We start from the raw sequence: 144,179 nt of genomic DNA on the forward strand, positions 1-144,179 counted from the left end.
TTGTATGCTAACACATATATATGGAATCTTAAAAAAAAAAAAGTTCTGAAGAACCTACGGGCAGGACAGGAATAAAGATGCAGACGTAGAGAATGGACTTGAGGACACGGGGGTGGGAAGGGTAAGCTGGGAACAAGCGAGAGAGCGGTATGGACATTTATACACTACCAAACGTAAAATAGATAGCTAGTGGGAAGCAGCCGCATAGCACAGGGAGATCAGCTCAGTGCTTTGTGACCACCTAGAGGTTTGGGATAGGGAGGGTGGGAGGGAGACGCAAGAAGGAGATCTTATTGGGATATATGTATATGTATAGCTGATTCACTTTGTTATAAAGCAGAAACTAACACACCATTGTAAAGCAATTATACTCCAATAAAGATGTTAAAAAAAATTTTTTAATAAATAAATAAATAAAATACAACAGAAAATAATCCAAATGACTTTCAGCTTCACGTGATCTGGGAAATATTCAGTATTAAACTAATGTTTAGTATTAAATTTTGGTTAAGTTTATTAATTAATACAGACATGTCTTTAGAGTCATCAACATTAAGTATAATACTTTTTTTACTGTACCTAGCTATCCTGAAAATCAATAGTTCATATTATATTTATTACAAAATTTTTCAGCAATAAAATTATCTTGATATGATATTGTCATAACTAATGAAAAAGAGGTAAATGGTAAAGATGTCTTACGTGAAATCTTTAGAAATAATTATGTTTTAGTTTTTATAGATTCTTAGTACTTGAAACTTTAGGGTTTTGCTAAGTTAACTTCAATGATAAAAATTCATTGAACGTCTACGTCATTTTAATTAAGATAAGATACTAGAACATTGTTTGCTAGAGAAGCCGTTTTATTAAGAGAAAAAAACTTAAAGATATTTGGGTTTATTAGGTACATGTTTTGTACCACATTAAAAATTATGCTATAAAAATGTGTGTTTTTAGAGGTTATGGTATATGTTGTTAAGTTCTTTGCTATTCAGGAAATATTGGTATAACATACAGTTCACAATTGCTTGTTTCTTGATTTTCATTTGAGATTAAGGTTTTTAATGGTTAAAAATGGTAATATATGTAATTCAAGCTACTAAAAATGACAAAGGAAGCATTTCAGTGTGTAAAGAATGTAGGAAATAGGTTGTCAGTGATATAAAATATGAAGACTAGATATACATTTGTTGGAGAAAAAAGAAGAATAATTTTTTCTTAGAGTTGATTATTTCTGGATGGAAAAATGGGACAAATTAATATGGATTCAGAAAACTATGAAAAAAATGTAGAAAAAGAACCTTGAAAAAAGAGTTTTGTACATGGTCAGGATTGATTAAGATTTTAGTGAATTTAATTAGTTAAATGAATTTTGTTATTAACAGTAAACTAATTTAAGGCTGGAATCTGATCTCTCTCTCTGTTAAGAGAACAAAGTTTCCTTAGAATGCTGCTTTTGATAACAGGCTAAATCTCTCTCTCTAGCTAACTTTAGGATGCTTTACAGGGCCCCTGAAGCATCTCAGAAAAATATTAAACTAACTAGGATTATTTGGTAGATTGGATTACAGGGGAAGCATTGTCAAATAAAAGGTAATGTTAAGACTTCTTATGTTATGTCTATATAAATATATATTATAGGTGTTCCAGAAGTTATATGAAGTTCCTGGAAATCATATATGTCCTAACATAAAATGTTATCTGTCATCAAAACTGAGGCTCACTCTAAGGGGACTGAACCCGAGTATTAAGGAAATGCCCTAGCTGACTTTCATGTAAAGGCAACAACAGAATCTATAAAGATTATGGCACATATAGATAAAGTCCATTCTACTTCTACAAAAAATTAACCCCGCATGTCAGACTTTTGTCATCCTGATAGCCTTGTGTCATGGCAACAGTCTGCTCCTAAATCAGAGAAATTAAGATGGGTAAACAATAGTTGTGAATTAAATAATCAGGGCTATGGGAAACCTAATACAGCCAATTGGCTCTTCCCGGCTCCCTGGAAAACCCCATTTTTCTACTTGGTGGGTTAAAGCCTTCCAACACTGATGCTCTCACAATAAAAAAAAGAAATGGTTAAAAATGTATTTTCTACTTGGGGTATACTTTCTACAATCTCCAGTGATCAAGGCATCCACTTCACTGGACAAAATATACAAGCCTTAAAAAAATCCCACAAACTTGTTGAAATTATCACTGTCACTATCATCCTTAATCATCAGGCAAGGTCAACAAAACTAATGGAAAAAATGGACTCAAACAAAACAAAAATTAATTACATGGGACTGAATGAACTGAAAAATATGATTATAATTTTTATGACTTTTTGTCTGACATATTACTGGCATTCAATCTTTGTTTTTCAGATGTAAGGGAACCTTTCCCCTTAAGCTGATTATGATTTATAACAATTTGGTAAATTATACCTTATAAATTGAAATATTTATCTTTTCTCTCTACCTGATCTCTCCAGAAATTAGAAACTCTCAGGTTCCCAGAAGCCTAATCAGATGAATAAGGAAGGCCACCTCTTAACAAGTTCAAGAATCTCAAGGGAGTTCCCTGGTGGCCTAGCATTTAGGATTCAGTGCTGTCACTGCTGTGGTATATATATGTGTGTGTGTGTGTGTGAGTGTGTGTGTGTGCGTGTGCGCATGTAAAATCTCAAGCTATTTTGGGGACCTTGAGAAGAGAAGAATTCACCCAAATCTATAGATACTGCAGGCAGAATCTGTGACAGCCCTTGGTGTGGCTTTACTGGCCTTGAGATTCCTTTTAAAAGTTCAGTCTGAGATTTCTTATGAAAAGTTTAAGCACAGCCAATTTTTTAAAAGCCTATGTGATCAATGAATCAGACTTATTTTACAAACAAATTAATCTTAATTTGGCTATATTTGGTAAAAATGAGGGTAATTTTAGAGAGAAAAAGATTGTGTTTTGTTATATATTAAATTCTAGTTTTGTTAATTGACATCAGTATTTACTGTCTAAAACTCATTTCCCAAATAGCTCTTTGTTGCTATGTTACATTATTGTAAAGCTTAATTGAGTTATTAAGAAGATATTCTAAGCTTGTTTCTGATCACTGTAATCTATTTTTGGATGAAGATCAGATGTCCCATGATCTATACCCAGGGGATTATGCATACCGGAAAAAGCATCATTTAAAGGACTATCTCCAAACTAGATGAAAGACTACTTATCAGGTATTCTTAAGTACATCATGGACAAAGAAACTGAAGTGAATTAACTCAAATTCGTATTTCTTACTTAAGAAAGGCCTCTGCGTTGGACTAGTCTATAGAAAGGACTGCTGACTCCAAACAGTATTAATACCAGAATGAGAAGAAGACAACAGCAGTGGTAGGCAGTTGAACCAGACTGGACCTGTAAGGCCTATCATACAAATCGAATGGAACTGTTTACCAAATGTTTGTCTCCCTATCAACATCGAAAGTTACTGTTTTAATGGGAATGGGAACACACATATCGATAATTACCTTAAATGTAAATGGACTAAATGCTCCCACCAAAAGACACAGATTGGCTGAATGGATACAAAAACAAGACCCATATATTTGCTGTCTACAAGAGACCCACTTCAGACCTAGAGACACATACAGACTGAAAGTAAGGGGATGGAAAAAGGTATTTCATGCAAATGGAAACCAAAAGAAAGCTGGAGTAGCAATTCTCATATCAGACAAAATAGACTTTAAAACAAAGACTATTAGAAGAGACAAAGAAGGACACTACATAATGATCAAGGGATCGATCCAAGAGGAAGATATAACAATTGTAAATATTTATGCACCTAACATAGGTGCACCTCAATACATAAGGCAAATACTGACAACCATAAAAGGGGAAATCGACAGTAACACATTCATAGTAGGGGACTTTAACACCCCACTTTCACCAATGGACAGATCATCCAAAATGAAAATAAATAAGGAAACACAAGTTTTAAATGATACATTAAATGAGATGGAGTTAATTGATATTTATAGGACATTCCATCCAAAAACAACAGAATACACATTTTTCTCAAGTGCTCATGGAACATTCTCCAGGATAGATCATATCTTGGGTCACAAATCAAGCCTTGGTAAATTTAAGAAAATTGAAATTGTATCAAGTATCTTTTCTGACCACAACGCTATGAGACTCGATATCAATCACAGGAGAAGATCTGTAAAAAATACAAACACATGGAGGCTAAACAATACACTACTTAATAACGAAGTGATCACTGAAGAAATCAAAGGGGAAATCAAAAAATACCTAGAAACAAATGACAATGGAGACACGACGACTCAAAATCTATGGGATGCAGCAAAAGCAGTTCTAAGAGGGAAGTTTATAGCAATACAATCTTACCTTAAGAAACAGGAAACATCTCAAATAAACAACCTAACCTTGCACCTAAAGCAATTAGAGAAAGAAGAACAAAAAAACCCCAAAGTTAGCAGGAGGAAAGAAATCATAAAAATCAGATCAGAAATAAATGAAAAAGAAATGAAGGAAACGATAGCAAAGATCAATAAAACTAAAAGCTGGTTCTTTGAAAGGATAAACAAAATTGATAAACCATTAGCCAGACTCATCAAGAAAAAAAGGGAGAAGACTCAAATCAATAGAATTAGAAATGAAAAAGGAGAAGTAACGACTGACACTGCAGAAATACAAAAGATCATGAGAGATTACTACAAGCAACTCTATGCCAATAAAGTGGACAACCTGGAAGAAATGGACAAATTCTTAGAAAGGCACAACCTGCCAAGACTGAATCAGGAAGAAATAGAAAATATGAACAGACCAATCACAAGCACTGAAATTGAAACTGTGATTAAAAATCTTCCAACAAGCAAAAGCCCAGGACCAGATGGCTTCACAGGCGAATTCTATCAAACATTTAGAGAAGAGCTATCACCTATCCTTCTCAGACTCTTCCAAAATATAGCAGAGGGAGGAACACTCCCCAACTCATTCTATGAGGCCACCATCACCCTGATACCAAAACCAGACAAGGATGTCACAAAGAAAGAAAACTACAGGCCAATATCACTGATGAACATAGATGCAAAGATCCTCAACAAAATACTAGCAAACAGAATCCAACAGCACATTAAACGGATCATACACCATGATCAAGTGGGGTTTATTCCAGGAATGCAAGGATTCTTCAATATACGCAAATCAATCAACGTGATACACCATATTAACAAATTGAAGGAGAAAAACCATATGATCATCTCAATAGATGCAGAGAAAGCTTTTGACAAAATTCAACACCCATTTATGATAAAAACCCTGCAGAGAGTAGGCATAGAGGGAATTTTCCTCAACATAATAAAGGCCATATATGACAAGCCCACAGCCAACATCATCCTCAATGGTGAAAAACTGAAAGCATTTCCACTAAGATAAGGAACAAGACAAGGTTGCCCACTCTCACCACTCTTATTCAACATAGTTTTGGAAGTTTTAGCCACAGCAATCAGAGAAGAAAAGGAAATAAAAGGAATCCAAATCGGAAAAGAAGAAGTAAAGCTGTCACTGTTTGCAGATGACATGATACTATACATACAGAACCCTAAAGATGCTACCAGAAAACTACTAGAGCTAATCAATGAATTTGGTAAAGTAGCAGGATACAAAATTAATGCACAGAAATCTCTGGCATTCCTATACACTAAGGATGAAAAATCTGAAAGTGAAATCAAGAAAACACTCCCATTTACCATTGCAACAAAAAGAATAAAATACCTAGGAATAAACCTACCTAAGGAGACAAAAGACCTGTATGCAGAAAATTATAAGACACTGATGAAAGAAATTAAAAATGATACAAATAGATGGAGAGATATACCATGTTCTTGGATTGGAAGAATCAACATTGTGAAAATGACTCTACTACCCAAAGCAATCTACAGATTCAATGCAATCCCTATGAAACTACCACTGGCATTTTTCACAGAACTAGAACAAAAAATCTCACAATTTGTATGGAAACACAAAAGACCCCGAATAGCCAAAGCAATTTTGAGAATGAAAAATGGAGCTGGAGGAATCAGGCTTCCTGACTTCAGACTATACTACAAAGCTACAGTAATCAAGACAGTATGGTACTGGCACAAAAACAGAAATATAGATCAATGGAACAGGATAGAAAGCCCAGAGATAAACCCACGCACATATGGTCACCTTATCTTTGACAAAGGAGGCAGAAATGTACAGTGGAGAAAGGACAGCCTATTCAATAAGTGGTGCTGGGAAAACTGGACAGCTACATGTAAAAGTATGAGATTAGATCACTCCCTAACACCATACACAAAAATAAGCTCAAAATGGATTAAAGACCTAAATGTAAGGCCAGAAACTATCAAACTCTTAGAGGAAAACATAGGCAGAACACTCTATGACATAAATCACAGCAAGATCCTTTTTGACCCACCTCCTAGAGAAATGGAAATAAAAACAAAAGTAAACAAATGGGACCTAATGAAACTTAAAAGCTTTTGCGCAGCAAAGGAAACCATAAAGAAGACCAAAAGACAACCCTCAGAATGGGAGAAAATATTTGCAAATGAAGCAACTGACAAAGGATTAATCTCCAAAATTTATAAGCAGCTCATGCAGCTTAATAACAAAAGAACAAACAACCCAATCCAAAAATGGGCAGAAGACCTAAATAGACATTTCTCCAAAGAAGATATACAGAGTGCCAACAAACACATGAAAGAATGCTCAACATCACTAATCATTAGAGAAATGCAAATCAAAACTACAATGAGATATCATCTCACACCAGTCAGAATGGCCATCATCAAAAAATCTAGAAACAATAAATGCTGGAGAGGGTGTGGAGAAAAGGGAACCCTCTTACACTGTTGGTGGGAATGTAAATTGATACAGCCACTGTGGAGAACAGTATGGAGGTTCCTTAAAAAGCTACAAATAGAACTACCATATGACCCAGCAATCCCACTACTGGGCATATACCCTGAGAAAACCATAATTCAAAAAGAGTCATGTGCCAAAATGTTCATTGCAGCTCTATTTACAATAGCCCAGAGATGGAAACAACCTAAGTGTCCATCATCGGATGAATGGATAAAGAAGATGTGGCACATATATACAATGGAATATTACTCAGCCATAAAAAGAGACGAAATTGAGCTATTTGTAATGAGGTGGATAGACCTAGAGTCTGTCATACAGAGTGAAGTAAGTCAGAAAGAGAGAGACAAATACCGTATGCTAACACATATACATGGAATTTAAGAAAAAAAAAATGTCATGAAAAACCTAGGGGTGAAACAGGAATAAAGACACAGACTTACTAGAGAATAGACTTGAGGCTATGGGGAGGGGGAAGGGTAAACGGTGACAAAGCAATAAAGAGGCATGGACATGTATACACTACCAAACGTAAGGTAGATAGCTAGTGGGAAGCAGCCGCATAGCACAGGGAGATCAGCTCGGTGCTGTGTGACCGCCTGGAGGGGTGGGATAGGGAGGGTGGGAGGGAGGGTCACGCAAGAGGGAAGAGATATGGGAACATATGTATATATATAACTGATTCATTTTGTTGTGAAGCTGAAACTAACATACCATTGTAAAGCAATTATGCTCCAATAAAGATGTTTAAAAAAAAAAAAAAACATGATGGATCACCATTATTATTATAAGTTGGAATAATAAAATGTTGCTTACACTAAACCATGCAAAAAAAAAAAAAAAAAAAAAAGAAAGTTACTGTTTTACTTTTAACCACACTGTTGCCCTCAGTGTTTAGGATAGGAATATAATTCTCTAATGGAGCTTTCACAGAGTATAACTACTCATGATGTAAAACTGCTGGCTTAAACCTATTGCTGAAAGCACATGTACAATGCTTATGTGACAACTGATTTTTGTGACAATTATTGATAAAATGTATAGCCTATAAAATGTTTCCCCATTAACATACCTCTGAGCCTGTTCACAATATCTGATTAGTTTCCCTCAATGTGCATAACTAGGCAAATATAAAGGAGGCCTAGCACCTAGGGACATGATCTAACCCTGGGGCAGGCAGCTGAACCACCCCAGCATCAAGGGACAGATATTCTGATTATCAATACTTTCTATTGAAAGATTTGCCATCAAAAGTTGAAAATAATGAAAGAAACTTTTACATATTGAGGTATGTGGAGGTCATTCTGGCTTTAGGCTAACCAGAACAGCCTGTTTGTGGGCTATTAAACATGCATTGTATATCTGCTTTAGCCATTAAAGAAACATACATTAAAAAAATCAGAATGGAGTAACTGTGGTTCAGACATCCAAAATGGAGATAGGTGGCCATTGTGGACCTGGGTTCAGACACATTCCTATGTTACTGAGAACTTGTTTTCTAAACTTTATTAGACTTAAGGACATCACCAGCTGTTCTCTAAACAATATCTGCTAACAGCTGCCAAGTGCAACCTTATGGTTTCAAGGTCTCCTTGTAACTATGAAACCTTTTCTCACTTTAGAAATAGTATTGGCAAATTAGACAGCTCAAGCTATAGCCTCCCAGCAAAAGACACTTGTTTCTTTAGTCAGAATAATATTAGCTAATAAAATTGCTTTAAATTATATTTTGGCCAAAAAAAAAGGGAGCCATGTATAGTGGCCAATAGTTACTGTTATGTATAATTAGTACCCCTGGAAAAGTTAAAACCCAAATATAGAACAATTCAAAAATCTACTTGATTACTGAATGTATGTAAAGAGGAAATACTCTAAAACTTATTTTCCTGGTTGCCATCTAAAGTAGGAGGACTCTTTTTTTTTTTTCTTTTTTTTTTTTTTGCAGTACGCGGGCCTCTCACTGCTGTGGCCTCTACTGTTGTGGAGCACAGGCTCCAGACGCGCAGGCTCAGCGGCCATGGCTCACAGGCCCAGCCGCTCCGCGGCATGTGGGATCCTCCTGGATGGGGGCACGAACTCGTGTCCCCTGCACCAGCAGGCGGACTCTCAACCACTGCGCCACCAGGGAAGCCCTAGTATCTTCTTGATAAAAAAAAAATACTCTATTGTGTGGCAGGTTAAGGCTGAAAGACAGAGATAAGACACTGGTTCAAGCTTAAGAGAACATAAGTCCTTGAGTAAGATACCAATATAGGAGTTCTTGTCTATGGCCATACCACCCTGAATGTGCCCTATCTCATCCAATAAAGGCGTTCTAAAGACATACACATGAGACCAAGCAAGAGTTTTAAATGCAAGAGATGAATAAACATTTTTTCAGAGACTGAAGAAGGGAAAAAGAGGATACAAAGTCAGGTTTCCAGCAGCTCTTGGCAACTTCATAGTCTTTCTCCCTTCTCTGTACAACTAATACAAGATAGATGTGTGGTTTTGCAAATGTATTAATTACATATTTCAGGAAGATATTCTTGCTAAAACTGTGAAAGTAATATGGTTTTATCTTGTGAAAGGAAAAAATAAAACTGGGAAATTTTATTTTTATTTTAATCCTTCTTTGGTCTCAGCTTCCCAGTTCACTATATCTACATAAAGGCACTCAACTATCCAATAATGAATAAGTATATATGGAGAATGATGAGCAGGATTGTTTTATGAATGACTCCAGATGCTCAGGACCCCTAGAAATGAGCTAGCTGGCTGAGGGAAAGGCTGCATAAGATCTTACTTCCCCAGGTCTCAGGACCTATCTCCTCAGTTTTCCCAGCACTTCCCAAAACATCTGGGTCCAAGTTCAAACTGCTTAGCATCTGGTCCCAAATATTTACTCATATTACCACTCTCCAACACACCCCACACAGACAAGGTCCTTGTTATACTTCTAACAGGGGTTGGCTAGGAGCATAACTAGAGGAGTATCCTAGAAGTATACTAGAGAACAGTCCTGTGTTACATCTAGCTCAATCATAACATAATTATACAAATTATACATTATATATATTATTTATGTATATACATATATACATTAAAATGTATAATATATTATCTGATAATATACATTATATTACTATTACATATAATATAATTATTATACAGTATAAATAATTTTACAGTTATATACAATTATAAAATTGTATAATAGAATTATAAATAATTATTATTACATGCAACTATAATTATGTAATATTAACTGCTACCACTTATTAAGCTCCTATAGTGTTAACACATTCTTCCTATTCATAATCCCTACCACCTTTCTCCTAATAATGTTAACTTACTCTTCAGACCTGACTCAGCTTGGTTGTCAGTTCCTTCAGGAAGCCTTCCCCACACTGTCCTAGTCTGGGTTAGAACTCCCCACTGCCCTCTCAGTTCCCATTATTTTCTCTTTGGCAACACTTATCACACTATATTGCCTGTTAATATTGATCTCCCCAACAAGAATATGAGCTCCATGAAAGGAGAGTGATCAATTGCTTTGTTGTTCTTTATATTGCCAGTGCCCAGAAGAGTGTCTGACACATAGTAGGCATTCAATAAATATTTGTTGAAAAAATAACTAATTATACAATAGAAAAAAAAAAACTAGCATGTCCTTCATCAGCTAACTCACTTCCTTTCTGCAATGCCTTCTATAAAAAGGGGCATGAAAACAGAAGTGAGACTGATTCTCCGCTGGAAGAGAGTCATACTTTTACACAGAAGTTTATACTCTGGAAGAAGATGGCTCTTCACCACCTATGGATCTTGCTCCTTTGTCTACAAACCTGTGAGTTCTGACCCTTGATGATCCCCTCCTAATTTTCTGTTGTTTTAGAAATTTCCCTTAAGGAAGACATTGAATTGCCCTTTTGATCTGCTTTAACAGAAACACCCTGGGTCTCAAAAGGAATCCAACTGACTGGGGAGAGACCTAAAATCCAAACCTAACTGTTTTTCAGGTTTAGAGTTTATATTTCTGAATTTTATTTGTATTCAGTCTCTAAAGATCTGAGACAAACCCTTCTGCTCAGAAGAGTCAGCATATGGTAGACCTGCCCAGAAAACCAACAGAGGAACAGATAATCCAAAACCTTGAAAAACTTAAAAGCAATTTTCTTTTGGTGTTAGAATGTGTTATATAGACTTTAACAGAGATAGACCCTTCTCAATTATTTCATTTCTCCAGCAGATTAGAGAGATGCATGACTATAATTATCGTTGTAAAAGTTTCATTGTTATAAGCCCCCTTTATTTTCAAAGTAAATTCAGAGCTATTGCTCTGCTTCTGTCCTCCAAAAACCCTAAAATAAATGGAGAAGGGATTATCATCCCTGTTCTACAAATAAGTTAGTTCTCAAAAAAGAAACAGAGAAGTTGAACTGAAAATTCTGTTTTTCTTACTTATGGCTTAACAGTAAATTATAAAGGTTAAATGCATATTGGTTGTTGTTAGTACAAAGAAAACTTATGTAACATCAACATAGTTCTGGGAGTGCTTTGTCATTGCATATATTATCTCATTGAATCCTAACAATTGCCTTATTTATGTAAAAACTGACTATATTTGGCATTTCTAAATCTACTTATAGTGTCTCTTACCAGCTTTGGAAATGCATTAGCAAATTCCTGGCATAAGTTAGAACACAGAGTATCTAGTGGGTTAGGATTTCTTGAAAAGGTAGAATCCATGCACTTTGGTGTCTCTGGTTCCCTTAACCATTTAAAACTGTGGCTCATTTAATGTGAGCTTCATAGGTATTGTATCCACTGGGCAGGTCAGGGTTTTAGAGCCTATGTTAGTCATCCGGACATACAAGTAGAAGATGCAAGTAGATGGGGAAAAAAGTTGAATAGAACCTAAGTGTAAATCTAGGGATGTCCCCAATCTTCCAAAGAAGGGCTGGACAGGGTGGTACTTGATACCACTTAACTTGGAAAGCATTTTACAATTTTTATGCCCACATTCTTATGTGATACATACTAAAATCATTTAAGTAAGCAAGATAGATATTATTAATTCCATTATGCAAAAAAGTATAGTCTAAGATTCAAGTTAAACAATTCACCTGAAATTTCACAACCTGAAATTGGTAGAGCTGGAAATGGACATTTGTTCTGTTAACCCCAGGGCTATAGTTCTTTCTGCTGCACACTTTTCTGACCTCTTCACTCATTCAGTTTCTACGTCCTTGATACTCTTCAAAGGGCAAAACATGCTACGATGAAAGGCAGCTCTAAGATACACTTGCCTCATCTACTGAAACTGAAATTGAAGTTGTCAAATCAGCTAGCAGTGAATCATTCATCCATTAGTTTTAGGACTTTGGGAAAATTATATAAACTCCACCTGTTGTCAGGAAGAGGACTATTTCCCCTCTTCCCCCTCTTGAGTTCTTGTGGCTGGACTAATAATAAAATTGACACATGACAAATTATAGGAGAAAAGAGACAAATTTTAATTTGTGCACACAGAAGTCTCATAGAAATTAGACCTAACAAGTGGCCAACACAAACAGCTTTTATACTTTTTAGACAAAGAAAAAATAAACTTGTGAAGAATCAACAGGACAAAGAAACTTAGGCTTTGGGTGCTCAATCAGTGAAGAATGTAAACAGAGTTTGGGCTTGAAGTAGTAAATTAAAGTAACAAGGTTTGTTTATACAAGCTCCCTGCCCCAAATTCCCTGTCTCTGGTGATAAGGATGTCCTTGTACCTCCAGATATAGGGAGTGCACCTTTCATATGGGAGATTTATTTTCTGCTTTCAGGGGGACAGAGAAGAGTCAGAGTTTCCCTCTTGCATTGGCTGCTTCTTAAGGAACTTCAACTCAAAATAATCAACATTGGGAGTTACCTGGTGGCCTAATGGTTAGAATTCTGGGCTTTCACTGCCATGGCCCGGGTTCAATCCCTGGTAGGGGAACTGAGATCCCTGCAAGTGGCACGGCCAAAAAGTAATAATAATAATCAATACGTCATTGTGGCATATTTGGGGACAGCCCATCCTGGGCCCCAAAAATGTTATTTAGATTTCAAAATGGGAGAACTATTAGTACAATAGGATTGTTTTGAGAACCAAAATGATAATCCATGTACAACACTTGGCACAGTATCTGAATATAGTAGGTGCTTAACAAATATTAGCTAATGCTGTTGTTTTTCACACTTGCTTTTCACGTGGTTTTAGGAGGAGCCAGGGCTTTCTTGCACTGAGATCCTGGGCGAGACTCCTCCGTTTAGGATGATCCAAGGAACATGAGCACATGAAAAGATGGTGGGAATTTGAGCTTAGGTGTGGGATTTTGGGGTTCCATAAGAGAAAACCAGGGATGAAATATTCATTTTGTCAGGGATCCATAAATGAGGGGTGGGAACTTGTTTTTATAGCAGCAAAACTAAAAGTACTTTCAGGTACAATTTGCCTTTGCTGAATGGATCTGTTTACCTTTTAAAATTTATTCCACCAACATTTCCTGAGTCAAAAATATACCCGAAATCCCCCCTGCTGCTATTCCTGGCAAAGGTGGTCCCTTATATTTAGCACTGGGCTTAGACATCAACACTGACTTTACTTACTTCCCTGGAATTCAGAGCAGTGGAAGCAGCTGAAATGCAGTGGGAAAAGGGGGTTGGAAATCCCATTTTCCCTTGAAATCACTGAAATAAGAGGAGTCTGAGTGTGCAAAGCTCATGACCATTCCATGTTGGAAAAGTTTTCTCTAAGAACCAAGACTCACAGTCTTATGCTCTATAATCTCAACTTCCTCATCATGACCTGTGAACACTGTGACTCTGACTGTCCCTCCAAGTATTCTGCTAGCTACCTACCCTCTGGGGTAGAAAACAAGAATCCACCGCTTTTGCTTCATGCTCCTCTACGTGTTCTTTCTCACACTCCTTTAATTCTTCCTTTTCTCCACACCTTTCTCACTTCTCTTTCTTCAGCCCCTCCACTTGCTCCCTTATCCTCTCTCCTGTCAATAATAGTAATAATTAACCATTTATGAAGCAATCACTACATGTCTGGCATTACTCTAAGTAGTGTACGTTTGTTATTTTGTCTAATCCTCACAACACCTTATGAGATGGATACTATTAATATCCCAGTTTACAGATGAAGACATTAACACAGAAAATCAGAAGTCATTTAGCCAAAAAGTGGGGGAAGTATGATTTGAACTCCAGTGTCTTTAGGCTTAACCACTGAGCAGTGCTGCCTTCACCCACTTTGATGCTGAAGTGGAATTGTCCCTGAGATTGATGGTTATCCCACTTTGGGATTTATCATGAATGGTGATTTATTCCCAACAAGAAAGGATTATTCAGCAGAAGCTGGGCCTATCTCTATACCTACCTACAGAGGAGGATGGGGGTTAGAGGCCAGACCTTTGCCAATATCAGAAGTTTAGGCAGGCCAGCAAGGCAGAATATCCAAGGAAATGACCATATCCAGACATGGTTCAGGTATCATTCACATGAACATGGTTATGTGTTGACTTGAATTTTCTTCTTCAGAACAAACAAGCGTCCAGTATCAACAAGGTCTTGATGTCTTGTTGAATGTAGAGCACATCATGGTGTGTTCCAGCAGGTGATACTTAAAAGTACAAGAGAAGTGAGCGGGCCCCTCTGGATATCTGTTCCTGGATAAGTAGGCCCCAACCATCATCCTGTGGGTTAGGGAGAGAACTTCATGCCTGGAGAAGGGTCCTGGCAAGAGTCAATTTGCCACTAGTCCAAAGTCCTAATGAAGAGGGGCCTTCAAGATAAAGACCAAGCCTCTGTTCTAGAAAGCGATTTGAGCAGACTACTACCATAGACACTCAGAAAGGGCTTAAAAGCAAAAGCCCAAACTAACACACCATGGTAAAGCAATTATACTCCAATAAAGTTGTTAAAAAAGAAAAACAAACTACTATGTATAAAACAGACAAGCAAAAGGGTGTATTGTATAGCACAGGGGAATATAGCTATTATTTTCTAATAATTTTAAATGGAGTATAATCAATAAAAATTTGAAAAATATAAATAAATAAAGCAAATCATTGTAAAGATTCCATGATACAGAGCTTAGCACAAATGTCTGGCACATAGTAAGTGCTCAATAAATATTGGCTATTGCTCAAAAAAAAAAAGAGCAAAAGCCCAGTTATAGACAAGAAAAAATATATTAAGTATGGGGAAAACTAGGTGTCAGGACATTAGCTTAAAAATCCAGTCTCCAAGTAGAGGCTCGAAGCTGCATACTTGTGACAATACAGGACTCCAGTAGAGGGGGTAGTGACCCACCACACCAACCCAATCCACAAAGCAGCCCTAGAGATCAATATGGTGACCCACAAGGCAGCCAGAGTGCCTTCACAACAGGAGCCCAAAAGTCAGTGCTAGGCCACTTGGGTTACTCAAGTATTTTCTAAATCAAACCTTTCTTCTCTTGAACCTAAGAGAAGGATGAATCTGTAAGTTTGGGGGTATCTAAACTCATCTACGTGGAAGTTGGAAAAGAAAGAGGTGTGAACAATCAATTGGGGAGCTGATGTTAGTAGAGGTATGTACCCACATTTCCTTTGTTATACTCGATTTTTGATTATATGCTTACAGTGCTCAGTAGTGATAAAACAATGGGTGGTCAGGACCCCATCTCTGTTTTGAGAATCTGTGTGTGTGTGGGGGGGGGTGTGTGGGTGTGTTTTGCAGAAGTGGAATCAAGTCAACCCAAATCTCAGTAAAGATAATATAAAGTAAAAAAAACAAAAAATCCAGCAGAAAATAGCATACTATTGTATGGGGGTGGTAGGTTCCTTTTTTTTAAAACCTCATAACCAAGGACTTTCCATGCTCATGGAGAATAACACAAAACTTCTGGCTGCTAACACTTTGTTTCCTCTTTGTCTGCTACTTCACTTCACTCAGAATAACTGGTTACAACCACCTCTCTTCTGGGTGCCATTGGGTGGTGCTACGTCTGGTCACCCTTCCAGGCCTGGAATATTCAGGCAGGCAGTGAATGGGAGGAGAGGAGGGGAAGGTTAGCTGGAGTCAAAAAAAGGACAAGAAATACTGACTTGAAGAATCCTAAAGAAGTGAGGGGTTTGGGTCACTATTAAGCAAGAGTTTACCCTTCCTTATTTCCACTCCCATGAATAACTTCATGTTGGCCTTCTCTAACATCTCCCCAATACTGCAGCTCTTCTTCTGGAACACATAAAAGTTGTCTGGTGATATTATCTTAATCTCTGTAATAATGCTTTCATTTTACATAACAAACACATATGGTGCCTAGTACATGCAAGGTACTTTTCCAAAAGGCTTACAAATATTAACTTGTTTAACTCTCATAACGCTTCTATGAAGTAAATGCTACTATTAGTCTATTGGCTTCATTTAGAAGCTGATAAAACTGAGACACAGAGAGGTGGTTAAATTTCCCAAAGTCTCATGGCTAGAACCTGGCAGAAGCAGGATTCAAGCTCAGGCAGTCTGGATCTTCATCACTAAGTCATGGTGCTTGACACAGGGGCAGAAAGAGGGTGCTCTTCATGGCAAGACTCCCTTTGGGGATTCTAGATTCTTCTCTGTTGATATATACACCTGAGAGCACTCTAGTGTCATTTGTTTTTGGAATTTTTGAATTTTATTTTATATTTTTATACAGCAGGTTCTTATTAGTCATCAATTTTATACACATCAGTGTATACATGTCAATCCCAATAGCCCAATTCAGCACATCACCATCCCCAAACCCCCGCGGCTTACCCCTCTTGGTGTCCATACGTTTGTTCTCTACATCTGTGTCTCAACTTCTGCCCTGCAAACTGGTTCATCTGCACCATTTTTCTAGGTTCCACGTACATGTGTTAATATACAATATTAGTTTTTCTCTTTCTGACTTACTTCACTCTGTATGACACTCTCTAGATCCATCCACATCTCAACAAATGACTCAATTCCGTTCCTTTTTATGGCTGAGTAATATTCCATTGTATATACGTACCACATCTTCTTTATCCATTCATCCATCAATGGACATTTAGGTTGCTTCCATGACCTGGCTATTGTAAATAGTGCTGCAATGAACGTTGGGGTGCATGTGTCTTTTTGAATTATGGTTTTCTCTGGGTATATGCCCAGTAGTGGGATTGCTGGGTCATATGGTAATTCTATTTTTAGTTTTTTAAGGAACCTCCATATTGTTCTCCATAGTGGCTGTATCAATTTACATTCCCACCAGCAGTGCAAGAGTGTTCCCTTTTCTCCACACCCTCTCCAGCACTTGTTGTTTGTAGATTTTCTGATGATGCCCATTCTAACTGGTGTGAGGTGATACTTCACTGTAGTTTTGATTTGCATTTCTCTAATAATTAGTGATGTTGAGCAGCTTTTCATGTGCTTCTTGGCCATCTGTATGTCTTCTTTGGAGAAATGTCTATTTAGGTCTTCTGCCCATTTTTGGATTGGGTTGTTTGTTTCTTTAATATTGAGCTGCATGAGCTGTTTATATATTTTGAAGATTAATCCTTTGTCCATTAATTCTTTTGCAAATATTTTCTCCCATTCTGAGGGCTGTCTTTTAGTCTTGTTTATGGTTTCCTTTGCTGTGCAAAATCTTTGACGTTTCATTAGGTCCCATTTGTTTATTTTTGTTTTTATTTCCATTTCTCTAGAAGGAGGGTCAAAAGGATCTTGCTGTGATTTGTGTCAAATAATGTTCTTCCTATGTTTTTCTCTAAGAGTTTTATAGTGTCCTGTCTTACATTTAGGTCTCTAATCCATTTTGAATTTATTTTTGTGTATGGTGTTAGGGAGTGTTCTAATTTCATTCTTTTCCATGTAGCTGTCCAGTTTTCCCAGCATCACTTATTGAAGAGACTCTCTTTTCTCCATTGTGTATTCTTGCCTCCTTTGCAATAGATTAGTTGACCATAGGAGTGTGGCTTTATCTCTGGGCTTTCTATCTTGTTCCATTGATCTATATTTCTATTTTTGTGCCAGTACCATATTGTCTTGATTATTGTAGCTTTGTAGTATAGTCTGAAGTCAGGGAGTCTGATTCCCCCTGTTCCGTTTTTCTCCCTCAAGACTGCTTTGGCTATTCGGGGTCTTTTTTGTCTCCATACAAATTTTAAGATTTTTTGTTCTAGTTCTGTAAAAAATGCCATTGGTAATTTGATAGGGATTGCATTGAATTTGTAGATTGCTTTGGGTAGTATAGTCATTTTCACAATATTGATTCTTCCAATCCAAGAACATGGTCTATCTCTCCATCTGTTGGTATCACCTTTAATTTCTTTCATCAGTATCTTATAGTTTTCTGCATACAGGTCTTTTGTTTCCCTAGGTAGGCTTATTTCTAGGTATTTTATTTTTTTCATTACAATGGTAGATGGGAGTGTTTCTGTAATTTCTCTTTCAGAATTTTCATTACCGTATAAGAATGCAAGAGTTCTAATTTCTCTTGTGGTCAGAAACGATGCTAGATATGATTTCAATTTTCTTAAATTTACTGAGGCTTGATTTGTGACCCAAGATGTGATCTATCCTGGAGAATATTCCATGCGCACTTGAGAAGAAAGTGTAATCTGTTGTTTTTGGATGGAATGTCCTATAAATATCAATTAAATCTATCTGGTTTATTGTGTCATTTAAAACTTCTGTTTCCTCATTTATTTTTATTTTGGATGATCTGCCCATTGGTGTAAGTGAGGTGTTAAAGTCCCCCACTATTATTGTGTTACTGTCAATTTCCTCTTTTATAGCTGTTAGCAGTTGCCTTGTGTATTGAGGTGCTCCTATGTTGGGTGCATATATATTTATAATTGTTATATCTTCTTCTTGGATTGATCCCTTGATCATTACGTAGTGTCCTTCCTTGTCTCTTGTAGCATTCTTTATTTTAAAGTCTATTTTTTTCTGATATGAGTATTGTTACTCCAGCTTTCTTTTGATTTCCATTTGCATGGAATATCTTTTTCCATCCCCTCACTTTCAGTCTGTATGTGTCCCTAGGTCTGAAGTGGGTCTCTTGTAGACAGCATATATATGAGTCTTGTTTTTCTTTCCATTCAGCAAGCCTGTGTCTTTTGGATGGAGCATTTAATCCATTCACATTTAAGGTAATTATCGATATGTATGTTCCTATAACCATTTTCTTAATTCTTTTGCATCTGTTTTCGTAGGTCCTTTTCTTCTCTTGTGTTTCCCACTTAGAGAACTTCCTTTAGCATTTGTTGTAGAGCTGGTTTGGTGGTGCTGAATTCTCTTAGCTTTTGCTTCTCTGTAAAGCTTTTGATTTCTCCATCGAATCTGAATGAGATCCTTGCTGGGTAGAGTAATCTTGGTTGTAGGTTCTTCCCTTTCATCACTTTAAGTATATCATGCCACTCCCTTCTGGCTTGTAGAGTTTCTGCTGAGAAATCAGCTGTTTACCTTATGAGTGTTCCCTTGTATGTTATTTGTCATTTTTCCCTTGTTGTTTTCAATAATTTTTCTTTGTCTTTAATTTTTGCCAATTTGATTACTATGTGTCTTGGCGTGTTTCTCCTTGGGTTTATCCTGTATGGGACTCGCTACGCTTCCTGGACTTGGGTGCTATTTCCTTTCCCATGTTAGGGAAGTTTTTGACTCTAATCTCTTCAAATATTTTCTCTTGTCCTTTCCCTCTCTCTTCTCCTTCTGGGACCCCTATAATTCGAATGTTTGTGCATTTAATGTTGTCCCAGCAGTCTCTTAGGCTGTCTTCATCTCTTTTCATTCTTTTTTCTTTATTATGTTCTGCAGCAGTGAATTCCACCATTCTGTCTTCCAGGTCACTTATCCGTTCTTCTGACTCAGTTATTCTGCTATTGATTCCTTCTAGTGTAGTTTTCATTTCAGTTATTGTATTGTTCATCTCTGTTTGATTGTTCTTTAATTCTTCTAGGTCTCTGTTAAATATTTCTTGCATCTTCTCGATCTTTTCCTCCATTCTTTTTCCGAGGTCCTGGATCATCTTCACTATCATTATTCTGAATTCTTTTTCTAGAAGGCTGCCTATCTCTACTTCATTTAGTTGTTTTTCTGGTGTTTTATCTTGTTCCTTCACCTGGTATATAGCCCTCTGCCTTTTCATCTTGTCTATCTTTCTGTGAATGTTGTTCTTGTTCCACAGGCTGCAGGACTGTAGTTCTTCTTACTTCTGCTGTCTGACATCTGGTGGATGAGGCTATCTAAGAGGACTGTGTAAGTTTCCTGATGGGAGGGGCTGGTGGTGGGTAGAGCTGCCTAGTGTCATTTAATCTTCATAATTCCTCAAAGTGGTAGAGGAATTTTATTTCATTTACCAACTAAAATCCTGAGGTTTAGCAGGTAAGTGACTTAGTCATGGTCATTTAGCTGGTTGGCAACAGAGCCTTGACTAGAACATGTTTCTTGATCCCTAGTTCAGGACACTTTTACTAACCATGCTATGAAGCCCCAGCCTCTGGACCTATGCAATTTTTTTGTTGTTGTTAACAACATGAGAATATTGGAATGGAAAGTAGTTACAGTTAGCCAACTGCTCCTTCTTATTAATCAGTTTACACCATGGACCTTCCACACCAAGACCCAGAGACCAGTAGAGTTATCTCTTGCCCTCACTCTTTCTTGCTCTGAGTTTTCTACCTTGCTTTTTATTGCTAGAAAAAGGGCAACTGGGTCAGTAGCCAAAAAAGTATTTAGTTTTTCAACAAATATTTAATAATCATCCATTAATTGTTAGGGAAATACTAGTGACCAAAAAAGACAAGGACTGCATGGCAATTATATTCTCATGGGGGTGCAAAGTGGGGAAGACAATAAGTAAATACACACATACAATGCTTTAGTAGTCAAAACTGCTATGAGGAAAAATAAAGTAAGACAAGGCCATAGGGAGTGATGGGAAGGAGACTGCTACTTAAACATGGTGTTTAAGAAAGCTCTCTCTGATGAGATGACATTGGAGCAGAGTTTCACAGTAAGGGAGTGCTAGAAACAGTGTAGAAAAGGAGGACAGCAAGTATAAAGTCTCTAAGGCAACAGCAGCTGGTTTGAAGAATGAGGAAGTCAGTATGGTTGGAGTGAGTAGGGGAGAGAAGGGTAGGAGAGGAGGCAGGAGAGCAGGGGCAGACCAGACAGGATCTAGTAGATGGTGGCAAAGTATATGAAAGGAGACTAGGGAGCCCCTCAAAACCCCAAATGTACACTGTCTTTGTTTTTAATAGACTCTAAGGGGAACTATGAGGTTTAAGTCTAAACACCCTCTTTGTTGTCATCAATATTTGATATTTCAAAATCTCTTTAGATTCCACCCAACACTTCTTAGTAAGTTTCCCTTGCTCAGCTTTGAAGAATTTGGATAATTCCCTCCTTACCACCCTTCCCCCACCAATACCTTCTATTTTAAAACAAAATCAAATAGTAGTTTTGCTTGACCCTCTAGCTATTATTCTATCTTATAACATTTCTTTCACTATTAAGCTTTTCCACTTCTTTACCACATATTCTATCCTCAATCCTCTGTACTCTGGGCTCCATTTGAATCATCTTAACTTGCACTACATTCTCAAGCACCATCAATAACCTCCTAATGGACAAATCTAGGGATCACTTTCAGTCTTTATCTTACTTGAAGACTGAATCATTAGACGTCAGTTACAGCCCCCTTCTTGAGATTTTTTGTCCTCCTGGATTTCATGATATTGTCCACTACTGGTTCCTCTCTTGCCACTCCTACCACTTGGTCTATTCAGTTTCTTTTGACAGTGCCTCTTTTAGAACTGTGAGCACTGTTCACAAAGCTCAGCCTTGGACTTCAGCCAACTCTTCCTGAGTGACCCTCTTCTTCAATCATCTCCTCTCCATAGATGATTCCTAAACCACTTGAATTTCAGTTTGATGGCAAATGACAGAGACTCAAAAAAAAATTCCTTAAAGAAGAAAAAAGTTTATTTCTTGCTCATGTAAAATGTCTGGAGTTGGCAGTTCGGTTGGTAGAATAGTTCACAAGGTCATCAGGAATCCATACTTTTTCAGTCTTCCTGTGCCACAATTCTCAGTACTTGACTTCCTCTTCTTGATCCAAAATGTCCAAGATCCAGTTGTCATGGCATTCCAGCCTGCGAGAGACAAGGAAGAGATGAAGAAAACAAAGCATCCTCTTCTTAAAGATATAAAAGTTGATACAATACTTTCAGTTTCATCCTATGGACCTGAACTTAGTCACATGACCAAACTGAGCTAGCAGAAGGCTGGGCAATGTAGTCTTTTTTTTTTTTTTTAACATCTTTATTGGAGTATAATTGCTTTACAATGGTGTGTAAGTTTCCACTTTATAACAAATTGAATCAGCTATACATATACATATAACACCATATCTCTTCCCTCTTGCATCTCCCTCCCTCCCCCCCCCCCTTATCCCACCCCTCTAGGTGGTCACAAAGCACCGAGCTGATCTCCCTGTGCTATGTGGCTGCTTCCCACTAGCTATCGGTTTTACATTTGATAGTGTATATATGTCCATGCCACTCTCTCACTTTGTCCCAGCTTACCCTTCCCCCTCCCATGTCCTCAAGTCCATTCTCTAGTAGGTCTGCGTCTTTATTCCCGTCCTGCGCCTAGGTTCTTCATGACCTTTTTTTCTTTCTTTTTCTTTTAGATTCCATATATATGTGTTACTAAGAATGGAGATGAAAACAAATATTGGAAAACAACTAGCAGATTCTGTCACAGCCCCCCAAATAATACTTTGAATCCATTAACTTTTCTTATCTTCCATCCTTCCAACTCCTTATTTAGATGGTCCACCATCATCTCACATTCAATATTTCTGATACTAAACTTGTCTTCTCCTTTTGACTTCTTTCAAGCATAAACTTAATCAATTTCCAGTAGCTATTAGTTTTCCACTGACATGAAGTAGACACTCAAAATATATTGTTGAATTCTGTGACATGCCTCCTTATTCCTTGCCTTTATTTGCGCTCTCTCTCAAATTCAGCCCTTCTTTTCCACTCTCATCATCATCCCCCAATTCATGCCCAGATGGCTACAATAGCCTATGAAATGGTTTCTTAAGCCCAGCTTCTCTTTCCTCTTATTCTTCCTACATGTTATTACCATACTACTATGACCCTAAAACATCATTTAATTTTTATTCTCAAAAACTTTAATAGCTCCCCTCTGCCTGTGGTGTAGACTTCAAACTCAGGGCTGTCCCAAATCTAAACAATTTATATCTCCAGCCTTATTGCTCTCTACTCTGTTATGCAAATCTATACTTATTCAACCTATATCACACATTCTCCTGCTTCTAAACTTCTATTCAGAACCTGAGGACCCGAGACACCAATCCTTTCCCTTTCTATCCAATAAAATTCTATTCACTCTTCAAGGTCTTCCTCAAATTCTATTTCCTCCAAGAAGTTTTCTCTAACAACTGCAGATCAAAGTGATCTCTCCCTTCTTTGAAATCCTACTGCAATTATTGTCTCTACCATTTGCTTAAATTTATCATTTACCACTTCATATTGTAAAGGAGATTTATGTGTGTCTGTGTGTGTGTCTCATTTCCCTAAGCATATATGAAATTTCTAAAAAAGACAAGGAAATTTTCTTGATCATAGACTTGCATAGTGCATTTCATAGTAAGTCCTTAAGACATTTTTGTGCCACAAATTCTCTCTGAAATTGAGTTTTCTTAAGGTCTCCTCCAACACTAATATAATGTTTGAGTCCCCTCAGCACCTAGAAATATAAATATTAGGGTTGGTTGATACGGAGATTCTTTTTTTAAAAGACTGAAGTCTTTAAGAGAAGAATAAAGGCCACCAAGTGGAGTGGTACTGAAAACTCTATCCCTCTTTGCTTTACTTGAATTAGCCCTTAATAATGGCTCTTCATACATTCTTCAGTATGGCCCTGGTGTCATGAAGGCCATCATAGAGAGGGACTAGGGAAGCCCTAAAGGGCATGTCCTAATTGTTAAGGTGAGGATGAGAATGAGAATCATTACTAACATTTATTTTGGTTTGATGGTTACCAGAGTTTCTACTCATACGATTTTCTGATCACTAATTAGATAGGCAATTTTTATAGTTATTATTTCCATTCTGTGGATGAAAATACTGAAACTCAGAAAAGTCTTCTGGTTTTATTAAGTTTGCCCAGCTCATAAGTAGAAGTACTAGCACCTATGTCTTCAAGCCTCCTTATCTTTCTGCTGCATGCTATGGTTTTGCAGCTGCCTCAGACCTCAGATGGAATGTCCAAAGGTGCATATTACGTTTGTGCAAGCCCTACACCTTTTCTCAGCAAGCCCAGGAATCTCATCCCCAACACCACAGCACAAAATAGCAACAGGGCTTCCACTAGCTTAACGTATCTGCCACCCCCACTGCCTTATCCTTTGATGCCCCAGCATCACTTCCTGAATGACTTGCTGCAGAAGACAAGACAAACTTCAAAAACAACACCACACACCAATCATTTTGTGACCACACAATTGTGTTCCTATTAAGAAAGCCTCAGCCTTAGCAAACTTCCCACCACTTCCTGGGGTTTGATAAGAGAATTATGAGTCTTCTCACACTGAACCTGAATCCAAAGAACAGAATGGAAATTAGGCACAAGGACCTGACTAAAAAAAAAAATCCTTATGAGACGTGGGAGATCTGGCACCAGGACCAGCCATATAATTTGTGGAACCCAGTAGAACATGAAAATATGGGGTCCCTTCTTCAAATAATATTAAGAAGTTCAAAGTGACATGGCAGCATTAAATCAAGTTCAGGTCCTTCTGAGCTCAAGGCTCTGTACGACTGCACAGGTCACATGTCCATATCCGGCACATCCAAGAATTCAGGCTGGGAAACTCTAAGTGCCCCTCTACCCGACCTTATCAGCCCAGCGGAAGAGTTTTTCTGGGGAGAATTAATGTTCAAGGAATAGATTTTAATAAACTCTGACTCCTGTCACTGAAGGCAAGCTTAGTCTCTCCTGTTCCCCTAGTGGTTTGTTCCTTTTGCTTTTACCATTTAGTACTCATCATATTGTATTATTGTTTACTTGAATGCTCATGTGTCTTATTCTCTGGGCTGTGAGCTCCTCAGGGCTGCCACCATGTTCTATTCATCCCTGAGTCCCTAACACAGCATCTGACACTTAATTAGCACTTAATAAATGTTTGTAGATAGGGATCATTTGTGTCGCTCTTTCCCTCAGGGCCCTGTTATGTCTCATTCTGTACTTAGCCCACCCCACCTAAGTCACCACTCCTTGCCTGGGATATTCCTCCTAAGGGAAAATCTTGGATGTTCTGAAAGGAAAGACGTTTATATTAGAAGTCCCTGGCTCATTAAGGAGTTACTGTGTTGGAGAGCGGGGGTGGCCATAGTGAGACAGCACCATCAGGTTAAGAAATATCTTTGCTTTTCTGACACTTCAAAATGACTTGTATTCTCAATGACCTTTATTCTTGACCTCTTTTCTGTTTTTAATTAATTTATTTTTATTTTTGGCTGTGTTGGGTCTTCATTGCTGCTCATGCGCTTTCTCTAGTTGTGGCGAGCGGGGGCTATACTTCGTTGTGGTGCACAGGCTTCTCATTGTGGTGGCTTCTCTTTGTTGTGGAGCACGGGCTCTAGGAATGCGGGCTTCTGTAGTTGTGGCACATGGGCTCAGTAGTTGTGACACACGGGCTTAGTTGCTCCATGGCATGTGGGATCTTCCCAGACCAGGGCTCGGACCTGTGTCCCCTGCATTGGCAGGCAGATTCCTAACCACTGTGCCACCAGGGAAGCCCTATTCTTGCCCTCTTTATGCCAAGTCTGGATAAAATTTAGTGTCAGCCTGAACTCACTTACATGGGAAACTTTTGTTCTGTTCTTCGTGGCTTGCATGCAACCAGTACTCATCAGAATAGCCCTGTTACTCTTTATGGCTGAAGCCCTACTTGATTGGTCAGGGCCTGTATTTATTGGTTATTAAGCATTTTGAATATCATACATGCTGGCTTAATACACTATTTCACACTATATAGCTCAGTGAGAATAACAAAGTGATGAAAGAATAGAAGGAAAACGAGAAAAAACACCCTATAATTATATTGCCTTTCATTTTACAAACTATGTATTAAATCAATTTATCTTCATAAGGTAATAGAGGAGAAGAGAAAAAAATAAACATTTCATTTTTTTCCGTGTTAGATTTTAAAAGCATTCATCCTTCAGCTTTTACCCTAAAGTATTGCTGGATTCCCAGAACAAATCAAGTCCCCTTCTTATTCTCTCTCAAAGTACCATAACACTTAATACCATTTGCACTTATCCAATCAAACCAGTTCTCTTCATTTAACTGTTAAGTTCCAGAGAGCAGGAACTACATCTATTTTTACTCACCATTGTACCCCCATCTCCTTACATCATGCTTTAAGGAGTAGATGCTCAACAAACTTTTGTATTATAATTAAATTAATAAATACCTGCCATAGTATCTGGAACAAAGCTGACCTTGAATACATACATTCATTCATTCATAAAAGTATAAATGAATAAACTAACTTTGCTTACTTCAGAAGTTGCTCCAAAAGATCCTAGGCAACACATAACTTAATTCCATTTATTAACTCATTCCACAAATATTTACTAAGCACCCACTATGTGTCAAGTACTTGTCTAAAGACTAGGGATATAGCAATGAACAAAAAAGCCCCCCCAAAATCACCAGCTTGGGGAATATTTACTCCAGAGCCTCTAAAGCACTCTCTGACTATATCTTCTAGGAATAGAGGCATACGTGTAGCTCTCTATTTGCAAAGACCACAGTAGCCATCATAGGCTCTTGTCCCAGCTCTTTGACCACTTGGCAATATGACTTGGGAAAGAAAGAACATTTAATATCTCAGACCTCATGGAAATCTATGGCCTTCATCTCTCAAATTCCATCTAGCTCTCAGAGTCTATATGTCTAGATAAATAAATTTTAATGAAATGGATCGCTTAAAATTCACTGGGAAACTTAGTTTTTGAAAGAGAATCCTTTAGAATATTTAGCCATCATATTAAATATATTTAAAGCAGAATGCCCCCACAAAAAAGAAGATATCATCAAGAAACTGGATGAGCGGCTCCTTGGGGAGATCCAAACCTGGGGGAACAGGGAATTCTAAAAGGTGCAACAGTCAAATGGTTATGATTTTCTATTTATGTCCTCAGGTCTGGAAGCAGCTGGAAGTGACACAGACATCTTCATGGTGAATGGGATTCTGGGGGAGTTAGTTACTTTCCCCTTAAATATCCAACAATCACAGAAAGTTATCAGCATTTCTTGGAATTCCAAAACATCTGTCGCTTTTGTAACACCAGGAAACTCAGGAGCAGCACCCACAATTTCCATAACCCACCAAAATTACCATAAACGAATAAATGTCTCAGGTCAGAACTATAACCTGGAGCTCAGAAATCTGAGGTTGGAAGACTCAGGGATCTACAAAGCCGACATAAATGTAATGACCTCTGAAATGATCACCACCACCACTAGGTGCTACAATCTTCAAGTCTATCGTAAGTTGTGGGAAGACAGAGGGCTTGTTTTTTTATTTTTACTTTGCAATTTGCTGTCTAAAGAACACTTTTATTTCTGACAGCTGGGTTCTCTAAATCTTTTTATACTTATAAATACTTACATAAATATATCAGTACTTAAGAGGATGTGGCTTTGTTTGCTTTTAGCTATGTACTCTTCCTGTGGACCTTGTTTCCCTTTTCTATAAAATGTAAATAATCATACTATTTATTTCCCATAGTTATTGTGAAGATCAAGTAAGACAGTGTATGCAAAGTACTTTTTAAAAACCTTTTTATTTTGAAATAATTATAGTTGCATAGAAAGGTGTAAAGAAATGTATAGGGAGGGCCTGTGTGCATTTCACCCCCACCTCTCCCAATGATAACATTTTACATAACTAGAGTACAATATCAAAACCAGGAAATCGACATTGGTACAATCTGTAGAGCTTATTTATTGAATAGATTTCACCAGTTATATAGGCACTTATTTATGTGTATGTGTGTAGCTCTGTACAATTTATTCACATAAATAGCCTTATGTAAACACTACCATAATCAAGATACTTAACTGTACCGATGTCACAAGATTCCTTCATCCCTTTATAGTCACTCATTGCCACCCACTTTCCCCTCCCAAACTCCTGGAAGACATTAATCCATTCTTCATATCTAAAATTATGTTACTTCACAAATGTTACATACATAGAATCATGCAGTATGCAAGCTTTGGAGATTGGCTTTTTTCATTCAGCATAATTTCTTTGAGCCATCCTAATTGTTGCAAGTATCAACAGGTTATATATTTTTATTGTTGGATAGTATTTCATGGTACAGATGTACTACTTTGTTTAACTATTCACCTATTGAGGGATATATTAGTTGTTTCTAGTTTGGGGGTTATTACAAATAAAACTGCTATGAATATTTGTGTACAAGTTTCTGCATGAAGTAAGTTTTTGTTTCTTTAAGATAAATGTCCAAGAATGAAATCATATGGTAAGTCCATTTGTCTTTCTTTAAATGGTTTATTGTGATAAAATATACATAACATTTAACATGTTAATCATTTTTAAGTGTAACATTCAGTGGCACTAAGTACGTTTACATTGTTGTGCAATCATCACCACTTTTCAACTCCAGAAATTGTTTTCCCCTTTTAGATAGATTCTATTTTTTAGAGCAGTTCAAGGTTCATACAAAAGTTTAGTAAAAAGTACGGAGTTCCCATATGCACCCTGCCTCCTACGACATACATAGCCTCCTACATTATCTACATCCCCCACCAGAATGATATATTTATTACAATTAATAATGTACATTGATACATCGTTAGCAACCAAAGTCCACAGTTTACATTAGGGTTCACTCTTGGTGTTATACATTCTATGGGTAATGACAAATATATAATGACATTTATCCACCATGACAGTATCATTTAGAATAGTTTCACTGCCCTAAAATCCCTCTGTGTTCTGTTATTCATCCCTCCCCCCAAGCCCTGGCAACCACTGATCTTATTGTCTCCATGGTTTTGTCTTTTTCAGAATGTCATGTAGTTGGAATCAAACAGTATGTAACCCTTTCAGGTTGGCTTCGTCCAATCTGCATTTAAGTTATCTTCGTATCTTTTCATGGCTTCATAGCTCTCTCCAGAACTTTTGAGTCATTTTTAGTGTTAAAAGGATTGCCAAATTATTTTGCATTCCCCCCAAAAATGTACGAATGATCAGTATCTCCACATCCTCACAGCATTTAGTGTTGTCACTGTTATTTTGGTCATTCTGATGAGTAGTATATTTCATTTTGGTTTTTAATTTTAATTTCTCCAGTAGCTAATGCAAAGTGCCTTTAAAAGGTAAAATATTAGTACTGTTATCATCACTAAAATTACGCAGTTCACTAGGAGATGTGTGTGGTGTGTTACGCAATGCTACTCAAAGTGTGGTCTGTGTGCTGGCAACATCAGCATCACCTGGGAACTTATTGGAAATGCAAATTCTCAGGCCACAATCCTTACCATTGGTGGTGAAGCCCAGGAATCTGTGTTTTAACATTCTCTCTGAACTATTCCTATGTGTGCTGAAGTTTGAGAAGTGCTAATCTAGAACTGCTCTGTCCAACATGGTAGTCAGTAGCTACATGTAGCTATTAAGTATTTGAAATGTGGTGAGTACAAATTGAAATGTGCTCTAAGTGTAAAATACACACTAGATTTAGCATCAATAAAGAAACCCATAAAATATCTTATTAATCAATTTTATATTGGTTCCAGGTTAAGATAACATTTTGGATATATTGAGTTAAATAAAATACATTATTACATCACCTGTTTATTTTCACTACTTTTAATGTGGCTATTAGAAAAATTTAAATTACATAAGTGATTAACATTTTATTTCAGCACTAATTTATAGCATAGAGAATATTTGAGCCATGTCTCAAGGATTTTACTGTCCATCTGCCCCACAGCAGAAAAACACAGAAATGCGACTAATAGATAAAATTCAGTTATACAGTTAATCCACTAAAGTTCAAGCTCCATAAAGGCAGAGACTGGTATATGATACACTTCATGTTCCCAGCTCCTACCTTGCCAGGCACATAGTGGGTGCTGCAGAAGTATTTGTTGAATGGAAAAGTGAATTAATCATAATAGTCCCAGGTCCTAATACAGTGCCTGACAATTGTAAGTGCTCAATTAATATAGCATAATTCAATCAGGTTGCATCTGGATAGGACGCATACTGTAAAGAGCATTAATGTCAGAATTAGAACCCTTGCCAACTGTGTGACCCTGGCAAAGTTGTTTACCTTGTCTGGGCCTAAATTTCCTTATCTATAGAATGTAGATTGTAATAGGTGGGATTAATTGAGATAGTGTTAGTTGAGCTCCTAGTACAGTGCAAGCTTTAAAGTAGATGCTCAATAACTAGCTGTTGTTATTAATTTTTTAACCCTTGTCCCCTTTTTAGATTCTAGTTAGGAAGAACTTCCTAGATGAAGAAGGCTCTGAACTGGGCATGAGCGACAGAGTCAAAGAACCATACCCAAGTGTGGACACTTCAGAAAACATCTGACTCATTCAAGAACTTTGGCTGAGAAAATATAGAGGGCGTTCAATCTTATGATGTTTGTTTTCATCCCGTTATATGTTTAGTTTTACCCACTCAGTCTTTAGGGGGTGTTAAACCATCTGCAATTAGGGCAGACTACTGTAAAATCTTAGAGAAAGTCCATACAACAAAATCTGCACTTTTTGGGTAGTTAGCTGAGAAGATAAAGAGAAAGAAACTGACATTTAATGAACACTATTTGTATGGCATTCTACCACCTAATTTTTTAAAATACATAAAGATTATACATATTTAGGCAATATATGCACAAACAGAGCAAAAGATAATACAATGAAATGCAACTCTTCCTTTTCAGAGGCAGTCACTATTGCCAGTTTATTTTGCTTCTTCAGTAGAAAATTAAAGTACATATAAGCATAAATAGATTGATGCTGGATAGATAGATAGATAGATAGATAGATAGATAAATAGATAGATAGATAGATGATAGATGGATAGTAGAGTGGTCTTTATATATAATAGCTCATCTAATCCTCACAACCACCCTAGCTAGAGAAAATTGTTGTCCCCGTGTTATAATTGAGGAAACCAAAGCTCAGTGCAGCTGGATACCTTCTCCACCATTCCATAGTTAGAGAACAGTGGAGCCTGGATTCTGAACCTAGTCTCCAATGGCTTCTCCACACTTTTACTTGGGAGGATGAAGGCCTGTCAGCCACAACCCTGACCTTCTCTGTCCGTCAGCTTTGTGTAGGTAACATCTCTGTTCCTGCAGAGAAAAATGAGATGGAATCCTATTCTTCACCACTATCCCCCACCTTGACACCCACAAAAAAAAAGGTCTTTTTAAAAATAAGTGAACAACAAGCAGAGACTTCAACACTGTTGTAAATCAAATTTCTACGGAAACACACACACACCATTTGGTTCCTTTTTCACTATACATATCTGTATCTATCACTGTTATAGCTGATCAAGGTCTCTACTCCAAACTTCTTTAGAAGCTCTTTGGCAAGTTATCACTAATTCTGATTTGGAATGGTTCCCTCTAAGAGACTCTTAGGACCAGAGTATCTGGTTAGGTTGGAATCAAAGACTTTACAGCTCTTAGTTCCCATGTTCTACTCCCTCACATGTACAGACAAATGGTTCCTATATTTACAGTGCTGAATTTATTGCCTTTACAGACTTCACACTAATTAGAAAGTTATGTGCCAGTTCCTTCCTCTATTTCCTCTCTCACATGGCAATAGTGGGAGGAGCAAACCACACTGCAGCAGTTTCAACAAGAATGAACTAAACTTATCAGCTCTGAATGTAGTCCTTTTCTTATTTCCTGGTAAAAGGTTTTTCCTTTCCTTCTGCCAGCTCCAGATCTAGATATTGCCTCAACTTATATATAATTGGGTTTTTGGTAACCCTTTACTACCTACAACTTTTATCATTTACTTTTTCTTTGCTTTAGTAAAAACATTTTTTAAATGAACTTTTATTTTTTTATTAGTTAAACATCTTTATTGGAGTATAATTGCTTCACAATGGTGTGTTAGTTTCTGCTTTATAACAAAGTGAATCAGCTATACATATACATACATCCCCATATGTCCTCCATCGTGTGGCTTTCTCCCACCCTCCCTATCCCACCCCTCTAGGTGGTCACAAAGCACCGAGCTGATCTCCCTGTGCTATGCGGCTGCTCCCCACTAGCTATCTTTTTTATGTTTGGTTGTGTATATATGTCCATGCCACTCTCTCACTTTGTCACAGCTTACCCTTCCCCCTGCCCATATCCTCAAGTCCATTCTCTAGTAGGTCTGTGTCTTTATTCCCGTCTTACGCTTAGGTTCTTCATGACATTATTTTTACTTAGATTCCATATATATGTGTTAGCATACGGTATTTGTCTTTCTCTTTCTGACTTACTTCGCTCTGTATGACAGACTCTAGGTCCATCCACTTCACTACAAATAACTCAATTTCGTTTCTTTTTATGGCTGAGTAATATTCCATTGTATATATGTGCCACATCTTCTTTATCCATTCATCTGTCGATGGACACTTAGGTTGTTTCCATGTCCTGGTTATTGCAAATAGAGCTGCAATGAACATTGTGGTACATGACACTTTTTGAATTATGGTTTTCTCAGGGAATATGCTCAGTAGTGGGATTGCTGGGTTGTATGGTAGTCCTATTTTTAGTTCTCTGAGGAACCTCCATACTATTCTCCATAGTGGCTGTATCAATTTAAATTCCCACCAACAATGCAAGAGGGTTCCTTTTCTCCACACACTCTCCAGCATTTATTGTTTGTAGATTTCTTTGATGATGGCCATTCTGACTGGAGTGAGGTGATACCTCATTGTAGTTTTGATTTGCATTTCTCTAATGATTAGTGATGTTGAGCATTCTTTCACGTGTTTGTTGGCAATCTGTGTATCTTCTTTGGAGAAATGTCTATTTAGGTCTTCTGCCCATTTTTGGATTGGGTTGTTTGTTATTTTGATATTGATTTGCATGAGCTGCTTATAAATTTTAGAGGTTAATCCTTTGTCAGTTGCTTCATTTGCAAATATTTCCTCCCATTCTGTGGGTTGTCATTTCGTCTTGTTTATGGTTTCCTTTGCTCTGCAAAAGCTTTGAAGTTTCATTAGGTCCCATTTGTTTATTTTTTGTTTTTATTTCCATTTCTCTAGGAGGTGGGTCAAAAGGACCTTGCTGTGATTTATGTCATAGATTGTTCTGCCTATGCTTTCCTCTAAAGTTTTATAATGTCTGTCCTTACATTTAGATCTTTAATACATTTTGAGTTTATTTTTGTATATGGTGTTAGGGAGTGCTCTAATTTCATTCTTTTACATGTAGTTGTCTGGTTTTCCCAGCATCACTTATTGAAGAGGCTGTCTTTTCTCTATTGTATATTCTTGCCTCCTTTATCAAAGTTAAGGTGACCATATGTGCATGGGTTTATGTCTGGGCTTACTGTCCTGTTCCATTGATCTATATTTCTGTTTCTGTGCAAGTACCATACTGTCTTAATTACTGTAGCTTTGTAGTGTAGTCTGAAGTCTGGGAGCCTGATTCCTCCAGTTCCGTTTTTCTTTTCTGAAGATTGCTTTGGCTATTCAGGTCTTTTGTGTTTCAGTACAAATTTTGAAAATCTTTTTCTAGTTCTGTGAAAAATGCCATTTGTAATTTGATAGGGATTGCATTGAATCTGTAGATTACTTTGGGTAGTAGAGTCATTTTCACAATGTTGATTCTTCCAATCCAAGAACATTGTATATCTCTCCATCTGTTCGGCTCTTTTTGTTTGTTTTTTTTGTTGTTGTTGTTGTTTTTGCAGTACGCGGGCTTCTCACTGTTATGGCCTCTCCCATTGTGGAGCACAGGCTCTGGACGCAGGCTCAGCGGCCATGGCTCACAGGCCAGCCGCTCCACGGCATGTGGGATCTTCCCGGACCAGGGCACAAACCCGTGTCCCCTGCATTGGCAGATGGACTCTCAACTACTGTGCCACCAGGGAAGCCCTCTCCATCTGTTTGAATCATGTTCAATTTCTTTCATCAGTGTCTTATACTTTTCTGCATAGAGATCTTTTGTCTCCTTAGGTAGGTATATTCCTAGGTATTTTATTCTTATTTTTACAATGGTAAATGTGAGTGTTTCCTTAATTTCTCTTTCAGATTTTTCATCTTTAGTGTATAGGAATGCAAGAGATTTCTGTGCATTAATTTTGTATCCTGCTACTTTACCAAATTCATTGATTAGCTCTAGTAGTTTTCTGGTGGTATCTCTAGGATTCTCTATGTATAATATCATGTCATCTGCAAACAGTGACAGCTTTATTCTTCTTTTCTGATTTGGATTCCTTTTATTTCTTTTTCTTCTCTGATTGCTGTGGCTAAAACTTCCAAAACTATGTTGAATAATAGTGGTGAGAGTGGACAATCTTCTCTTCTTCCCACTCTTAGAGGAAATGGTTTCAGTTTTTCACCACTGAGAACTATGTTGGCTGTGGGTTTGTCATATATGACCTTTATTATGTTGAAATAAGTTCCCTCCATGCTTACTTTCTGGAGGGCTTTTATCATAAATGGGTGTTGAATTTTGTCAAAAGCTTTTTCTACATCTCTTGAAATGATCATATGGTTTTTCTCCTTCTATTTGCTAATATGATTTATCACATTGATTGATTTGCATATATTGAAGAATCCTTGCATTCCTGGGATAAACCCCGCTTGATCATGGTGTATGATCATTTTAATGTGCTGTTGAATTCTGTTTGCTAGTATTTTGTTGAGGATTTTTGCAACTGTGTTCATCAGTGATATTGGCCTGTACTTTTATTTCTTTGTGACATCTTTGGTTTTAGTATCAGGGTGATGGTGGCCTTGTAGAATGAGTTCATCAGTGTTCCTCCTTCTGCTATATTTTGGAAGAGTTTGAGGAGGATAGGTGTTAGCTCTTCTCTAAATGTTTGATAGAATTTTCCTGTAAAGCCATCTGGTCCTGGGCTTTTGTTTGTTGCAAGATTTTTAATCACAGTCTTAATTTCAGTGCTTGTGATTCATTTATTTATACTTTCTATTTCTTCCTGGATCAGTCTCAGATGGTTGTGCTTTTCTAAGAATTTGTCCCTTTCTTCCTGGTTGTCCATTTTATTGGCATATAATTGCTTGTAGTAATCTCTCATGGTCCTTTGTATTTCTTCAGTGTCAGTTATTACTTCTTTTTCATTTCTAATTCTATTGATTTGAGTCTTCCCCCTTTTTTTCCTGAATGAGTCTGGCTAATGGTTTCTCAATTTTGTTTACCTTCTCAAAGGACCAGCTTTTAGTTTTACTGATCTTTGCTCTTGTTTCCTTCATTTCTTTATCATTTATTTCTGATCTGATCTTAATGATTTCTTTCCTTCTGCTAACTTTGGAGTTCTTTTGTTCTTCTTTCTCTAATTGCTGTAGGTGTAAGGTTAAGTTGTTTATTTGAGATGTTGCTTGTTTCTTCAGGTAGGATTGTATTGCTATAAACTTCCCTCATAACACTGCTTTTGCTGCATCCCATAAGTTTTGGGTTATCATGTTTTCATTGTCATTTGTTTCTAGGTATTTTTTGATTTCCTCTTTGATTTTTTCAATGATCTCTTGGTTATTAAGTAGTGCATTGTTTAGCCTCCATGTGTTTGTATTTTTTACGGATTGTTTCTTTTAATTGATATCTAGTCTTATAGTGTTGTAGTCGGAAAACACACTTGATATGATTTCAATTTTCTTGAATTTACCAAGGCTTGATTTGTGACCCAAGATGTGATATATCTTGGAGGATGTTCCCTGAGCACATGAGAAGAAAGTGAAATCTGCTGTTTTGGGAAGGCATGTCCTATAAATATCAATTAAGTGCATCTTCTTTACTGTATCATTTAAAGCTTGTGTTTCCTTATTTACTTACATTTTATATGATCTGTCCATTGGTGAAAGTGGGGTGTTAAAGTTCCCTACTATGATTCTGTTACTGTCAATTTCCCCTTTTATGGCTGTTAGCAGTTGCCTTACATATTGAGGTGCACCTATGTTGGGTGCATAATTATTTACAATTGTTATATCTTCTTCTTGGATTGATCCCTTGATCATTATGTAGTGTCCTTCTTTGTCTCTTGTAATATTCTTTATTTTAAAGTCTATTTTGTCTGACATGAGAATTGCTACTCCAGCTTTCTTTTGATATCCATTTTCATGGAATATCTTTCCATCCCCTCACTTTCAATGCGTATGTATCCCTAGGTCTGAAGTGGGTCTCTTGTAGACAGCATATATAAGGGTCTTGTTTTTGTATGCATTCAGCCAGTCTATGACTTTTGGTTGGAGCATTGAATCCATTTACATTTAAGGTAATTATCCATATGTATGTTCTGTTACCAGTTTCTTAATTGTTTTTGGGTTTGTTATTGTACATCTTTTCCTTCTCTTGAGTTTCCTGCTTAATGAAGTTCTTTTAGCATTTGTTGTAAAGCTGGCTTGGTGGTGCTGAACTCTTTTAGTTTTTGCCTGTCTGTAAAGCTTTAAATTTCTCTGTTGAATCTGAATGAGATCCTTGCTGGGTAGAGTAATCTTGGTTGTAGGTCTTTCCCTTTCATTAATTTAAATATGTCCTGCCAGTGCCTTCTGGCTTGCAGAGTTTCTGCTGAAAGATCAGCTGTTAACCTTGTGGAGATTCCCTTGTATGTTATTTGTTGTTTTTCCCTTGCTGCTTGTAATATTTTTTTCTTTGTATTTAATTTTTAATAGTTTGATTAATATGTGTCTTGGCATGTTTCTCCTTGGATTTATCCTGTATGGGACTCTCTGTGCTTCTTGGACTTGATTATTTCCTTTCCTGTATTAGGGAAGTTTTCAACTATAATCTCTTCAAATATTTTCTCAGTCCCTTTCTTTTTCTCTCCTTATTCTGGGACCCCTATAATTTGCATGTTGGTGCCTTTAATGTTGTCCCAGAGGTCTCTGAGTCTGTACTCAATTCTTTTCTTTCTTTTTTCTTTATTCTGCTCTGAAGTAGTTATTTCCACTATTTTACCTTCCTGGTCACCTATCCATTCTTCTGCCTCAGTTATTCTGCTATTGATTCCTTCTAGAGAATTTTTGATTTCATTTATAGTGTTGTTCAACATTGTTTGTTTGCTGTTTAGTTCTTCTAGGTCCTTGTTAAATGTTTCTTGTATTTTCTCCATTCTTTTTCCAGGATTTTGGATCATCTTTACTATCATTATTTTGAAATTTTTTTCAGGTAGACTGCCTACTTCCTCTTCATTTGTTTGGTCTGGTGGGTTTTTACCTTGCTCTTTCATCTGCTGTGTGTTTTTCTGTCTTCTCATTTTGCTTCACTTACTGTGTTTGGGGTCTCTTTTTCACAGGCTGCAGGTTCGTAGCTCCCATTGTTTTTGGTGTCTGTCCCCAGTGGCTAAGTTTGGTTCAGTGGGTTGTGTAGGTTTCCTGGTGGAGGGGACTAGTGCCTGTGTTCTGGTGGATGAGGCTGGATCTTGTCTTTCTGGTGGGCACGACTGTATCTGGTGGTGTGTTTTGCAGTGCCTGTGACCTTATTATGATTTTAGGCAGCCTCTCTGCTACTGGGTGGGGTTGTGTTCGTGTCTCGGTAGTTGTTTGGCATAGGGTGTCCAGCACTGTAGCTTTCTCATCATTGAATGGAGTGGGTCTTAGCATTGAGATGGAGATCTCTGGGAGAGCCTTTACTGTTTGATACTACATGGAGCTGGGAGGTCTCTGGTGGACCCATGTCCTGAACTCAGCTCTCCCACCTCAGAGGCACAGACCTGACACTCAGCTGGAGCAACAAGACCCTGTCAGCCTCATGGCTCAGAAGAAAAGGGAGAAAAAAAAGGAAGAATGAAAAAATAAAATAAAGTTATTAATATAAAAAATAATTATTAACATTAGAAAAAATTTAAAAAGTAATAAAAAAAGAAAAAAAAAGAAAGAAAGAAGAGAGCAACCAAACCAAAAAACAAATCCACCAATGATAACAAGCACTAAAATCTATACTAAAAAAAAAAAAAAAAGAAAAGAAAGAAACTGGACAGACAGAACGCTAGGTCAAAGCTATACAGACAAGATCACACCAAGAATCATACACATACACACTCACAAAAAGAGGAAAAGGAAAAAAATACATATATCTTTTGAGAAGTCTGAGGTCTTCTGCCAACGTTCAATAGCTAGGTGTTCTGTAGGAGTTGTTCCACATGTAGATGTATTTCTGATGTATTTGTGGGGAAGAAGGTGATCTCCACGTCATACTCCTCCTCCATCTTGAAGATGTCCCCCCTTTCAAATGCTTTGTTGAGCATTTATATTCCTAGCCAACGTATGGTTGCAACTGATGAAGGAACAAACATGAGGAGTGGATAAACACAACCAACATATATATTGGTTGCTATTTTCATTTAAGTTCAGTAATAAGAAAAAAGTGATTGAACAAAGACATATATTGGAACTTCACTTGTTCATCAATGACGTGAGCAACTTCTTTGCTGAACTGGATAGTGGTTTTCCAATGCTGGAAGAACATTTCCAATTTTTTGTGTGCTATTCACAATATAATGGCTACAGACAGGATGCATTGTTATTTTAATCTGCTTCAGTACCCTCTCCTCCATTGCTTTCTTAAGTCTAGTGTGACAATCAAGAAAACAATAAGTCAAGCCCTAGTTTGCAGCATTTGCCAATTTCTTTGGTGTAAATACTCCCACTTTGGTTGATTTTAAGACCTGCAGAGTTGGGAAGGTTTTGTATTGATACATCATTACAAGGGATAGATACAATAGATGTAAATAACCTCTAGAGCATAGATTATAGTAAATTGTCCAAAAAAAATTAGTAAGTGATGAGTTTTGAAGAGTTATTAGACTTGTTTTTAATATAATTTATTTCATTGTAAGTTTTTAACATCCATCATGAAAATTTCTGAAAATTTAACAGTTGACTCGCACAAGCTGGTATAGGCCAGCTCCAGCTTACCACTGGCTCATGTGTTTTCTCCTCATAGGTCGGCTTGGAAAGCCAAAAATTACTCAGAGTTTAATGACATCTGTGAATAGGACCTGCAATGTCACACTGACATGCTCTGTCGAGAAAGAAGAAAAGAATGTGACATACAGTTGGAGTCCACTGGGGGAAGAAGGCAATGTTCTTCGAGTCTTCCAGACCCCTGACAACCAAGAGCTGACTTACACGTGTACAGCATGGAACCCTGTCAGCAACAATTCTGACTCCATCTCTGCCCAGCAGCTCTGTGCAGGTAACCATCTCTGTCCATCTCTCCTGGAGTCTCAGAAATCACTCTAACCTGCTGCAAGGCCTGAATCGGCCCTAGTTCTCCAGGGAAAGGTGCCTCCCTTATGCCAGGGCTGGACTCAGGGGAATTCTCTTCCCAAGAAGCCCTGGAAAAGAATCCAAAGTCTTCTGGGTGATGCCGGGCATTTCAGGGTGTTCTGAAGCAGCCCCCGCTCAGCTCCCCAATTCAGTTTCTGATCTTGACCTTTAATAGCAGGAAGTAGAGTTTCCCTCGGAGCTTTGGCACTCCCCTCTATCCATATTGAGTGTCCTTCAGGGGAGTGCCCCTGAATGTGGACAAGCTTGCCCAGCCTCTAAGGCCTATTTCCTGAGAGTCAAGTCTCACCACATCTTCTATTTCCAGACATCGCAATGGGCCTCCATACTCACCGCACTGGGCTGCTGAGTGGGCTGGCTGTGCTCTCTCTGCTTCTAATCATTCTCCCTTCAGTGATTTTGTTCCTTTTGCACAAAAGAGGACAAGGTAAGGTTTTCTCGGAAGTTAAAATGTGGAAATGCACCTGCCTTCTTCCTTCTTCCTGGGACTGAAGTCATTTATCCAAGGTGGGATGTCCTTTGTTCCAGGGAATTAGCCTTCCTAAAATCCGCAGCCCCTCACCTTACTATCTCCCAGAAAGATGGTCCCGAGGACTATATAACATTACCCTGAATGGTCTTCAAAATATGTTACTGGGATCACCAAGGTGTGGTGGGCCCAGAACTTGGGTTTGAGTTTAGCACTGCCATTAACAAGCAGTGCTTCATGGGAGACATGTCTTTACCTCTCTAACTCTGTGTTCTCACATATGAAATGAGGTTTGGACTAGGTCTCCAAGGTCACTTCCAATTCCATCAAAACTGTGACCTTTGAAATGTCATTGAGGGACATGTACTAATTTTATATTTCATGGTTGTCACTAGATCCGTTTGGGTCCCTCTGGATCATTCTGTAATTGTAACCATTCTCAATTCAGAAAACCTGATCTGGGGCCCTAGGGGATCGTTATACCCTCCTATTCCTCCTAACTCCGTGTCCACCCAAAATCTTGCTTTCCCACCGATCGTAATAACAAGCCTGTATGTAGCGAGGCTCTACATCTGATTCCATGTTCCTGACTCTCCTTTGTGTCTGATTCCTCAGGTTCCTACTTGAAGGTCTTCAGTAAGAACCCTGGTAAGTTCTCAGCCACGAGTTTCCCTGTATGATGGAAGAGATGCATTCACAGCACAGTGATTAAGCCTAAGCTTGTACTTTGCAGGCAGTCTGGGATGAAGGTGCCAGCTTGACCATTTATCAACTACCAGTTATTTTATCACTGTCTCAGTTTTCTCAGTTGTAAAATATGCATAAAAATAGGATTGCTGCATATACTTATTAAACGGATTTAATGAATTACACATATAAAATACTTGGCCCAGTGTCTGGTACCTCGTAAGTACTCAGTCAGTGTTAGATACTATACTTACAATTGACCAACCTGGGCTTGGCACAGAAGGAGGCATTCTGGGGGCAGAGAGTTTGTGACATGAACTGTAACTCAAATGGCCTCATGATGGGGAGAAATCACACAACCTGCTATAATATCACTCAGCTCAGGCTTGTTGTCTGCAGATATGTTGGTGCCCTGGAATATGAAGGCCCCAAATTCTGGCTATCTCTTTCAACTTGACCCTCAAATGTTCCATGTTGGAGCAAAGAAAAGCAGTACACTGGGAGGAATTCCCACGAATTCTTAAAAGTAGGGACTTATCTCTCTTGTCTGCTGCTCCGTGACCTCATACATGGCTTGGCATGTGGAGAGAGCTTAACAAATCTTTGACTCTGTGAATCAGTCAAGCAACGAATATTTGTGGAACATCTACTACAGGTCTAACATTGAGGTGGTAAAGGAAAGGTGTGCACCAGAAGAGGCCAACACAGTGTATAACTAGAGGGAATCGGTCTAGTCAAAAAATTAAGACCCTCACATGAAAAGAAAACTAACCATGCAAGGCAGTGGATGCTAAGTGCCAGAGACACTAAGACCCTGGGTGGAAAAGCTACCTTCAGTGCCCCCACAGGGATTGGGGAGAATCTCTTTACCCTAATGTGGGCTTTGGAGCAGAAAATAATTCCCACTGAGCTCTGGGTGAAACCTGAGCCAGGTGTCTCCCATACCACATGCCATCCCTAGAAAAGGAAAAGACAGTCAAGGATCCAAGCATCCATCTCAAGAGGATGGGAGTCATTTAACTTCTTGGGGTTTTATTTCTTCATCTGAAAAAGAGAACATTAGAATAGATCACCTTGAAAACTTCATCCACATTTCACATACTGTGGTTCTATGTTTGTTTGTGACACAGATGCTGCCTCAAAGAAAACAATATACACATACGTCACAGTTCCAAGAGACACCCAGACAGCAGAGCTCAGGATCTATGATGAAATCCCCCAGTCCAAGGTGAGGTGGTGCTACTTGTGGGTCTCCACCACAGGCCCCCAGGACAGGGAGTCATGGGCAGCAGGCACAGCCAAGAGCCTGATGGGGTCCAACCAGGAAATACCAGGTCAGGGAAATGATGCCATGAGTCTTTCTATGAGGACAAGAATGTGGTCAAGTGTCACCCCATGACAGCCTCCCGGGGTTGAAGCCTCATGCTTCCACATGAGAGCCTCACTCCAGATTAGATGAGAGTCATGACTAAGAGCAAAGCACCTTCTATAGGGGACCCACAACAGGGGAGTCCCTGATGTGAGGTGAGAGCTGTTATGTGGCCACTGACAGGTGAACAAGTTGCTAAGCGGGGTTCAAGGACACAGAACTGAGAGAGGTCCCCTTGAACTTGACTTCTTGGTCTGGCTGTAGCAACAGCTTGCTTTCCTCAGGCTGCTTCACTCTGTTCCACAGCCTCCCCTCTCGCCTGCCTTTTACCTGCCTGTCTCTCCCTCACCTCCACCCTGAACCAGGCTTCTACATGGTATTGCCTTTCTCTGTGCCCCCACCAGCCTGCTCTCCTAAAGTCTCCAAGGAGTGAAAGGGAAACTGAGGTCTGCCCGGTCAATCCAGCCTTGTACTTGGACTGATAGGTCAGCTGGGTCCATAGAGCCCATGGAAAGCTAAAATTCTGACTAAGCAAGACTCAGTCTGACCCCTCCTCTTGGCTCCTGAAGATTTTGCCCAATGGCTGCCAACTGTCCCATGCTCACCCCCACCTGAACCTGATCCTCTCCAAAGCTGGATGGAACCAAAGTTGAAGCTGGAGAGGAGGCCACCTAGTGAAAGTGCAACCAGGGAGGGCTGATGGGCAGAAGCAGAAGTAAGAAGGGGGACTCATAAGATTTTGCCTGGGCTCCCTCACTGAGGGAAGATGGGTGTTTTACACGTGCTCCCCACCAAGGAGAAGCCAGTGAACGCGATTTATTCCATAGTGCAGTACTCTGATAAGGTAAAGACTTTCTGATTTTTAACTCTGTTGTCCTGTCTATTCCAACCTTTCTGCTGTATCTTGTCCATCCAACCAGGAGTCAGCTGGTTCCCTTGGGACTCTATGCTTCTCAGGATTAATTGCTGAGGGCCTTGGTCTCATTCCACACATGCACACAGCCTTACTCCCCAGGTCCATGACCATCCACAAGCTGGCCTCCTTGATGCTGATCCCACACTTTGTATGCAGGAGCCCCTAGGCCTCTGAACTACAGTGTGGAAATTCCAGCCTCTATAACATCCAAGGCCATTGCTAGCTCACAGTGTGGAAATTAGAAAGCAGGTGTCCCCCACCTTCCCCCTACCCTGGGCAGACACAGGTCCACACCAAGTGCACAGTAGAACACAGGGGCACGTAGAACACAGGCTGAACCCCAGTTCCCATTTGCTCCCTCAGCAGACCCTCACAGTGTGCAACATGCCCAACCATTTGTAGAGCTCTAGTGACACTCACATTCCCTGTGCCTCAGTGTCCTTCTCTCAATTATGCAAAGAGAGAAGGTAAGTCCTGATCTTTGACAGGACTTTCAGTTTGGGGAATCTGGTGAGGAGTTGATACTGTCTGAGGGTCCTGATTTCTGCTACAGTAAGGACAGCTCTGGGGTATCTGGGTGAATCAAATATTTTGGAAGTGTTTCTGTTTAATAGCTGAGCTAACAGGTAGGAAGCTAATCATGAAAAATAAATTTGAACCCGGAAGTCTCGGAGGAAAGGGATAATAATGATAACAAATGAAGAGTGAGAAGAAATATCGGGATACCAAAACGGAATGCAAATGAATCCATGAATAAGAATTAAGAGCTGATTCTATGAGGCATCTATGAGTTGGCCAAGTAGGAAGGTCGTAAGGGAACTCAATGCACAGGTCATTTTGAATGTAAAGATAAGCCAAGTGTCCTGGAGAACAAGATAAAAGGACCTTGACTTCCTCAGTGATCAGGAGATGAAAGGAGGGAGAAGGAAAAGAAGGAGGTGAGTGAGGAAAGAGGAGAAGGAGGGAAAAGGAAGGAGAAGCAGGAAGTGGGAAGCAAGGTGTCCACATGTTTGAACCAGGATTGGAAGGAGAGTGGGAGGAAACAGAGAAGAAAATACCACTGGAAAAGACTAGACTTGAGGGATTAATCAGGGACTCTTGGATTGAGACATCTCAAAGTAAACCCTCTAGACAAGTTGGATGACAATTATTAATTTGGATAATGTGTAATTTAAAACCTAGGACTCTGCAAACCAGTGGGAGGGTTGTCTGCAGTATTCTAAGTAACTAGAGCATATGACACCAGTGGAGGTGACTCACCACTAAATATAGGCCAAGGTGCAGTTACCGGGGTACAGAAGGAATGAAGGCTGAACTAGGAACATGGAACATGGGTAGCTTGAGCCTGGATGCTGCCTCAAGCCTATAATAAAAATCAGTGCAGATATCCACATTCTCTACTGCTGCTTTTTCTAAGCTAAGAAGTTGATTACCCAAGGGCTTCCAAATTGGGTGGCTGGAACAGAGGTGAGGGACTCAGCAAAGGGCAAGGCCCTACTACCCCAGTTTACCCCAGAACCAGGGAAATCTAAGGCATCGGTCTGTGACATTTGCATTACTCTAGAGGGCTCCTCGTGGGACTGGAATTCCCTACCAGCACCTTTCAGTCAACATGTCCTCCTCCCTTTTGTGCAGATGGGGAAAACCAACACGCAGGACAACAAACCTCCTGGGACTTCAAGCTATGAAATTGTAATCTAGGCTCCCAGATGGAATTCTCCCCATGGAAACTGAGCTACAACCATACCTACTGGCAGATGCTCCAGACCTAGACTTGCTCTGCCCAGAACTTACCTGGAGATTGCAAATCACCAGATCCCAACACGTAAGCAAAGAAGCAAACACTTTGTTGCTGGGCATAGCTCATGCCTAGATAAGCAAATGGATACATGCCCTTTCTGAAATTGCTCCCTTCCTGATGAATGACAAGGAATGTCCTTTGGCACAGTGCTTCCCACCCTTCTTCACATCGCAGCACATGGAGAAAATATTTTTGTGGCCCAGTGGGGTAAACAGTCAAGATTGCTCATGGCTGGAGGCTGTGTATGACCAGAGGTGATGACTCTTCCCAGCAACCCCATATGTGAAGGATCCACATTTTGCACACCTGTAATCTGCCATGACACACCACTTAGGAGCCTCTTCTCACACTCAATATATGGGAGGAGCCCTGGTCCATGGCTTGCCCAATTCCACACAGCACCTTGGGCAGATGAGCCCCTCACTTGAGTACATGGCTTGGCGTGTACTGCATTTCAGTCTCTGTTTGTCCCTTTGCCTGGGAAACTTTGTTCAGGGTACACCTGGCTGGACCAGCCCAACCCTATATAACTGTGTGGCATGGGAAGCCATCAGAGTTGTAGCTCTCAGCTGTGCAGACACAGTCTCCCAATAGAGTGTTGGAAAATGCTCTTTCTGTAGGAACTAGACTGCTAGGGCATTTTTCTTCAGGCTCCACTTCAGAAACCTCATAATATATTTTTTCTGGCCAAGTTTTCCTTCTATATCACTCTGTGATTGTTAATTTTATGTGTCAACTTGATTGGACCATGGGATGCCCAGATATCTGGTTAAACATTATTCAGGCTGTAAGTGTGAGGGAAGAGGTAAACATTTGAATTGGTAGACTGAGTAAAGCAGATTAATATTCCCCTCCAGTGTAGGTGGGCATCACCAAATCCACTGAAAACCTGAATAGAACAAAAAGGCAGAGTAAGGGAAAATCCATTCTCTCTCTCTGCCTGTCTGAAATGGGACATCAGTCTTCTCCTGCCTTAGGACTTGCACATGGACTGGAATGCCCACGATCAGCTCTCCTGGTTCTCAGGCCTTTGGACTCAGACCAGAACTATACCATCACCTCTCCAGCTTGCTGACTACAGATCTTGGAATTTTTCAATCTCCATAACCACATGAGTCAATTCCTTTATAGCTATTTCCTGTTAGATCTGTTTCTCTGCAGAACCAGGCTAATAGACACTCCAAACAGCCTCATCAAGAAGAAGAAGCCAGGGCTTCCTGGTGGCGCAGTGGCTGAGAGTCCACCTGCCGATGCAGAGGACACGGGTTCGTGCCCCAGTCCGGGAAGATCCCACATGCCGCGGAGCGGCTAGGCCCATGAGCCATGGCTGCTGAGCCTGCGCCTCTGCAACCTGTGCTCTGCAACGGGAGAAGCCACAACAGTGAGAGGCCCGCGTACGGCAAAAAAAAAAAAAGAAGTAGAAGCCATATCCAGTAACCTCATTCTCTAAAAGGAATTGCTAAGCTATATTTCTGGCACTTTAGGGGAACCCAACCATCAAAACAATAGACCTTGAAGGAAGCAGTCATTCTCTAGAGGGAACTTCGTAGATGACAGTATAGATGATGAAATTGGATTCACCTCAGTTCCTAAGGCTCATCCCAGAAAGTCGTGGAGTTCAAGCTGATGTTAATGACCCTCCCTCTTTCCCTGACAACACTAAGGAGGAATCACCTATGGCTGAGCAGAACATTGAAGTAAGCATTTGAAAAATTGTTTCCCTTAAGTGTTAGCAAACATAACCAGCTAAATCCTAAAACCCCATGAAAAATCCCAGGCTGGATAGCAGAAATAAACTGCATTTAGGCAGAATGAAGTTGTTAGTCCCCATTAGCCCTGACTCTCATTAGCACTGTGTTGGGTGTTGCAAGGCCTCCAAAGAGTAAGATGAGCATGATGTCTGCCCTGGTCTAACTACAGTACAAATACTACAGTTAAATTCTGAACTACATGCTACAGAGAGTGGCATGAGCTAGCACAGTCAGAAAAAAATCTTATGGAGGAAGTTCTGCTGAAGCTGGACCTCAAAGGATGGATGGAATTTGGCAGAGAATGAAGAAGACAGAAGGCATCCAAGTGAGGAAGGCATGAAAGAAAGAAAAGGACTGGATCTGTGTCATGTATTTGGGATACCTCCCTGATATACCATGCATGTTCACAGTCTCTTGCCTGTGTGTGGCGCAGTGCTCAGCTGGAATGTATGCCCCCATCCCCTGTCCATTTACACATCCTTCAAGACCCAGCTCAAATGTCACCTCATCTATGAAGCTTTCCCGGCTATCACTAGTCAAATTAACTATGGTTCTTTTTGCACTCCTTCCCCCACCCCTTTGGTCTTTCTGTCATTAAAACTCATTTCATTCTACCTTACAGTATAGATTATTATTTGTTTCCCTCTATGTTGCCCATTACTTGAAGGCAAGGCCCGTGACTTCATGATCATGAAGAGGTAATAGCTTTATTCATCTCTGCATCTACCGCCAGCCAGCATGGTGTCTTGTACCTTGCTTGTGAGCTATAAATGCTGTTGAATAGAATTGAAAGTGACCAGCCAGCTTGCAAAGAAGATACATATTGGAAATACTGATGGATAGGAGCCAATAAGCACAGTGGAATCGAATCATGGCAAGCATTACATATCAAGAGGCAGACATCAGAGGCTATTCCTAGTATAAGGACACTTTGGAGGGAGAAGATTTTCAGAGTTAGACAGACCAGCTAAGACATCAAGTGATGCAATGAACCAGGTGTGAAGAGGTGAAAGGCAGTCACCCTAGGGAAGGGTATGAAGGAGGAAATAAAAAAATGTGGTCCTAAAGGATGAAGAAGTTCCAAAGTCACACTAACAGGCTGTTTTTTCTAAAATAAAAGTACTCTTTTATGTGAGTTGAGGGATTGCTCCTGAATATCTTCATTCTGTAACTGCTGTCCCTGCCTTTCTCTGGTGTGCTCACTCAGTCACATTCTTAGTATACTAACACCCCAGTGGAAAGGTGGGGTGGGAGAGAAAGGAAAGAAAGAAAGAAAGAAAGAAAGAAAGAAAGAAAGAAAGAAAGAAAGAAAGAAAGAAAGAAAGAAAGAAAGAAAAAGAAAGAAAGAAAGAAAGAAAGAAAGAAAGAAAGAAAGAAAGAAAGAAAGAAAGAAAGAAAAAAAGAAAGAAAGAAAGAAAGAAGAAAGAAAGAAAGAAAGAAAGAAAGAAAGAAAGAAAGAAAGAAAGAAAGAAAGAAAGAAAGAAAGAAAAGAAGGAAGGAAGGAAGGAAGAGAGAGAGAAAGGAAGGAAGGAGAAAGAAAGGGAGAGAGAGAAAGAAAGGGGAAAGAAAGAAAGGAAGGAAGGAAGGAAGGAAGAGGGAGAAAGGAAAGAAGAGAGGAAAGAACCAGAGATAAGTGTTCCTTAGGTCTTCCAGGAGAACTAACCTGGGATGGAACCAGTGCACAGAAATTCTTCAAGTGGGCTTTGGGACTCAGGACCACCGTGTTTGATTCTTTCCTGTGAGTCTTCTGATTTATGAAGACGTAAGCTACTTACCCCATTCCCAAGGGCTCAGTTCTCAGATAATCCTTCTGTAAAATGACTGTGATCTTATTTTCCCCTTCACATATTTCCATACAACCTAAATTATGAACAACAGGTCTATAAAATCAAAGTATTCTTTCAGTGGAGAGGATCTTGTATCAGACAAAGATGTGCTAGTTTAAAAATGTGCATTGAAATTGAAATCTCAGGGGCAGGGCCCTCTAGTGGAAAACAGAGGTAAGACAGGACACTCCCTCGCAAGTCAGCGTGGGCTTTACCAGGGAACTGAGTCAATGCCTCTCAGAAAAAGAAAGTGAAGCTGATTTAAAATGAGAGTTTTTTAAAGCTATAGAACATTATGAACTGCACAGCCCACAAGAGAAGAGCTGGACTGGGCCACCTGTGGAAAGTGGTGCATAGGAAGGAGCCTGGCTGGTCCAGGCTATGTAAACAGAGAGCACTTCTCATGGTTACTCCTGGAGAAAAGAAATGACCGGGCTATATTTTCTTCAAGATCCATTACTTTCCTTCTATTTGAATTTTCTCTGAATTTCACTTGATTTGTAAAATTTTCTCGCATGTAATTAGTGACAATACCTATTGGCTGTAAAATGAAGCTTAAGGACACAATAGGAAAAAGTGTAATGAGTGGTCACAAATGTGGGCTCTGATGCTAGAGTACCTGGGTCTGAATCCTGGTTTCTTAGATATGTGACCTTGGGCAAGTTATTTTAACCTCTCTGTGCCTCAGTTTGCCCATTTGTAAAATAGGGATAATACTGGCTCCTACCTTGTAGGGTTGGTGTGGGGATTAAATGAGGTGTTCCGTGCCTGCACACAGTAAAACCCTGGATCATTATATTAGCTGTTCTTATAGGCCTGAAACCATCATAAGATGCTAAACCAAAATTATGAAATAAGGTTCTTGCAACACAAATGTATCTGATATTGTGCTAGATTAACATGGTATATCAAACTTTTAACTCTCAATCCTCAACTCAATACCTGCTCCTATTATTTCACTTATTACACTACATCTTAATTACCTGATAGCATACCTGTCTCCTCAACTAGTGAGAGCACAGGGGCTATGTCTGAATAATAGTGATGGAAATAAAGAGCTATTTGAGGGCAGGGAGCCTGTATTAGTTAATTGAGGGCTTACTTTGTACACCAACTGCTACACTAGATGCTGTAAAATAGAAATTAACTCTTCTAGTTTACATTAAGGCTGAGGGAGTAAATACCTTAGCAAAGCCAGTAAGCTTAGGAAGACAGGATTTGAACTCAGGACTTCTTGTCATCAAGGGCTAAGTACTTGCAGTCTACCATGCTGCCTCCCTTTACCTGCTGTGGATTCCCAACACCTGGCACTTTGCTTCAAGTATAGCACACACCTGGCACCTTGCTTGACACATAATAGGTGGCCCACAAGTATCTGTTGAATGAATATGTACATATAATAATATTTTAAAGACAATAACTGCAACTCCAAGTCAACATGTTCATATATTAATTCCATTGTTCTCTGGATAACCACCCAGCTTTCCTTTTGGAAACAGCCATTAAAGAAGCTTGGATAGAAGCCCTCTCTGCATTTTGGACAGCAAACAAGGAATCCAGGTCTTAAGCATTTCTGATGAGTTGTTACAAAATGAGAAAAACACAGTGTAAATTTCCGCTATTTACACCACAAGAAAAACAAGAACAGAAGAGGTAAGAACTGGGGAGTTGTGCTATACTAGTTCATGGTTGAGAAACAGCTACGCACCTTGAGATTTTAATGATCCTCCATCCAAGTGTGAGGAGCCCTTGATGGTTTTTCATATAAAAGTGTTAATACATTTTGGCAAAGGCCCATTAGTAAAAGTCCGGAAGTTCTGATTTGAGGAAGCGAAGTAATGACTAGTACATTCTTTAGAGGCTTGTAGACTTTGAGAAATTTATTTAGAGGATGCATAAGAGAACTATCCTCTCTTCGGATGATAATTATTATCATCACTCTTGCTGGCTGATTGCCCAGGCAGTTCTGAATAGCCCTACACAAGCCTCTGGGTTTAGCTGCATCAACTCTGGGACCTGAAAGTGGCCATATCTTTGCAAGTGGGAAATAGAGATTTTTTTCTTATGAGGTTTTATCATAGGCAGATAATTACATAAATTATCTGTCAGGGAATTTTTTAAAATACACATAATCTCAAACACTAATTTATAATCTATATTTCTAACTGTTTATGGGTCATTTCTGCATGGATGTCAGAAGTCATCTTAAATTCAGTGTGCCCAAAATTGAACTCACAAGTCTTTCCTTGACCTCCCCAACTTGCTTTCTGTCTGTTTCCACTGTGCTAGTTAATGGCCCACCAAATCATAATAGCTGACACTTACTGAGTGCTTACTATGTACAATTCCCATCCTGATGTTTTATATGTATTCACTCATTTAAAGCCCATAAGAAACATTAAAACTTATCTACCCCCAAAATAGTTGCAATCATCCTCCATTTTACAAGTTAAGAAACTGAGTCACAGAAAGGCTAAGTAACTCAGACAAACAAATATTAAAACCAGGAATCAATTCCTAGTCTTCCAACTCCAGGGGCTGTGTCCTGAACTGCTATTCTTCACTGCTTCACCAGTCAGCTGCCACCCAAAGCAAAAAAATCTTTTATCCTCGAGTCTTCTTTCTTTATTCCCATCACCTCACCTCCCCAGTACATCTAATCAGCTATTAGGTCCTGTCAATTCCAACTCCTCATCTGTCATACAGAGTGAAGTAAGTCAGAAGGAGAAAAACAAATACCATATGTTAACACATATATATGGAATCTAAGAAAAAAGAATGTCATGAAGAGCCTAGGGGTAGGATGGGAATAAAGACACAGACCTACTAGAGAATGGACTTGAGGACATGGGGAGGGGGAAGGGTAAGCTGTGACGAAGTGAGAGAGTGGCATGGACATATATACACTACCAAAGGTAAAATAGATAGCTAGTGGGAAGCAGCTGCATAGCACAGGGAGATCAGCTCGGTGTTTTGTGACCACCTAGAGGGATGGGATAGGGAGGGTGGGAGGGAGGGAGACGCAAGAGGGAAGAGATATGGGAACATATGTATATGTATAACTGATTCACTTTGTTGTAAAGCAGAAACTAACACACCATTGTAAAGCAATTATACTCCAATAAAGATGTTAAATAAATAAATTAATTAATTAAAAAAAAAATTCCAACTCCTCTATTTGGCCCCTCTCAACCATGTCTCCTCAATCTGTCTAATTCTCAAACACACCCTCCCTCTCTATCCCAGTCTCTCAGTTCATTCCTTTATCCTTTATAACCTGGGCTGCTATCACACAAAGAGCAATCTTTCTAAAACATGGAAGTTATCACTTCATTTTCCTGTGGGACCAGACTCCTTAGCAATCTAACCTATCAGATTTTCCAGGCCCCTCACCTGCCTCTTCCCTAGGATCCAGCCACATAGAATATCGTGGGTCCATAAACTCACCAAATCCTTTCCCACTCCCATGCCTTTGCCCATGCTGCGTCCCCCACCTGAAATGCCTTTCTCTCCATTCCATCTCTGGCTCTTTCATATTTCAAGGATCAGACCAACTATCCCCTCTTTGTGTAGCCTTCCAAAACCTCCCACTCAAAGCTAAATATATAGCTCCTTATTTACACTCCTGCAGCATTTAGTATATAAGTGCATAATAGTAGCATTTATCATATTCTTTTATAATTATATAGCTGTGGCATTTTTTTAACTGTCTCCCCAACTGGTCAATAAGTTGTTTTGGCTCAGAAGACTTTCTCCTCTTCTTTGTGTCCACAGTACCTAATAAACTTTGGATCCTCAAAAACTTGGATTAATTAATACAAGCATGAAGATTATGCTTACTAGTAGCAAATGCTGCTAAACCTATTTCAGAAGCCAGGTGCCATGTTTGTAACAGGGTATTTTATCCTTTCTACATGTTACCTTTTATTTCATGTATTTGTAAATTTCTATTAATAAAGTATTGTCTGCACCTTGTAAGTGCCTAAGAAATGAGACTACAAGCTCCATTTCAGCAAGTAAACACACGAATATTTGATGATACATCTATTCTGTTTGTGTCTTACTTGGCTTTTTCAGGAAAAGAAGAGATAAAATAAGTAGCTGAAACATCAAAAACTATCAACAATATGATAAAGGCTCTGTGCAGCGGAGAACTCAGACCCTGAATAGACACAAAGTTACCATGGATTGAGGTAGTCAGACAGAGAATGGGGAAAAGGAAGTCTGCTGTGAGAGAGATGACCAGGATCCTGAGAGAAGGTGGAAAACCTAGAGATAAGGAGGACCAGGACCAGAAACAAGAAACCAGAGCACAGCAGATACGTATGTCTAGAGGTAGAGCAGGGAGTTCTGCCTTGATCATCCTAGAAACAGAGAAACTGGGCACTTAAATCATATGTTTTGGGGTCCCTCTCCCTCTAGTATAAGAGTTTTGTCTTATTCACCTTTTCAGTAAGAGCGCTCATCACAGAAGCCAATGCCTTAGGAGAGCTTAATAAATATTTGTTGATTCACCTTGTTATAAAGCAGAAGCTAGCACACCATTGTAGAGCAATTATACTCCAATAAAGAATAAAGATGTTAATAAATAAATAAATAAATAATTTGTTGAACTGAACTCGGATTGGGACCCAGACATCAAGAGTAGAATAGAAGTCCTGGAAACCACTTTGAGTCTGTTTCTAGGGAATTTGAGAGTAAGATTGTATAGGTCACCCACAGTGCCACTTGGAGAAAAGGGATAAAAGGACTAGGTTTTTCAATGACGAGACTAGGGTGTGGTTCCCTCAGAACTATGGGTGCAGGGCCTCAGGATGTTTTGTAAAACTTTGAAGAAATGACTTGCTAAGAGGTGGTATGTGAGACAGCAAACAGTATCTTCTAGATCTGAAACCACTTCCTTTACTCTCTACTTATCAAAGAAGCTTCAGATCCTCTGCTCTGAGCAACTCTTTGCAAACACGCTTGGGCTCCCAGGTCCCACAGTTACATCTCTTCATCCGTTTTTTGTTGGGCTGAAATGGAACCACTACCCAGAACAATTTCAGTGCCACCTGTGTAGCAACTTTATAAACAGATACAGATAATCTTGAGAAGATTTTTTAAAATTTTTGGTGGTGTTTTTCTAGTGCCCTCTGAGGTTCTGGCACATTTCATTTAATTTAATCTACATGTTAGCCTTAAGACTCTCCCTCTGTCTGAAATGCTTTACCACCCACTCCGTACCTTCACTACCTCTAATACACACTTCACTTAGTTAATGCCCAGTTATCCCTCAGGGCTCAGCTCAAATGTCCCTTCCTGAGGGAAGTCTTCCTGTTCTTCAATCCATGTCTGATGCCCATTTTTACTCTCATTATACTAGATCTCTTTCCACCACAGCAGTTTTCAAATTTTGTCTTTAAATATTTCTCCTTGTGATTATCTGATCAATGTCTCTGTTTCCCCACTAGACTGTGAGCTCCATCAGGGCACAGATCACACCTGATTTTGCTCATCATTTGTAACCACAATGTCTGATCCTGTGCAAGTTACAGAGGAAGTCCTCAATGTATAATATTTTGATTAACTAGTGAAGATGCAAAAGTTTGTACAGCTTTTAACTGTCTTACCTTACCTGGAATGAGTAATTCTTTGGCACATGTCTCAATGACAAAGCTATTTATTCCAAAGTATATTCCCTTAATAAGTTTCCAACCTTCAGATGGAAATGCAATAGAAAAATACTGGCTTTACTTCCTGTGTATAAAACATAATTAGGAATTAGAAAACACAGAAAAGAGTTAACATTAACAATGTGGGCCTAAGACTGCTATCCTTTGAAAGGTGTGCTTACAAGGTTGGCCCTTGGCTGGTGTCTCGGAACTTGGATTTGGGGAGAGTTCTACCATTCCCTGATAAAAGGGAGTCACTGAACTGCTTTTACAAACAATTTGCTTTGTGCTAAACATCTGCTTTCCTTCTGGGATTCTGAAATTTTATACATGCTAGGTAGATAGCGCCTGCATGACTACTGATAAAAACCCTGGAATCCTAGGCTCAGACAAACTTCTCTAGTAGAAAATATTTCACACATGTTGTCATCACATGTCACTAGAGGAATTAAGCATATCCTATGTGACTCCACTGGCAGAAGCCTCTTGGAAGCTTGTACCTTGGTTTCTCCTGGACACCACTCTATATACCATCTCTTTTTACTGATTTTGCTTTTTATCTATTCACTGTAATAACTCACAGCCATGCATATAACTATATGCTGAATCCTATAAGTCCTCGTAGTGAACCATTGAACGTGGAAGTGGTCTTGAAAATCCCTGACATACCTCTTTGAATGTTTTTATAATCCATCCAACTTTTCTTCTTCCATCCAGCAGTAGCTACAGCAGTCAAGGCACTATCTTCTCTTACCTGGACAACAGCACTTTACCTCCTGAAGTCATACTTGCCGTGGTCCAATTCATTCTCTACACCACAGCCAGAGTGATCTTTTCAAAACACAAACAATGCCATCTTGTGGCAGGAAGAACAAATGGATTGCTCTGGTATATAGCTTTACACTTATAATAGTTCATAAGTTGAAAGGTTATAACTGGAAGAACTTCTTTAACCAGAGATAAAATGGAAAATATACTCAGTTATCTAATTCCCCAAGAGGCACCAAGCCTAGATGGTCTTATGAGCTAACTCCACCACCTTCAATGAAAGGATAATTTCTATGTAATTTTAACTGTTCCAAAGTGTAAAAACTAGTGGAAATTTTCAAAATTCATTGAGCACTATTAATATAGCACTGATTCCAAACTAGATGAGGACGATTCCCAAAAAAGAAAAATATAGACCAGGGATCAGCAAACTACTTCCTGTGGACAAATCCAGTCTGCCAAGTGTTTTTATATAGCTTGTGGGTTAAGAATAGTTTTTACAATTTTTAAAAGTTGGAAAAACTCAAAAGAAGAATAATATTTGGTGACATGCAAAAATTATATGAAATTCAAATTTCAGTGTTAATAAATAAATTTTTTCTGGAACCCCCCCAATACTCATTCATTTACATATTGACTGGGGCTGCTTTCATGCTACAACAGCGAAGTTGAATAGTTGCAGTGGAGACTGTACAGCCCCCAAAGTCTAAAAGTGTTCACTATCTTGACCTTTATGGAAAAAATTTGTCAATTCCTGATATTGATCAGTCTCACTTATTAATATAATTGTTAAAAATGTTAATTCAAATTTTAGTAAATTGAACCAAGCAAGGAATGAAAAGGAAAAAAGTGCAATCAAGTAGGGGCTCTCTCCAGAATGCAGAAATTAGTTATCTTTAAGAAATCTTTAAAAAAAATTTTTTATTGAAGTATGGTGGATTTACAATGGTGTGCCAATCTCTGCTGTACAGCAAAGTGACTCAGTTATACTCATATAGACATTTTTTTATATTCTTTTCCATTATGGTTTATCATAAGATATTGAACATAGTTCCCTGTGCTATATATTAGAACTTTGTTGTTTATCCATCCTAAATGTAACGGTTTTCATCTACCAACCCCAAACTCCCAGTCCATCTCTCTCCCTCCCCACTCCCCCTTGGCAACCACAAGTCTGTTCTCTATGGCTATGAGTCTGTTTCTGTTTTGTAGATAGGTTCATTTGTGCCATATTTTAGATTCCACATATGAGTGATATCATATGGTGTTTGTCTTTCTCTTTCTGACTTACTTCACTTAGTATAATAAGCTCTAGATGCATCCATGTTCCTGTAAATGGCATTATTTTGTTCTTTTTTATGGCTGAGTAGTATTCCATTGTATATATATACCACATCTTCTTTATCCATTCATCTGTTGATGGACATTTGGGTTGTCTCCATGTTTTGGCTATTGTGAATAGTGCTGCTATGAACATAGGGGTGCATGTATCTTTTTGAATTATAGCTTTATCCAGGTATATGCCCAGGAGTGGGATTGCTAGATCATATGATAATTCTATTTTTAGTTTTCTGAGGAACCTCCATAATGTTTTCCATAGTGGCTGTACCAACTTACATTCCCACCAACAGTGTAGGTGGGTTCCCTTTTCTCCACACTTTCTCTAGCATTTGTTATTTGTAGACTTTTTAATGATAGTCATTCTGACTGGTGTGAGGTGGTACCTCATTGTAGTTTTGATTTGCATTTCTTTAATATTTACTGATGTTGAGCATCTTTTCATGTGCCTACTGGCCATCTGCGTGTCTTCTTTGGAGAAATGTCTATTAAGGTCTTCTGTCCATTTTTTGATTGGACTGTTTGTTTTTTTGTTGTTGAGTTGTATGAGCTGTTTGTGTATTTTGGAGATTATGCCCTTGTCTATCGCATCATTTGCAAATATTTTCTCCCATCCATTCCGTAGGTTGTCTTTTGTTTTTTGTTTGGTTTTTTGTTTGTTTTTATGGTCTGCTGTGCAAAAGCTTGTAAGTTTGGTTAGGTCCCATTTGTTTATTTTTGCTTTTATTTCTATTGCCTTGGGAGACTGGCCTAAGAAAACATTGGTACAGTTTACATCAGAGAATGTTTTGTCTATGCTTTTTTCTAGGAGTTTTATGGTGTTATGTCTTATGTTTAAGTCTTTAAGCCATTTGAGTTTATTTTTGTGCATGGTGTGAGGGTGTGTTCTAACTTCATTGATTTACATGAAACTGTCCAACTTTCCCAGCACCACTTGCTGAAGAGACTATCTTTTCCCCATTTTATATTCTTGCCTCCTTTGTTGAAGATTAATTGACTGTAGGTGTGTGGGTTTATTTCTGGGCTCTCTGTTCTGTTCCATTGATCCATATGCCTGTTTTTGTACCAATACTACACTGTTTTGATTACTGTAGCTTTGCAGTATTGTCTGAAGTCTGGGAGAGTTATGCCTCTTGCTTTGTTTTTTTCCCCTCAGGATTGCTCTGGTAATTCTGGGTCTTTTATGGTTCCATATAAATTTTTGGATTATCTGTTCTAGTTCTGTGAAAAAATGTCATAGGTAATTTGATAGGAATCACGTTAAATCTGTAGATTGCTTTGGGTAGTATTGCCATTTTAACAATATTAATTCTTCCAATCCAAGAGCATGGGATATCTTTCCATTTCTTTGAATCCTATTTTACTTCCTTAATTAATGTTTTATAGTACTTAGCATATAAATATTTCATCTCCTTGGTCAGGTTTACTCCAGGTATTTTTCTTTCTTTGGTGCAATTTAAAAAAGTGTCTTTTTTTTGAATTCCCTTTCTAATATTTCATTGTTAGTGTAAAAGAATGCAACTGATTTCTGAATGTTAATCTTCTATCATCCTACTTTGCTGAATTCATTTATTAGATCTAGTAGTTTTTGCGTGGAATCCCTAGGTTTTCTATATATAGTATCATGTCATTTGCATACAGTGACAATTTTACCTCTTCCCTTCCAATTTGGATAACTTTTCTTTTTCTTGTCTGATTGCTGTGGCTGGGATTTCCAATACTATGTTGAATAGAAGTGGTGAGAGTGGGCATCCTTGTCTTGTTCCAGATTTTAGAGGAAGGCTTTCAACTTCTCACCATTGACTATTATATTGGCTGTGGGTTTGTCATAAATGACTTTTATTATCTTGAGATATGTTCCCTCTATTCCCACTTTGGTAAGAGTTTTTTTTTTTTTTTTTCATGAATTCATGTTGAATTTTGTCAAATGGTTTCTCTGCATCTATTGAGATGATCATGTGGTTTTTGACTTTTCTGACTTTTCTCTTGTTAATGTGGTGTATTACATTGATTGATTGATTTGCATATGTTGAACCATCCTTGTGAACCTGGGATGAATCCCACTTGGTCGTGGTGTATGATGATTTTTATGTGTTGCTGGATTCTGTTTGCTAATATTTTGTTGAGAATTTTTGCACTATATTCATCAAAGATATTGACCTGTAATTTTCTTTTGTGGTGGTGTCTTTGTCTGGTTTTGGTATCAGGGTGATGGTGGCTTCATAGGATGTCTTTGGGAGTGTTCCTTCCTCTTCAATCTTTTGGAAGAATTTGAGAAGAATCAGTATAAGTTCTTCTTTGTATGTTTGGTAGAATTCACCTGTGAAGCCATCTGGTCCTGGACTTTTGTTTGTAGAAAGTTTTTTAATTACAAATTCTATTTCACTTCTAGTAATAGGTCTGTTCAAATTATCTATTTCTGCTTGATTGAATTTTGCTGGGCTGTATGTTTCTAGGAAGCTGTCCATTTCTTCTAGGTTGTCAAATTTGTTGGCATATAATTGTTCATAGTATTCTCTTATTTTTTTTTAATTTCTGTGCTATCAGTTGAGATTTCTCCTTTTTCATTTCTTATTTTGTTTATTTGGGTTCTCTCTCTTTTCTTCTTTGTGAATCTGGCCAGTGATTTGTTAATTTTGTTTATGCTTTCAAAGAACAAGCTCTTGGTTTTGTTGCTTTTTTCTATTGTATTTTTAAAATCTCTATTTATTTATTTTCTCCCTGATCTTTATTATTTCCTTCCTTCTGCTAACTTTAGGTTTTGTTCTTCTTTTTCTAATTCTTTTAGGTGGTAGGTTAAGTTGTTTATTTGAGATTTTTCTTTCTTTGGATGAAAGTCTGTATGCTATGAACTTCCCTCTGAGAAATGTTTTTGCTGCATCCCATAGATTTTGTAAGTTGTGTTTTCATTGTCATTTGTCTCAAGGCATTTTTTAATTTCCTTTGTGACTTCTTCATTGACCCATTGGTTTTTTAGTGTCATGTTATTTAGTCTCCATATAATCTTTTTTTTTTTCTCATTTCTTTTCCTGTGGTTGATTTCTAGTTTCATGCCATTGTGGTCAGAGAAGATGCTTGAAATAATTTCTATACTCTTAAATTTCTTGAAGTTAGTTTTGTGCCCTAGGATATGGTCAATTCTAGAGAATGTTCTATGTGCACTTGAAAAGAATGTATATTCTGTGGGTTTTTTTGATGTAGTGCCCTGAAAATATCAATTAAGTCTAACTGTTCTATTGTATCATTTAGGACCTCTGTTGCCTCATTGGTTCTCTGTCTGGAAGGTCTGTCCATTGATGTGAGTTGGATGTTAACCTCTCCTAGTATTATTGTATTCATATCAATTTCTCCGTTTATGTCTGTTAGTATTTGTTTTATGTATTTGGGTCTTCCTATATTAGGTGCATATATGTTGATGAGTGTAAAAGTCTCATCTTGTATTGATTCTTTTATCATTATATACTGTACTTCTTTATCTTTTTTTATAGCCTTTGCTTTAAAGACTATTTTGTCTGATATGAGTATTGCAACTCCCACTTCCTTGTCATGTCCATTTGCATGAAATAACTTTTTTTTTTTTTTTTGGCTGCATTAGGTCTTCATTGCTGCATGTGGGCTTTCTCTAGTTGTAGCAAACGGGGGCTACTCTTTGTTGTGGTGTGCAGGCTTCTCATTGTGGTGGCTTCTCTTGTTGTGGAGCACAGGGTCTAGGAAAGTGGGCTTCATTAGTTGCAGCATGTGGGCTCAGTAGTCGTGGCACATGGGCCCTAGAGCACAGGATCAGTAGTTGTGGTGCACAGGCTTAGTTAATCCGTGGCATGTGGGATCTTCCCAGAGCAGGAATCAAACCCATGTCCCCTTCATTGGTAAGCAGATTCTTAACTACTGCACCACCAGGGAAGTCCCTGAATGAAATCTTTTTCCATCCCCTCACTTTCAATCTATGTGTGCCTTTTTCCCTAAAGTGGGTCTCTTGTAGGCAGCATATTGTAAGCTCTTGTCTTTCAAATCCAATCTGCCACTCTATGTCTTTTGATTGGAACATTCTGTCCATCAACATTTAAGGTAATTATTGATATATGTGTATTAATTGCCATTTCAAACCTTGCTTTCCAGTTGATTCTTTATTTCTTCTGTGTTCCTTTCTTTTTTCTTTTTCTTTTTGTGGTTTGATTATTTCTTTTTATTTTATACTTGTGTTCTCTTCTGTTAGGTTTTTGTGACTCTATTGTAAGTTTTTTATTTGTGGTTGCCCTGTTTTTCCAATATGTTAACCCATTCCTATATCTGCTTGCTTTGGACTGATAGTGATATAGACTCAAACACGTTCTAAAAAAAGGAAAAAGAAGGCTTCCCTGGTGGCACAGTGGTTAAGAATCTGCCTGCCAATGCAAGGAACATGGGTTCAAGCCCTGGTCTGGGAAGATCCCACATGTCACAGAACAACTAAGCCTGTGTGCCACAACTACTGAACCTGTGCTCTAGAGCCCACAAGCCACAACTACTGAGCCTGCATGCCTAAAGCCCATGCTCCGCAACAAGAGAAGCCACCACAATGAGAAGCTCATGCACTGCCGTGAAGAGTAGCCCCTGCTCGCTGCAACTAGAGAAAGCCTCTGTGCAGCAACGAAGACCCAACACAACCAAAAAAAGTAAAAACACATAAAATAAATAAATTTTAAAAAATAAAGAAAAAGAATATGGATTTTCTTACTCTCCTTCCCCACACTTTATGATTTTGATGTCCCTTTTTACATCTTCATGTTTATCCTTTTGCTGTTCCTTGTGTTTATCATTGCTTTCACAAACAGTTTTTTTTTTCTTTTTGATCTGTATACTGGGTAATTTAAGTGATTTACTTTCCAGCTGGATTTACTCCTTCCTATTTCTTCTTGCTTCTCTTCTATTTAGAGACGGCCTTTCAATATATCTTTTAGGATAGGTTTAGTATTGCTGTATTCTTTTAGTTTTTGCTTGTCTGAGAAATTCTTTATTTCTCCACCTATTCTAAATGGCAATCTTGCTGGGTAGAGTATTCTAGGTGGAAGATTTTTCTCTTTTAAGACTTTGAATATATTTTGCAAAAGAAATCATTTATTGCAAGGTTTTGTTTAAACAAATTAAAGGGGAGAAAAGAAATAATCATCTGGAGAGATTCCAAAACATGTATTTTATTAAATTCAACCCTGAATGGCCAAAACAATCCTGAAAAGGAACAAAGTTAGAGGATTCACACTTTCTGATTTCAAAACTTACTTCAAAGCTACAGTAATCAAAAGAGTGTGGCAGGGGCATAAGACAGACACAGGGTGCTGTAGAATAAAACAGAATAGACCAGATATAAACCCTCAAATATATGTCCAAATGATTTTTGACAAGGACGCCAAGAACATTCAATAGGGAAAGGACAGCCTTTTCAACAAATGGTACTGGGAAAATAAGACATCCTAATGCAAAAGAATGAAGGTGAATCTTGCCTTAAATAATATAGAAAAATCAACTCAAATGTATCAAAGAGATAAATATAAAAACTAAGACTATAAAACTCTTAGAAGAAACACAGGGGAAAATCTTCATTACATTGGATTTGGCACAATTTCTTGAATATGACACCAAAAGCATAGGCAACAAAAGAAAAAACAAATAAACCAGCCTTCATTAAAACAAAAAACTTTTGTGCATCAAATGATACTATCAGGGACTTCCCTGGTGGCACAGTGGTTAAGAATCTGCCTGCGACATATGGTCACCTTATCTTTGATAAATGAGGCAAGAATATACAATGGAGAAAAGACAGCCTCTTCAATAAGTGGTGTTGGGAGAACCAGACAGTTACATGTAAAAGAATGAAATTAGAACACTCCGTAACACCATACACAAAAATAAACTCAAAATGTATTAAAGATCTAAATGTAAGATCAGACACTGCCAAACTCTTAGAGAAAAACATAGGCAGAACACTCTGACATAAATCACAGCAAGATCCTTTTTGACCCACCTCCTAGAGAAATGGAAATAAAAACAAAAATAAACAAATGGGACCTAATGAAACTTAAAAGCTTTTGCACAGCAAAGGAAACCATAAACAAGATGAAAAGACAACGTTCAGAATTGGAGAAAATATATGCAAATGAAGCAACTGACAAAAGATTAATCTCCAAAATATACAAGCAGCTCATGCAGCTCAATATCAAAAAAACAAACAACCCAATCCAAAAATGGGCAGAAGACTTAAATAGACATTTCTCCAAAGAAGGTATACAGATTGCCAACAAACACATGAAAGGATGCTCAACATCATTAATCATTAGAGAAATGCAAATCAAAGCTATAATGCGGTATCACCTCACACCAGTCAGGATGGCCATCATCAAAAAATCTATGAACATTAAATGCTGGAGAGAGTGTGGAGAAAAGGGAATCCTCCTGCGCTCTTGGTGGGAATGTATATTGATACAGCCACTATGGAGAACAGTATAGAATTTCCTTAAAAAACTAAAAATAGAGTTACCATATGACCCAGCAATCCTAATACTGGGCATATACCCAGAGAAAACCATAATTCAAAAAGACACATGCACCCCAATGTTCATTGCAGCTCTATTTACAATAGCCAGGTCATGGAAGCAACCTAAATGTCCATTGATGGATGAATGGATAATGAAGATGTGATACATATATACAATGGAATATTAATCAGCCATAAAAAGGAACAAAATTTGGTCATTTGTAGAGACGTGGATGGATCTAGAGACTGTCATACAGAGTGAAGTAAGTCAGAAAGAGAAGAACAAATATCGTATATAAATGCATATATATGGAACCAAGAAAAATGGTACAGATGAACCGGTTTGCAGGGCAGAAATGGAGGCACAGTTGTAGAGAACAAACTTATGGACACCAAGGGGAGAAAGTGGTAGGGGGTTGGTGGTGGGAGGGTGATGAATTGGGAGATTGAGATTGACATATATACACTAATATGTGTAAAATGGATAACTAATAAGAACCTGCTGTATAAAAAAATAAAATAAAATTCAAAAAAAAACCCAGTTAATTTTAGGTTACATAACCACAATATGTAATTTAGGTTGTTTTACTACCATATAAAAGAAAGAAAAAAGGATATAGATAGTGAAAATTCCAATTCACATCACACACAAGATTTTTGCACTTTGCTCAGAAAAGAAATAAATAGAGTAATAAAATAAAACTGGAACTCTTTGTATGGGGGAAGAAAGCCTTGCCACGCCTCTGAGAGGAAGAGGGCAGTTTCAGTAGAAGCACTTTCAGTCTATGAGAGAATGCCAAGAACATTGACTGCCTTGAGGTCTCCAGCACCATTCTCCACTGCTAAGAGTATGATCTGGCTGTTCCAGTCTCTCACGCTTGTCTCCTGCCTTGGCCCAGGTAAATACTGAAGCGGACCCATGTAGTCATGAGTCACTCCTGGTTTTGTGCAGCTTGCTCAATCTAAATCACCTATTTATAGGTGTCTGTCTGTCTCTCTGCCAAGGGATCCGGTGGGGCTCACAGTGGTGCCTGATAAACTGCCGTTGTCTCTCAACCTAAAAGCTTATGGCCTGAGATGGTTCAGAGTTAAGAGTTCCAACTGTGTTTTCATTTAAGTGAATTATCTGCTGGGGCATGGTAAATGTGCTCTTATGAGACAAGACTCTTTGGGTTTTATGACCAGCATGTTGTGGTATAAAGAGACCGAAAGTTAAGAAAAGAGGTCTTCTTACTTACTGTGGTGTCACAGGTAGGTTACACGTTCCTCCTGAGCCTCACAATCTTCATTGGAAATATTGAAATTCTATGGTTGGGCTTAGCCGAAATTTCTGAACCCAACTAAAACACTAGAAATAGTCCTCTCAGTTTTTGCTTACTGTGATAAAAAGCGTTCTCCAGCTTTCCTTTCCTTTGATGCAAATCAGGGGCTATCTAGTCCAGCAGCACCCAATTTGGCAGACAGAAAGGAATTATCTGATCCTGCCTGCTTCTCATTCCCTGCTGTCCATTTCATGGAAAGCATGAAGGTTCATGTCAGGTTTGGAGAACCACAAGTGGTCAGCTGGGGCCAAAGTATAGGATGGGGCAGAAGACAAAACAGGAAAGCTAGCCCAGAACTAGCCCAGGGTAGCAGATAAAAATAGTTAATATTCATTGAGGGCTCATACTGTTCCAGGAACTGGGTCAAATATTGTACATACATCATATACATAAGCCTTATGACAGTTCTGTGAGTCTATACTATTATTATCCCCTTTTTAAATAACTTGCCCAAATTTCATTAGACACTAGGTGGCAAGCTCTTGCAATATTTTTGAGGAACAGTGACAGTTGAATAAACACGGTAGCAGCACAAGAGGAAGAAGGACAGAAGCAAAAATCATCATAGATGTAGAATTAACTAGATTAACTGGCAATGGGAATTAGGGGGGAAGAGAATTCACTGTCATCCAATAAATATTCATTGAGCACCTACTGGATGCCTGGCACTGTTCTAGTTCCTGGGGATACACCATGAACAAAGGAGGCAAAAATTCCTGCTCTTGTGGAGTTAACTTTTTAGCGGGGGAGACAAACAATAAACAAGATAAATAAGTGAAATAGTACATTTGATAGTGATAAATGATAAGAATGAAATAAATCAAGCAGGGAAAGGAGATATGAAATATTGGGGGGGGTGAAATTTCAGAGTAGCCAAAGAAGGTTACAAAGTTGCGGGGATGAGGGAGCAGCCATGAAGAGAAGGTGATTTCTATTTTGGAGCTACTAATTTTAAGATGTTAGGTGTGATATCCATGAGAAGATTTCCTGAAAGCAGCTGGAAATTTAGGACTGGAGGTAGAGCTGAGGCTGGAAGTTTAGAAGTCACAGCATAGAAGTAATAAATGAAGTTAAGGAGAAAAGTGTAAGGACAGAAACTTGGGAAATAAGTATAAGATGTAGAAAGAGGGAGAATTTACTTACACATTCAAGAGCCACTCCCCAGCATGGGAGCAGAGACCCGTGTCTTTGCCTCCTTGCAAAATTGAACCCATCTCTAGAATTAAATGTTCTGAACGTCCTCAGGTTAAAATTCCCCTGCTTCTCCTCATTCCCATCAATACTTCTCATAGGGCCCTATGAAATATACACTATCCTCACTTTAAGGAAGAGGAAAGAAGGCATACAACACTTAAGTAACTTGCTTAATGTCACACTGTTATGGGCGAAGTGGGGATGGTGCAGAAAAGAAACATACTTGAATGTGTTTTGCAGGTGTTCTGAAGCCCAGGAGGAAAGCAGTGATTTCCAGGGTTAGAACCTGGCTCCAGAGTCTGTATTCATAACCACTTTACTCTGCTAGTTAGTTTATACACAGTTATATATTCACATAAATGTATATATAATTATAAACTGTGATACTAGGAAGAAAATAAGCAGGGTACTGATGCTGAAAACTTGGCTTCTGTACACTGGTGCTGAATTGAATCTCAGAGACAGAGTTTTAGGTGAAATAGAAAAGTGTAGCTTTATTGCTTTGCCAGACAAGGGAGACAAAGCAGGCTCCTGTCCTCAAAAACTGTGTCCCAACCTGAGTTTTTTGGTTTTTTTTTTTTTTGTGGTATGCGGGCCTCTCACTGCTGTGGCCTCTCCCGCCATGGAGCACATGTTCCGGACGCGCAGGCCCAGCAGCCATGGCCCATGGGCCCAGCCGCTCCGTGGCATGTGGGACCCTCCCGGACTGGGGCACGAACCCGTGTCTTCTGCATCGGCAGGCGGACTCCCAACCACTGCACCACCAGGGAAGCCCTGGTGAGGAGTTTTATGCAACGGTTCAAGGTTGGGGTTGCTGATAAGATTAGGGTGTGTGCAGGACCTGCACTCCTTCAATTTGTTCTCAGGTAATCTGATGAGTTTCTATGGTTCCTTTAATCTGGCCTCAGGTGGTCTTCTTGAAGAGCTTCTCTGGTTCCTTTAATCTGGAATGAAGAATGCTGATATATTCCATTTTGGGGGTTTTAGTTCTGTAGAAGAGCTCAAAGATATTGCTGTTTAACCCTTGAGGCGGAACCAGGACCCTGCCCCAAGGTTGCACTATTGTTTCTTGGCTGCTCCTCTCCCGTCTCTGCATCCCCTCTCTTCCTTGATTAGCAACTATTCTAATCCGCCCTTAGGAACTCAGGGAAGGTCATGGAGGCTGGAGTCTATTCCCTACAAACAAGAAATGGGGGACATAAAGCCTTCCATGCCCAGGAGTCCCCACAGTGTCCTTCTTGGTTTCAGTACCATTGCAGAGAAAAACAAGAGGATCTGCTTTGGATGAGGTGATGTGGAATGGATTTTCTGGAAAGGTAGCAACTCCTCTGATATTTAAGGAGTGTGAGAAGTCAAACAGGGGAGGAGTCTAATGAAGAAGCATTCAAAGCAGTGGGAATTACATGTGCGAAGGCCCTGGTTCAGGGAAGAGTTTGGAGTGATTAAGGAAGGGAAAGAAAACTACTGTGACAAGAGTATGGCACAAATAAAATCACTCTTGAAAACAAGCATGAAGGAAGATGACTCATGCCAGCCTACATTCTTTCAAGGGGCTGGACACCATAACTTGCTCCTTTTAAGAAATGTATCTGAAAAGATAAACCATGTTAAGAAATAATCCCAATTGGTATAACTGAAATCAGACATTATCATGCCCTGGAGAAAATGAATCTCATTTGCTTCTCCGTTTTATTCTTTATAGGTGGGAACTTACTTATCAAATGTCAATATGCATACAAATTATTAGGGAATCTTATTATAATGCTGATTCTGGAATGGAGACTAAGATTCTGCATTTATAACAAGCTCCCAGGCAACCCCAGTGCTGCTTCATGAACCACACTCATGAGACTTTAGTCACAGTGGGGTTGGAGGGATGGAGAAATAAGAACAAATTCTTCAAGTGTGTTTGCAGGAAGCAGATACAGGTATTCTGATGCTGAAGAGAGAACAGTGGTAGGAAATATATGTACAGCCAATACACATGGGCCAACCAAATGATTCTGACGTTTTGAGTCAAAAACTTACAGGCTCTTCTGCTAAGAGATTGTAATCCGATGACTCCCCTTCCCCTGAGCAGCATTATCTACTTCTTACTAACCATCCACACCTTCAAATGTTTATTGTTGCTCACCACAGGCAGAGAGTTGTTTATATTTTGTCACTATCCTCAAGGACAACTGTGTCTTTCCACCTCTCAGAATCTGTGGTCTGTGCCCACTGGACTACCAGCCTTCCACACCTCCCAGTTTTCAGTCTCCCACTACAGATCTAGCCTCAGTTGTGTCTCCATGTGCACACAAAATTTTTGTCTTTCTTTTTTTTCATTAAGGTGAAATTCACAAAACAAAATAATAATATTAAAATGTACAATTCAGTGACATTTAGTAAATTCACAGTGTTGGGCAACCACCACTTCTATTGCTCCAAAACATTTAGTCACTCCAAAAGGAAACCTTGTACTCATTAAGCAATCACTTCTCATTTCTCCTTCCCCCTATCCCTCTTCAAACACTAATCTGCTTTCTGGCTCAATGGGTTTATCTATTCTGAATATTTCCTATAAATGAAGTCATGCAACATGTGACTTTTTATGTCTGACTTCTTTCTTAGTACAATGTTTTCAATGTTTATTCATATTGTATCATGTATCAGTACTTTGTTCCTCTTTATTGCTGAATAATATTCCATTGTATGTGTGTACCATATTTATTTATCCACTCATCTACTGATGGACATTTGTGTTGTTTCCACCTTTTGGCTTTTGCAAATAGTTCTATTATGAAGACTTTTGTACAAGTATTGTTTTCAGTTCTTCTGGGTATATAACCAGGAATGAAATTGCTGGATCATATGGTAATGTTGTACTTAATTTTTTGAGGGATCACTAAATAGTTTTTTCCACAGTGTCTGTACCAGTTTACAAGCCCACCAGCAATGTATAAGGGTTCTAATTTCTCCACATCCTTACCAAAACTTATTTTCCAATTATTTACTATTATTGTTGTTGTTATTATTATTAATCACCATCTTAATACATGTAAAGTGTATTGTGGTTTTGATTTGCATTTCCCTAACAACAAATGATATTGAGCCTCTTTTCATGTGCTTATTGGCCGTTTGTATATTTTCTTTGGAGAAATGTCTATTCAAGTCCTTTGTCCCTTTTTGATTGGATTATTTGTCTTTCTTTTTTTTTTGAGCTATAAGAGCTCTTTAACTACGTTGAATACTAGACCTTTATCAGATATATGATTTATAAATATTTTCTCCTATTCTGTAAGTTTTATTTTCATTACCTGATAATGTCCTTTGATGCACAAAAGTTTTTAATTTTGATGAAGTCTAATTTATCTATTTTTTCTTCTCCTGCTCACACTTTTGTTGTGATATCTAAGAATTCATTGCCAAATCCAAGATCATGTAAATTTACACCTATGTTTTCTTCTAAGAGTTTCATAATTTTTTGCTTTCATATTTAGGTCATTGAAACATTTTGAGTTGATTCTTGCATAGGTGTGAGGGAGGTGTTCAACTTCATTCTTTTGTTTATAGGCATCCTGTTGTCCCAGCACTATTTGTTGAAGCAACCATTCTTTCCCAATTGAAAGATCTTGGTATTCTTGTCAAAAATTAACTGTCCATAAATGTATGGGTTTATTTATGGACTCTCAATTCAATTCCATATAGACATCTATATGTCTATCTTGATACCAACAATGCACTGGCATGTGATTAATGTAGCTGTGAAAATTTCTAAATTGGGAAGTGCGAGTTCTTCAATTTGTTTTTATTTTTCAATATAGTTTTGGTTATTTGGGGTCCCTTACAATTCCATATGAATTTGAAGAATGGCTTTTCTATTTATGAAAAAGAAAGTCACAAAAGTCATTGGAATTTTGATAGAGATTGAACTGAATCTGTAACTTGCTTTGGGTAGTATCGCCAAATACTTAATCTTAAATCCTACAATCCAAAAAAAAAAAAAAAAAATCCTACAATCCATGAACATAGGATGTCTTTCCATTTATTTAGGTATTCTTTAATTTCTTTCAAAACATTTCATAGTTTTCAGCATATAAGTCTCGAATCTCCTTGGCTAAATTATTCATAGATATTTAATTATTTTAGATGTTATTATATATGGAATTGTTCTCCTAATTTCCTTTTCAGATTGTTCATTGCTAGTGTTTAAAAATACAATGTGTAAAAAATTAATTAATTAATTAAAATAATAAAAATACAATGTGTATTTGTAAAATACAAATTTAAACTATACAATTGTAAATTTACAATTGTAAAAATATGTGTTGTAATTGTAAAGTTTTGTAAATTGATCTTCTATGCTACAATTTTGCTTAATTCATTTATTAGCTCTGATAGATTTTTTGTGGATTTTTTTTTATATATACTTTTTGTTTTATATCGGAGTGTAGCTGATTAACAGTGTTGTGATAGGTTCAGGTGCACAGCAAAGGGACTCAGTCAGCCATACATATACATGTAACCATTCTCACCCAAACTCCCCTCCCATCCAGACTGCCACATAACATTGCGCAGAGTTCCCTGTGTAATACAGTAGGTCCTTGTTGGTTATCCATTTTTAATATAGCAGTGTGAACATGTCGATCCCAAACTCCCTGACTATCCCTTCCCCCGATCCTTCCCCCCAGTAACCATAAGTTCATTTTCTAAGTCTGTGAGTCTGTTTCTGTTTTGTAAATAAGTCCATTTGTATCATTTCTGTTTAGATTCTGCATATAAGGGATATCATACAATATTTTTCTTCCTCTGTCTGACTTACTTCACTCTGTATGACATTCTCTAGGTCCATCTATTTTGCTGCAAATGGCATTATTTCATTCTTTTTAATGGCTGAGTAATATTCCATCGTATATATATAGCACATCTTCTTTATCCATTGCTCTGTTGATGGACATTTAGGTTACTTCCATGTCTTAGCTATTGTAAACAGTGCCTCAATGAACATTGGGGTACATGTATCCTTTCAGAGCATGTTTTTCTCTGGATATATCCCCAGGAGTGGGATTGCAGAGTCATATGGTAGCTGTATTTTTAGTTTTTTAAGGAACTTCCATACTGTTCTTCACAGTGGCTGTACCAGTTTACATTCCCACCAACAGTGTAAGAGGGTTCCCTTCTCTACACACCCTCTCCAGCATTTATTGTTTGTGGATTTTTTGATGATAGCCATTTTGACTGGTGTGAGGTGATGTCTTGTAGTTTTGATTTGCATTTCTCTAATAATTAGCGATGTTGAGCATCTTTTCATGTGCCTGTTGGCCATCTGTATGTCTTCTTTGGAGAAATGTCTATTTAGGTCTTCTGCCTATTTTTTTAAATTGGGTTGTTTGTTTTGATGATATTAAGCCTCGTGAGCTGTTTGTAAATTTTGGAGACTAATCCCTTGTTGGTCACATCATTTGTAAATATTTTCTCCCAATCTGTGGGTTGTCTTTTCATTTTGTTTATGGTTCCCTTTTCTGTGCAAAATCTTTTAAGTTTAATTAGGTCTCATTCATTTATTTTTGTTTTTATTTCCATTATTCTGAGAGATGGATCAAAAAAGATATTGCTGTGATTTATGTCAGAAAGTGTTCTGCCTATGTTTTCCTCTAGGAGTTTTATAGGTTAGGTCTTTAATCCATTTTGAGTTTATTTTTGTGTATGGTGTTAAAGAATTATCTGATTTCATTTTTTCACATGTAGCTGTCCAGTTTCCCCAACACCGTTTGTTGAAGAAACCGTCTTTCCACCATTGTGTAGTCTTGCCTCCTTTGTCATAGATTAATTGACCATAGATGTGTGGGTTTATTTCTGGGCTTTCCATCCTGTTCCATTGATCTATATTTCTATTTTTGTGCCAGCAGCATACTCTTTTGATGACTGTAGCTTTGTAGTATAGTCTGAAGTCAGGGAGCCTGATTCTTCCAGCTCTAGTTTTCTTTCTCAAGATTGTTTTGGATATTTGGGGTCTTTTGTGTTTCCATACAAATTAAGATTTTCTTTGTTCCAGTTCTGTGAAACTTGCCATTGGTAATTTGATAGGAATTGCATTGAATCTGTAGATTGCCTTGGGTAGTATTGTCATTTTAACAGTACTGATTCTTCCAATCCAAGAACATGGTATATCTTTCCATCTGTTTGTGTCATCTTTGATTTCTTTCATCAGTATCTTACAGTTTTCAAAGTACAGGTCTTTTCTCTCCTTAGGTAGGTATATTCCTAGGTATTTTATTCTTTTTCATGTGGTGGTAAATGGGATTGTTTCTTAAATTTCTCTTTCTGAATTTCATTGTTAGTATATAGAAATGCAGCAGGTTTCTGTGCATTAATTTTACATTGTGCAACTTTACGGAATTCATTGATTATCTCTAGTAGTTTTCTGGTAACATATTTATGATTCTCTATGTATAGTATCATGTCATCTGCAAACAGAAACAGTTTTACTTCTTCTTTGCCAATTTGGATTAGTTTTATTTCTTTTTCTTCTCTGATTGCCATGGCTAGGACTTCCAAAACTATGCTGAATGAAAGTGATGAGAGTGGACATCCTTGTCTTTTTCCTGATCCTAGAGGAAATGCTTTCAGCTTTTCACCAGTGAGTATGATGTTAGCTATAGTTTTGTCATATATGGCCTTTATTATGTTGCAGTATGTTCCCTCTTTGCTTACTTTCTGGGAAGTTTTTATCATAAATGGGTGCTGAATTTTCAAAATATTTTTCTGCATCTATTGAGATGATCACATGGTTTTTTTCTTCAATTTGTTGATGTAGTGTATCACACTGGTTGATTTGTGGATATTGAAAAATCCTTGTACTCCTGGGATAAATCCCACTTGATCATGGTGTATGATCCTTTTAATGTACTGTTGGATTCAGATTGCTAGTATTTTATTGAGGATTTTTGAGTCTATGTTCATCAGTGATATTGGCCTGTAATTTTCCTTTTTTGTGGTATCTTTGTCTTGTGTCAGGGTGATGGTGGCCTCATAGAATGAGTTTGCGAATTTTCCTGCCTCTGCAATTTTTCGCAACAGTTTCAGAAGGATAGGTGTGAGCTCTTCCCTCAATGTTTGATTGAATTCGCCTGTGAAGCCATCAGGTCCTGGACTTTTGCTCTTTGGGAGTTTTTAAATCACAGTTTCCATTTCAGTACTTGTGATTGGTCTGTTCATATTTTCTATTTCTTCCTGGTTCATTCTTGGGTGACTGTTCCTTTCTAAGAATTTGTCCATTTCTTCCAGGTTGTCCATTTTATTGGCATACAGTTGCTTGTAGTAGTCTCTTATGATCCTTTGTATTTCTGTGGTGTCATTTGTAACTCCTCCTTTTTCATTTCAAATATTATTGTTTTGAATCCTCTCCCTTTTCTTCTTGATGAGCCTGGCTAAATGTTTATCAATTTTGTTTATCTTTTCAAGGAATCAGCTTTTAGTTTCATTGATCTTTGCTACTGTTTTCCTTGTCTCTGTTTGTTTATTTCTGCTCTGATCTTTATGATTTCTTTCCTCCTACTAACTTTGGGTTTTTTTTTTTGGTTGTTGTTCTTCTTCTTCTTCTTTCTCTAATAGCTTTAGGTGTAAGGTTAGGTTGCTCATTTGAGATTTTTATTGTTTCCTGAGGTAAGATTGTATTGCTATAAACTCACCTTTTAGAACTGCTTTTGAGGCATCCCATAGGTTTTGAATCATTGTGCTTTCATTTTCATTTGTCTCTAGGTATTTTTTAATTTCCTCTTTAATTTCTTTAATGATCCATTTGTTCTTTTTTTTTTTTTTTTTTTTTTGTGGTACACTGTTGTGGCCTCTCCTGTTGCAGAGCACAGGCTCCAGACTTGCAGGCTCAGCGGCCATGGCTCATGGACCTAGCTGCTCCACGGCATGTGGGATCTTCCCAGACCAGAGCACAAACCTGTGTCCCCTGCAATGGCAGGCAGACTCTCAACCACTGCGCCACCAAGGAAGCCCCCATTTGTTCTTTAGTAGCATATTTTTTAACCTCCACATGTTTGTGTTTTTTATAGTTTTTTTCCTGTGGTTTATTTTTAATCTCATAACGTTGTGATCAGAAAAGATGCTTGATATGATTTCAATATTCTTAAATTTACTGAGGCTTGCCTTGTGGCCCAGCATGTGGTCAATCCTGGAGAAGGTTCCATGTACACTTGAGAAGAATATGTATTCTGCTGCTTTTGGATGGAATGCTCTATAAATATAAATTAAGTCCATTTGGTCTAATGTGTCATTTAAGGCCTGTATTTCCTTATTGATTTTCTGTCTGGATGATCTGTCCATTGATGAAAGTGGGGTGTTAAAGTCCCCCATTATTATCGTGTTACTGTTGATTTCTCTCTTTATGGCTGTTATTTGCCTTATATATTGAGGTGCTCCTATGTTGGGTGCATATATATTTACAATTGTTATATCTTCTTCTTGGACTGATCCCTTGATCATTGGGTAGTGTCCTTCTTTATCTCTTATAACAGGCTTTATTTTAAAGTCTGTTTTGTCTGATATGAGTATTGCTACTCCAGCTTTATTTTGGTTTCCATTTGCATTGAATACCTTCTTCCATCCCCTCACTTTCAGTCTGTATGTGTCCCTAGGTCTGAGGTGGGTCCCTTGTAGACAGCATATATACAAGTCTTGTTTTTGTATCCATTCAGCCAGTCTATGTCTTTTGGTTGGCATATTTAATCCATTTACATTTAAGATAATTATCAATATGTGCATTCGTGGGCTTCCCTGGTGGTGCAGTGGTTGAGAGTCCTCCTGCCAATGCAGGGGACACAGGTTCATGCCCTGGTCCAGGAAGATCCCACATGCCACAGAGCGGCTGGGCCCGTGAGCCATGGCCACTGAGCCTGCACGTCTGGAGACTGTGCTCTGCAGCGGGAGAGGACATGACAGTGAGAGGCTTGTGTACCACAAAGAAAAAAAACATATATATATATATATATATATATATATATATATGTGCATTCGTATTGCCATTTTCTTAGTTGTTTTGGGTTTGTTTTTGTTGGTCTTTTTTCTTCCCTTCCTCTTTTTCTCTTTTCTCTTGTGATTTGATGACTGTCTTTAGTGTTGTGTTTGGGTTGCTTTTTCTTTTGTGTGTGGGTATCTGTTGCAGTTTTTGGGTTTGCTGTTCCCATGAGGTTTTGATATATCAGTCTATATATGTGCAAGTTTATTTTGTGGTTATTGTTATTGTTTGTTTGTTTGTTTTAAGTTGCTAGTCTCTTTCCTGCATAGAGGAGTTTCTTTAACATTTGTTGCAAGGCTCGTCTGGTGGTGCTGAATTCTCTTAGCTTTTGCTTGTCTGTAAAGGTTTTGACTTTTTGTCCAAATCTGAATGAGAGTCTTGCTGGGTAGAGTATTCTTGGTTGTAGGTTCTTCCCTTCCATCATTTTAAATATATCATGCCAGAGAGACCTTCAAGATGGTGGAGGAGTAAGACGTGGAGATCACCTTCCTCCCCACAAATACATCAGAAATACATCTATATGTGGAACAACTCCTACAGAACACCTACTGACACTGGCAGAAGACCTTAGACTTCCCAAAAGGCAAGAAACTCCCCACGTACCTGGGTAGGGCAAAAGAAAAAAGAAAAAACAGAGATAAAAGAATAGGGAAGGGACCTGCACCTCTGGGAGGGAGCTGTGAAGGAGGAAAAGTTTCCACACACTAGGAAGCTCCTTCACTGGTGGAGATGGGGGATGGGCGGGGGGGAAGCTTCAGAGCCATGGAGGAGAGCACAGCAACAGGGGTACAGAGGGCAAAGTGGAGAGATTCCCACACAGAGAATCGGTGCCAACCAGCACTCACCAGCCTGAGAGGCTTGTCTGCTTACCAGCCGGGGTGGGTGGAGGCTGGGAGCTGAGGCTTGGGCTTTGGAGGTCAGGTCCCAGGGAGAGGACTGGGGTTGGCTGCATGAACACAACCTGAAGGGAGCTAGTGCTCCACAGCTAGCAGGGAAGGAGTCCGGGAAAAAGTCTGGACCTGACTAAGATGTAAGAGACCTTTGTTTAGGGGTGCATGAGGACAGGGGATTCACAGCACCCCCTAAATTAGCTCCAGAGACAGGTGCGAGCTATCAACACAGACACCAGAGACAGGCATGAGATGCTAAGGCTGCTGCTGCAGCCACCAAGAAGCCTGTGTGCAAGCAGGTCACTATCCACACCTCCCCTCCCTGGAGTCTGTGCAGCCCGCCAGGCCAGGGTCCCGTGATCCAGGGACAACTTCCCCAGAAGAACACACGGTGCTCCTCAGGCTGTTGCAACATCACGCTGGCCTCTGCCGCCGCAGGTAGAGGTGGGGCTAGTGGCAGCCTCTGGGAGGGCTCACGCCAGTGGGTACTTCCCAGAACTGCTGCTGCCAGTGACCTTGTCCCTGTAGTGAGCCACAGCTGCCCACTGTCTCTGCAGGAGACCCTCCAACACTAACCGGTAGGTTTGGTTCAGTCTCCTATGGGGTCACTGCTCCTTTAGCCAGGTCCTCATGCACACAAGACTTTGTGTGTGACCTCCAAGAGTGGAGTCTCTGTTTCCCCCAGTCCTTTGGAAGTCCTGAAATCAAATCCCACTGACCTTCAAAGTCAGATTGCCTAGGGATTCCTAGTCCCATTGCCAGACCCCCAGGCTCGGAAGCCTGACATTGGGCTCAGAACCTTCTCTCCAGTGGGAGAACTTTTGTGGTATAATTGTTCTCCAATTTGTGGATGATCGCCCACCTAGCAGGTATGGGATTTGATTTTATCGTGATTGTGCCCCTCCCACTGTCTCAGTGCAGCTTCTCCTTTGTCTTTGGATGTAGGGTATCTTTTTTGGTGGGTTCCAGCATCTTCCTGTCAATGCTGTTCAGCAGTTAGTTGTGATTTCGGTGCTCTTGCAAGAGGAAGTGAGCCCATGTCCTTCTACTCTACCATTTTGCGCCAATCTATTTTTGTGGACTCTTTAGGATTTTCTATCTATAAGATCACATCACCTGTGAATAGGAATAGTTTCACTTTTTCCTTTCCAATTAAGATACCTTTTATTCTTTTTCTTGTCTAATTGCTGTAACTAGAACTTCCAGTACAATGTTAAATAGAAGTGATGAAAGTAGGCATTGTTATCTTGTTCCTGGCCTTACGTGGAAGGCTTTCAGTCTTTCATTCTTTTTTAAAAAATCTATTTATTTATTTATTTATTTTTGGCTGCATTGGGTCTTTGTTGCTGTGGGTGGGCTTTCTCTAGTTGCAGTGAGCTGGGGTTACTCTTCATTGCAGTAGGCAGGCTTCTCATTGCAGTGGCTTCTCTTGTTGTGGAGCACGGGCTCTAGGCATGCAGGCTTCAGTAGTTGTGGCACACGGGCTCAGTAGTTGTGGCTCACGGGCTCTAGAGCACAGGCTCAGTAGTTGTGGTGCACAGGCTTTGTTGTTCCACAGCATGTGGGATCTTCTGTGTCCCCTGCATTGGCAGGTGGATTCTTAACCACTGCACCACCAGGGAAGTCCCTTCCATTCTTGAATAGAATGTTAGATGTGGGTTTCTCAAATGCCCTTTATCAAGGTGAGGAATTTCCCTTCTACTTTTAGATTCTTATGTGTGAAACAGTGTTGGATTTTGTTAAATGTTTTTTTCTGTATTAATTGAGATGATCATGTGTCTTTTTCCCTTAATTATATTAATGTAGCATATTGCATTGATTGATTTTCATATGTTGAATCACTCTTACATTCCTGAAATAAATTCCAATTAGTCTTGGTGTATAATCCTTTTACTATGCAGCTGGATCCAGTTTGTTAATATTTTGTTGAGGGTTTTTCCATCAATGCTTATAAGGGATAATGGTCTATAGTTTGTGTGTGTGTGCGTGCATGTGTGTGTGTGTGTGTGTGTGTGTGTGTGTGTGTATGATATCTTTGGCTTTGGTAAAGGTAATGCCGGCCTCATAGGATGAATTAGAAAGTGTTTTCTCCTCTCCTTTTTTGGGGAAGTGTTTGAGAAATATTGACATTAATTATTCTTTAAATATTTGGTAGAATTCACCAGTGAAGCCATCTGGTCCTGGACTTTTCTTTGCCAGAAGGTTTTTGATTACTGATTCAATATCTTTACTTGTTAAAGATCCTCTTAGATTTTCTATTTCTTCTTAAGTCAGTCATGGTAATCTGTTTGTTTATAGAAATTTGTCTATTTCATCTAAGCTATCTAATTTGTTACCATACAGTTATTCATATTATTCTCTTATAATCGTTTTTATTTCTATAAGTTCTGCAGTAATGTCCACTCTTCCATTTCTAATTTTAGTAATTTGAGCCTTCTCTATTGTTCTCTCAATTAATCTAGCTAAAATTATGTCAATCTTCCTGATCTTTTCAAAGAACAAATTTTCCCTCTGAGCACTGTGTTCGCTGCACCCTGTAAGTTTTGGTATGTTGTATTTTCATTTTCACTTGTCTTACTCAAGATCCTGCCTTATATATCTCTTCCCTTCTCTATTAAATCTCTTGAGAAATCAGCCCCTACCCTCCTTCTGAACTTGTTTCATGCTGAGCTGAAACAACCCACTATATCTCTTTTTCCTATAGATAGGCCTAAGCCAGTCCTAGGCCTAAGCCATTCCCGTAGGTTAGATATCCCAAAGTTTCTCTGACTTTTCTCTTTTTCAGAATCAGTTCAGCCTTACCTGCTTCCTTTATTCCTTTGCATTTCTCAAAAATACTCCATGTTTCTTAATATATTCAAAAAAAATCATTCAGATAATCATTCAAGACACTTTACATTCTGATCTCAACCTATTTAGTATTCCAAGATCCCTGGGCCAGATTCTGGGGGCATAAAGAGCTGACTGATACATTACTCATGTTTCCAGAGTGAGTGAAACATGTAAACAAACATACTCCAAATTTCTGCTGACTGAACATCCACACCACGGGTTGGACCTCAGCACCACCCACATGCTCCAAGTGGCTCCCAGTGACTTATAAGGGATGCTTCCCATAGGCCCCCAAAGCAGCCTTCTGTTAAGGTCATGAGGCATCCTCCCAATTCTTAGTCTCTTCTGATTCTAGTCCTCCAAATCTGCAGCCAGCTGAACCACTTACAGAAGACCTCAATGCTCTGCAGAGAACGTGGATATCCATGCCAAGGATGCTGACCCAAGACATTCCCAAAGCATCAGTGCTGATCCCAGGCAGAGTAGAGAAAAAGGCCTTCTTGTGCCTTCTGGGCCACACCACGTCATCTGGGTCCCAAAGCAGCTCTCCTAGAGTCCAAAGTCTTTCAGAGGAGCCTTTGAGCTTTTTCAGTAACTTCTTACCTTCACCTTCCTTAAGCACAGTGGCTCTTATCTTCTTTTTTTTCTTAGACTTGCAGGGAATTACTTCTACCAACCCCTTCTCCTTCTATAACTTTTCCTCTTCTCCAACCACAAACTCCTGTCTCCTCCCCTGTACCAAATGCAAACCCCACAAATATAAACAAAGGCAAACAGATATTTGAACTTATCCTTGAAGGATAAATAGGAGCTCACCAGATGGGAAAATGTGAGCAAGGTATTTCAGGCAAAGGGAACAATTGAGCAAAGAAAGAGCCGGGCATTCTTGAAATAATCAAGCAATGGAGAACTTCTTGTTTTTATTCAAAACCCAACTACAATGTTACCTTCTCTGCAAAGTGTTCCCTGACAACCCCCAACCCTTTCTACCCCATCATTTTCACTATTTGTGCTCCTATAGAGCAGTTATCTCTATCAATTCAACATTTATTGAGCTCAAAATTGTGCTAAATGCTAGGAATACAGAGATGATAAGCATAATCCCTACCTCAAGATTATGAAAAATAGAGGAAAAGAACATTTTAACTATATCTAAGAGAAAGAAACACTCGATATTGAGTGTGCAGGGTGCAATTAGTGGTGTGAGGGCAATGCAGAAGCAAACCCTATCCTAGGTCAACGCCTAACTCACCACACCATAGCTACATGTTTACCTGTCAAACTCCTCTAACAAACGGTGAGTCCAGAGAACAGATAATGTCTTATTCATTTCTATATTCAGTCTTCAGTCCAGAAACTGGTACATAAAATGAATCTAATAAGTATGGTCTGAATGCCATGATTTCTAAGGCTTTTACTCACTGAATTGGCATAAAGCTGAGCAAATAGTACAATGAATGGCCTGTTAAATAAATGAATGATTTCAATCTATAACAACAAAGGAAACTTAAAGGTCTGTGCTAGAGAAGGAAGAACAGTTCTTGGAGAGTCTTTGGGCCACAGGGTATGCCGAGACCCGTTACAAAGAGAAACCGGTCCTAAACATCCTGGGCAGAGAACCTGCAAAACAAGGGATGGAGCTGTGCTCATTCACCCAGCAGTATTCATTGGGTGCCTACTCTGTGCCAAGCACTGTTCAAGAATGTCCAGCACCGTGAACAAGACAGAAAAAAATCCTTGCTTTCATGGAGCTTACATTCTTATAGAAGGGGAAAAGAACAAAAAAACAAATATGCAAATTACAGAGTATGGTAGAAAGTAAGTATTACAGAGAAAAACAAATTCAAAGGCAATGAGTACACAGGAGTGAGGGCTTGTGGTGAGGAAAGCGTGGTCACAGAAGGCCTCCTTGAGAGGGGATGTTTGCATTAAAGACCTTATGGAGACGAAAGAGTGAGCCATGTGGACACCTGGGGGAAGAGCATTCTAGGCAGAAGGAATTACAAGTGTACGACTCTGGCCTGTTCAAGGAATAACCAGGCCAGCATAGTGTGAGCAAAGGGAGTAAGGGGGAGAGTTATAGGAAATTAGGCTAAAAAGAGAAAAATGACCATATCATTCTGGCCCTCATAGGCCATTGTAATTGTTTTGTTTTGTTTTTTCTTGTTGTTTTAACCTCTTTTACTGAAATATAGTATACAAAGAGAAAATTACAAATCCTAAGTGTCAGCTCAAGGAATAATCATAAAATGAATAAATCTGTGTATCCAGACACAGGTTAAGGAATGGCACATTATCAGCAGCCCAGAAAACCCCCTCTATGCTCCCTCCTATTTGCTATCCCTCCCTCCTCCTCAAAGGTAACCCTATCCTGACTTCTAAAGTAATAGATTTGTTTTGCCTGTTTTTTAACTTTAAATAAATGTAAGCATGCCACTGTATTCTATTTGTATCTGTATTTTCTTTTTTCACTAAAGATTTTGCTTGTGATATTCACCCATGTGATTCTGAGAGGGAAGAATGGTCAAATGACAAACAACAGCATGTTAAAGTGCTGATGGGAAAGATGTAGTAAAGAGAGGGAATTGGTGGCAGTGTTCATGTGATGGGCATGCATGTGACAATTTGAGAAAAAGAGAGGAAGTGTGAGGTCACCCAGGAGCTGAGTGCAAAGATCCTGAGACATTTCCTCACCTACTCAGATCCTCTCCTGAGAATTAAGAGATCTTGAGAAGGTTGAGGTTGTGGTAATGGTTACCTATTCATTGATTCACTCAAACATTTCCATATCCTACTTTGTGTTAGGCACAGTGCTGAGATATAAAGATAATTAAGACATGGTCAGCTGGACAAACAAGTAAACAGAGGGCTAAAAAAATGGTATGATAAATGCTAGGAATTTGGCAAAAGATGGTAAAGAAACATCTTCTTTAAGAATGACTGTGACTATTTCACCTTTTTTGCTTGAACATTAATGGCTCTGAGAGAGGCTCATGAGAGTATAGTCATTGTATGTTACTTTGAGGTTAACTATTATTTTTATGCTTATCAGTTTTTATCTCCTCAACTACTAGAAAATAATCTTTTGGGAGAATAAAAGATATCTTCTGGTATCATGGAAAGAGCACAAAGTAGTTAGAGTCAAAGGAGTTGGGTCTGAATCCTGACTCTGTTATTCCTTAGCTAGGTAACCCTGGGAAAACCAGGTAACCTCTCTGTGCCTCAGATCCTTTCTATAAATGGAGATGGTAATATTCATCCTACTGCCTCACAGAATTGTTGTCAGCGTCGAATGAAATAATGTATAAGAACTGTAAATTCCTATTACTAGTCCTCTAAATCTCACAAGCCTACTATGCTGAACACAGTAAGTATTTAATAAATGTCAAGCTTTGATTATATTTCATCAGCAAAGACTTGTGGGTTTTGAAGTCTGTGCCAGAGAGTTGATATAGTTGTCCCTCTCTATCTCATGCCCAGATAACTCAGAAGCTGGGATCAGATAGTGTGGCCATGACTCAGGAGTGACCAGCTAGTGTGGGAGGGTAGACTGGCCAGGATCATCTGGATCAACTACTCATTAAACAAGAGTGCCAGACATTTTGCTGGGGTGGAGCCTCTGTGATTGCCCATTTCAACACTCCTCCTAACCCTTTCCCTTTTCATCATATTTCTGGACTTCAGTATCAGAGAGCTCTAACTGTCTGGCAGAGGATGGAGAAAGGGTGTGGGGAACAGGGGGAGGGCAGGGAGAGTTATAGCAGTTTTCTTTCTGTGTTCACAGGGAACACAGTTTCACAAACCAGCTCAACCCCATTGATTGTGAACGGGGTCCTGGGGGAGTCTGTAACACTTACCCTGAAGTTTCCTGTGGAAGAGAAGATCACGTCCATCACCTGGCTACATGAGGGAAAATCTGCCATCTTCATAGCGCCAAATGCACTAAACAGCGTGACTGACCCAAAGCGGAAAAATCGATTGAATGTCACCGAGTCCTATTCCTTGCAGCTCAGCAACCTGACGATGGCAGACTCAGGACTTTACAGAGCCCAGATAACCACACTGACCTCTTCACTGTTTACCGATTATGATCTGAGGATCTTCAGTGAGTCAAATCATGGGGTTTAATTGTGTATGGACTGAAAAATAGTACATATTTCAAGTCTATGTGACTGCAAGTGTGCACTATAGCTTAGTGGTAAAAAGCATGGCATTTGGAGCTAGACTGAGGTCCAGCAACAAAACTATTCAATGGCATTGCACAGCAGTTAGTGACAGAGCTAAGATTAGAACCTAAATCTTGTGACTTCTAGACCCTGTACTAGGCTCCATTACACTTGTTGAGACAAGTTTCTTCTGCCACTATTTAGAAGACCAAGCACAACTTCTTCTGCAACAGCCACACTCCTGAGGCTGAATGCCAATGGCTTCTCAGGGCCTTTTGGAGTGCCTCTCCTTCAAAAGCACATACACAGAGAGATGTGTAAGCTACACCAACATGTTTTACAATTGTGCAAAGGTATTTTAAGATATAAATTATATAGGTTTTCTTTTAAAAAACACTGGCCAATTGTTCTGTATGTACTAGGCTAGGGATGGCAAAGATTTGATCTTATGGGCCAATATCAATTAATTGGGAGTAACTTTCTAGGGTTCAGTGTTAAGAAAGATATCAGAGTCATGTTGTTTATTCACTGAGTCAACAATATTTGTTAATCAGGGATAATATACGAGACACTGTTTTAGGCCCTTGAAATACATCAGTGAACAAAACAAAGGTCCCTGCTCTCATGGAACTGACATTCTGAGTAGGGAATATGGGAGCAATAATAAACAGTACACATAATATATAAACAAATGACACAGTAAGCTGCGAGTGCTATGGAGAAAGAGAGATTAGAACAGAATAAGGAGCATCAGAAGTGCCAGAAAGCAGTGGTCAATTTTAAATGGAGTGATCATAATAGGCCTCATTGAGAAGATGACATTAGAGCCAAGACATGTTGGAGGTAAAAGAGTGAGCCATGCAGATATCTGGATGAAGAGCCATCCCACACAAGCACTCCCTGTGTCTGGCAGCTCAAGGAATATAAAGAAGGTCAAACATCAAGGAGCAGAGTAAGAGAGAGCAATAGGAAATGAGGTCAGTAAGGAAGTAGGGGGCCATAACTTCTAAGGCTATAAGAGCCATCACAAGGACTTTGGCTTCATTTTTGGGGGAACGGACAACAATTGGAGGGTTTTGCAGAGAAGTAATATAATTTAACTTACTTATTTAAAGGATCTCTTTGGACAAGTGTGGAAGCCACTGAACCAATTAGGAAGCCACTGCAACTATCTAAGCAAGAGGTAATACTGGCTTGGACCAGAGTGGTAGCAGTGGAGGTAGTGAGAAGTGGTTGGATTCTGGATATATTTTAGAGGTAAAGCCACCAGGATTTTGTGATGTGGGAGTATGAGAGGAAAAGATGAGTCAGGGATGACTCCAGGGCTTTTGGCTTGGATAACTAGAAGGATGCAGTTGTTGTCAACTAAGATGGGGAAAGTTGCAGATTGAGAAGGTTTTAGAGAGAAAAACAGGAGTCTTTTTGAACATGTTGAGTTGGAGATACACATTATATCCAGGTAGAAATGTCAAGTCAGTAGTTATATATTCATCAAATGGAGAAAGATATCAAGATAGGTTTTTGAGGTCAGCAACAGACATTGGCTGAAGGAGATGTAATATTCATGCCAAATATTTGCCATTTCTGTGCTACATGCTGTCTCATTTAATTCTCATAATTACCCAAGAAGTAAGTATTATTGCCCAGTTTTATAGATGAGGAAACTTAGGCATGAAGAGACTAAAATTTGTCCATGTAGCCAGTAAATGACAAAGCCGTGATTCTAACCTAGGTCTTCCTAACTCTAAATCCAACATTCTTGCCATGACATGAAAATTCTGTTCCAGCAAGGTATGTTCCACCACCCCTACTCAGTTAGCTAAGCTTAAAGCATTACTTAATCTCTTCTAATCAGACAGTTGGAGTCATTCTGTTTCTATTGGGTCACCTTTATTTCAACCCTTGGGCGGAGTCTAGGTCAGAGGGCTTTTCTGTACTGCTTTCATGTCCCCATTGATTCACAGCCACTGACACCTTAGAGGTGATATTTTCTGGTCTCTGCTCTCGGATATTTCTGCAACATATGCAGTCCCAAATATATTGCACTTCTTTCTTCCCCAGAATTTCTTGCTTTCTCTCTGTTTCTTCACTTCTTCCTTTCCTAATTCTTTAATTCTCAACATTTCCCTTTCTGACTTGGTGACACTCTACATCAAGGTCTCTTTGTCATCATTTGAGCCAGCATCAGCTCCAGTGAGAACCAATATTCCCACAGATGTGGGAAATACAGTTCTCCAAGAGTGTTAAGCTTTTATCTTCCATCCCATCTAGGGAATTCTGACAATGGAGAAGTGTGCCTGGTCTTCTGGTTTTGGACCTGGCTGAGGTAGGGCTGGCCCTTAGTTTAGTCTCCAAATTATCTTTACATAAGGGGCAGTGAACAAGTGTTAGAAGGACCCCCAGGAAGAAACTGGAGCTCCAAAAATTAAAGTGATCAGCTTAAAATCACCTGACTAGTTGGCGACAACCCCAGTCTTTCCCTTCCCTCTCTCCCACTGCCTACTCTGTCTCATACTGATGTCCCTTATCATTTGGTCACCCCATACCTTGATGTCATCAATTAGGCAGTACATGCAGACTTATTTACAGAGTACACAGCTGTGTCAGGTGGAATACAGAAACATCGAGGTGAGAGATATTTTTCACAGAGGGCTGAGCCAAGACATTTGTCCTTAATCCAGGCCTCTTCTCTGCACACAGGACGACTGAGGAACTTACAAGTTGTCCCTCACACCAAATGGTCTAATAATAGGACCTGTGAGATCCTCCTGACCTGCTCTGTGGAGAATCCAAATGATAACATCTTATTCAGGTGGCAGGTCTCAGGAAACACACTTCAAAGTGAAGCAAACCTTACTATCTCCTGGGACCCCAAGAGTTTCAATGAAGAGACCTACACCTGCGTAGCTGAGAATGCTGTCAGCAATTTATCCTTCTCTGTCTCTGTCCAGAGTCTCTGCAAAAGTAAGTATGTCTCAGGTCTCTCTGAGAGCCTTGAGTGGCTGTGAGGTGTGGGGTGTCTCTTGTGCCCTTTATGATTCCTAAAACAGCAGCCCAGTAGGAGACAGCCAAGTGACACTGGGAAGGGACAGACATCCCCTGGGGCTCCATGCCTCTCACTCCCTCAGAGGTCTCTCCTTCCTCCCTCCCCCTCCACCAACCCTTTCTCCAGCCTACTCAGATCCCAAGAGCAAAGTCCTTGGGAAGGCAGGATTGCTTCCTCCCACTGGCTCTACCAGGCTCCACCATGCCCTGTCTGCCTAAATGGGACTCCCACTCCCAGAAAGCCTGCTCATACCCCCAGAGCCTCTGGGTATAGATGAACCCACCCAACTCCCAAAGATGGTCTAGAAGAGATGCAGTAGAGGCTCTAAAAAACCACTCTGGGCCTCACTCGATGTGTCTCAAGTGCAACTTCTTTTTTTTTCTTTTTAGGTGTTACTAATGAAAAAAATGAACACCTGGATACCACGTGGATTGTACTGGCAGTTTCTTCAATATGTATAGTCGTGGTCATCATCGTGTTATTATTTGTTTGGAGGAAAAAAATAGGTTTCCTTTCTTCCTACCTACTGTTTCTTCTCCAAGGTTCCAGAGACTTAGCATTTGGGGCCTCCAAAAGACTCTGTCTTGTAGAAGACAGATAAAGGGAGGGAGCATGCAAACCCTGGCTCAGCTGGTCCACTGGGACAACACCTGGGTTGTGAATACACATGTGCTAATCTCCTAGAAAAGTGTCTTACTGGAAAATGCAGGACCCTTTCGGGTCCCCTTCCACCACACCCTCTAGAGAGACACATCTAGGGGTAGGGGGTGGAAGGCTTCTCTCACTATAGTCACAGATTTCAATTAATTTTATTTTTCAGGTTTCTTTCAATTCTCTACTCAGCAAACCCAGTGTCCTGGTGAGCTTCCAGACTCTTAACTCCCAATCATAAAACAGATGGGAAGAACCAAGTGAAAAGGAAAGGAGGGCAGTCAGAGGGCTGTATAATGAGAGAGGAGGGAGTCAGAATGTCACTATTCAGATGGACCAGATGGTGCAAGGGGATAACACCTGGAACTGTGCAAGTTTGTCCCCTGTGTGACTTACAGGGTTCCTTACAAGCATGCAAACCGGTCACTCATGCAATTTCTTGGGGTAGGATTAGGGTCATTCCCCACTCTGCCAATGGAGAGACTAAGCACCAGTGAAAGGACTCATGACCTGTCCATTATCAACAGGAGGTGCAGGGTAAAGACAGGATTACAGCATCAAATGCTCAAAGACAAACTGCCTGACCCCATCACTCTCTTCAGCCAGGGTTTGGGCATTGAGTGGACACAGTCAGAAAAGAAAGTATGATATAGAGACAGAAACACAGGCTCTGGACTCAGACTGGCATTGAGTCTTATTTCATGGGTGAGAGATACATGAATTCATGCATGGAGGACCTGGCATGAGGTTTGGAGTCAGAAGGCATGCATTCAAATTCTTGTCTGATCACTTCCTGTGTGAGTTTGCACCAAGTCTGTAAAACTTTCTGAGCCTCCAGTTCCTCATCTCTAATATAATCAAACCCACTCTAAGGAGCTCTGAAAAGTTTAATAGTATTATATATGTGAAATAATCTGGCTCCATTATGCTCACCAGTGAGGTTCTCTAGCTCCTGTGTAGGCAGTGTTATTTGGTCCCAGAAGCTTCCCTTCCTGTGAAGCCAGAGGGAGACTCTGAGGATTTAGGATAGCTCAAGACCATGTGCCCCTGAGGAGATGAGGTCAGAAATAGATCACATGACTGAGAATGTTCTGGTTCAACCCAGAACTCCAAAGACTGTCAAAAATGAATGAACCCTAAGGAAGGGCCATGCTTTGAACAATTGCCTCTCTGGGGTCAGAGAATGGCCTGGGGTAGACAAGGTCCTGGGAGAGCAGACCAGAGTCCTTCAGCTACTGACTGTGCCTTCCTGTGTTAACAGCAGAGACTGTGAGGAACGTAGAGTATGCTTCCTTCTCTCCAGGGAGCACTGTGTATGCTCAGGTCACCCATTCAAAGAGGGTGAGTACTTTCAGGTTTATACTCCTTCATGGTCATTATTTTTACAGTCATTATACATGACATTGTCACCAAACTTTTCTAAATTCAAATGACATACACCATTGAGGAGAAGCAAAGGCAGCGACAAGAACTGCAGAGTTATGTGCGGGACCTTTCTAGACCTCAATGCTCACACCTCAGTAGAATGTTGACTCATACCCTGCTTTACATTGCTTAATCTAACTGCTTAATGCATCAGTGAGTCTTGTCCCTTCAGTTTAATTACAAGCTGCCTGGAAGTGAAAATTATGTCTTCCTCTCTCTTCCCCTATGTCTTAGCATGATGCTCAGTAAATACTTGCTGGATGGATCAGAGTTCATTTAAGCTTGAGAGCCCCCAGAAGGCATGATTCTGTATCAGGGGCTTTCTCATCCTGGATGTAGGGGAAATAGGGGAGCTCAGAAGAGTCTCTCAAGAGGGAAGAGGGGCAAGAATTTGCAATCCCTCAACAGTAGAGGACACTAATGGCATGAGCAGTCCTCAATCGTCCCCTGCCCTCTAGCAACATAACAGGATGGCTTTGGTCAGGCATCAGGAACTCCTCACCATGCATCAGTAATTCCCCATCAACCGCAAAATAAAGCACCTGCAGGTGGTACATTTCTAAATAACACTACACATCCTGGGAGGCCATTTTCCATGTCTTCTGAAAAATAACCCAAGAGAGCCAGCATTCTTCAGTTGATGGAAACAATGGTCTGGCTAGAAATCTTGGATTCCACAAGCAAATCTCCCTTCACAAAGCCCCTCACAGGTATTTGCAAAGTAGACTCTGAAGCTAGCCAACAATAAGAAGTGCTCTCACTTCAGATATTTCAACTGCCTTTCCAATTTCCTCTTGAAGACAAGATGAATTACTCTCAACAAACAAAGAAACTCTCCGGCAAGTTTGTTAACTTTTGCTTAGCAAAACATGGTACTTTGGAGAGTTTCAGAGGTTTTGATAACACCCCAAATATGCCTTAGTTAATTTAAAATGCCAAAAACTATGAGGATGGGGGACTTCTGTTACTGCCACACTTTTTATTCCAAGCAGAGCCATTCTTAAGACAAGATATTCCTGCTCTACCAGTTCCCCATGCTTGAGGAGAACCCCAGTGACATGATGACCAGGCAAATAGAATCACAGGGGTAAAATGAAGCAGGCAATAACTCCAGTTATAGGTAGTAAAGATCTGAGACAAAAGATGTAATACAATAACCATCTGGTGTGTAGGTTAGTTCCTAAAAATAGAGGAAGGAGAGTAGAGTTGGATGCAGGACAAGAATGTTTTCTTTCCTTCACACCACTGCCAACAAGGTCACCCTTCTCTCTCTTTCTGGTTCTTGAGACCACCGGTTTGCTGGAGTGTTGTGCTTCTGTTTGGGCCTCAGGAAAGGTGACTAATCCTTCACAGGTTTAAGAGCTAGTGGTGCTTTGTTTCCAGCTTCTCTTGCTAGACACTCCCTAGCCTTCCTCCTAAAGAACTTTGACATTATCCCTCATTTGTCACACTGCTTTTCCCAAGAATATACAGTAAGTCTCTTACATACAAATGAGTTCCATTCCAAGAGCATGCTCGTAAGTCCAATTTGTTCTTAAGTCCAACAAAAGTAACCTAGATACCCAACTAACACAATCAGCTATATAGTACTGTACTGTACTGTAATAGGTTTATAATACTTTTCACAAAAATAATACATAAAAAACAAAAAAACAAAAAAAATAAAGAAAACATTTTTAATCTTACAGTACAATACCTTGAAAAGTACAGTAATACGGTACAAGAGCTAGCTTACAGGGGCTGGTATCGAGTGAACAGGCAAGAAGAGTTACTGACTGGCAGAGGAAGAGGACATGGGAGATGGCAGAGCTGAAGGATCTCCTGCAATAGGAGGTGGAGGGCAAGCTGCAATTTCACCCATGCCTGATGTTGATGTCACAGGTTCTGGTTCCTTGCTGCATTCAATTTTAACTATTCTCTTGAAAAAATGATCCTGTGATGTCTGGGTAGTAGCTTTTTTTTCTCACCATAAATGACACGGTAGCACTGGATTGCATTCTGAACGGCTGCGGCAACCATCATGTACTGTTCTATATTTGCGTCCTGTGCCTCAAAAACTAACAGTGCCTCTTCAAATAAAGAAAATCCCCTTTCCATTTCCTGTATCGTGAATCTCTTCAGTTCTTCAATTACTTCTTCTTCCTCTTGTCTCTCTTCTTTCTTTGAGCCTCCAATTCTATCAGGTCTTCATTAGTAAGCTACACAAAGTAAGTACACAAAAGCTTGTGCACTTACTTGTTGTCAAGTACACAACCACTTGACATGACAATGTACACCAGACACGTGAACTAACTTACATGATTGGACATGTGAACACACGTTCACATCTTTGAAATATCACAACTTGAAGTCTCATAAGTAGGGGACTTACTGTATCTGTGAATGAGTACATTTCTCTTTATGTGAGCCAAATTGGTATGATTGTGTTTTACAGGAAATGGAAATCCCAAAACCTGTGAAAAACAATGACTCCACCACAATTTACTCTGAAGTTCAACAGTCCCAAGAGGTAAGCCTATGATTGGCACATCTTTTTACATTCTTACCTCTCTTCTCAGACCTATGACTTTGCAAATATGGTAAAAGTAAAGGGGCCATTTTACAGATGCACAAATATCAGCAGGATACAGAAAGTCTCAGGACAGCTCCAAAACATATCCAAGAAACTACCTTGTATTAGGATCACCACACATAACTGAGTTTTTAACCTACTTGTTTTTTAAATTTAATCCTGCTTATGCTGTCAATATCCCTTACTGCCTGTTAGTGCTCTCCAAACCACCTCTATATCCATGAGGAGTGGCCTGACACTCTAGTCCCTATTTACCTACTTTATTTTTCTCTTTTTTCCATTACAGAAAGCCCACCTATTCCAGGACAACTGCCCTTCACAGTGTCATGTAATTTGCTGAAAGTCTTCAAAGGAATTCAGGAACAACACATCTTCTAATCCTATGGGAGAGAACAGAGCTTGGTTTCTGTCTGACAACAGAATTTGAATATCTAGGATTATCAGACTTGAATCTGCTTACCTAGGTCAAACATTTAAGGAATAACATCATCTCCAGCATATGACCCAAATAACAATTTCTAATCAGCTCCAAGTGAAAACATACATCAGATACCATGCTTGAAAAAATCCTCAACAAAATACTAGCAATCCGAATCCAACAATACATTAAAAGGATCATACACCATGATCACTATCAATTGATCAATTTCAATATCTGCAAATCAATCGATGTGATACACCACATCAACAAATTGAAGAATAAAAACCGTATGATACGGGGGTGGAGTCAAGATGGCATACTAGGAGGATGCGGAATTCGCATCTCCTCACAACTAAGGCACCTACTGGGCACTGGTAAGGGACCATGAACACCTAAGTGGACAGGAGGAACCCCCAGCAACCAGGTAGGGTGTGGGGGGAGTGTAGGGGTAGAAGAAGTGGAGGTCAGAGGGGACTGGCGTCCCTGAGGGTTGGCTGGAGGAGGGGAAGGGATCCTATGCTCGAAGGGGGAAATTGGGGAACCACTGGGAGGGCAAAGGATGAACAAGGAGTGTGGCCAGGTTTCTCCTGCCCACTTGGGCCCCCAGGAGCCTGCTGAGATCCTGGGCCTGATCCTCTGCCCACCTAGGGATCCTCCAGCCATACGGATCTGAGGGAGAGGGAGGGAGGGAAGGGGGAGCAAAAGTAAAGGCCCGACCTCTAGGACCGGCACCCTTGAGGGGTGGCTGGGGGAGGGGAGGAGTTCCTACACCTAGGGGCACCCACTCATGGTTAGGGGTCCAGTGGCTACAGGGGAGACCCTGGAGGTGACAGTGGGGGAGGGGCGCAAAGGAATGGAAGGGAATGTGGCCAGTGCTTTCCCTGTCCACTTAGGCACTGGGGAGCTTGTTGGGCTCCCTGGCCTACTCCTCTGCCCTTGGAGTCTCCCGCCTTACCCGCAGAGCTCAAGCCCTTTTCCTACACCCCCACCCAGGGCTCTACCTCTACAATCGGAGACCCCTCTGAGACCCCCTTCAATGTGCTGGGCCTAAACATCACCCATACACCCTCACTCAGGGCCCTTCCTCCAAACTCCGGAACTCCACACTCCAGAGGCCCTCCTTGCTACGTGCTGCCTCTTCCCTTCCATGCAGGTCCTAAGCAGAGGCCCCGCCCCATGCTTGAACATCGTCCAGCCTAAACCCCGCCCCCAGGGCCTTTTCTGGCTATGTGGTCCTGAGCCTAGGCCCCGGGCCACACACAAACATCATGCTCCCACCTGCCTAAGTCCCACCCCACCCTAAACTCTGCCCCTGCCTTAGTTCCACCACTGCCTAAACTCCACCCCCAGAGACAAGGCTGTTTTTTTTTTTTTCTTTTTTCTTCTTTTAGATTGGGATTCTGTTTTACCTTGTTGATTCTCTTATATTTTCATTTTTCCTAATAAATCTTTTATTTTTCTAATTTTATTTTATTCTTTATACTTTGTTATTGTTCTCTACTTTTGGCTCATTCCCCACCACCACCTTTTTTTTTTTTTTTCTTTTTCCTGTTGTGGTTTTATTTTACCTTGTTGCAGTTGTTTCAATTAAACTTTTATTTTTCCTAATATATTTTTTATCTTTCTAATTTTATTTTGGTTTTTAACTTTGATATTGTACTGCTCCTTTTTATCTTTCTTTCTTTCTTTTTTTACCATGTCACGAAACTTGCAGGATCTTGGTTCCAAGGCCAGAGGCCGGGCCTGACCTCCTGTGGTGGGAGCTCTAAGACCAAATCGCTGGACTAACAGAGAACGTCAAACCCCAGGGAATATCAGTAGGAGTGAGAACTTCTGGAGGTCCTCATCTCAGCACCAAGACCCAGCTCTATCCAACTGTCTGTAAAATCCAGTGCTGGACATCTCAGGCCATACAACCAGGAATACAGCACCACCCAGCAAAAAAAAAAGAAATGACAAAAAATTATGTTACAGATGAAGGAGAAAGGTAAAAACCTATAAGCCCACATAAATGAAGATGAAATAGGCAACGGACCTGAAAAAGAACTCAGAGTAATTATAGTAAACATAATCCAAAATCTTGGAAACAGAATGGAGAAAATACAAGAAATATTTAACAAGGACCTAGAAGAACCAAAGAGCACACAAATAGTGATGAACAACACAATTACTGACATTAAAAATACTCTAGAAGGAATCAATAGCAGAATAACTGAGTCATAAGAACGGATAAGTGACCTGGAAGATAAGATGGTGGAATTAACTGTCAGGAAGCAAAATAAAGAAAAAGAGAATGAAAAGAATTGAGGACAGTCTCAGAGACCTCTGGGACAATATTAAACGCACCAACATTCGATTTATAGGGGTCCCAGAAAAAGAAGACAAAAAGAAAAGGTCTAAGAAAATATTTGAAGAGATTATAGTCAAAAACTTCCCCAACATGGGAAAGGAAATAGTCAATCAAATCCATACAGGAGAGAGTACCATACAGGATAAACCCAAAGAGAAACATGCCAAGACACATATTAAGCAAACTATCAAAAATTAAACACAAAGAAAAAATATTAAAAACAGGAAGAGAAAAGCAACAAATAATATACCTGGGAATCCCCATAAGGTTAACAGCTAAATTTTCAGCAGAAATTCTTTAAGCCAGAAGGGAGTGGTAGGACATATTTAAAGTGATGAAAGGGAAAAAACCTACAACAAAGATTACTCTACCCAGCAAGGATCTCATTCACATTCAGTGGAGAAAAAAAATTCTACAGATAAGCAAAAGTTAAGAGAATTCAGCACCACCAAACCAGCTTTACAACAAATGCTAAAGGAACTTCTCTAGGCAGGAAATACAAGAGAAGGAAAAGACCTACAAAAACAAACCCAAAACTATTAAGAAAATGGTAATAGGAACATACATATCGATAATTACTTTAAATGTAAATGGATTAAATGCTCCAACACACATAGACTGGCTGAAGGGATACAAAAACAAGACCCATACATATGTTGTCTACAAGAGACCCACTTCAGACCTAGGGACAAAACAGACTGAAAGTGAGGGGACGAAAAAGATATTCCATGCAAATGGAAATCAAAAGAAAGCTGGAGTAGCAATTCTCATTGAAGACAAAATAGAATATTACAAGAGACAAAGAAGGATGCTATACAATGATCAAAGGATCAATCCAAGAAGAAGTAATAACAATTGTAAATATGCACCCAATGTAGGAGCACCTCAATACATAAGGCAAATGCTAAAGCCATAAAAGGGGAAACTGAAAGTACAACAATCATAGTAGGGGACTTTAACACCCCACTTTCACCAATGGACAAATCAGCCAAAATGAAAATAAATAAGGAAACAAAAGCTTTAAATGACACATTAAACAAGATGGACTTAATTGATATTTATAGGACATTCCATCCAAAAATACCACAATATATTTTCTTCTCAAGTGCTCATGGAACATTCTCCAGGATAGACCATATCTTGGGTCACATATCAAGCCTTGGTAAATTTAAGAAAATTGATATCATATCATGTATCTTTGCCAACCACAGTGCTATGAGAAGATATCAATAACAGGGAAAATACTGTAAAAAATACAAACACATGTAGGCTAAACAATACACTACTAAATAACCAAGAGATCATTGGAGAAATCAAAGCAGAAATTGAAAAATACCTAGAAACAAATGACAATGAATACACGACCACCCAAAACCTATGGGTTGTAGCAAAAGCAGTTCTTACAGGGAAGTTTATAACAATACAAGCCTATCTCAAGAAACAAGAAACATCTCAAATAAACAACCAAACCTTACACCAAAAGCAATTAGAGAAAGAAGAACAAGAACAACAACAGGGCTTCCCTGTTGGCGCAGTGATTGAGAGTCCACCTGCCAATGCAGGGGACAAGGGTTCTTGCCCCAGTCCAGGAAGATCCCACAGGCCATGGAGTGGCTAGGCCTGTGAGCCATGGCCACAGAGCCTGCGCGTCTGGAGCCTGTGCTCCACAACGGAGGAGGCCACAACAGTGAGAGACCTGTGTAACAACAACAAAAAAAAAGAACAACAACAACAACAAAAAAAACCAAAGTTAGCAGAAGGAAAGAAATCATAAAGATCAGATCAGAAATAAATGAAAAATAAATGAAGGAAACAGTAGCAAAGATCAATAAAACTAAAAGTTGGTTCTTTGAGAAGATAAACAAAATTGATAAATCATTAGCCAGACTCATCAGGTAAAAAGGGAGAAGACTCAAATCAACAGAATTAGAAATGAAAAAGGTGAAGTAACAACAAACACTACAGAAACACAAAGCATCATGAGAGATTACTACAAGCAATTATATGCCAATAAAATGGACAACCTGGAAGAAATGGACAAATTCTTAGAAAAGCACAACTTTCTGAGACTGAACCAGGTAGAAATAGAAAATATACATGGACCATTCACAAGCACTGAAATTGAAACTGTGATTAAAAATCTTCCAAGAAACAAAAGCCCAGGACCAGATGGCTTCACAGGCGAATTCTATCAAACATTTAGAGAAGAGCTAACACCTATCCTTCTCAAACTCTTCCAAAATATAGCCGAGGGAGGAACACTGCTGAACTCATTCTACAAGGCCACCATCACCCTGATACCAAAACCAAACAAATATGTCACAAAAAAAGAAAACTACAGGCCAATATCTCTGATAAACATAGCTGAAAACATCCTCAACAAAATACTAGCAAAGAGAATCCAACAGCACATTAAAAGGATCATACACCATCATCAAGTGGGGTTTATACCAGGGATGGAAGAATTATTCAGTATATGCAAATCAATTAATGTGATACACCATACTAACAAATTGAAGGATAAAAACCATATGATAATCTCAGTAGATGCAGAAAAAGCTTTTGACAAAATTCAACAACAATTTATGATAAAAACTCTCCAGAAAGTAGACATAGAGGGGACCTACCTCGACCTAATAAAGGCCATATATGACAAACCCACAGCCAACATTATTCTCAATGGTGAAAAACTGAAAAAATTTACACTAAGATCAGGAACAAGACAAGGTTGCCCACTCTCACCACTATTATTCAACATAGTTTTGGAAGTTTTATCCACAGTAACCAGAAAAGAAAAAGAAATAAAAGGAATCCAAATTGAAAAAGAAGAAGTAAAGCTGTCACTGTTTGCAGATGACATGGTACTATACAGAGAGAATCCTAAAGATGCTACCAAAAAATTACTAGAGCTAATCAATTAATTTGGTAGAGTAGCAGGGTACAGAATTAATGCACAGAAATCTCTTGTATTCCTATACACTAATGATGAAAAAAATCTGAAAGAGAAATTAAGGAAACACTCCCATTTATCATTGCAGCAAAAAGAATAAAATACCTAGGAATAAACCTACCTAAGGAGACAAAAGACCTGTATGCAGAAAGCTATAAGACAGTGATGAAAGAAATTAAAGATGATACAAACAGATGGAGAGATATACCATGTTCTTGGACTGGAAGAACCAATACTGTGAAAATGACTATACTACCTAAAACAATCTACAGATTCAATGCAATCCCTATCAAACTACCAATGGCATTTTTCACAGAACTAGTACAAAAAATTGCACAATTTATATGGAAACATGAAAGATGCCGAATAGCAAAAGCAATCTTGAGAAAGAAAAATGGAGCTGGAGTAATCAGGCCCCTGGACTTCAGACTATACCACAAAGCTACAGTAATCAAGACAGTATGGTACTGGCACAAAAACAGAAATATAGATCAATAGAACAGGATAGAAAGCCCAGAGATAAACCCACGCACATATGGTCACCTTATTTTTGATAAAGGAGGCAAGGATATACAATGAAGAAAAGACAACCTCTTCAATAAGTGCTGCTAGGAAAACTGGACAGCTACATGTAAAAGAATGCAATTAGAACACTCCCTAACACCATACACAGAAATAAACTCAAAATGGATTAAAGACCTAAATGTAAGACCAGACACTATAAAACTCTTAGGGGAAACCATAGGCAGAACACTCTGACATAAATCACAGCAAGATCCTTTTGACCCTCCTCCTAGAGAAATGGAAATAAAAACAAAAATAAACAAATGGGACCTAATGAAACTTAAAAACTTTTGCACAGCAAAGGAAACCATAAAAACAATGAAAAGACAACCTTCACAATGGGAGAAAATATTTGCAAATGAAGCAACTGACAAAGGATTAATCTCCAAAATATACAAGCAGCTCATGCACCTCAATATCAAAAAAACAAACAACCCAATCCAAAAATGGGCAGAAGACCTAAATAGACATTTCTCCAAAGAAGATATACAGATTGCCAACAAACATATGAAAGGATGCTCAACATCACTAATCATTAGAGAAATGCAAATCAGAACTACAATGAAGTATCACCTCACACTGGCCAGAATGGTCATCATCAAATAATCTACAAACAATAAATGCTGGAGAGGGTGTGGAGAAAAGGGAATCCTCTTGTTCTGTTTGTAGAAATGTAAACTGATATAGCCACTATGGAGACCAGTATGGAGGTTCCTTAAAAAACGAAAAATAGAACTACCATATGACCCAACAATCCCACTACTGGGCAAATATCCTGAGAAAATCATAATTCAAAAAGAGTCATGTATATGGAAAGCTGATTCACTTTGTTATAAAGCAGAAATTAACACACCATTGTAAAGCAATTATACTCCAACAAAGATGTTAAAAATAAAATAAAATAAACAAAAAGAGTCATGTACCACAATGTTCACTGCAGCACTATTTACAATAGCCAGGACATGGAAGCAACCTAAGTGTCCATAAACAGATGAATGGTTAAAGAAGATGTGGCACATATACACAATGGAAAATTGCTCAGCCATAAAAAGAAACGAAATTGAGTTATTTGTAGTGAGGTGGATGAACCTAGAGCCTGTCATACAGAGTGAAATAAGTCAGAAATAGAAAAACAAATACCGTATGCTATCACATATATATTCAATCTAAAAAAAAAAATCCTAAAAAAAGAACCTAGGGGCAGGACAGGAATAAAGACGCAGACATAGAGTATGGACTTGAGGACACATGGAGTGGGAAGGGTAAGCTGGGAAGAAGTGAGAGAGTGGCATGCACTTATATATACTACCAAATATACATGCACTTATGTATACTACCACATAGCTAGCAGGAAGCAGCCTCATAGCACAGGGAGATCAGCTCTATGCTTTGTGACCACCTAGAGGGGTGGTATATGGAGGGTGGGAGGGAGACACAAGAGGGAGGAGATATGGGGATGTATGTATGTGTATAGCTGATTCACTTTGTTATAAAGCAGAAACTAGCACTCCATTTTAAAGTAATTATACTCCAATAAAGATGTTAAAAAAAAAAGAAAAAATTCCACATATAAGCAAAAAAAAAGAAATTAGATTATTCTTTAACACCATACACAAAAATAAACTCCAAATGGATTAAAGACCTAAATATAAGACCAGATACTATAAAACTCATAGCGGAAAACATGGGTAGAACCCTCTTTGACATAAATTGCAGCAATATCTTTTTCGATGTGTCTCCCAGTGTAATGGAAATACAAATAAACAAATGGGATCTAATTAAACTCAAAAGCTTTTGCACATCAAAGGGAACCATAAGCAAAACAAAGAAAACCCACACAATGGGAGAAAATATTTTCAAACAATGTGACAGATGAGATCTTAGTCTCCAAAATTTACAAACAGCTCATGCAGCTCAATATCAAAAGAAACACAACCCAATCCAAAAATAGGGAGAAGATCTAAATAGACATTTCTCCAAAGAAGACATACAGATGGCCAACATCGCTAATTATTAGAGAAATGCAAATCAAAAATACAGTGAGATGTCCCCTCACACCAGTCAGAATGACCATCATTAAAAATCCACAAATGGGCTTCCATGGTGGTGCAGTCATTACGAATCCGCCTGCCAATGCTGGAGGTATGGGTTCAAGCCCTGGTCCAGGAAGATGGAGCAACTCCATGCTCCATGCCATGGAGCAACTAAGCCCATGAGCCACAACTACTGAAGCCTGTGTACCTAGAGCCCATGCTCCTCAACAAGAGAAGCCACAGCAATAAGCCCACGCACCACAATGAAAAGTAGCCCCCACTTGCCACAACTAGAGAAAAGCCCGCGTGCAGCAACAAAGACCCAATGCAGACCAAAATCAATAAAATTAAATAAATAAATAAATAACTTTAAAAATATAAAAATAAAAAAATAAAGTCTTTTAAAAAAATCCACAAACAATAAATACTGCAGAGGGTTTGGAGAAAAGGGAACCCGCCTACACTGTTGGTGAGAATGTAAATTGATACAGCCACTATGGAGAACAGTAAGGAGGTTTCTTTAAAAACTAAAAATAGGGACTGCCCTGGTGGCACAGTGGTAAAGAATCTGCCTGCCAATGCAGGGGACACGGGTTCGAGCCCTGGTCCAGAAAGATCCCACAAGTCACGGAGCAACTACTGAGCCTGTGCACCACAACTACTGAGCCTGTGCTCTAGAGCCCACAAGCCACAACTACTGAGCTTGCTTGCCACAACTACTGAAGCCCGTGCACCCAGAGCGCGTGCTCCACAATGAAGAGTAGCCCCTGCTCTCTGCAACTAGATAAAGCCTGTGCACAGCAATGAAGACACAACGCAGCCGAAAATAATAAATAAATAAATAAATGTAAATAAATTTAAAAGATTAAAAAAAAAATGTGTTTGTATTTTTAACAGATCTTTTCCTGTAATTGATATCTAGTCTCATAGTGTTGTGGTTGGAAAAGATACTTGATATAACTTCAATTTTCTTAAATTTACCAAGGCTTAATTTGTGACCCAAGATATGATCTACCCTGGAGAATGTTCCATGAGTACTTGAGAAAAATGTGTATTCTGTTGTTTTTGGATGGAATGTCCTATAAATATCAATTAAGTCCATCTTGTTTAACGTATCATTTAAAGCTTGTGTTTCCTTACTTATTTTCATTTTGGATGATCTGTCCATTGGTGAAAGTGGGGTATTAAAGTCCCCTACTATGAATGTGTTACTGTCAATTTCCCCTTTTATGGGTGTTAGTATTTGCCTTACGTATTGATGTGCTCCTATGTTGGTTGCATAAATATTTACAATTGTTATATCTTCTTCTTGGATAGATCCCTTGATCATTATGTAGTGTCCTTCTTTGTCTCTTCTAATAGTCTTTATTTGAAAGTCTATTTTGTCTGATATGAGAATTGCTACTCCAGCTTTCTTTTGATTTCCATTTGTATGGAATATCTTTTTCCATCCCCTTACTTTCAGTCTGTATGTGTCCCTTGGTCTGAAGTGGGTCTCTTGTAGACAGCATATATATGGGTCTTGTTTTTGTATCCATTCAGCCAGTCTGTGTCTTTTGGTGGGAGGCATTTAATCCATTTACATTTAAGGCAATTATTTATATGTATGTTCCTATTCCCATTTTCTTAATTGTTTTGGGTTTGTTATGGTAGGTCTTTTCCTTCTCTTGTGTTTCTTGCTTAGAGAAGATCCTTTAGCATTTGTTGTAAAGCTGGTTTGGTGGTGCTGAACTCTCTCAGCTTTTGCAGATTTTAATTTCTCCATCAAATCTGAATGAGATCCTTGCTGGGTAGGGTAATATTGTTGTAGGTTTTTCTCCTTCATCACTTTAAATATGTCCTGCCAGTCCCTTCTGGCTTGCAGAGTTTCTGATGAAAGATCAGCTGTTAACCTTATGGGGATTCACTTGTGTGTTATTTGTTGTTTTTCCCTTGTTGCTTTTAATATGTTTTCTTTGTAATTAATTTTTGACAGTTTGATTAATATGTGTCTTGGCATGTTTCTCCTTGGATTTATCCTTATGGGACTCTCTGTACTTCCTGAACTTGATTAACTATTTCCTTTCCCATATTAGGGAAGTTTTCAACTATAATCTCTTCAAATATTTTCTGTCCCTTTCTTTTTCTTTTCTTCTTCTGGAACCCCTATAATTCAAATGTTGGTGTGTTTAATGTTGTCCCAGAGGTCTCTGAGACTGTCCTCAGTTCTTTTCATTCTTCTTTCTTTATTCTGCTCTGTAGTAGGTATTTCCACTATTTTATCTTCCAGGTCACTTATCCGTTCTTCTGCCTCAGTTATTCTGCTGTCGATCCCTTCTAGGGTATTTTTAATTTCATTTATTGTGTTGTTCATCGTTGCTTGTTTCATCTTTAGTTCTTCTAGGTCCTTGTTAAATGTTTCTTGGATTTTCTCTATTCTATTTCCAAGAATTTGGATCATCTTTACTATCATTATTCTGAATTCTTTTTCAGGTAGACTGCCTATTTCCTCTTCGTTTGTTAGGTCTGGTGGGTTATTGCCTTGCTCCTTCATCTGCTGTCTTCTCATTTTGCTTAACTTACTGTGTTTGGGGTCTCCGTTTTGCAGGCTGCAGGTTCATAGTTCCCGTTGTTTTTGGTGTCTGTCCCCAGTGACTAAGTTGGTTCAGTGGGTTGTGTAGGCTTCCGGGTGGAGGGGACTAGTGCCTGTGTTCTGGGGGATGAGGCTGGATCTTTTCTTTCTGGTGGGCAGGTCCACGTCTGGTGGTGTGTTTTGAGGTGTCTGTGGACTTATTATGGTTTTAGGCAGTCACTCTGCTAATGGGTGGGGTTGTGTTCCTATCTTGCTAGTTGTTTGGCATAGGGTGTCCTGCACTGTAGCGTGCTGGTCATTGAGTGAAGCTCGATGTTGGTGTTGAGATGGAGATCTCTGGGAGATTTTCGCTGTTTGATATTACGTGGAGCTGGGAGGTCTCTTGTGGACCAGTTTCCTGAAGTTGGCTCTCCCACCTCAGAGGCACAGCACTGACTCCTGGCTGCAGCACCAAGAGCCTTTCATCCACACAGCTCAGAATAAAAGGGAGAAAAAGTAGAAAGAAAGAAAGAAAGAAAGAAAGAAAGAAAGAAAGAAAGAAAGAAAGAAAGAAAGAAAGAAAGAAAGAAAGAGGATAAAAGAAAATAAAATAAAGTAAGGGAAAATAAAATAAAGTTATTAAAATAAAAATATAATTATTAAGAAAAAGAATTTTTTTTTAAATTCAAAAAATGGAGGGATAGAACCCTAGGACAAATGGTGAAAGAAAAGCTATACAGACAAAATCTCACACAGAAACATACACACTCACTAAAAGAGGAAAAGGGGAAAAAATAATAAATCTTGCTCTCAAAGTCCACCTCCTCAATTTGGGATGATTCGTTGTCTATTCAGGTATTCCACAGATGCAGGGTACATCAAGTTGATTGTGGAGCTTTAATCCACTTCTGAGGCTGCTGGGAGACATTTCCCTTTCTCTTCTTTGTTCGCACAGCTCCCAGGGCTCAGCTTTGGATTTGGCCCCGCCTCTAAGTGTAGGTCGCTGGAGGGCATCTGTTCTTCGCTCAGACAGGACGGGGTTAAAGGAGCAGCTGCTTCAGGGACTCTGGCTCACTCAGGCTGGGGGGGGAGGGAGGGGCACGATGCTTGGCGAGCCTGCGGCGGCAGAGGCCGGCGTGACGTTGCACCAGCCTGAGGCGCACCTTGCGTTCTCCTGGGGAAGTTTTCCCTGGATCCAGGGACCCTGGCAGTGGCGGGCTGCACAGGGTCCCGGAAGGGAGGTGTGGAGAGTGACCTGTGCTCACACACAGGCTTCTTGGTGGCTGCAGCAGCAGCCTTAGCATCTCATGCCAGTCTCTGGCGTCCGCGCTGATAGCCGCGGCTCGCGCCCGTCTCTGGAGCTACATTAAGCAGCGCTCTTAATCCCCTCTCCTTGCGCACCAGGAAACAGAGAGGGAAGAAAAAGTCTCTTGCCTCTTCGGCAGGTCCAGACTTTTTCCTGGACTCCCTCCCGGCTATCCGTGGGCCACTAACCCCTTGCAGGCTGTGTTCACGCCGCCAACCCCAGTCCTCTCCCTACGCTCAGACCGAAGCCCGAGCCTCCGCTCCCAGCCCACGCCCGCCCGGGCTGGTGAGTGCTGGTCAGCACTGATCCTCTGGGTGGAAATCTCTCCACTTTGCCCTCCGCACCCTGTGGCTGCGCTCTCCTCTGCGGCCCCGAAACTCCCCTCCTCCGCCACCCGCAGTCTCTGCCTGCGAAGGGGCTTCTAGTGTGTGGAAACCTTTCCTCCTTCACGGCTTCCTCCCACTGGTGCACGTCCCGTCCCTATTCTTTTGTCTCTGTTTATTCTTTTTTCTTTTGCCCTACCCAGGTAGGTGGGGAGTTTCTTGCCTTTAGGGAGGTCTGAGGTCTTCTGCCAGCATTCAGTAGGTGTTCTGTAGGAGTTGTTCCACGTGTAGATGTATTTCTGATGTATCTGTGGGGAGGAAGGTGATCTCCGCATCTTACTCTTCTGCCATCTTCCCAATCCTCCTAAACCATTTTTTAAATAAAGTATTCCTTAAATATTTAAACCAAATGTTTTTTCTATTGTTGTTTTGGTTTGGTTTTTTTGGCTGCGTTGGGTCTTCGTTGCTACACATGGGCTTTTTCTAGTTGTCGTGAGCAGGGGCTACTCTTTGTTGTGGTGGATGGGCTTCTCGTTGCAGTGGCTTCTCTTGTTGTGGGGCACGGGCTCTAGACACATGGGCTTCACTAGTTGCAGCACCCGGGCCCTAGAGTGCACAGGGTTCAGTAGTTGTGGCACGTGGGCACAGTAGTTGTGGCTCGTGGGCTCTGGAGTGCAGGCTCAGTAGATGTGGCACACATCTTATGTGGCTTATTTGCTCTGCGGCATGTGGGATCCTCCCAGACTAGGGATCAAACCCATGTCCCCTGCATTGGCAGGCAAACTCTCAACCACTGCACCACCAGGGAAGTCCAAGCCAAATGTTTTTAATTCTTCTAGACTTCTAGGGTCACCCTTTCCTTTAACACCCAGATAAAACACCTCAAGCCCCATCCCACACTCAGAAATTCCTGTTCCAGGGGATTGCTGTATGGCTGGGAAGGAAGCAGTGCTTATACTCACCTGGTAACCTCACTCCAAATTGCTACACCTATAGAGTTTCCATTTCCTATTGTCCTTTCACCTTCTACAGCTGTGTTCTCCCCATACTATTTCATCACTAGTGTTGACTGAAAAAAAGTACATGTCAGAGCTTTGAGTTGAATTTTATTCAGGGTCTTACAGAGAACTATAGCCAGGGAAACAGCCTCTCAGGTAGCTCTGGCTAACTGCTCTGAGGAGGTAGGAGGACCAGCCAATATATATATATATATCTATTAGTGATCTAAGTGTTTTTTAAAATATATATGTGGGAAAACACAAGAATTTGGGTTCATTAAAATTATTTCTGGGATCTCTAACTAACTAAGGGGCTTGTTTTTCCAAAGCACAGAGTGACTTATGCTGTTTTTCATCTGTAATTCCTTTCAGGGCATACTGTCAGTCAGCAACTGCAGTGGCTAATGTCTTAATCCTCACAGACAGCCCAAGGATGGTGGGCAACATTCTTTGTTTTACATTTGCATGGACCCTGACCGTGAAAGTACCATCAAACACTAGTCTGTGTGTCTATCACACTTTCACTTGTTCAAATAACTTTCTAGGCCCAAGATGGAGCTCTGCCTGCCCCAGATGCCATGTCATCAAACCAAAACTTTGACAACTTTCATGTCCTAGTAAATGCTCTTGTCAGGAAGGAGGAAATTTTCCTTGTAGGTTCTTCTGGCTGACCCAAGAATTAAATTGACATGCAACAGATGAACAGGAGAAAATAAAACAAAAGTTTAATAGCATGTACAACTGGGAGAGATCCCGGAAAACTGAGTAACTTACCAAAATGGTCAAAACCCTCACCTTAAATATCATCTTCAGCTAAAGACAAAAAAGGATGCTGGGTGTAGTGGTTTGGGACTTCAAAGGGGTGGTAGGCAATTCACATGGAGATTGAAAAGCAAATGTTTGGTAAACAAATGTTTGCTGGGCCACCTGAGACAATAGTGCACAGAGTGGACTCTTATCAATAGGCCCTGCTGAGTTTCCCCAGCACCCCTAGCCCATATTCTTTGCAGATTATCTCTGGTGACAGCCCTATTCCAGGACCAGTCTATCTAAATTCTTTTAGGCAGTTAGGGGGAAGGTCGAAATTTCTTCCTGAGTCTTTTAAGACTTGATTGTTTTCAGCTCAAAATAATGCTCATGCGAAAGAGATGTTTTGGGGTGGCAAGTTGTGCTCACCTACACTCTGCTTGACCAGAAACATGGTATATCCAGTCAGCCAGTCCCTAAACACCAAGCCAACTCTGGGCTCTATACTTACTTGCTTTTGCCTTAGTCTTTACCCTGTAAAAGCTGCTGCCAGAAAGAATCTGAAATATATATATATATATATATATATATATATATATATATATATAACTGAATCACTTTGCTGTACACCTGAAACTAACACAACATTGTAAATCAATGATACTTCAAGAAAAAAAGAAAAAGAAAGAAAGAAAAAAAAAAGAAAAGCTCCTGCCCTCCGCCCCATTTTGCAGTTCTCCAAATGGAGACATTCCACTTCATAAAACGGTAGGTAAAGATTGTTTGTATCACCTAAATTGTCTTCTTTAATCATTATTTAACACATTTAAAGATTTGAGGAAAAAGGCTGGAATAAAAAACAAATTAAAATTGAATTATTTAAATCACTGTCCTCAAAGTCCATTGGTCATCTCTGCACAGAGAGTTTCTCATTGGGTATCGCTTTTTTGTTATTGTTTTGGCATGTACCCTTCCTGAGAGACCATTCTCTTTCTCCTCTTAAAGTTTCAGGCCCCCAAAGCTAGTGGTATGCCATAGCTGCATACAGGTACACATAAGTCCTTTGCTAAAATTTCAGGAATTTCACAAGCCTGTTGTTAAACACAGCCGTTATTAAAAACTAAATTATATAAGCTTACGTTCAAATAAATTATATTTTTAAAAGATAGTAAATATTCACTTCCTAATTATTTTACTACACTTTAGTATTCGATGCTCTTGAGACTATTTACATCTATTTTACCTGTTGAGTGGAAATACTGTATAATGGTACACATCTTTATGCAAATGCTACCACAGAATGGACAAGCGCTATAAATCAGGGTTTTGTGGGTTTTCTGTTCGTCTGTAGTTTTTATTAGAGAAGTGGTTTTTTGCTTTGTTTTTTTTTTAAACCCACATTTGTTTATTTATTTATTTTTGACTGTGTTGGGTCTTCGTTTCTGTGCAAGGGTTTTCTCTAGTTGTGGAAAGCGGGGACCACCCTTCATCGCGGTGTGCGGGCCTCTCACTATCGCGGCCTCTCTTGTTGCAGAGCCCAGGCTTCAGATGCACAGGCTCAGTAGTTGTGGCTCACGGGCTTAGTTGCTCTGTGGCATGTGGGATCTTCCCAGACCAGGGCTCGAACCCATGTTCCCTGAATTAGCAGGCAGATTCTCAACCACTGCGCCACCAGGGAAGCCCAGAGAAATGGCTTTTAAACATTTGCTAGCACACCACTTGCCTTCCCCCAAGGGGAAAACTGAAACACACCTGTTACTTTATTATGCCGACCAATTTGAACTCTGTCACAGTTGTTCCCTTTTCAGAACAGGATCAGAACAGGATCTGAACCAAACAGGCCTGTTGAGGAGCTTTTCTAAACCCATCATTTCTCTAAATGATTTTACCAGACCCATAAAATTTGCAGCTGCTGCTGTGCTTTTTTATAAGCAATGTATTTACAAATCTTTGACTAATCCTGTTTTCTTCAATAGCAAAAACTCAACACAAGTATTCAGTATGCTTGAAAGAAGAGTGAAAGAAGAGGCCAGAGAGGTTTGTCATGACTTCTTCGGAAAAACTGAATTTGCCTCATAGGAGGGAGTTAAGAGAGTTTGAGTTGTTGAGGGAAAAATCCTAAAAACAAAGATAATGGAAATGCTTCTTTCTATGAGAGGAATGATCAAGGTAAAGGGAGTGCCCCCTTCTATGGTTTATGAGTCATTTCCTGTTTTAATTCTTCCTGTTTATCCTTGGTTTTTCCACAAGTAACAGTTGAGTCTGTACCCTTCACCCTTACCTCCCCTCCCAGGTCGTGATTACCGGAGCCCTGGTGTTGGGTGAATACACTGGGGAGTCTGAAGCACTTTGATGTTGAAAGCTGCTAGGGAGTCAGAAATAACTTCTAAATTTGCAAACTTTCCATTCACTGTGAGCCTATCTGATTAAACTGTAGAAACAAAGCTCCAGAACTAGCCCTGTTCTGAATGCTTTCTTTCTTGCTGGCTTTTTTTCTTCTCTCCCTCCTTCCTTCCTTCCTTTCTTCTCTGTCTTTCTCTGACTCCCTTTCTTTCTTTTTGATCTGTTCCCCCACTGTCCTTCTTTCTTTTTCTTTTGTATTGCTCTCAGTAATGCACATGTATCTTGATTGGGGAGCACTGTCACAAGGAGAGGAAGTAAGATTCTGTACATAAGATTTTGTATTACTTTTATGTTCTACAGCTCACATAAAGGAAACCTGAGACACAAAGGCAAATGGACTAGCACCATAGTGAGTCAGAGGCACCAGCACTTGATCAAGGCTCCTCAAGCCTGACTCAGAGCATTAACCACAAGACGCTCGGCCTCCCTGGTAATCAGTTAACACTTTTAAAGTGGAAGGAGCATAAAGTTTGAAGTGAGAAAGATCTGCGTTCACATTCTATCCCTGCCACTTACTATCTATATGATCTCATACAAGTCACGTAACCTTTTTAAACCTGTTTTCTCATGTGTAAAATGGGACCAATATATTGAAATGTTTAAGTGAGGTAATGCTTGTGTAAAAGGAGCTTAAAACAGTATTCTTTCTTTGTTAGTTTGGGCTAAGTCTACAAAACCAAAAATAAAACAGTAGATGCCAAGCTCTCCTCACAGTACAAAGCTTGCCCTCTTTTTCAGGAATTTACTAAGGAGATGATCAAAAGCTGGCTTTGTGACCCTTAGCACATCCCCTGTATCAGGAGTTAAAGCTGAAGAGAAGGGGAAGCACAGAATTTCTTTAAAAGAGTTGTGTAAATGCTCGTGTTCACAGCACGAGGAAGGGGGACTTCCCTTCACCCTAAGCCAACTGGATGGGCTTCAATAGAATCATAAACAGCAGATCATTAAGAGTGACCTGTGTCCTCTGGAGTTTGGGGTTTATAAGGACTGTGAAGAGAGGCTGTGGATAGATGGGCCTGAGGCCACAGAGCAGAGAAAAATGAAGGCTGACCATCCACAGAGGGCAGAACAGAAATAAGAATGTTTCCTCATACCAGACACAGGTTTTCTAAAATGGAGTTGACCTGGAGCCAGTCTGAAAACTCATGACTCCATAGAGGTACCTTATGTTTACTATAGGAGGCTCATTCCTAGGAGTTGAAGTTAAAACCGGCCTGTCAGATAAGAAGCATCAACCACATGACAGGAATTACACTTACAGATTCCTAGCAGGGGAATCTTTGAAGAACTTACAATACCCCATTTTAATAAGCCAACAATATTAATCTGCCCGTTTCCAGGTCACAGAACTACCTAAGATGGCCTCAGATCTCCACCTACATCTTTTAGTAATCCGATGCCCTCTTTCATGGCATTGTTCTCACTGTCACTTCTGGCTCCAAATTCCTGCTTCTGCTAAATTAGTTCAGTTTATGGATCATTTGGCCACCTATGTGTGTTTCCCTACCCCTTACTACCTTAAACCCAGACAAGAGGACTTCCCTGGCGGCCCAGTGGGTAAGACTCTGTACTCCCAATGCAGGGGACCCAGGTTCAATCCCTGGTTGGGGAACGAGACCCAGATTGCATGCTGCAACTGAGAGTCCACATGCTGCAACTATGAGCCTGCATGCCGCAACAAAGATCCGGCATGCTGCAACTAAGACCCGGTGCAGCCTAAATAAATAAATAAATAGGTATTTTTTTAAAAAGAGCCGACAAGGCCTAAGATCCTTTCCAAAATTTCCACCTGAAAATCTCCATTTACACAAAGCTGTTGCATGGATAGAAGATTGTACTGAAGGTTTTTGGAAGAGAGTTTAAGCAACACAAAGTTCCACTCTTATTTTTATCTTCCCAGTAAGTATTTTTATTCCCATTCTTCTGGTAATAGACCCTTCCCCTCTAGGCAAAAATGTAGTCACATGACTTCTGTAGGACAATCATAGTGCCTAGTATCACTGGCACTGTTGATTGATCCAAGGGATGGAAATGTAATCCAAGCAAGGCTAATTAGAGAAGGTCCCTAGGATTGTTATATGCATACTTGGAACCCAAAAAGCTCTGTTTCCGTGGTCACTGAGCTGGGTCTGGCAGGAACCATGTTTCCTACCACATGGCAAAGTCCTGTCTGCAGTAAAGAGTGAAGTCAGCATGGAAAGAAAAAGTCAAGCAGAGATGAGCAAGATAGGAAAAGAAGGAAGGGGGGAAGAAGAGAAAGAGAGAGAGAGATGGCAATGTTTTTTGTTTGTTTTTTAACATCTTTATTAGAGTATATTTGCTTTACAATGGTGTGTCACTTTCTGCTTTATAACAAAGTGAATCAGTTATACATATACATATGTCCCCAATATCTCTTCCCTCTTGCATCTCCCTCCCTCCCACCCTCCCTATCCCACCCCTCTAGGTGGTCAAAAAGCACCAAGCTGATCTCCCTGTGCTATGCGGCTGCTTCCCACTAGCTATCTATTTTACGTTTGCTAGTGTATATATGTCCATGCCACTCTCTCACTTTGTCACAGCTTACACTTCCCTCTCCCCGTATCCTCAAGTCCATTCTCTAGTAGGTCTTACCCCTAGGTTCTTCTGACCATTTTCTTCTTTCTTTTCTTTTTTTTAGATTCCATATATATGTATTAGCATATGGTATTTGCTTTTCTCCTTCTGACTTACTTCACTCTGTATGACAGTCTCTAGGTCCATCGACCTCACTACAAATAACAGTTTCATTCCTTTTATGGCTGAGTAATATTCCATTGTATATATGTGCCACAACTTCTTTATCCATTCATCTGTTGATGGACACTTAGGTTGCTTCCATGTCCTGGCTATTGTAAGTAGAGCTGCAATGAATATTTTGGTACATGACTCTTTTTGAATTATGGTTTTCTCAGTGTATCTGCCCAATAGTAGGATTGCTGGGTTGCTTGGTAGTTCTATTTTTAGTTTTTTAAGGAACCTCCATATTGTTCTCCATAGTGGCTGTATGACTTTACATTCCCACCAACAGTGAAAGAGGGTTCCCTTTTCTCCACACCCTCTCCAGCATTTATTGTTTGTAGATTTTTTTGATCATGACCATTCTGATTGGTGTGAGATGATATCTCATTGCAGTTTTGATTTGCATTTCTCTAATGATTAATGATGTTGAGCATTCTTTCATGTGTTTGTTGGCAATCTGTATATCTTCTTTGGAGAAATGTCTATTTAGGTCTTCTGCCCATTTTTGGATTGGGTTGTTTGTTTTTTTTTTTTGATATTGAGCTGCATGAGTTGCTTGTATGTTTTGGAGATTAATCCTTTGTCAGTTGCTTCATTTGCAAATATTTTCTCCCATTCTGAGGGTTGCCTTTTCGTCTTGTTTATGGTTTCCTTTGCTGTGCAAAAGCTTTTAAGTTTCAATAGGTCCCATTTGTTTATTTTTGTTTTTATTTCCATTTCTCTGTGGGTCAAAAAGGATCTTCCTGGGATTTATGTCATAGACTGTTCTGCCTATGTTTTCCTCTAAGAGTTTGTTGGTGTCTAGCCTTACATTTAGGTCTTTAATCCATTTTGAGTTTATTTTTGTGTATGGTATTAGGGAGTGTTCTAATTTAATTCTTTTACATGTAGCTGTCCAGTTTTCCCAGCACCACTTATTGAAAAGGCTGTTTTTTCTCCACTGTATATTCTTGCCTCCTTTATCAAAGATAAGGTGACCATATGTGCCTGGGTTTATCTCTGGGCTTTCTATCCTGTTCCATTGATCTATATTTCTGTTTTTGTGCCAGTACCATACTGCCTTGATTACTGTAGCTTTGTAGTATAGTCTGAAGTCAGGGAGCCTGATTCCTCAAGCTCCATTTTCCTTTCTCAAGATTGCTTTGGCTATTCGGGGCCTTTTGTGTTTCCATATAAATTGTGAGATTTTTTGTTCTAGTTCTGTGAAAGATGCCAGTGGTAGTTTGATAGGGAATGCATTGAATCTGTAGATTGCTTTGGGTAGTAGAGTCATTTTCACAATGTTGATTCTTCCAATTCAAGAACATGGTATATCTCTCTATCTGTTTGTGTCATCTTTAATTTCCTTCATCAGTGTCTTATAATTTTCTGCATACAGGTCTTTTGTCTCCATAGGTAGGTTTATTCCTAGATATTTTATTCTTTTTATTGCAATGGTAAATGGGAGTGTTTTCTTAATTTCATTTTCAGATTTTTCATCATTATTGTACAGGAATGTAAGAGATTTCTGTGCATTAATTTTGTATCCTGCTACTTTACCAAATTAATTGATTAGCTCTAGTAGCATTCTGGTAGCATCTTTACGATTCTCTATGTATAGTATCCTGTCATCTGCAAACAGTGACAGCTTTACTTCTTTTCCGACTTGGATTCCTTTTTTTTCCCTTTTTTCTCTGATTGCTGTGGCTAAAACTTCCAAAACTATGTTGAATAATAGTGGTGAGAATGGGCAACCTTGTCTTGTTCCTGATCTTAGTGTAAATGGTTTCAATTTTTCACCATTGAAGATGATGTTGGCTGTGGGTTTGTCATATATAGACATTATTATGTTGAGGAAATTTCCCTCTATGCCTACTTTCTGGATGGTTTTTATCATAAATGGGTGTTGAATTTTGTCAAAAGCTTTTTCTGCATCTATTGAGGTGATCATACAGGTTTTTTCCTTCAATTTGTTAATATGGTGTATCATGTTGATTGATTTGTGTATATTGAAGAATCCTTGCATTCCTGGGATAAACCCCACTTGATCAAGATGTATGATCCTTTTAATGTGCTGTTGGATTCTGTTTGCTAGTATTTTGTTGAGGATTCTTGCATCTATGTTCATCAGTGATATTGGCCTGTAGTTTTCTTTCTTTGTGACATTCTTCTCTGGTTTTGGTATCAGGGTGATGGTGGCCTCATAGAATGAGTTTGGGAGTGTTCCTCCCTCTGCTATAATTTGGAAGAGTTTGAGAAGGATAGGTGTTAGCTCTTCTCTAAATGTTTGATAGACTTCGCCTATGAAGCCATCTGGTCCTGGGCTCGTGTTTGTTGGAAGATTTTTAATCACAGTTTCAACTTCATTGCTTGTGATTGGTCTGTTCATATTTTCTATTTCTTCCTGGTTCAGTCTTGGCAGGTTGTGCGTTTCTAAGAATTTGTCCATTTCTTCCAGGTTGTCCATTTAATGGCATAGAGTTGCTTGTAGTAATCTCTCATGATCCTTTGTATTTCTGCAGTGTCATTTGTTACTTCTCCTTTTTCATTTCTAATTCTATTGATTTGAGTCTTCTCCCTTTTTTTTCTTGATAGTCTGGCTAATGGTTTATCTATTTTGTTTATCTTCTCAAAGAACCAGCTTTTAGTTTTATTGATCTTTGCTATCATTTCCTTCATTTATTTCTGATCTGATTTTTATGATTTCTTTCCTTCTGCTAAATTGGGGGTTTTTTGTTCTTCTTTCTCTAATTGCTTTAGGTGTAAGGTTAGGTTGTTTATTTGAGATGTTTCTTGTTTCTTAAGGTAGGTTGTATAGCTAGAAACTTCCCTCTTAAAACTGCTTTTGTTGCATCCCATAGGTTTTTGGTCATTGTGTTTTCATTGTCACTTTTTTCTAGGTATTTTTTGATTTCCTCTTTGATTTCTTCAGTGATCTCTTGGTTATTAAGTAGTGTGTTGTTTAGCCTCTTGTGTTTGTATTTCTTACAGATTTTTTCCTGTAATTGATATCTAGTCTCATAGCATTGTGGTCAGAAAAGATACTTGATACGATTTCAACTTTCTTAAATTTACCAAGGCTTGATTTGTGACCCAAGATATGATCTATCCTGGGACTGTTCCATGAGCACTTCAGAAAAATGTGTATTCTGTTGTTTTTGGGTGGAATGTCCTATAAATATCAATTAAGTCCATCTTGTTTAATGTATCATTTAAAGCTTGTGTTTCTTTATTTATTTTCATTTTGGATGATCTGTCCATTGGTGAAAGTGGGGTGTTAAAGTCCCCTACTATGATTGTGTTACTGTCGATTTCCCCTTTTATGACTGTTAGTATTTGCCTTATGTATTGAGGTGCTCCTCTGTTGGGTGCATAAATATTTACAGTTGTTTTATCTTCTTGGATTGATCATTATTCCTTGATCATTATGTAGTGTCCTTGTCTCTTTTAATAGTCTTTGTTTTAAAGTCTATTTTGTCTGATATGAGAATTGCTACTCCAGCTTTTTTTTGATTTCCATTTGCATGGAATATCTTTTTCCATTCCCTCACTTTCAGTCTATATGTGTCCCAAAGTCTGAAGTGGGTCTCTTGTAGACAGCATATATAAGGGTCTTGTTTTTGTTTCCATTCAGCCAGTCTATGTTGTTTGGTTGGAGCATTTAATCCATTTACGTTTAAGGTAATTATCGATATGTATGTTCCTATTCCCATTTTCTTAATTGTTTTGGGTTTATTATTGTAGGTCTTTTCCTTCTCTTGTGTTTCCTGCCTAGAGAAGTTCCTTTAGCATTTGTTGTAAAGCTGGTTTGGTGGTTCTGAATTTTCTTAACTTTTGCTTGTCTGTAAAACTTTTAATTTCTCCATCAAATCTGAATGAGATCCTTGCTGGGTAGAGTAATCTTAGTTGTAGGTTTTTCTCCTTCATTACTTTAAATATGTCCTGCCACTCCCTTCTGGCTTGCAGAGTTTCTGCTGAAAGATCAACTGTTAACCTTATGGGGATTCCCTTTTGTGTTACTTGTTGTTTTTCTCTTGCTGCTTTTAATATTTTTTCTTTGTATTTAATTTTTGATATTTTGATTATTATGTGTCTTGGAGTGTTTCTCCTTGGATTTATCCTGTATGGGACTCTGTGTGCTTCCTGGACTTGATTAACTATTTCCTTTCCCATATTAGGGAAGTTTTCAACTATAATCTCTTCAAATATTTTCTCAGTCCCTCTCTTTTTCTCTTCTTCTTCTGGGACCCCTATAATTCGAATGTTGGTGCATTTAATGTTGCCCCAGAGGTCTCTGAGACTGTCCTCAATTCTTTTCATTCATTTTTCTTTATTCTGCTCTGCAGTAGTTATTTCCATTATTTTATCTTCCAGGTCACTTATCCGTTCTTCTGCCTCAGTTATTCTGCTATTGATCCCTTCTAGAGAATTTTTAATTTCATTTATTGTGTTGTTCATCTTTGTTTGTTTGCTCTTTAGTTCTTCTACGTCTTTGTTAATTGTTTCTTTATTTTCTCCATGCTATTTCCAAGATTTTGGATCATCTTTACTATCATTATTCTGAATTCTTTTTCTGGTAAACTGCCTATTTCCTCTTCATTTGTTAGGTCTGGTGGGTTTTTGCCTTGCTCCTTCATCTGCTGTGTGTTTCTCTGTCTTCTCATTTTGCTTAACTTACTGTGTTTGGGGTCTCCTTTTCGCAGGCTGCAGGTTCATAGTTTCTGGTATTTTTGGTGTCTTCCCCCAGTAGCTAAGGTTGGTTCAGTGGGTTGTGTAGGCTTCCGGGTGGAGGGGACTAGTGCCTGTGTTCTGGTGGATGAGGCTGGATCTTGTCTTTCTGGTAGGCAGGTCCACGTCTGGTGGTGTGTTTTGGGGTGTCTGTGGCCTTATTGTGATTTTAGGTAGCCTCTGTCCTAATGGATTGGGATGTGTTCCTGTGTTGCTAGTTGTTTGGCATAGGGTGTCCTGCACTGTAGCTTGCTGGTCGTTGAGTGGAGCTGAGCCTTGGCCTTGAGATGGAGATCTCTGGGAGATTTTCACCATTTGATTTTACGTGGAGCTGGGAGGTCTCTTATGGACCAGTGTCCTGAACTTGGCTCTCCCACCTCAGTGGCACAGCCCCAACTCCTGGCTGGAGGACCAAGAGTTGTCCTCTACATGGCTCAGAATAAAAGTGAGAAAAAAAAGAAAGAAAGAAAGAAGAAGATAAAATAAAATAGAATAAAATAAAATTATTAAAATAAAAAATAATTAAGAAAAATATTTTTAAGTTAAATAATAAAAAGTAAATGGACAGACAGAGCCCTAAGACAAATGGTAAAAACAAAGCTATACAGACAAAATGACACACAGAAGCATACACATACACACTCACAAAAAGAGAAGAAGGGTTAAAAAAATATATATTGTTGCTCCCAAAGTCCACTTCCTCAATTTGGGCTGATTTGTTGTCTATTCAGGTATTCCATAGATGCAGCGTACATCAAGTTGATTGTGGAGATTTAATCCACTGCTCCCGAGGCTGCTGAGAGAGATTTCCCTTTCTCTTCTTTGTTCGCACAGCTTCCGCGGTTCAGTTTTGGATTTGGCCCCGCCTCTGCATGTAGGTGGCCGGAGGGTATCTGTTCTTCACTCAGACAGGACGGGGTTAAAGGAGCAGCTGCTTCGGGGGCTCTGGCTCACTCAGGCCGGGGTGACGGAGGGGTACAGAGTGCGGGGTGAGCCTGCACCGGCAGAGGCCAGCATGACGTTGCAACAGTCTGAGATGCACTGTGTGTTCTTCCGGGGAAGTTGTCCCTGGATCCCGGGACCCTGGCAGTGGTGGGCTGCACAGCCTCCTCGTAAGGGAGGTGTGGAGAGTGACCTGTGCTCGCACACAGGCTTCTTGGTGGCGGCAGCAGCAGCCTTAGTGTCTCATGCCCGTCTCTGGGGTCCATGCTGATAGCCGCGGCTCACGCGAGTCTCTGGAGCTCCTTTAAGCAGCGCTCTTAATCCCCTCTCCTCGCGCACCAGGAAACAAAGAGGCAAGAAAAAGTCTCTTGTCTCTTCGGCAGCTCCAGACTTTTTCCTGGGCTCCCTCCCGGCTAGCTGTGGCGCACTAGCCCCCTTCAGGCTTTGTTCACACAGCCAACAACCACAGTCCTTTGCCTGGGGTCTGACCTCCGAAGCCCGAGCCTCACCTCCCAGCCTCCAACCATCCCAGCGGGTGAGCTGACAAGCCTCTTGGGCTGGTGAGTGCCGGTCGGCACTGATCCTCTGGGCGGGAATCTCTCCGCTTTGCCCTGCACACCCCTCTTGCTGCGCTCTCCTTCATGGTTCTGAAGCTCACCCCCTCCGCCACCCACAGTCTCTGCCCGCGAAGGGGCTTCTAGTGTGTGGAAACCTTTCCTCCTTCACGGCTCCCTCCCACTGGTGCAGGTCCCATCCCTATTATTTTGTCTCTGTTTTTTCTGTTTTCTTTTACCCTACCTAGGTACGTGGGGAGTTTCTTGCCTTTTGGGAGGTCTGAGGTCTTCTGCCGGTGTTCAGGAGGTGTTCTGTAGGAGTTGTTCCACATTTAGATGTATTTCTGATGTATTTGTGGGGAGGAAGTTGATCTCTGCGTCTTACTCTTCCGCCATCTTGAAGCTCCTCCTGAGATCTGGCAATTTTAAATCAAGTTTCTGGTTCCAGTTCCTGCAGCTCTGGTTTCTGTAACTCTTCCTTAGATGCTACAAACTCTCCTAGTATCTTTCCAAACTTTGTGAGCCACTAAGATTTTTTTTTATTGACGCTTCTTTGAATTGGGTTTGTGTTACTTTCAAACACAGAAGCCTAATTCATACAGAGAAAACAAAAAAAAAAAGCTTCAATTAAATGTTGTGTATCTCTAGGCTTAAAAACCCTTTCCCCATTCTACACCTAGGAATGTTCACCCCATGTAGCTCTCTAGCTTCTTACTGTTTTGATAGCTTCACTCTTTTTCCTTGCTTCTTCCTTCTCTTTTCTATTCCCTCTTACAGTGAAAACTAAATGCCTTCTCTTTTTATACAGAACAGTTCAGCCACTTTTTTCATTATATTGGCCCCAAAAATCCATGTTCTCAGATTACATCCTTTACCACGAGTGGTTTATCAAGGTATTTTCCTAAAGACAGTTCAATACAAAAAAAAGTCTTGGGCCATTTGTTGGCTGTTAGGAAAAAAAAGTCCAATCCAGATATTCACTAACAAGACTTTGGACAATTGGACAGGTAAATTACTTAAGCTTTCTCTTCTATAAAATTACATTTTAGAGTTAAAGGGTCTATATAAGTGAGCTAGCCCAAACCTTTTAATAAACTTAGAGAAGTTAAGTGTCTTGTCTAGGTACAAAAGAGAGTTAGCAATAATGTCAGGGCTCCTGATTCTTTATCCAGGACCTCAGGTCACCAGATAGGAGAACAAGCCTTTATCACCTATTGCCATAATATAGGTTGGTTTTGCTTCACAAACTCAATATTCAGAAGGACCCTCTGAGCTTCAGTATCTAAACTATAAATGATATAAAATAGATCACTAGTTCTCAAAAATTTTTAGATCTGTAATCTTTTATTTAAATGAAATTCTATACTGGCTGAAAACAAAAATAAAATAATAATAAATATATTTGTTCAGATCCTCCAATGAACAAGATGCCAAAGATTTACTGAGGGAGATGCCTATGAGAAAAAGAGAAGGAACTGGAGAAGGAGGGAGGCTTTTCAGACCATGATGTAGATCTGACCCTTAGGAAAAAGAGAGGAAAGGAAGAAGAATTGGATTAGTAGAGTTTCGAACTGCCATGCAGTTCTAAGAAAGTCTCAGCTAGGCTGATGAGTCCTCAAGCCAAAATCACCCATTAGAGGAGTCTGCATCTTACAAGAAAAGGCCTGTATTAGTATACAAACCACATTCAATCACTGACTAAGAGCATGAAAACCATGACTTCAGTACAAACACAATGCTGGCTTCAGAGCATGCTGCTGGAGTCATCAATCAGTTAGCCTTTCTGCAACAAAAGATCTCAGTGACATACTTTCAGGACTACATCAATTTTTTTAAAATGTTTTAAGCTGATGTTGCATTTGGTTCTTTTCTATACTTCCACTTCTCTCCTTATTGTGTTCATATGGGAAAAAATAGAAGACACAGAAAACAATTAAATGGAAGTTATAGAGTTAAAAAAATACAATATCTGAAATAAAAATTCCCTAGCTGGGCTTAACAGTTACAAAAGAAATGACCAGTGAACTTGATAACATAGTAATAAAAACCATTAACAACATTAAACCATTAAAACCATTAACAACACTCTCAAGAAACATCTTGAGAGTGAGAGACAAACTGAATAATACAGAGAAAAAATTACTTTAAAAAAGAGACAAGGACAGTACCTCAGCGAAGTGTGGCACTGTTAAGCAGAATAACATAAATGTAATCAGAGACCGAAAAGAGGGAGCAGAGAAATATTTCAAGGTATAATGGCCAAAAATATTCCAAATCTGATAAAACTATAAACTCACAGAAGCTCAGTCAGCACCAAGAAGCTCAGTCAACCCCAAGCAAGATACACATAAAAACCACAAAAAGTAATATCATAAACAAATTGTTGAAAACCAGTGATAAAAAATCTTAAAAGCAGCCAAGGGAAAAAGGAGCCTTACATACAGAGGAAGAAAGATAAGAATTATTGCAGATGTCTAGTAAAAAAATTTTGTAAGCAAGCAGACAAAAAACATCTTTACAGTGTTGAAAGAAAAAGCACTAAATCTAGAGTTCTTTCCAGAGAAAATATCTTTTAGAAAATAAGGCAAAATAAAGACTTTTTAAGAAGAATAAAAGGATAGAAGAATTCATGACCTGAAGACATACACTACAAGAAATATTAAAATAAGTTCTTAAGGCTAAAATAAAAAGATTGCAGATGGAAATTTGGATGTACACTAAGGAATAAAGAGGATTGACTCTAATCTCACCTAACAAACTCAAAAGCAAAACTGAAAATATTAAACAGTCTCCAAATAAATTAACAACACACACAACTCAGAATTATTTTTAAAAAATACAAAAACCTCCAATAACCTAAAATTCACAAAACTGGCATCCAATAAAAAAAATTATCAGACATGCAAAGAATCAGGGTCATGTGACTCATTTTGAGGATAAAAAAAAAAGAGCCAAAAAATGACACCAATGATAAAAATAATAGAAAAGGACATTTAAACAACTGTTATAAACATATTCTATATGTCCAAGAAGGTAGAAGAAAGCATGAGCATATTAAGGAGAGACATGGAAGGGAATTCCCTGGTCGTCCAGTGGTTAGGACTCGGCACTTTCACTGCCGTGACCTGGGTTCAATCCCTGGTTGGGGAACTAAGATTCTGCAAGTCATACAGCATGGCCAGGAAAAAAAAAAAAAAAAAGGAGAGACATGGAAGATATAAAACAGGCCCAAACTGAACTTCTAGAGATGAAAAAATGCACTGGCTGAAAGTAAGAACTTATTAAACTCTGCATTAAAAAAAAAAAAGATAAGTGAACTTAAACTCTGCATAAAAAATGATTAGCAATAGAAACTACCCAAAATGAAACATAAAGACTGAAAACAAAATAACCAAGAATTATTGACATTTAGGGCAACTTCAAATGGACCAATATACATGTACCTTGAGTCCAGGAAAAGGGGAGGGGGAAAATGTCTTAAGTAAAATTAACAGTAAAATTTTTCAAGTTTGATGAAATTATAAACCCATAGATCCAAGAAACTCAATAAATTCCAACCACAAAAAAACTTAAGAAAATTATGCCAAGGTGCATCATAATCAAATTGTTTAAAACCAGTGATACAGAGAGAAGTTTAGAAGCAGCCAAAGGAAAAAGGACATATGTACAGAGGAATAAAAGTAATAACAACTGCAGATTTCTCATTGGAAACAATGCAAGACAGTAGACAATGGAGCAACGTCTTGAGAGTGAGAGACAAAAACTGTCAACCTAGAATTCTATACCCAGTGAAAATAGCCTTCAGAAACAAAGCTGAAATAAAGACTGTTTCAGACATGCACAAGCTGAATCATCACCAGCAGATTGGCACCACAAGAAATGTTAAAGGAAGCCTTTCAGGAAGAATGATAATGATACCAAATGGTTTCATCAGAGGAGGTAGCACAGCTACCACTCAGCCCCTTTCTTTACCCCATTACTAAGGTGCTGCAGGTGGGGACTCTACAGATGCCTAACAATGCCTCAGAACCACCTCAAATGATCTATAAAGGCCTTTCTTGTTCTCACCATTTAAAATGACTTGATCACTGTACAGTAGAAACTAACACAACATTGTAAAACAACTATACCCCAATTAAAAAAAAAACTTTACCTCTCTGACCATAAAAAATAAAATAAAATGATTTGAGTCTGGATTGTGTGTTTTCTCTTGGGCATTTTTCCTATAAGCAGAATGAACAGCCACCAAATACATATTAATTAGTGAGTTACTGAAATAGTTTTGTGATGCAAAGAGTCAGGAATTAACAATGAGATGGTAGCCCAAAACCATCCTTTTTCCAGTATTAGTGATATATACCAAGTATTGCTTTGATCATCAGCAATCAGGAATGTGGCAGAGGAAGTACAAAAAGGCAGAATTTGTGCTAGAACTGAAAGTCAGACAAAACCAATAGTAAAAATCATGTTATATAATAGTTAAAAGCATACTTAATCTGACTGTTAAGAAACTGAGTGCTAATATAGAGATTAACACTATGTAATGCAATCCCTATCAAATTACCAATGGCATTTTTCACAGAACTGGAACAAAAAAATTTTTAATTTGTGTGGAAACACAAAAGACCCCAAATAACCAAAACAATCTTGAGAAAGAAGAACGGAGCTGAAGGAATCATGCTCTCTGACTTCAGGCTATACTGCAATGCTACAGTAATCAAAACAGTATGGTACTGGCACAAAAACAGACACATAGATCAATGGAATAGGGTAGAAAGCCCAGAAATAAACCCAAACACTTATAGTCAATTAATCTGCAACAAAGGAGGCAAAAATATACAATGGAGAAAAGGCAGTCTCTTGAAAAAGTGGTGCTGGTAAAACTGGACAGATACAAGTAAAAGAATAAATTAGAACATTCTCTAACACCATATACAAAAATAAACTCAAAATGGATTAAAGACCTAAATGTAAGACCTGATACTCTAAAACTCCTAGAAGAAAACATAGGCAGAAAACTCTTTGACATAAATCACAGAAATATTTTTTTGGATCTATCTCCTAGAGAAATGGAAACAAAAGCAAAAATAAACAAGTGGGACCTAATTAAATTTAAAAGCTTTTGCACAGGAAAGGAAACCATAAACAAAACAAAGAAAACCTACAGAATGGGAGAAAATATTTGTAAATAATGCAATTGACAAGGGATTAAACTCCAAAATATGCAAACAGCTCATACAGCTCAATATCAAGAAAACAAACAACCCAATCAAAAAATGAGCAGAAGACCTAAGCAGACATTTCTCCAAAGAAGACATACAGATGACTAATAGGCACATGAAAAGATGCTCATCATTACTTATTAGAGAAATGCAAATCAAAACTGCAATGAGATATCACCTCACACCAGTCAGAATGACCATCAAAAAGTCTACAAATAAAAAATGCTGGAGAGGGTATGGAGAAAAGGGAACACTCATATACTATTGGTGGGAATGTAAACTGGTGCAGCCACTATGGAGAACAGTATGGAATTTCTTTAAAAACCTAAGAATAGAGTAACCATTTGATCCAGCAATCCCACTCCTGGACATATACCCTGAAAAAATGAAAACGCTAATTTGAAAAGATACATGCACCCCAATGTTCATAACAACACTATTTACAATAGCCAGGTCATGGAAGCATCATAAATATCTATCAACAGATGAATGGATAAAGAAGATGTGATATATACATAAAATGGCATACTACCCAGCAATTAAAAAGAATGAAATAATGTCATTTGCAGCAACATGAATGAACCTAGAGATTATCATACTAAGTTGTCAGGCAAAGAAAGACAAACACCATATGATATCACTTATATGTAGAATCTAAAAAAAAATGATACAAATGAACCTATTTACAAAACAGAAATATACTCACAGACATAGAAAACAAACTTATGGTTACCAAAGGGGAAAGGGGTGGGGAGGGATAAATTAGGAATTTGGTATTAACTGATACTTACTACTGTATATAAAATAGATAACTAGCAAGGACCTACTATATAGCACAGGGAACTATATTTAATTTCTTGTAATAACCTATAATGGAAAAGAATCTGAAATATTTACATATACGTAACTTTGCTATACACCTGAAACACTGTAAATCATCTATACTTCAATTTTTTTAATTAAATTTTATAAAAAAGAAACTGAGTGCCAGGTCAATTCTACTACTAGTTACATAAGCTTGAGATTCACTCTTGTCTTCTGGACCTCAGTTTCTTTATATTTAAAATTAGGATTTTAGCTAAATAACTCTAAAAATCCTTCCAGCTCTAACTGAGTGTGAGTCTATGAGAATAACTGAATTCAGACTAACCTCATCCTGTCTGTGACTATCTCAGCCTTCTCAATCTGACTAGTTATCAGCAGGGAAATTCCCACAACCCCAAAATAGCCATTATTTTTGTAATTCAAAAATTAAAATTCGACAGCCTAAACGGATCTTGAGGGCATTATGCTGAGTGAAATAAATCAGACAGAGAAAGACAAATGCCATATGATCTTACTTATATGTGGAATCTAAACTTTCCCCCCACCCCCCTCCAAAGAACAAAAACAAGCTTATGGATACAGAGAACAGATTGGTGGTGTCATTGGAAGGGGGGGTGGGTGCAAAATGGGTGAAGTTGGTCACAAAATAAAAACTTCCAGTTATAAAATATGTAAGTCATAAGGATGCAATGCACAGCATGGTGACTATAATTAATAATACTTTATTGTATATTTGAAAGTTGCTAAAAGAGTGGTTCTTAAAAGTTCTCATCACAAGAAAAAAAGTTTGTTACGACTTCTTCTGTAAGATGACAGATGTTTAGTAAACTAAACATATTGTAGTGATCATTTCACAATATATACAAATATTGAATCATTATTTTGTACACCTGAAACTAATATAATGTTATATGTCAATTATATCTCAGTTAAAAATTAAAATTAGTAATTGCTATTTGAAAATCTTTTCAAAATGTATATATCATGTAATGTCCTTGAAAAGACAACACTATAGAGACAGAGAACAGCTCAGTGGTTGCCAGGGTCTGCAGGTGGGAGACAGGCTGACTACAGATGGGCAGCACAAGAGGATTTTTGAATGTGATAGAACTGTTCCATATCTTGATTGTGGTGGTGGTTATATAACTATATGCATTTGAGAAGACCCACAGAAGTATATATCACAAAGAATGAATTTTACTGTGTGTAAATTTAAAACTAATTAAATAATTTTTTAAAGAATGAGTCAGTAACTTCAGTGGTGATTCACATACATTTTTTTACGTTTACATCATTTTAACATATTCTAGATAAATTTCCAGGCATTAGATTTAACTTCTTATTTGAGTATCTAGTCTCTTAAAACTATCCCAATTCTTAGCATATACTTTAAACATATATAATGTATAATGTAAAATAAATATATTGTTTTAAAAATATGACAGTGTATGTTCTCAAGACTTTTTAAAAACAGATTTATTGGGGTATAATTTATGTACCATAATTCATCCATTTCAAATGTACAGTTCAATGATTTTTAGTAAATTTGCAAACTTGGGCAATCATCATTATAATCCAATTTTAAAACATTCCATCACTCCAGAAAAGAACTTTATGCCCATTTGCAGTTTAAGAGATTTTCAATAAAGTAAAGGAGGAGGAGTCAACCTGATAATAACTTTGCTAACACAGAATCACCAGACTGTCAGTGTTGTAGACCTTTTAAGACCATCTCACTCAAACTTCCACCCATGCTCAAATGCCTCTATAGTTACCGAGCCTAGTTAGACAACATTCAGCGATAGGTAAGTAACTGTCTTATTTAACAAACCGTTTCATCCTTGGTCAGGTCCATTTATTGCAGTTATTCTTTAAAGCATTGAAGCCTCACATGGGCTACCTCCTGTAAGCCCTAACCCTCAGCTCAAAAACTTCAAGAAGTCCTAACTCCAGAAAACTTAAGACTGTAAAAATCAAAACTATCTGTTCTAGGAAAAAGTTGGGGATCTCTGGGACTGAGCATTAAATTAGTATCCAAGGGAAGTACCAGGGAAGGTTTAAAAGGTATTATTCTTAAGCACTTGAGTTTCAAACAGAAAGCTGAAGTAAGTAAAAGAAGCCAATTGAGCATAGGCTTGGAAGATGGGCTGGAACAGCAGGATGTCTGTAGAACTTGTCTGGGGTAGAGGATGAGAAGCAACAGAGCAAGAAGTTAGGTGACACGAGTTGAAAAGTCCAAGGGACTGTTTAAAACCATTCAAGGCAGAATTTTGAGGTCGACCAAGTCAAGAAGACCTGTCAGTAAAGTAGATCAAAACACTACTGTGTAATTTTAAATGAAACTAAAACTAAGAATACTTACATTTTGGTATATTACCCAATGCCATGAATTCCCTCACTTTCTACTAAGTGGGTAATAACTTGCATGACTGGTCCTTGTGTATTGCAACAGACGAGTAAAAAGACAGGTGGACAGGTCATAAACCTGTAAACCACCAAGCGGTGCTAGGAGAGCTGGATACTTGTGCAGTCACACAGGGCCACACGCTGAGAAGGTTCTTGTGTTTGATTTAATGCTCTGATGTTGCTGTCCTGCAATTCTTAATAACTTTTTAATAAGGGACCATGTTTTCATCTTGCAACAGGCCATGCAAATTACACAGCTGGTCCTGAAACCCACTCACACCAAGGGTGGGAGGTGGGGGAGATAGAAATAACCACACATCACATTCACACAGCCCCTTAAGATTTCAAAGTCCTTTGGCACATCTTGCTTGACCCTCACAATGTTTCTTTTAAGAAGGAAAAAAAAGAAAAAGGAGGAGGGACTTCCCTGGTGGACCAGTTGGTAAGACTCCGCACTCCCAATGCAGGGGGCTTGGGTTCAATCCCTGGTCAGGGAACTAGATCCCGCCTGCATGCCACAACTAGGAGTCAGCATGCTGAGACTAAGAGTTTGCATGCTGCACCTAAGAGTCTGCATGCCTCAGCTAAGAAGTCCTCATGCCACAACTAAAGATCCCACATATCGCAATGAAGATCCCATGTGTCACAGTGAAGATCCCACCTGCCACAATGAAGACCCAGTGCGGCCAAAATAAATAAATAAGTAAATAAATATTAAAGAAAAAAAAGAGGAAGAATAGTTGTAATTTGTCCAGGGACATGAAATCGGGGAATTTTAGAAGCAATGTTATCAACTGTGTGGCTTAATCTTTTCCTGCCCATTTTGCAAATAAAAGATCAGGTTCAGGGAGGTTAAAAGACTTGTCCAAGTTCACACAACAAATATAATACCAGGAAATAGGGTGTCTTTTTCTACTGCAGTGTTTTTGCCACTATACCATGTTATATCTGTGGATTGTGAGCTCCTTGAAGGCTGGAATTGATTATGTGTTGTTTTTGCAGGATCAGAGACAGTACCCAGTGAGTGTATATATAACTGCTTCCATTTTTTAAAATACTTCATTATTTATATTTCTAATATCTCCTTTGATCTTCCCAAAAAGTATATAAAGTAAATGAGGTAGGTACTGTTATCCTCATTTGCAAGTGAAGGAAACAGTTTCAAAGAGGTACATGTATTGTTGTTAAAGAACTTTATAGTGACTGAGGGGGCAGACTGGTGGGCCTTACCCTTTCTTGTAAACGTCTCACCAACTCTTGCCATACCTCCTTTCCACTTCTTCCCTGGGTACATCCGTGCCATTGTCCTAAAACAGGTAAGAAATCAGATATTTATTAAGCACTGACTCTGAATAAACATGCAAAAGAAACTAGAGTTATAGAAAAAGAAACTAAAATCTATATATGTATGTATACTTATAGTCACACAGAAAGATAATGACTGAGTCCCATTTGAATTTTAGAAGTGAAAGAGTCATTATAATTCATGTAGCCCAACAAATAAGAAAACTGAGGTCAGTCTAAGATCACACAGAAAATAGTTACAGAAGGGACCCATGCTTTCTTGCTTCCAGGCCCAGTACACAACTTGGCTCCCCTGGCTCATTTCCCTAACTCTTTGCTCGGTGACTTGAATTATCCCTTTGTTCTCTCCAAAGTTTCAAAACCTGAGAGTCAGCTATTGACAAGAGTCACCACACAGGCATCTCTGATCTGTGTGGCTTGGAGCAAGGTAGCAGAAGGGGACAGGTATCCAGGGGAATTTACAGGTCGTTATGAATGTGGTAGTCCTCAACTCAGGGAAGTTAAGAGATACACAATATTGATAATACTTCAGTATTTTCATAGTACTACATCTGTAAAATAACCACATGGAAACAATAAGTGAGAAGAGTAAAACAATAAGTATAAAAAGTTAATAATTCCATTGTTCTCAAATTTGAACAGGGAGTCATTGATTACCCATAGTGGAAAGTGGTGGTGCATATCTGTGGGAAAAGGATGGATTTTTTAAATAAATCACTCTGGAACAACTGGACTCCTCCCCCTATCTGACACCATACACAAAACGCAATTCCAGGAATATTAAAGACCTCAATATAAGACGCAAAAATATAAAGATTTTCAAAGACAATATAGGAGAATATCTTGATGATCTTGGCATAAGAAAGGATTTCTTAAACAAGACACAAAAAGCACTAATCATACTCATACATTAAATTTTTTTAATCTATTCAACTAAAGATATCATCAAGAAAGTGAAAAGCCAAGCCACAAATTGAGAGCAGATATTTATAATATATATACAACTGACAAAGGACTAATATCCAGAAATATATAATGAACTCCTACGAAGAAGAAAGAGAGAGAGAGACAATAAAACAAAGAGGCAAAAGATATGAGCAGACATTTCCCAAAGGGCAAGGGAGAACTCCAAATGGTCAATGAAGACATGAGAAATTGCTCAGCCTTTTTAATAATCACAGAAATGCAAATTAAAACCAAAATGAAGTACCATTACATGCCTTCAGAATACAAAAATATTTAAGTTTGATAATATCAAGTGTAAGAACATAGAGCAATGTAAACTTGGTATAAGTTACACCTGCTGGGTGCAGAGAAATTTGGTACAAATAGTTTAGTCTTTTCTTCCACTTAGAAATTCTACCCATAAATGTACACCTTAGACTTGAAGGAATTCCTGACAGGTGCACCAGGAGACATATGCAAGAATGTTCACAGAAGCATTGTGCTTGTTGGCTCAAACCCAGAAACAACCCAAATGCTCTTCAACAATAAAATGCATAAATAAGCTGTGATTTATTCACATGATATAATATTATACAACAACAATCAAAAAAACTATAGTTGCAGGCATCAATCTAGCTCACAAACATAGTGATGCATGAAAAAAGCAAGTCACAAAATAATATGCATGGTGTGATCCATTTATATAAAGACATAACCAAGCAAAAATAAGCTATATTCTTTAGGGATGCCAACATCCCTGAAGTTTAACAGTTGTTAAGCTATAAGGAAAAGAAACGATTATCACAAGGTCAGGACAGTGTTACCTAGAAGGGGAAAGAAGGAGCATGTGCCAGGGAGGGACACAGAAAGCAATGTTCTATTCTTTAAACTGGGATGGTGGTTATACTAGAATGTGTTTTAACTTTAAACTAGTTCATGAAAAAGTATATAGTATATTAAATCATGAAATTGCCATTTTATATGTCAAATCTGAGCAAATATTGACAAATTTACATGACAGTTTTACAATATAAAATATACGTATATATGTGTGTTTATACAATACGATCTATTTCACAATAAAAAACGAAAAAAAGAAAGAAGCATTAGATAGCAGTCAGGAAACCTAGGTTCTAAGATGACTAATTAGGCTCCAACCTGGATTCTAAGACCACATAGGAGCTTTCTACCCCTGTTTCTGTAGAGAAGCAATGTTGACTAGTGGGTAAGCACTGGGGTTCTGGAGTCAGACAGACCTAGGTTTAAATCCCAGCCCTGCTTACAAGCTATATCCCTGTGACCTGATTAAGTTATTAAGGCATTGATTTCCTCATCTGTAAATCAGCTGTAGCAGTAGTACCTATCTTATAGAGCTGTTCTGAAGTGTATACATAAATTTAAATGAAGAATGTGTTAACAGTGTATATAAATAGCTTAGCACAATGTTTGGTACTTTGGAAATAACTGATGCTAGTCATGTTATTGGGTCCCATTGTCTTCCCTCATATTTCTTCAGAGAGTTTCAGAAAGGTGCAAAAAGTTTTATGAATATGTTTTGAAAAAAGCACACGTTTCCATGCAAGCACTATGACTATTTTTATCCTCTTACATGTCCATGTTAGTCCATTATCATTGATCACCCTGACAGCACTGGAAGCAAAGCAGCCAACAGGAGTTAGGATAGAGCCAACACTGCCTTCCACACAGAGTCAGATGTGAACTCAACACTTGAGTTTCTCAAGAGGGAATTAAGCCATACTCTTTCTAACCCCAACCTGCTAGTGCAAAATTGAGATCCTAGAACTCAAGAGAACAAGACCTCTCAAAAATCCACCTAGAGGTCACCCAATCAAACCCCTTCAATTCACAAAGAACAAAAGCCCCGAAAGGAGTCTAAAACAAATGCCAAGCTGCCTTTCCAGGAGACGCAGATGTGCCAGTGAGGCTTGGTCTGCCGAGACTTTCAGGGTAGCAGTGGCAGCAGCCCTTGGATGTTCAAGGTCCATTTTAAGATAGAGCTGCAGGCTGTTCAGACCAGGGTGGATTTCTGCCTCACCAAAGTCAGCAGGTGGCTTGGTTTTTCCACTCTGAAACTCCTTTTTTAAATTTGGATTCATGCTATTTCTGTATAGAACATTAAAAAATAAATAGGAAGTGGGAGGTATCCACTGCAAAAACAGAACGGACTTTGCCGATGGTCCTCACTCCACTTTCATAAGTTACAGCACCCCACTCACCATCAGCAAGAGGCACCAAAGGCTGGAAGCTCAGTTTAAACCTGGAACCAAAAGAACGTTTAAAATCTCTGACTTATTTTATATTCAGTCTCAACCAGCTTAGTTAAAACAAACAAACAAACATGCGGAAAGAAGGAAATTTATACAAAAATGTAAACACTGTGTAGCTCTGTTTTTCAAATTTCAGGTGAGAACATCAAGTTTTATGCTATAGTTCGGCTGATACTTCAGGTGAATTAAGACAAAGCAACAGGCTTTCCAAAATTCAGAGCCAAGTGTGAGCTGCATCCTTTAAAAATTCCTAAGATACCCTCAGCCTGTGATGTCACAGATATCTGGATCTAATCTCTGGGCCTCTGTTTTCTTGAATTAATCATTTAATAATAGAGAAACTCCCCTTGGTAGCTCTCACCATAAATTATGGTCCAGTACTATTCCAAAATCTCTAAAGAAACCAAACATTAAAAAAAATTCAAAATGAAAATACTTAGACTGAGCAAACACAATACTCTTCCTCCATTTAGCTTACATTATCTTTTACTCAGAAGATCCCCTTTACAAAGATGCTTGCAGGGTATGTGTGACCTGTGTTGCAGTGGCTAGACTAGTCATCGATGATTACTTACTTCATGTAGTGAAGCTGCCAAACCCCAAAAGCATGGCCCAGAAGTGAAAAATCGTGAATGGTTTTGCTACTGTTGTAGCAAAACAGTATGCCTGCAACTATATGCCTGCAACTATAGTTTTTTTGATTGTTGTTGTATAATATTATATCATGTGAATAAATCACAGCTTATTTATGCATTTTATTGTTGAAGAGCATTTGGGTTGTTTCTGGGTTTGAGCCAATAAGCACAATGCTTCTGTGAACATTCTTGCATATGTCTCCTGGTGCACCTGTCAGGAATTCCTTCAAGTCTAAGGTGTACAACAGTGTACAACCTTGTGAGGACCACCTGCAAAGGTGATCAGTTTGAAAGTACTATATGGATTTTTTTTCAGTCCTAGAGCATGTATGAAAAAGGCCCTAGCTCCTCAACTGCACTGGCCAAAATTCACCTTTGTCCAGTTCCACCGTTACTCACAGAGACGAACTCCAGTGTTTAAAATTGAGTGAATACTATGGTCCAGCTACAGATATAGCAGCATAAGAAGAAGATTCTTGTTTGTCTATTAAATCTTTATTACAGCCTGAGATAGTGATAGTGAAGCTAAAATTGAGGTATTACCCCATCAATCATTTGACAGGTGTCCAATTGCTGAGCTTAGAATGACATGTTGCAAGTGATGGGAAACCTGGCAAGTATTAATGACTGCTACCCTCCATCAGACCACTTCAGGGACCACAGAGAAGGCTGAACTATTATTCTGGCCTAGTCATTAGCTTGCAGTGAATGAGAGCCACAATGATAGGTAAGGTTCTTATCCATTAATTTGTTAAATAAACTCCAACCCCTCCAGCTCTCTGTCTGTGACATGTTGCTACTATGGGGAGCTTACAACCTTGAATTCTTATTTGGTGGACCTGTGGAGGTCCCAATGAAACACCTCACGCCTTTGGGCAAGAGTGAAGTTTTTCCTGAAGAGAAGGTCTTGGCTGTGCTCTGAGGAAGTCAGTGGAAATTTGTGAGTCTAATATTGAGTCATAATGGCATAAATGAAAAATACTCATGGATAAGGCAAATAGGGAACAAGAACACAAGTGGGAGAGCTGGTACCTGGACTCAGGCTCCATAGCTCATGTAGAGAGTCTCCCTATGCTAGCAAACTTCTTATTTTATTATGTGAGTTAGTATATTTCTTTGCAACCAATGATCAAAAATTATGTTGTAGATTAAATAAAATAAGAAAATGCTGTGGAAATTTTAAAATGCTATTCAAATATTCAATTAATATGAATATTTGGATCTCAGAAAAGCATCTGGATCTCAGCAAAATTAACAGCACTACACAAAATCACACAATTTATTTTTCAATATTTCAGATAAATGAAAAATATAAAGGATAATAATAAAATCTGTGTAGTCAGCACCTAGTTTATAAATTTAGATTACCATATAAATTACCTTTCCTTAATTGAAAGTATACTTGCCAAGTATACTGGTGCTTATTATTCCTGTGCATTTTAAAAATATTTTGACTACATTTGTGTCCCTAGACAACAAAAGCTATTATGATGTACGTTTTCAAGTAGTATACTACATGTATTCTTCTATAATTTTCTTTTTTGCACAATATTGTGATTGAAAAATTCATTCATGTTTATCCATGATGCTATAGTTTGTTTTCATGGCTGTGTAGTATTCCACTATATGAATAAACCACAATGGTGGATATTTAAGTTGAGGGTTTGTCCCCTTTGCCTTGTTTTTCTATTTAAAAGAAGAATGAAATGTACATGTCTCCTTATGTACATATTCAGAGTTTCTCTAGGTCCTCTGCCTAAATGCAGAATTACAAGTTATCAGGTGGGGGCCTCACCAAGATTACCAGATATTATGAAATTGTTTTCCAAATGATTGAAGCAGTTCTCACTTCTGTTGCCTCATCTGCAAACAGCACCTGATATTGTCAGACTTCCATTTTTGCTAATCTGATGAATGTGAAAGGAAGTTTTAATTCACAATGCAATTTTATTTTGTATTTCTCTGATATTTTAATAATTTATTGGGCATTTGGATTCCCTGTCATCTCTGCAGCCCAATCTTAATTAAGTCATTTGTCTTTTCTCTTTTGATTTATAGGAGATCTATATATATTTATCTCTTATAATAATACAAGTATATACATTGTAAATATCTTCTCCCCATCTATGATGAATCTTTTTTACTCACTTCAAGGAATTTGTTAGTTAAACAAAAGGTGTTTTACTTCAATGCAGTGAAGCTTATAAATATTATCTTCTACAATTTGTCCTTTTCATGTCTTCACACAAGGTGCAAAACAGTAGAATATCATTTGTATGAAAGGTGGGCAAAGAAGAAGATATAAATGTATTTTGTATGCATACAAAAAACTTGGAAGGAGAGGGCAGACAGCAGAAGCAAGAAGAACTACAATCCTGCAGCCTGTGGAACAGAAACCACATTCACAGAAAGATAGACAAGATGAAAAGGCAGAGGGCTATGTACCAGATGAAGGAACAAGATGAAACCCCAGAAAAACAACTAAATGAAGTGTAGATAGGCAACCTTGCAGAAAAATAATTCAGAATACTGATAGTGAAGATGATCCAGGACCTCGGAAAAAGAATGGAGGAAAAGATCGAGAAGATGCAAGAAATGTTTAACAAAGACCTAGAAGAATTAAAGAAAAAACAAACAGAGATGAACAATACAATAACTGAAATGAAACCTACACTAGAAGGAATCAATCGCAGATTAACTGAGGCAGAAGAATGGATAAGTGACCTGGAATACAGAATGGTGGAATTCACTGCTGCAGACAGAATAAAGAATGAAAAGAAGTGAAGACAGCCTAAGAGACCTCTGGAACAACATTAAATGTACCAACATTCGCATTATAGGGGTCCCAGAGGAGAAGAGAGAGAGAAAGGACAAGAGAAAATATTTGAAGAGTTTATAGTCGAAAACTTCCCTAACATGGGAAAGGAAATAGCCACCCAAGTCCAGGAAGTGCAGCGAGTCCCAAACAGGATAAACCCAAGGAGAAACATGCTGAGACACATAGCAATCAAATTGGCAAAAATTAAAGACAAAGAAAAAATATTGAAAGCAGCAAGGGAAAAATGACAAATAACATACAAGGGAACTTCCATAAGGTTAACAGCTGATTTCTCAGCAGAAACTCTACAAGCCAGAAGGGAGTGGCATGACATACTTAAAGTGATGAAAGGGAAGAACCTACAACCAAGATTACTCTACCCAGCAAGGATCTCATTCAGATTCAATGGAGAAATCAAAAGCTTTACAGAGAAGCAAAAGCTAAGAGAATTCAGCACCACCAAACCAGCTCTACAACAATGCTAAAGGAACTTCTCTAAATGGGAAAAACAAGAGAAGAAAAGGACCTACAAAAACAAACCCAAAACAATTAAGAAAATGGTCATAGGAACATACATATCGATAATTACCTTAAACATGAATGGATTAAATGCTCCAACCAAAAGACACAGGCTTGCTGAATGGATACCAAAACAAGACCCATATATATGCTGTCTACAAGAGACCCACTTCAGACCTAGGGACACATACAGACTGAAAGTGAGGGGATGGAAAATGATATTTCATGCAAATGGAAATCAAAAGAAAACTAGAGTAGCAATACTCATATCAGAAAAAACAACTTTAAAATAAAGAATGTTACAAGAGACAAGGAAGGACATTACATAATGATCAAGGGATCAATCCAAGAAGAAGATATAACAATTATAAATATATAAGCACCCAACATAGGAGCACCTCAATACACAAGGCAACGGCTAACAGCTATAAAAGAGGAAATCGACAGTAACACAATAATAGCGGGGGATTTTAACACCTCACTTACACCAATGGACAGATCATCCAAAATGAAAATAAATAAGGAAACAGAAGCTTTAAATGACACAATAGACCAGATAGATTTAATTGATATTTATAGGACATTCCATCCAGAAACAGCAGAATACACTTTCTTCTCACGTGTGCATGGAACATTCTCCAGGATAGATCACATCTTGGGTCACAAATAAAGCCTCAGTAAACTTAAGAAAACTGAAATCACTTCAAACATCTTTTCTGATCATGACGCTATGAGATTAGAAATCAATTACAGGAAAAAAATGTAAAAAACACTAACTCATGGAGGCTAAACAATAAGTAACTAAATAAACAAGAGATCATGAAGAGATCAAAGAGGAAATCAAAAAATATCTAGAGACAAATTACAAGGAAAACACGATGATCCAAAACCTATGGGATGCAGCAAAAGCAGTTGTAAGAGGGAATTTTATAGCTATGCAAGCCTACCTCAAGAAACAAGAAAAATCTCAAATAAATAATCTAACTTTACACCTAAAGTAACCAGAGAAAGAAGAACAAACAAAACCGAAAGTTAGCAGAAGGAAAGAAATCATAAAGATCAGAGCAGAAATAAATGAAACAGAAACAAAGAAAACAATAGCAAAGATCAATAAAACTAAAATCTGGTCCTTTGAGAAGATAAACAAAACTGATAAACCATTAGCCAGACTCATCAAGAAAAAGAGGGAGAGGACTCAAATCAATAAAATTAGAAGTGAAAAAGGAAAAGTTACAACAGACACCGCAGAAATACAAAGCATCCTAAGAGACTACTACAAGCAACTCTATGCTAATAAAATGGACAGCCTGGAAGAAGTGGACAAATTCTTAGAAAGGTATAACCTTCCAATACTGAACCAGGAAGAAACAGAAAATATGAACAGACCAATCACAAGTAATGGAATTGAAACTGATTAAAAATCTTCCAACAAACAAAAGTCCAGGACCAGATGGCTTCACAGGTGAATTCTATTAAACATTTAGAGAAGAGCTAACACCCATCCTTCTCAAGCTATTCCAAAAATTTGCAGAGGAAAGAACACTCCCAACTCATTCTATGAGGCCACCATCACCCTGATATCAAAACCAGACAAAGATACTACAAAAACAGAAAATTACAGACCAACATCACTGATGAACATAGATGCAAAAATCCTCAACAAAACACACACACACACACACACACAAAAAATCCTCAACAAAATACTAGCAAACAGAATCCAACAACACATTAAAAGGATCATACACCATGATCAAGTGGGATTTATCCCAGGGACGCAAGGAATCTTCAATATACGCAAATCAATCAATGTGATACACCATATTAACAAATTGAAGAATAAAACCCATATGATCATCTCAATAGATGCAGAAAAAGCTTTTGACAAAATTCAACACCCATTTATGATAAAAACTCTCCAGAAAGTGGGCATAGAGGGAACCTACCTCAACATAATAAAGGCCATATATGAGAAACCCACAGCAAACATCATTCTCAATGGTGAAAAACTGAAAGCATTTCCACTAAGACCAGGAACAAGACAAGGATGTCCACTCCCACTGCTATTATTCAACATAGTTTTGGAAGTCCTAGCCTCGACAATCAGAGAAGAAAATGAAATAAAAGGAATACAAATTGGAAAAGAAGAAGTAAAACTGTCACTGTCTGCAGATGACATGATACTATACGTAGAGAATCCTAAAGATGCCCCCCCGAAAACTACTAGAGCTAATCAATAAATCTGGTAAAGTAGCAGGATACAAAATCAATGCACAGAAATCTCTTGCATTCCAGTACACTATTGATGAAAAATCTGAAAGAGAAATTAAGGAAACACTCCCATTTACCATTACAACAAAAAGAATAAAATACCTAGGAATAAGCCTACCTAGGGAGACAAAAGACCTGTATGCAGAAAACTATAAGACACTGATGAAAGAAATTAAAGAAGATACAGATGGAGGGATATACCATGTTCTTGGATTGGAAGAATCAATATTGGGAAAATGACTATACTACCCAAAGCAATCTACAGATTCAACGCAATCCCTATCAAATTACCAATGGCATTTTTTACAGAACTAGAACAAAAAGTCTTAAAATTTGTATGGAGACACAAAAGACCTCGAATAGCCAAAGCAGTCTTGAGGGGAAAAAACGGAGCTGGAGGAATCAGGCTTCCTGACTTCAGACTATACTACAAAGCTACAGTAATCAAGACAATATGGTACTGGCACAAAAACAGAAACATATATCAATGGAACAAGATAGAAAGCCCAGAGGTAAACCCATGCACCTATGGTCAACTAATCTATGACAAAGGAGGCAAGGATATACAATGGAGAAAAGACAGTCTCTTCAATAAGTGGTGCTGGGAAAATTGGACAGCTACATGGAAAAGAATGAAATTAGAACACTCCCTAACACCATACACAAAATTAAACTCAAAATGGATTAGAGACCTAAATGTAAGACCAGACACTACAAAACTCTTAGATGAAAACATAGGAAGAACACTCTTTGACATAAATCACAGCAAGATCTTTTTTGGTCCACCTCCTAGAGTAATGGAAATAAAAACAAAAATAAACAAATGGGACCTAATGAAACCTAAAAGCTTTTGCACAGCAAAGGAAACCACAAACAAGACAAAAAGACAACCCTCAGAACTGGGAGAAAATATTTGCAAATGAATCAACGGACAAAGGATTAATCTCCAAAATATATAAACAGCTCATGCAGCTCGATATTAAAAAAACAAACAACACAATCCACAAATGGGCAGAAGACCTAAATAGACATTTCTCCAAAAAAGACATACAGATGGCCAAGAAGCACATGAAAGGCTGCTCAACATCACTGATTATTACAGAAATGCAAATCAAAACTACACTGAGGTATCACCTCACACCAGTTAGCATGGGCTTCATCCGAAAATCTACAAACAACAAATGCTGGAGAGGGTGTGGAGAAAAGGGAACCCTCTTGCACTGTTGGTGGGAATGTAAACTGATACAGCCATTATGGAGAACAGTATGGAGGTTCCTTAAAAAACTAAAAATAGAATTACCATATGATCCAGCAATCCCACTACTGGGCATATACCCAGAGAAAACCACAATTCAAAAAGACACATGCACCCCAATGTTCATTGCAGCACTATTTACAAAGCTAGGACACGGAAGCAACCTAAATGCCCATCAACAGACGAATGGATAAAGAAGATGTGGTACATATATATAATGGAATATTACTCAGCCCTAAAAAGGAACGAAATTGGGTCATTTGTAGAGACGTGCATGGATCTAGAGACTGTCATACAGAGTGAAGTAAGTCAGAAAGAGAAAAACAAATATCATATATTAATGCATATATGTGGAACCTAGAAAAATGGTACAGATGAACCGGTTTTCAGGGCAGAAATTGAGACACAGATGTAGAGAACAAACATGGGCACCAAGGGGGGAAAGCCGTGGGGAGGGTGACAGGCGGCTGCTGAATTGGGTGATTGGGATTGACATGTATACACTGTTGTGTATAAAATTGATGACTAATAGGAACCTGTTGTATAAAAAAAAATGGAAGGGTACACAAGAAAATAATAACTTTTCAGTGGAGGGTAGTGGTACAGGGGTTGTTCAGGGGCAGAACTAGGTGCACAATCTAGTTAGGAACAAATAAATGAATCCAGTTACAATCTAGGTTACACTTTAGGAACAAATACGTGAGGTCAGATATGAGACTTGCTTTTCAACAGAAGTTGAAAACTCTCTACAAAGTTCAAGCAATGTCTTCTGAAAATGTAACTTGATTTTAATCCATTGAGTCAGGGCTTATTGAACCTGTGAATGAATTGCCCTTAACACGTTAAAATAATTTAACACAACATTATCCATCACATGGGTGTTTCACTAGTGTGTGGCCATGTGTGACCAGACAACTCATGGGCCTACCCATTGGTATTTCATTTGGAAAGAGTTCTGGCCTTCTATCTGCTATAACATTCATGTTCATTAAAGTTATGGACAGAACGTCTGGCCGCTGTGGTTTGGATAAATAAACTGACACAACCTTAGGCCATTTTGGTTTTTTAAGTTCTATATTGATGTTTTATTGCCCTCTTTTCTTTCTGGAAGAAATAGGCAGTGAAATCATAGGATCTCAAGGAAATGAATCTTGAGGTTTTCAAATTTTATCACCTCTCCCACAAAATGTGTGCCCTGATGACTATCAATAGACAAAGGTATTGAAAACTGAGAGATAATGTCTTTAGAAATCATTTGCTGACCATCACTGGTCATAAGCACTTACTTATGAACATGGTATAAAGCTATAAAGGTACACATGGTCACTAAAGCATATGCAGGTGAAAAAATTTCACTTGTATAAAATCAACCCAAGTATTTACCAAAGCCCCAATGAGGGAGGATGAGCTGTCTTCTTTGCCTTGAGGCCTGATGGTAGGATAACTTGTACAATACCATTGAGCAGCTCTGGACCCATGGAGCAAACCAGCCATGCCTAATAATTCCTAGAACACTTTTTGTTCATGTGTGCCGTGTGATAGGCCTCACAAGCTTGGTGCCACCTAGCAGCCATCTGAGAAGCCCTAAAGATGATCTGGGTATCAAAAGAAAAAGAACACAAAACACCATATTAGTCTCCAAGAATTCAGAAAGTGGGCTCTGACTTTGGAGAAGAGCAATATTTGACAGAACTGTCAGGGGAAGATAGTCAGCTGATAAAGGTAAGAACAAAGATACCTATGAATAGAAAATTACCACAGCCCTGACTGTGTTATTAACCAAACTAACCATTTTATAATAACTAAAACAGAAAGTCAGAAAAGAACTTGAGAAATGTTTATTTGTCCAGAAGTGAGAAACCCCTGTTTTTACAATTAATGAAGTACCCAAAAGCATAGCCAGAGTCAGTCTAAAAGTTAATTTTCAGAAGAGTACCCACTCTGGTGAGGCAATGTTTTGCCACCTGAGCAGAATATGCAGAAACAAACAAACGAAAAGACTGTAAACTACTTCACAATGAGCATAGACCACAAAATCAGAGGCAAATTTTCACTTGTCTCACCTATAAGTAGCCCTCTCACCTCAATTTTACAGTTTTTAAAAATACCTATTTATTTATTTTGGCTGCGCCGTGTCTTAGCTGCAGCACGTGGACTTCTTAGTTGCGGCATGCATATGGGATCTAGTTCCCCAACCAGGTATTGAGCTCAGGCCCATGCATTGGGAGCGTGGAGTCTTACTGGCTGGACTACCAGGGAAGCCCCTCAATTTTACACTTTTTAAAAATTCAACGTACTTTTATAAAGAAAAACACACTCTTGTGTCTTGTGTGTTTCTCTTTTACTCTCACACTGTTACACTCACAACACTTCACTTCTGACACCCAAAGTGTGGGTTTCCTACATGTCAAGCAATTCTCCATGACACCAGCTGGGTGTCCTGCAATCAATTCAGTTCTGACACTACCTACCTCGAGTTAGCGTTAGATCCCACAAATTAAGGGCTCAGTCCCATGAGACTACCCCCACTTTAGACGCCAATCACAAGTCTCAGGTTATCACCTGTACTTCTGAGCAATCAGCTATAAACCTGGGTTCCCACGACCCCTTCCTATGGTTCCAAAACTTGCTAATATGTCTCACAAAATTCAGGGAAACACTTACTTATGTTTATCAGTTTATTATATGATAAATGATATTATAAAATACACAGATGAACAGCCAGATGAAGAGATACATAAGGTGAAGTCTAGGAGGGTCCTGAGGATAGGAGTTTCTGTCTCCATGGAGTTGGGGTGGCCCCACTCTCCCAATTGGTGGATGTGTTCACCAACCCAGAAGCTCTCTGAACCCCATACTTTGGGGCAAGTGGTGGGCAAGAGCTGAGGAGTAAGGGTCCCCATATTCTACCTGTTAATGTGGCTGAGAGGTGAGAGTTAAGATTGAGGCAAGCTGTCCAAGTGGTGTTGACTGTTCATTTTCTGCTGAGTGGGAGGAGGAAAAGATGTTATTGCGACAATGCAACAGCAAGCCCCACAAGTACCAGCCATAAGGTGATAAGGCGGTGTTCACTTAGTCAAGGCATCCCCAAAGTTAAAATTAATGCTGTCAGTAGTGAGGAAATAGAGCTTTGGGTAGACCAAAATCAGAAGTTTGGTTGCTCAAGCCTGGGCCCATCACGTGAAATGGAAAATAAATGCAAAGCCTCGCTTACTGACACAGAGCCACTCTCAAGAGTCTGGTTAAGTCATTGCCCTCTGCTCCACAGAGAAACACTATCTTTATCTTCCAAGCCTATTACAGGTTGAGCTGTTTATAGAAAACCTCTCTTGGAGGTGACATTAAGCTGACATTTAAGTGACAAGAGTCTGGCAAAAGAAGGTCAAGTGGTCAGCATTTCAGGCAGAGAATACCAAATAAAAGATCCTTCGTTGAAAATGAGCAAGATGTGTTCCAGGAACAGACAGAAGGACTGAATGTGGGGAATGAGAAAAAGAGAAGAATCAAGGGTAACTCCTATGTTTTTTAGCTTGAGCATGTAAGTGGATGGTGATGCTGTTTAATGAAACATGGTCATGAGGAAAGAAGCAGATTTGAGCAGGGAATCACTTCTAGAGTTCTGGGGAGAAATGAGGGCAAGAAATAGAGACTTGAGAGCACTTGGCATATAACTAACATTTATTAGGTGCTTACTGTGTCCCAGGCACTATCTAAGCAGTTCATGAATATTTTCTTAGTTATACTCTCAACATCCATATGGGGTTAGCACTGTATTATTATCTTCATTTTAAAGATGAAGAAACAGAGAAATTTTCCCCATGGTCACTTAGCTAATGGAGGTAAAGTCAGAAGAAAAACTCAGGCAGGCTAACTCCAGAGTCCAAGTGCATTACCACTATGCTATGTTATCTGGAATACAATGGTATTTAAAGCCATGGGACCAGATGACGTCACCCAGGTACAGTGTGTAGATAAAGAGAGAAGGGCATTGAAGTACTACAGCACTTAGTCATGTCCTTTCAGAATTTACAGTTTCCTCTGTCTGGTTCTGTACTTACCCTACAGGAGGCTAATTTACCCATTCGATCTGCCTCACCAAGAATATGCCTGTACAGATGACCAACCCAGCTCCCAAACTAGACTTACCAGCTGTTATAAATTAATAAAGTAGCATTCTTATTTATAATTGTATGTATGGCTGGTTTGATTCCATTATTTCCCCTTGATTAATTGATAAAAATAGAAAGTCTGAACAAGTAGTGACCTTCCAAAATGCTAAAACTCTGTGGGTTCCCACCTGAAGCACCCAGCAGGCTTTTGTGGGCATCTTTTTAGTCACAATATGTGTCATTCCAGGAATTCTGGAAAGTAGGTTTCCATGTGGCTTGTTAAAAATTCAAAGAAAATAAAATTCCAAACTAAAAATTCTTAACTCAGGATTTTCCTCAAACAGTACACACTTTCAGCAACTAGTTATAAGATTTGGCAAGGCAAAGATCCTGCTCTCAGGAAGAGCTATGGCAGCTGAGGACAGGCGAGTACGAGGTGTGGACTCTGTGGTCTAAACATGAGAGATTTCCGCAAAGTTCCTCTTTTCTTTAGTTTTGAGCAATTGGTATATACATATATATCAGCAGGGCACATTAGATTCTCTAATTCTCTCCCTCTCTTTTTAGATTTCCAAAGAGAGCTTTTGTTCTTTTGCTTTTTGGTTTTTAAAAAATTTTTGTTTTTATACAATTTTAAAGGTTACTTTCCATTATTACAAAATATTGGCTATATTTCTACCCCTATATTGCCCTACCCTCCTCCCCACTGGTAAACACTAGTTTGTGTTCTACATCTGTGAACCCGATTCTCTTATGTTATATTCACTTAGTTTGTTATATTTATTAGGTTCTACATATAAGCAATATCATATAGTATTTATCTTTCTCTGTCTGACTTATTTCACTTAGCATAATGCCCTCCAAGTCCATCCATGTTGCTGCAAATGGCAAAAGTTCATTCTCTCTCTCTTTTTTAATTGAAGTATAGTTGCCTTACAATATTATATTAGTTTCAGGTGTACAACATAGTGATTCACAATATTAAAGGTTATATTTCATTTATAGTTATTATAAAATATTGGCTATATTCCCTGTATTGTACAATATATCCTTGTAGCTTATTTATTTCATACATAGTATTTTGTACCTCTTAATTCTCTACCCCTATTTTGCTCCTCCCTCTTCCTTCTCCCCACTAGTTACCACTAATCTGTTCTCTATGTCTGTGAGTCTGTTTCTTTTTTGTTATATTTACTACTTGTTTTATTTTTTAGATTCCACTTATGTGATATCATACAGTATTTATCTTTCTCTGTCTGACTTATTTCATTTAGCATGATACCCTCCAAGTCCATCCATGTTGTTGCAAATGGCAAAATTTCATTCTTTTTATGGCTGAGTAGTATTCCATTGTGTGTGTGTGTGTGTGTGTGTGTGTGTGTGTGTGTGTGTGTGTGTGTGTATCTCACATCTTCTTTATCCATTCATCTGTTGATGGACACTTAGTTTGCTTCTGTATCTTGGAAATTATAAATAATGCTGCTATGAACATTGGGATGCATATATCTTTTCAAATTAGTGATTTCTTTTTTTTGGATATATTCCCAGGACTGGAATTGCTGGGTCATATAGTAGTTCTATTTTTTTGTTTTTTGAGGAAACTCCATACTGTTTTCTACAGTGGCTGGACCAATTTACATTCCCACCAACAGTGTACAAGTGTTCCCTTTTCTCCACACTCTTGCCAATATTTGTTATTTGTGCTCTTTTTGATGATAGCCATTCTGACCAGTGTGAGGTGTCTCACTGCAGTTTTAATTTGCATTTCTCTGATGATAAATGATGTTGAGCATCATTTCATTGCCTGTTGACCATCTGTATGTCTTTGGAAAAATGCCTATTCAGGTCCTCTGCCTGTTTTTTAATCAAGTTGTTTTTTTGATATTGAGTTATATTAGTTCTTTATATATTTTGGATATTAACCCCCTATTAAACATATCATTTGCAAATGGCTTCTCCCATTTTTTCATTTTGTTGATGGTTTCCTTTGCTGTGGAAAAGCTTTTAAGTTTGATTTTAAGTTGATTAAGTTTCCCATTTGTTTATTTTTGCTTTTGTTTCCCTTGCCTGAGGAGGCAGATCCAAAAAGATATTGCTAAGACCTATGTCAAAAAGCATACTGTCTATGTTTTCTTCTAGGAGTTTTATGGTTTCTGGTCTTATATTTAGGTCTTTAACCCTTCTTGAGTTTATTTTTGTACATGCTGTAAGTGTTCTAATTACATTCTTTTACATGTAGCTGTTCAGTATTACTAACACCACATATTGAAGAGATTGTCTTTTCCCCATTGTATATTCTTGCTTCCTTATCGTAGATTAATTGCCCATAAATGCATGGGTTTATTTCTGGGCTCTCTATTCTGTTTCCTTGATCTATGCGTCTGTTTTTATTACCATACCAGTACCATACTTTTTTGATCACTGTAGCTTTGTAGGCATAGTCTGAAGTCAGGGAGTGTTACCTCCGGCTTTGTTCTTTTTTCTTGGGAATGCTTTGACTATTCAAGGTATTTTGTAGTTCCATATAAAGTTTAGGATTATTTTTTCTAGTTCTGTGAAAAATGTGTTGGGTATTTTGATAGAGATTGCATTAAATCTGTAGATTACTTTGGGTTGTATGGACATTTTAACAGTTTTAATTCTTTCATTGTATGAACATGGGATAACTTTCCATTTATTTGTACTCTCTTCAATTTCCTTCATCAGTGATTTATGATTCTCAGAGTATACGTCTTTTACCTCCTTGGTTAAATTTATTCCTAGGTATTTTATTCTTTCCCTATGTCTTTTTATTTTATTCTTAAAACAAAAGATTTATTTAAAAAATAGTTTTTTATAACTTTTTTTTTTTTTTTTTTGCGGTATGCGGGCCTCTCAGTGTTGTGGCCTCTCCTGTTGCGGAGCACAGGCTCCGGACGCGCAGGCTCAGCGGCCATGGCTCACGGGCCCAGCCACTCCGCGGCATGTGGGATCTTCCCGGACTGGGGCACAAACCCGTGTCCCCTGCATCGGCAGGCAGACTCTCAACTGCTGTGCCACCAGGGAAGCCCTTTTTTTTATAACTTTTATTTCGGTTACCATCACTGACCTTAATAAAGTAACTCCCTCATTTCTCCAGGAAACCTATTGACAACATCCTAAAGTCCCATGATTTTGACACTCACTTTTTAGCAATTACTTGGACACAGTTTCCTCACTGAAGAGAAAGAGAGGCTCCTCCTGGTCAAAAAGTTCTTGTGCCCCACGTTTTCAAGCAGAAGTTTTTCCGTGGAGATGAAATGACATTTTTTCAAGGAAACCTTCCCAGTTGGCCCCTCTTGGTTAGGTTCCTATTATAAGGTCCCATTACTCCTTCATTACATTCATCACATTTGATATTATGTGATCAGTATCTATGAACAAAGACCACATCTGTATTATTCATTGCCATATCACCAATACCTAGCACAGTTCCTGGCACATAGAAGATGCTCAACAAATATTTGTTGAATGACTAAAATGAGTGGAAAACACTGGACACAGATAAGGCAGCAACATAATGAACATGATCATTATGATCTCAAAGACTGCATAGTAAACTCAATGACTTTCATGAAGAAACTTGAGAAGATATGTGTAAATTATTGGTATATTGTTACAGTTTATTTTCATTCTATACCCATAGCAATTAATATAAGTATTAAAATACATTAAAGAAGCTTATCTGAAACTCTCTAAACTTGGTAAAACTCTTGAATTTCCTCTGTTTTATTGATCATGTTGGCAAGAAATTTATGGTCAGATAATTTGTATTGTAAGCTGTTCCTTTAATTTCTGTGGCCTCTAGTGATGAAGTCTCCCCAGCTTGGCTCTTTTCTATGTCATTATGAATGTCTCTCTGGGTCAGTTAAGAGGTCCAATGAATTGCTTTGCATAAACTCTACACATAAGGCCATATCACAACATATCATTTAAGAGTCTCATAAATGACAATTTGATGTAGATGGTGCAATTCTACAATATAAGGAACAATGAGTTTCCCAAACTATTTATTATATTCATGAAATTTAGATCTCAACATATCTCCTGGATCCAGTAACTTAGTGTTAAGTAAGGGATGTTTGGGCCCCTCAAGCTGTCATAGGAACACAAAGCTTCTTTTAGGGTCTTGCTACTTAAAGTAAGTTCTGCAGAACAACAGCAGCATCACCTGGCACTATGGACTGAATTGTGTTCTCCCCAAAATTGATATGTTGAAGCCCTGACTCCCAATGTGATGGTTTTGGAGTTGGGGCCCTTGGGAGGTAAATAGTT

At 38.8% G+C, this 144,179-nt stretch overlaps 2 protein-coding genes and 1 long non-coding RNA gene across 4 annotated transcripts; all 3 read left to right on the forward strand.

Annotated features, from left to right (window-relative positions):
• Positions 1-10,685: 10,685 nt before the first annotated feature.
• Positions 10,686-44,626, forward strand: CD84 (CD84 molecule; the record flags this gene model as incomplete). Of its 2 annotated transcripts, XM_082662575.1 has the most annotated exons (7): positions 10,686-10,735; positions 27,159-27,506; positions 39,141-39,392; positions 39,792-39,911; positions 40,569-40,601; positions 41,771-41,868; positions 44,561-44,626. In XM_082662575.1, 7 exons carry the CDS (start codon positions 10,690-10,692, stop codon positions 44,624-44,626), a joined length of 963 nt encoding a protein of 320 aa, XP_082518701.1. The 2 variants fall into 2 exon arrangements, with proteins under 2 accessions (XP_082518701.1, XP_082518702.1); XM_082662576.1 differs by lacking the exons at positions 27,159-27,506; positions 40,569-40,601 and adding an exon at positions 42,791-42,853 and having other exon boundaries at positions 10,690-10,735.
• A 9-nt stretch (positions 44,627-44,635) lies between these two features.
• LOC309827781 lies at positions 44,636-60,574 on the forward strand. The gene is made up of 3 exons (XR_014297248.1): positions 44,636-44,750; positions 49,803-49,956; positions 60,372-60,574. It is a non-coding gene; the product is annotated as an uncharacterized lncRNA (long non-coding RNA).
• A 2,790-nt stretch (positions 60,575-63,364) lies between these two features.
• SLAMF6 (SLAM family member 6) lies at positions 63,365-90,046 on the forward strand (the record flags this gene model as incomplete). The annotated part of the gene is made up of 8 exons (XM_082647895.1): positions 63,365-63,470; positions 81,604-81,924; positions 84,686-84,949; positions 85,421-85,537; positions 85,852-85,890; positions 86,944-87,023; positions 89,542-89,616; positions 89,966-90,046. 8 exons carry the CDS (start codon positions 63,365-63,367, stop codon positions 90,017-90,019), a joined length of 1,056 nt encoding a protein of 351 aa, XP_082504021.1. The 3' UTR covers positions 90,020-90,046.
• Between the last annotated feature and the right edge of the window lie 54,133 nt (positions 90,047-144,179).

This window comes from Grampus griseus, assembly GCF_964374135.1.
Source record: "Grampus griseus genome assembly, chromosome: 1".
Taxonomy (NCBI): domain Eukaryota; kingdom Metazoa; phylum Chordata; class Mammalia; order Artiodactyla; family Delphinidae; genus Grampus; species Grampus griseus.